This window comes from Oryctolagus cuniculus, chromosome 1, assembly GCF_051225735.1.
Source record: "Oryctolagus cuniculus isolate XC-2025 breed Fujian yellow rabbit chromosome 1, ASM5122573v1, whole genome shotgun sequence".
NCBI lineage: Eukaryota > Metazoa > Chordata > Mammalia > Lagomorpha > Leporidae > Oryctolagus > Oryctolagus cuniculus.
The window spans coordinates 59,382,126-59,503,268 of record NC_142867.1 but is presented as its reverse complement, the minus strand read 5'-3'; the positions used below and the strand labels follow the sequence as shown (position 1 = coordinate 59,503,268).

The following is a 121,143-nucleotide window of genomic DNA, read 5'->3' as shown; positions in this document are numbered from 1 at the left end:
TTAACTCCCCAAATGGCCGCTACGTGCTGATTGAAGCCAGGAGCCAGGTGCTTCTTCCAGGTCTCCGATGCAGGTGTAGGGGCCCAAGCACTTGGGCCATCCAACACTGCCCTCCCGGGCCACAGCAGAGAGCTGGAGTGGAAGAGGAGCACTGAGACTAGAACCTGGCGCCCATGTGGTATGCCAGCACCGCAGGTGGAAGATTAACCAAGTGAGGCACGGCGCCAACCCCCAAAATTTTAATTCTTACAGAATATTTACATCAATTAACATCTTACTCCAACTTTTTTTGATAAGCCTATTTGACTTTTGTGTACCATCAAAGGTAGGTTCATAAAGAATGGAAATTAAGCACGTATGTGCAGTGGACGGTGGAAAAGAGATATAATAGTAGAAAATCAAGAGGCACGAAACTAAAGGGGTGACTGCATGACACATTCAGTAAACTTGAGTTCACTGACTGGAATATGGTGCTTCTACACACCTAGAAGTAAAGCTAGAGGGACTCAAAAGCCATATCAAGAGAGGTCTTAGATGCCAAGAGTTAAAATTCTTAATCCCACAAGTATTTAGTAATCTGAAAGTGCTAACATTGAGACAAAAGAGAAAGATAAAATTGATGATATGGCTGATCATTGGAATGATCAATTGAAAAAGTATTAGTGGCCAGCGCTGTGGCATAGCAGGTAAAGCTGCTGCCTGCAGTGCCAGCATCCATATGGGCACTGGTTCATGTCCCAGCTGCTCCACTTCCAATCTAACTCTCTGCTGTGTGCAGTAGAAGATGGCCCAAGTCTTTGGGCCCCTGCACCCGTGTAGGAGACCTGGAAGAAGCTCCTGGCTCCTGGCTTTGGATCAGCGCAGCTCCGGCCATTGCAGCCAACTGGGGAGTGAACAAGTGGATGGAAGACCTCTCTCTCTGCCTCTCCTTCTCTCTCTCTGAAACTCTCTTTCAAATAAATAAATAAATCTTAAAAAAAGAAAAAAATGGCCGGTGCCGCGGCTCACTAGGCTAATCCTCCGCCTGTGGCGCCAGCACCCTGGGTTCTAGTCCCGGTTGCCCCTCTTCCAGTCCAGCTCTCTGCTGTGGCCCAGGAGTGCAGTGGAGGATGGGCCAAGTCCTTGGGCCCTGCACCCACATGGGAGACCAGGAGAAGCACCTGGCTCCTGGCTTCGGATCAGCGTGGTACACTGGCCGCAGCGCACCAGCCGCAGCAGCCATTGGAGGGTGAACCAACGGAAAGGAAGACCTTTCTGTCTCTCTCTCTCTCACTGTCCACTCTGCCTGTCCAAAAATAAATAAATAAATAAATTATTATGTTTACTAATTTTGGCATGTTACACTCACTTTCCTCAAAAAAAAAAAAGGATAAATGGAAAGATACATCTGGATGGGACTAATAAGAAAATTGAATATTCAGTGGGGAGGATTTGTTTCACCAAATGATTATAAAGTTTATTTTGCATGATTAAAGCAGCTGTTAACATTGTTAAGGAAAAGGATAATGATGGAACCTTACTATCCGAGTAATACAGTGTGATTATCCTAGGAATTGACATCTTTGAAACAAAATTGTAACTGGACCTATATGTTTATAAGAATTTAGTATGTCATTGTCCCTTCAGTGTGGGAATGTTAATTCAATCTTTACATATAATTTACAGATGCATTAAACATGAATACACATTGATGTTGATATTAGCATTTTAACAGCAAAAAAGGTTGAACATGCTGTGGAAAACTGGCCTAAAAAGTTAACTGCCAATTGTTGAAAAAAGAAACCAGTAAACATGGGAAAAATCTATTTTGATGAAAAATCAAAGTTAAGAATCAGATATTGAGTTCATTGATAAAAGAAATAATTCTCAGTGGGACTGTCAAACTCACAAACTGCTTACAGGAGCGCAGCTCACTAACTTCCTGGAGGGTTAATTTGACAACAGGTGCTGAGAATCAAAAGAGGGAGCAGATCAGGGACTGAGCATTTACAAACCCCAAGCATGTATTTGTGGAGTGGATATGTGGTATAGTGGGTAAAGCCACCGCCTTTGGTGCCGGCCTCCCACATGGGTGCCAGTTTGAGTCCCTGCTGCTCCAATTCTGATCCAGCTCTCTGCTATACTCTGAGAAAGCGGTGGAAGATGGCCCAAGTCCTTGGACCCCTGCACCCGTGTGGGAGACCCAGGAGAAGCTCCTGACTCTGGATCAACACAGTTCCAGCTGTTTCAGCCATTTGAGGAGTGAACCAGCGAATGGAAGTCCTTTCTCTACCTCTGCCTATCTGTAACTTTGCCTTTCAAATAAATCTTAAAAGAAAAACAAAAAGAATGTGTTTGCTTTTTCAGAGGGTAACATGGAATGCACAGCCCTCATAAGCGAAGGGTAGAAAGAACTGAAACTTAACAAATAACTTAACAAAAAGAGGAAGTAGTTACAGAACTCAACCTGATCAAGCTAAAAAAGAACAAGTGTGGGTTAGGAACCACCAGATTCAGCAGCATTAACAATCACCAAGGAAGTAGGCCAGAAATCAATGACTGAGATAAGGAAACCACTTTAACTCCTACTCCTACTTAAAATCAATAAGTAATTGAATAGGCTGTTGTTCTATGAATTTATTTATTTATTTATTTATTTATTTATTTATTTATTTATTTATTTATTTTACAGGCAGAGTGGACAGTGAGAGAGAGAGACATAGAGAAAGGTCTTCCTTTACCGTTGGTTCACCCTCCAATGGCCACTGCGGCCGGCACCCTGAAGCCAGCGCACCTCGCTGATCCGAAGCCAGGAGCCAGGTGCTTCTCCTGGTCTCCCATGTGGGTGCAGGGCCCAAGGACTTGGCCCATCCTCCACTGCACTCCTGGGCCACAGCAGAGAGCTGGACTGGAAGAGGGGCAACCGGGACAGAATCCAGCACCCCAAAAGTGACTAGAACCCGGTGTGCCGGCGCTGCAAGGCAGATTAGCCTATTGAGCCGCAGCGCCAGCCTATGAATGTTTGATTAATAGGGAACTATGATCAAATTGTCATTGCCATGGATCACTCTAAATCAAAACACTATATGCTCTTCCACACCTGTAGTTTATTGTGGGTTATTATGACCTGACCTTTTGCCTCTGAAAAGCCCTTCACCACGTTGCTACCATTCTGGAATTTTGTGATTACAGTTAAGATCGGGACACTTGTTTCTATTGCAGCAGATTTTACTACTGTCTCTAGTGTCTACAGAAAACATACTACAAAGCTCTTCAAGATGCCTTTGCCCCTCTTTCAAAAAAATTAATTCTTTGGCAAAAAAGAGTAATGGTACATCTATTCTAATATTCCATCACCTTGCCTCTTTGACATCTTTGTCTATGGTATGCCAGAGAAGTTATGTTATTGGGAGCAGTCCAAGTTTGTCTCCAGGATTTAATGAGTAACTTCACAGAATAAGCTGCTCTTTCTGAGGTTCAAGGCAATATATTAAATTCCAAGTCTCAAATGTTTGCACCCCTAACAGTGAATTCACCTCAAATGTAGTTTGTATTTAGTCTATCATAGAATCTATTCCCGCCCTTGATTCTCCAAACTCTTGCTAATGTAACTACTGAGGTTTCTCTTACAGTAAAAGGTTTCTGTGTAGAAGCAAGGATTGCCTTCACTTTTTTCTGTCAGAGCTGTGTAGGGTTCTAAGTCTCATGATGGTCCTGGTGTCAGTGACAAGTGGTGGGGGTGGGTACTTAACTGGTGTCAGCTGTGAGGAAGGTACCCCAGATATAGTCAAGAATATGCCTTGAGAAAAAGTGTGATACCTTCAAGTAAGTGGATAGGAGTACTGTTTTTATTAGCAAGAATGGAGTGGCCAAGGTTTCAGGCGTATCAGTGTCTGCCAAAAACCTTATTCAGTGTTCCCCACTAGTTCACTAGCACTAAACAGTATATGTGTTTAATTGGTATTGCAATTCTGCACCTTTCCAACTCTGTCAGAGTTCAATTGAGTCCTCAACTATATGTGCCATAGAGCCATTGGACTTGAGAAGCTAGTTCAGAACTGCCAGATGGACCCTCTGGATGGCTTCTTCTAATTCTCAGTTTATATAGTCAAATATAAATGTTGGTTTCTTTTGTTCTCCTTGTTCATTTTCTGTGTTGACAGGAGAATCCAGGTTTCTCCAATTCCATAAGGTCCTTTTTTCACTATAGCAACTAAATGTCTGATCGCTCAACACTTTATGTTCTATCAGTACTTTGATTCCATTATACTACCAGTGATTATTTAAGAAATTATACCTTGAAATGCCAATTCCTCACAGCAAGGAGATTATTTTTGTGCTCTTCTCCGTAATTCTGAATCCTATTTAAAGGATCTATGAAGAGTCTTCAAAAAAATGTATTACGAAAAAACCTATACATAGAGTTCCAATTTTGATAAAACTACACATTTCAATTTTTTGCAGCAAAATGAACTTATTTAATTCCATTGTGCATGAACTTTTTGAAGGTATTCTGGTGGAGAAAATGTTTGAAATCTCTGCATAAGTTTTTTCATAATATGCATTGTCCATGAATTTTTTGAAGATTCCTTGTATTTTGAACCACCATGGCTTTAATCATTATTTCAGTTGAGGTCTCAGCAGGAAACATGTCTACTCAGTTTTAGAATAACAATGATTTAGTGCCATAATTTAATGTGTCGCAGAGTTTAGGGAATACACAAAAAAAAGAGGGGAAATATCTTAGAGCTAGTAACCAGGAACTTTTTTTTTAAATCCCTAGAACTAAAAAGGCAAGAGGAAGGAGGCATCCCTGGAACTAGGAGAGAATTTATGTAACTAGGTAAAAGCTTTAATAATAGCGGTGACCTTTGAATGAGGACAGCAGCCAGTCATTAAGCTACCAATCTCTTAAGGATTTCCACTGGCCAAATTCAGACACAGCCTAAAGATTAAAGAGGCCATTGCTGTAGTACATTCAGGTCAACCTCCCAGAGTGGAGGAAAGTGGAGAGTGGATCTGGAAAGGCAAATCTGGAAAGGCAAAAAGATAACTGGTACAGCAGCCAAAATGATTCGATAAAGAACTTTTATTGACCATCAGTCCCGGTTACATACATGACTCATGTCCCTGGATGTCCTATTCTCCTTTTACCAGTTTCTCTGTACTCTGTTAGGTAATCTACAAAATAAGTGCAAATATTTTTTAAAGTTAGCTCATTGCACTTGGTGATGCTTTGTTTCACTTTGCAGTGTTAGTGATCTCAGGGACTAGAAACATTAGCATCTGTTTGGATTTGTTAGAAATATAATTTCTTGGTCCCTACCTCAGGCCTAATAAAGCAAACCTTGGGGAAGGACAGCAATTTTTGTTTTAATGAATGCTCTAATTCTGATGCATGTCTTTGATCCCCTGATCTGAGCTAACAACATTTAGGCCTAATAGGTTTCATTATCTATAAAGTTGGCCTTGTAGGGCAGGGGTTGTGACACAACATTTTAAGCTGTCACTGTGATGCCAGCACCTCATATCAAGTGTCTGTTGGAGTTCTAGCTGCTCTGCTTCAGGTCCAGCTTCCTGGAATGCATCCCGGGAAGCACCTGATAATGACCCAACTGCTTGAGCCCCTGTCACGCACGTAGGAGACCTGGATGGAGTTCCAGGCTCCTGGCCCATCCTTGGCTATTCTGGGCATTTAGAAACTAAACCAACAGATGGAAGATCTGTCCCCTCCCCCAATACACACATGCCCCAATGTCACTCTCTTTCAAGTGGATGAAAATGAATAGAAAACATCTAAAAAATTTGTAGAAAATGAAATTGAGGTAAATTGATAAAACAGAGAAAATGGCCATTATAATTACCAGCTCTCAGCTATAGTCTATATTTTTCCTGTTTCATTGTGAGTCTTGTTAAGTCTTTGTTTCTGGAGACCAGAGAGAAGTAACATATTTAGAATCCAGGGGCTGGTTATATTTATTTTCAAAATAACAGCTCTATCTATTTTCTTAGCAATCTTTATTTATAGCCTACTCATCCACATTCCCTGGGCATGGTCTAATTTGGATTTTTAGATACATCTCTAATTAACTCAAAAAGACAAATCATTTCTGTTTCATAAAGTCCGGGTATACAGTCACTGAACACATAGTACTTCCTGATCAATTTTTATCTTGGAATGAATTGGGAGATACTAAGCCCTTAAAAAGCTATATGTCTTATCTTAAGGTTTTTAGTTTTATTCCTTCAGAATTAAAACATCTGTTTTTCTGTTATCAACAGACTCTAGGCTCTCCAATCTGTATTGATAGCATTCGACTTATTTTTCTCTGTGTTCCACCAAAGGCAAAGAAATACGTTTATCCAACAGATAGTATTTAGGTGAAAAAACTCTTAAGAGAGCACCATTCAGTAATGCACAAGTCTTAAGTATCAGAATAGGACATTAAAAATGCTTCTTGAGCAAGTATATATGGTTTATTTAGACAAAATATTTTAAAGATCAAAGAGAAAGGTAATTAGAAAGACAGTGTATCATGGTAGTTAAGTACTGTGCCTCTAAAATCAAGCAGATTTCTGAATTTCAACCTCAGTTCTGCCACTTTTTAGTTCCATGAACCTCAGAAAGTTACTTAATATGTCTTAGTCTCATCATATATAAAATGGAGTTTTGATAGTGCTTATAATGTTATTTGAAAACTGGGGTAAAGTATGTTATTAGCAGATAAAAGGAGTTAATATAATTTTATAACAAAATTACAAAAATGGTAAGGTGTATATAATGAAAGTAAATTATAATGGAAAACCATAGAAAATAGCATTTGCAAGAAATACTATGACAGAAACTGATAAAAAGGTCAAAAGACCTGGACAGTTCAATGAATAAAGATATCTTCACAGAGCTGTCTTTGAGAACTAGTGAAAAATCATCTGTAGAATCTGGTTTAAAAATGTACATTTAAAATTCTAATAGTAATTATCAGGAAAACCTCCAAGGAAGGGTGGCATAGAAGGTTAAGCCTCTGCCTGCAGGGCTGGCATCCCATTTCAGTGCCAAATGGAGTCCCAGCTGCTCTGCTTTGGATATGGTTCCCTTCTAATGGGCCTGGGAAAAGCAGCTAAAGATGGCTGAAGTCTTTGGGCTCCTGCACCCATGTGGGAGACCTAGAAGAAGCTCCTGGCTCCTGGCTTTGAATTGCCTCAGCTCTGGCCATTGCAGCCACTTGGGGAGTGAACCAGCAGATGGAAGACCTTTCTATATTTCTCTTTCTCTCTCCCACTTCTTTCTCTATCTCTGCCTTTCAAATATATAAATAAATCTTAAGGAAAAGAAAACCTCCACAGAACTATACCAGTTTACATTTCCACTACAGCATTTGAGTGTAGCAGTTGCTATTCACTTTTTTTTAAGATTTTTATTTATTTGAGAGGTAGAGTTACACACACACACACACGGAGGTGAAGGTGGAGGTGGAGGTGGAGATGGAGGTGGAGGTGGAGATGGAGATGGAGATAGAGGTCTTTCATCCGCTGTTTCACTCCCCAGTTGGCTGCAATGGCCAGAGCTGTGCTGATCCAAATCCAGGAGCCAGGAGCTTGCTCTGGGTCTCCCAGGTGGGTGCAGGGACCCAAGCACTTGGACCATCTTCTACTGCTTTCCCAGGCCATATTAGAGAACTAGATTGGAAGAGATACAGTGGGGCCTGTACCAGCACCCATATGGGATGCCAGCACCACAAGTGGAGGCTTAACCTACTATGTCACAGCACCAGTCCCTGCTACTCACTCTTGCTAACTTCTTAACTGTAAAACCTGAGTAATAGGGGATCCGGTGTTTTTGATGCTCCTCACTCAAAAAATGAGGATAATTCAAGTTCTTCATTGATGATCTCTTTTTAAAATTTCATTGATATGTTATTTTTTTTCTGCTTGATTTGATTTTAATTTTCATTAGTTTCTTAAGGAAGATGCTTAGTTGATTGATTTGAGCATTTTTCTTTCCTAATGTTTTCCTCTAATGCTGTAAGTATCCCTCTATGTACTCCCCAGTATGAACTCTGATGTGTGGTAAGGTTTGCATTTTTACTGAAAGCTTTCTCACAAATTATATTTATAAAGATTCACTTCTGTATGAGTTCTCTGATGTTTACTTAGATATGCACTTGGCACACACCTACAACTTCAGGGTTTCTCCCCCATATATATTTATTCCTTAAGTTTTATTAGACTTATATTTGAGATGAAATTTTTCCCACATTCTTAATAATCATGGGGTTTTTATTCTCCTGTGCTTAATTAGGCTTGCACTTGTATTGAAGGCTTTCCCACATTCCTTAGATTCAGATTTTCTCCCATCAACATATGAATTCTCTGATGCTTCATGATAATTAAACTCTGGCAAAAGGCTCTTCCACATTCCTTAAATTCATAAGATATCATCCAGTATGAATTCTCTGGTGTCTAATGAGTTTTGTTTTCTAAAGTTTGTTCCACATCCTATGCATACTCACATATAAATTTCTGTGAAATTTTCTTGTATTAAATTACATGTATGATTTCTAGGATTCTTCTGCACATTCGTAGAACTTCTATGTGGATACTATCTTGTATAGCTTACACTGGATTTCTAATAAAGGCTTCCCTGCATTTGTTACATTCATCATGTCCCCCTGTTATGAACTCCTTGGAAGATGGTAAGATTTATAATTTGAAAGCATTTCCATGTTTGTAGCATTCATAGGGATTCTTTTTTTAAGATTTATTTTATTTGAAAGTCAGAGTTACACAGAAAGAGAAGGAGAGGCAGAGAGAGAGAGAGGTCTTTCATCCGCTAGTTTACTCCCCAGATGGCTGCAATGGCTGGAGCTGTGCTGAAGCCAAGAGCCAGGAGATTCTTTGGGATCTCCCACGTGGGTGCAGGGGCCAAAGGACTTGGGTCATCTTCCACTGCTTTCCCAGGCCATAGCAGAGAGCTGGATAGGAAGTGGAGCAGCCAGGACTCAAACCAGCACCCATATGGGATTTCAGCACTGCAGGAGCTGCTACGCCACAGCACCAGCCCCCATAGTGATTCTTTCCTCTGTGAGTTCTCTGACGTTTATTGAGTTTTGCCTTTTTTTTTAAATTTTTTTTGACAGGCAGAGTGGACAGAGAGAGAGAGACCAAGGTCTTCCTTTGCCGTTGGTTCACCCTCCAATGGCCGCTGCGGCCAGCGCACTGCAGCCGGCGCACCATGCTGATCCGATGGCAGGAGCCAGGTGCTTATCCTGGTCTCCCATGCAGGTGCAGGGCCCAAGGACTTGGGCCATCCTCCACTGCACTCCCTGGCCACAGCAGAGAGCTGGCCTGGAAGAGGAGCAACCGGGACAGAATCTGGTGCCCCGACCAGGACTAGAACCCAGTATGCCGGCGCCGCAAGGTGGAGGATTAGCCTAGTGAGCCGCGGCGCTGGCCTGAGTTTTGCCTTTTTTTTTTTTTTTAAAGATTATTTTATTTATTTGAAAAACAAAGTCACAGAGCAAGGCTGAGCCAGAAGCCAGAGAGAGAGAGAGAGAGAGAGAGAGAGAGAGAGAGAGAGAGGTGTCCTCCATCTACTGGCTCACTCCCCAAATGACCACAGTGGTCAGTGCTGAGCTGATCCGAAGCCAGGAGCCAGGAGGTTCCTCCGGGTCTCCCATGCAGTTGCAGGTGCCCAAGGACTTGGGCCATCTTCCACTGCTCTCTCAGGCCACAGCACAGAGCTGGATTGTTAGTGGAGCAGGCAGGACTCGAATCAGCGCTCATATGGGATGCCAGCGCTGTAGGCTGTGGCTTTAACCTGCTGTGCCAGAGCACTGGCCCCTACTGAGTTTTGCTTTGAATTGGATTTTCTATCTTCTTTCGACTCATGTATCTCCGAAATATATTTCTTGATGTAATGCAAACTTTGAGTTATTTCTAAAGACCTCTTCATATTCCTTATAGTTATTGGATTGCCACCAAATATGAATTATCTCAAGCTTAAAAGAGTAAGAAATATGGCCGGCGCCGCGGCTCACTAGGCTAATCCTCCGCCTAGCGGCGCCGGCACACCGGGTTCTAGTCCCGGTCGGGGCGCCGGATTCTGTCCCGGTTGCCCCTCTTCCAGGCCAGCCCTCTGCTGTGGCCAGGGAGTGCAGTGGAGGATGGCCCAGGTGCTTGGGCCCTGCACCCCATGGGAGACCAGGAAAAGCACCTGGCTCCTGGCTCCTGCCATCGGATCAGCGCGGTGCGCCGGCCGCAGCGCGCCGGCCGCGGCGGCCATTGGAGGGTGAACCAACGGCAAAAAGGAAGACCTTTCTCTCTGTCTCTCTCTCTCACTGTCCACTCTGCCTGTCAAAAAAAAAAAAAAAAAAAAAAAGAGTAAGAAATAAAGCTGCATGTTTTTCTATGATTGTTTCATTTGTAATACTAGCTTCTTTCATGTGTAATCAGGTGGTAGTTAAAGCTGAATGGCTTTTCACATGTGTTATAGATGTAAGACTTCTTCCCAGTATGAGTCCTCTGATGCCTGATTAGGTTTGCATCAGCACTGGAAGACGTCTCACATTTCTTGCATTCTCTTCTCTGAATTATATAATGGAGAATAACATTTTATTATGTTATAAATATCTTCCCATAAATCCTTAGAATTGTAAGGTACTTTGCCAGTATGTATTCTTCTACACTTAAGATGGCCTGAGATAAGGCTAAAAACTTTCCTCTGTTTTTTGTGTTTTTTTTTTTGTATTTTTAATTGTGCAATTCATCTACTAATTCTGAAAAACATTTCAAGCTCTCTTTGAATGGCTCACATATATGCAGTCTTCTTAAATAAGCACTCTGTGATATGTAGCAAGATTTGAAATCAAATTTAAAATACGTTTAGAAGGTTTACCACTTACTCTGAAAGAGTTACATAGAGAAGAAGACTCACAGAGGTCTTCCATCTGCTGGTTCACTCCCTATATGGCTGCAGTGGCCAGAGCTGGACAGGCTGAAGCCAGGAACTTCATCTGGGTATCCCACACAGGGAGCAGTTGGGCCATCTGCTGCCATTTCCCAGGCAATTAGCAGGGAGCTGGATCAGAAGTGGAGCAGCCAAGACACAAACCAAATATGGGAGGCTAGTGTCACAGGTAGCAGCTTTACTCACTACGCCACAACACCAGCCACTAAAATAGTTTCAAATTCATTATATTTTTTCTTCTGAGAAAATGTGTTCATAGGCGCATGTGAAACAGGTTTCTTCTGGTTTTCTATACATCTATCTATCATACATTTTCTGATTGATTTTATTGGTAAACAGTCACAGTCTCTTTCATTTCTTTCAAGTATACTATGTGATGATTAATTTTTCTCATAAATTCTGTGTATTTTGGTATTAAATCATTGGATTTCATTCTGGTCTACAAGTCTAAAATGAATCCAAAGTGAAATTTAATCCCAAATCCTTGTGCTTTTGAGAATGAAATAGCTTTAATACTGGCTGATAGGATCTAAGGGACAATGGCTTTGCTTTAAAGGCTATACCTGTTAAGTAAGAAAAGAACATGTTAGATCTATTCTCACTTTAACGCCTTTATAATTCCTGTTCACTCTCCTGTAACAACTTTTCACCTGAGTACTTCTTGCACAATTAAGAAAATCCATATTTTTTTCTGGTTATCTTATCTCTGACCACTGATACCTGATTGGTTCAAATATATACACTTTACTTCAAAAGCAAACAAGATAAAATCCTCAACCCGGGGCTGGCGCTGTGGCATAGCGGGTAAAGCTGCCACCTGCAGTGCCTGCATTACATATGGTGCCAGTTCAAGCCCTGGCTGCTCCACTTCCAATCCAGCTCTCTGCTCTGGGCTGGGAAAGCAATAGAAGATGGCCCAAGTCCTTGGGCCCCTGCACCCGTGTGGGAAGACCTGGTTTTGACTGTGGAATTATATAAACATTTTATTCAACTAAAAACAAAATTAGTAAACCAAAAAGCAGTATCTAAAGCAGATTAAAACAGACCTAACTATATTTAATCACTGGGGAAACTTTAATATGGACTGAGTGTTAGAAAACATTAAGGAATTATTGGTATTCAAATTATTAGGTGAGAAAATGCATTAGCTTTTTAAAAAATCCTTTTATATTAACAATGTATGCTGAAGTGTATACAACTGAAGGAATGCTTAGGATTGGCTGCAGAGTTCTAGGAGGAAAAATCAAGGAATCGTTTAAGCAAGAATGATTTGCCATTCCTATTATAGACAGTATTTGAAGCAAGGCGATGTGTTAGTGGGCACTCATTACACTGTTGTTTCTTCCTTGTGTATTTCTGAAATATTCTGTGTTAATAAGTTTTGAACACAGGGTTGACAATGTGGAGCAGCTGTATAAGCCACTATTAGCATCCTAGATCTGGCTTTTCCACCTCAGATCCAGCTTCCTGCTTATGTTCCCAGGGAGGCAGCAAATAGTGCTTGGGCCCTGCTACCCATGTGGGAAATCTGGATGGAGTTCCTGGATCCTAGTTCTAGCCTGGCCCAGCCATTGCTGTTGTGGCCATCTGGGGAAGATCTATGTCTCTCCCACTCTGTCATTCTACCTTTCAAATAAATAAATCTTTAAAAAAAAGGCGGGGCGGGGGAGGCCAGCATTCTGGCATAGCGGATAAAACTGCTGCCTGCAATGTCAGCATCCCTTATGGGCACTGGTTTTATGTCCTAGCTGCTCCACTTCTAATCCATCTTCCTGTTAATGGCCTGGGAAAAGCAGTGGAAGATGGCCGAAATGCTTGGACCCCTGCCACCCACAAAAGAAACCTGGAAGAAGCTCCTGGCTCCTGGCTTCCGCCTGGCTCAGCCTTTGCTGTTGCAGCTATCTGGGAATTGAACCAGCAGATGGAAGATTGAATCTCTCTCTCTGTAACTCTGACTTTCAAATAATAAATGAAAAGGAAAAAAGTTTAAAACTTTTATGGATTAGAAAGTAAATAGATACAAAACCAAAAGTAAACTGGAAAGATATCTTCATTGCATATGACAAATTGAAGTTTTAATATCTCTAGCATATAAAATAACAATAATGAAAAAAGCATCAAATAGAAAATCAGGCAAAAGATTCAGTCTAAAAATTTACAAAATCTTCAAAAATTTATGGAAAATGCATATTATGACAAAACTATGGACAGACCTTATAAATAAACTGATCTTTTAGTTCTAGTTTCCACAAACACTTTAAAGTACCATCCTACAGAAAAGTAAAAATGACTACTAAATATATATTAAAGATGTAAACAGACTGTAAAAAATGTAAGCAGTTGTTCTTAGTATTGACAAGAGAGTATGGGAATGAGCACATTATCAAACTATTATTGTGGGTATGAAATGATAAAAGTGAGGGAAGATATTTGACAGTGTCTTAAAATTCCAGATGTGTGTACTATCTCATGGAACCATTCTATTTTTAGGGATATATTTTTACCAAAAAATGCCCATACATGCACAAAAAATTTATAGATATATTTATCATAATGTTATAATGACTTGGAATTAGGTCAAGACTAAACCATATTTTGCAACCACTGAAATATATAAAATAATATATACTAGGAGAAGCATGTATGATTTAATATTTAGGGGAAAAAGCAAAACACTATTGTATATGGTACATTAAGAACTAAAATTGCTATGTTGCTATACAAATAAAGAAGGAAGTTTTAAATAAACTCTAGAAAACATTTTCTCCAGACAGCTGAACTGAATTGGGTTTCCACAGTCATGTATTCCTTTCAGTGAAATAAGAAATAGTGAATAATAAAAAGAAATCTAGCCAGGAGCTGTTGCAGGCATTTGGGGAATACAGAGGGGCTTGGAGCTCTCTCTTTCTGACATCCCCAGCCCAATAAATTTTTTTAGAAAGGTCAGCATGTTGCTCCTGAGCCCATAATCCCAGAGCAACTCAATTAGAAGTGGAGGAATTCCACTGCAGACGTCATATAGAAAGTATATGAAGAGGGGTAGGTCCTAAAAATACATGGAGAGAGAAAAGGCCAGCCCAGTTTACCCCTTACTACAGATTTGGGAATGCAAGTTAACAAGCAGAACCAGGCAGCTCAGTACAGCCCAGCCCAGTCTGGAATTAAAAACTGATAAAATGGTTGCTATAGATAACCAAAACACCTGTGTAGGAAATGGCCAAAAATCATTTATTGTTAAAGTTGTATTTCACACTCACCCTGTGAGGCAGCAAGGTACTTGAGTGGCTGCCACCCACGTGGGAGACAGGAGTTGGGTTCCTTGCTCCCAGCTCCATTCTGGCCCAGTCTCAGCTGTTGCAGGCATTTGGGGACTGACTGAACCAGTGGATCTCTGTGTCTCTGACCTTCAAATAACTAAGAAATTTTGTTACTGATCTCATAAAGGAAACAAGTGGCAAGATTTTTACACCTTATGTAGGGAAATAATAGACAAATTATGTTCAACCCATATTGTTCTTAATTTTTGAAGAGGTGTGTTTATAAGCAGTATCAAAAATATGCTGATTATCCTGACATTTCTGTTTTTTAGAAACAGCATTTGTATCAAAAGGGGTGTTTTAAATCTAATATACATCATAAATGCTTATAGACTTTAAACTTGAAGCCAACAGAAAGGAAACTGATGTATGACTATATTATTCTAAGAGTATAGTTAAAGTATAAATGTATAACCTGTCTTCTTCATAGGGAAACGTACTGCACTGTATGATTTTTTTTTTCTTTTTTTTTTTTTTAAAGATTTATTTATTTGAAAGGCAGAATCACAGAGAGGCAGAGGCAAAGAGAGAGAGGTCTTCCATCCACTGGTTCACTTCCCAGATGGTCCCAATGGCCGGAGTTGAGCTAATCCAAAGCCAGGAGCCAGGAGCTTCTTCTGGGTCTCCCAAGTGGGTGCAGGGGTGCAGAAACTTGAGCCATCTTCTACTGCTTTCCCAGGCCACAGCAGAGAGCTGGATTGAAAGTGGAGCAGCCAGGACTTGAATCGGCTGGCACTGCAGGTTGCAACTTTACCTGCTATGCCATAGTGCCAGCCCCTATATTATTTTCCAAGGAAAGACTAACAGCTCATCCTGGATCACAGAATTATGACCCCTGCTCTGAGAGAAATCTTTTGCCTTACTAAGGAGTCCACAGAGATGAACACTGGGATTTTTCAGCTTTTACAATTATTTCTGTCTTCATGTAGCTTTGTTGTGAGGCCTGACATGGTCATCTGGCTATATATACTACTGGGCCCACTAATAGTTTCAAACCTGTTGAATTGATTCTTCTTGTATTTTACATTCTTATTACTAAATGCTATACTCATTATTTAATTGACAAGTATTGCTTCTGATTTCCTATTATATATTCTGTACTCCAACTTATTTAGCCCTCCCCATTAAGCTACTAATACAGTTTATCTCAATTTTTGGTTAATCTGTATTCAGTATTTATATTTTTTACTATACAAATAGCATGTGCGATGACTATGTTTACTTCATTATCCTGTATGAGTGATATGGAAATACAGGACTCTGAAGACCAGCTTTGACAGTTGAAGCTGTCAGCACTGGGACAGGATGTTCAAGAGGGCTTAGAAACTGCTTTTCAGGATGGAGAAGACACACCTTTGGGCCTGAGCCCAGGCTGGGGAGAACGGTCCATCCCTGTGCTCCTCTCTTATGGAAGGGCTGAGGGGTGAAGAGGTGGAGCAGTGAGAGCAGTCAGAAAATCCAGAGATCAGCTTCCTTCCATATACAGGGGTACTTTAAAAAGTTTGTGAGAGAGAAAATTAAAAGATGTTTATTTTGGTACAAAATTTTTTTAAATTCATGCATAGCTTTTTTCATAATACATATTTTTTCAGGAAATCCTGGAAGGCTCCTCGTATATGCAGTCTACAACATTTCCCTATTTTTTTGTTAAGTAGCTTTTGTTTCATAAGCAATTGAATTTCACTGGTCCTACTGTTAATTCTTCCATATTTGAGTCACAGGTTATCTACCTGTTTTGAGTTTCAAGTTTTATGTGTTCCCTATTTTCTGTAGCTTCCTAAAGACTTTACAGGGAAGCCAAGAGATAGTGTCAAAATGCCTAGCCAGTGTCAATTCAAACCAAAATTTAAACATTTCAAAGTCAGTGAAAATAGAGTTGAAAATAGAATTTGATTTCATGTATATTAAAATTCACAGGAAGACTAGAATAATCAAGATGAATTTTATTAATTTTTCAAAATATATTTTATAATAATCACATATTATGTTTTATTGTAAAGAAAATATACTTTAATTTTAAATATATAGAACTCTCCCTAAGAATCTCCTCTGAAGCAAATAATTGTTAGTGGGAGTTAAGGGGAACAATATATGTTGCTTGGCATCACTTATGCTATTTATAGGCTATCTTTTCTAGTCGCATTTTAAAGTTTAAGTTTTACTTAAAGTTGTTAACTAAATGAACAGATTTATAAAGTTTCTCTTTGGTGATTATTGTGAATATGTAAATTCTGGTCAAATCCCTTATAATACTCTTGGCACTTGTAAGTTTTCTCTCCCACGTGAACTCTTTGATGAATCCGAAGAGCTGAGCTATGACTGAAACCCTTACCACACTTAGCACATGGATAAGGCTTCTCTCCGGTATGGACCCTCTGATGAATATGAAGATTAGAACTGTGACGAAAGCCCTTTCCACAGTCATCACATTTATAGGGTTTTTCCCCTGTATGGACTCTCTGATGAATGAGAAGATGTGAACGCTGACTGAATCCCTTACCACACTCTTCACATTTATAGGGTTTCTCTCCAGTATGTACTCTTTGATGAGTGTGAAGCTTTGAACTCTTGCTGAAGCCCTTCCCACATTCATGACAAGTATAGGGCTTCTCCCCTGTATGAACCCTCTGATGAATGCGAAGGTCTGAGCTGTGACTAAAGTCCTTTCCACACTCATCACATTTATAAGGCTTTTCTCCTGTATGTATTCTCTGATGAATTTGAAGATTTGAGCGCTGCGTAAAGCCCTTACCACAGTCTCCACATTTATAGGACTTCTCTCCTGTATGTACTAACTGATGAATTCGAAGGTTTGAGCTCTGACTGAAGCCCCTACCACACTCATCACACTTATATGGTTTCTCTCCTGTGTGGACTCTCTGATGAACATGAAGTACTGAATTTCGACTAAAACTCTTATCACACTGATCACACTTAAACGGCTTCTCTTCTATGTTAAGTCTCTCCTGAATGTGAAGTATTGAGTTTCTGTGGAGATCCTTATCACACTCAAATTGTATGTGGCTCTCTTGTATGTGGCTTCTCTGATGACTGTGAAGACAAGAGATCTGACTGAAGCTTTTACCACACACATTGCAGATACAAGGTATCTCCGCTTTCTGGGCTCTAGGATAAAACTGAACTCCTGAACTCTGACTAAAGTTAATGTCAGTTTCATCATCCAATACATGGATGTCTGCATTCTCTGTATAACTCTGACTTTGGTCATATCCATCCAGCTTCTTATTTATGAGGATTCTTGGATGTCTACACAAATCTGATCTCTGAGAGAAGTCTGCTGTGCTGATGGAACACTGATTAAGCTTTTCTTCAGGTTGATTTCTCTTATGGAGACTACACTGTGAGTTCCAAGAATAAAGTTCTTTACATTTGTTACATCCACAGCATTTCTCCTCCTTTGAGTCTTTCAGTAGGTCATTTTGGCATACCTCATCAATGTACTCTGGAAGAGCTTCTTCTATTGGAATATAAGAATGCTGAACTATAAGCTTTGGTTCTTTTCCCATTGAGAGATTTTTCCTAGAACTGCCAAGATGGTCTATGTCCCCTTGAAAGCCATGTGAGTCATTCATGTAGATTTCTTTATCATAATCTTGAGTGATTTTTGTTTCTAAGGAATGCCAAGGTATGAAATTTTTATATTTTAAGTTCCCAGGGATTTTTCCTTCAAAAGTGAGTTCACAGTTTCCATATCTTGGTAGTTGGGTGGAGAGTACTAGCCATTCTTGACACTGGGAAAGATCTTGCTGCTTTAGGTCTTCGGAATCTACTGCCTGAACAGTCTCCTTACATATCTGAGTGCCAGCATTCTTCCAGCCTTGCCAGCAGGAAGAATTTTCACATTCTAAATATCTGAATCTTTCTTCTTGGGGTTTGTAACTCTGATTCCAGTTTCCTGGAAGAATAAAATAAAGAATAAATTCAAATGTGAGATGAAGGCTGTGATTAAAATACTCAGACCCCCAGAATGATAGGACTAAAAGTGTGGATAGGGGTAGGAAAGAAGGATTATGACTTTGGCTGCTCCAATAGAAACTGAAATTCATTTGTTTCCTTCATTTATGTGAGGGAGTTTCAAAAGGTTCACAGAATAGTTTACTTGAGAGAGAGAGTGAAAGAGAAACTCTTATCTACTGGTTCATTCCATAAATGCCTGCAATGGCTGGGGCAGGCCAGGGCCCAAGCTAGGAGCTGGGAATTCATAGGTCTCCGAAATGCGTGGTGATAACTCAATTACTTGAGCTATCACCAGTGTCCCTCACCACTACCACCAACAGGGTCTGTACTAGCTGGAAGCTGGAATATCAGAAGTCTGAGTCAGGAATCAAACCCAGGTACTCTGATGTGGTATTCTAACATTTTAATTGGTGTCTAATCCTAAGCTAAACCCACTCCCTGCATTATCCTTTAATGCTACTTTCAATCAACTCTTTGAAAGCCCCCTCATATGTATGTGCTCATTCATTCATTCCACAAACATATCTTTACCATGTATTATTTACCAGACTGTTTTGAAATAAGAGCAAGGCCCATGCAGGCATTTAGCCTAGTGAATAAGACTCTAGTTAAGATGACCATGTTCCATATTAGTCAGAATATCTGGGTTCAGTACCCACCTTGGACTCCTGACTCCAGCTTTCTGCTAATGAAGACCCTGAGAGGCAGCAGTGATAACTCAATGAATTAGATCCTTGCCACCATGTGGGAGACCTGGATTCAGTTTCTGACCCCCAGCTTTGGTCTCAAGGCCATTGTGGGTATCTGGGGAGTGAACCAGTAGATAAAGAGATTGCTCTTTCTCTCCCTTCCTATCCTCTCACCATTTCTTTTTTCTGTTCTCTTCCTTTTACCCTCTCCCTAATTTTCCCTCAAATAATTTTTTTTTTTATTTATTTGACAGGTAGAGTTATAGACAGTGAGAGAGAGACACAGAGAGAAAGGTCTTCCTTCTATTGGTTCACTCCCCAAATGGCCGCTATTGCTGGCGCTATGCCAATCTGAAGCCAGGAGCCAGGTGCTTCTTCCTGGTCTCCCATGCGGGTGCAGGGGCCCAAGCACTTGGGCCATCCTCCACTGCCTTCCCAGGCCACAGCAGAGAGCTGGACTGGAAGAGGAGCAACTGGGACTAGAACCCAGAACCCATATAAGATGCCGGCGATTAACCAAGTGAGCCATGGCACCGGCCCCCTCAAATAAATTTTAAAAACCAAGAGTAAGTCCAATTGCTTCACAATGTCAAAAAAACTGAGATATAATTAGATTATTTGGGGCATTCTTATATGAAAATATATTGTTTCTAATTTATTTTCTGAAATAGTGTGGTAGACTGTGTGGGGAAAATGTCTACATTAATTCTCTACTTTATCTATACCTTTAGTGGTTCTCCTTACAAAACATCTCTAGGCGTGGCTATACAATTTGCTTTGCTCATTAGGGAAACAGCAAAAGTATTACAAGCAAAGACTTCAAAGTGCTTGCTCTCTTTCTTGCTGCTTTTGAAAATCCAGTGACCACCATCATGTAAATGAACCTAGGGAGCTTGTTTTAAGAGAGACACAGGGCTACCTTATACCCATTATTCTCACTAATATTGAGCCAACCGCCAGATATGAGTCAGGCCAGCCAGCCCCAACAAAATCCACACATAAGATCCAAACAATTATGAAAAACAATAAAATCTGTTTTAAGCCACTAAATTGGTAATAGTTTTTTAAACAACTAAAAATAACATATAAACAGTATGAAGAAAGAAAAACCTTTTGACACAAAAATTGACTGTGATTTGAGACTTGTGCTTTACCAGAAAATTAGTAAAAATAATAATGACAAACATCTACTAATTACATAGTTTAGATATCTTGGAAGATGTTTTGCCCTTTTTTGCAGGTCAAGCATTCCAAATCCAAAAGTACTGAAAAGATGCTCAAAAGTTTTGGATTTGGGAGAATTTTAATTTTGGAATTTTAAATTAGGGATGCTCCTCTGGCAATGTCTATGCCAATACTGCAAAAAAAAAAAAATTCCAAAATTTGAAACACTCTGGTTCCACTTCAGATAATGTATGTGTCATCTGATTTAAAACACATTTTTGAGATAATTTCTTCACCACCTCAACACAATACCTAGATAAAGAACCAAAACACTTGAGGCTACTTTGTGGTGTAGCAGGTAGAGCCACTGCCTGTGATGCTGGCTTCCCATATGGGGGCTGGTTTGAGTCTGGCCTGTTCCACTTCGAATCCAACTCCCTGCTAATGGCCTTGGACAAGCAGTGGAGGATGGCCCAAGTACTTCGGCTCCTGACACCCACGTGGAAGACCTGGAGGAGGCTCCTGGATCCTGGCTTCAGCTGGGCCCAGACTCATCTGTTGCAGCTATCTGGGGAGAGAATCAATGGATGGAAGATATCTCTGTCTATCCCTCCTCTCTCTAAGCTCTGACTTTCAAATAAATAAATAAATAATCTTTAAAAAACAGAGAAAAAGTCAAAAATACTCAACAAAACCAGTTCTAGAAGACACTAAGTCTATTACTTACCAGCTGGGATTACTTTACCTACTGACATGACATTTGTGTAGTTCTCCCACATGACTTCCCTGTACAGCTTTTTTTGAGAAGAGTCCAGGAAGTTCCACTCCTCCCAAGTGAAAGTAACAGTCACATCTTCAAATGTTACTGCCATCTGGTCAAAGATCAGGCTTTCCAGTATGAAAAAATCTAAGTGAAAGGACCAAAAAAGTGGCATTTATAACAGACAATAGAAGTGACAAACCAAAAAGAATCTGCAACTAGGAAGAAAAACAAGGTAAGAGGAGATATAACAAGAGTAGTAAAAGGCTAAGTAATGTGTGCAATCATGAAACACCACCATTATCAAAGTTAAGTACTTCACATATATTTCAATTAATCCTCATAGCAATCTTATGTTGTAGGTTTAGGGTTATGGTTAGGGTTAGGATTGTAGGTACTATTCTTATCCCTGTTGTACAAGTTAGTAAACAACAACGGAAAGAAATTAATTACCAACACAATAGTGATAGAAGATAGCATAGCTGGCACCCATACTTCAGACCAAAATCATCTGCCAATTCAAACAATATGAGTTCAATGTTGCTTTTACTGTTCTATGATAGATTATTTTGGAAATTATCCATTTACTTCTTGCTCTGAGAGGAATTAGATCCTATCCCCCTATATTCTCATAGTGTAATCACTAAATTTTACTTAAATCAATAAGCAGTGTTAATAATTTTTACTGATTATATACAATTTAAAAGTGATTTATTTAATTAATTTGATGTCTAAATTTAATTAATTTGTTTTCAAAGGCTCTATATAATCTGTTTTCTCAAGTGTCTCAGCCTCCCAACTCCCATACTTTTTATTGTGAAAATGTCATCTTCCTGTTCCAATGTGGGCTGGCTACTTTTCAGAGCTCTATTTTCAGCATCAAATGATTTTTCAGGAACATGTCGACATGGGATCACAGTTATGAATATTGAGCCCATGGCCATTGAAAAAAGCAAAGCTGAAAAATAGGCAAGCTTTTCAAGCCAAAGTATCTGGTTCCAAAGAGAATCCCTAAGAATAGTTACTAGGAAAAACTCTCAGTAATCATTTAAACCACTATATACCTAACGTCTTCATAATCCCCTTACAATTAGGCATAGAATTCTGGAGTAGAAGAATTTATCATTGTTCATAAACATTCAATGTTGCTGATAAACTAATTTTATTTTCATTCCAAGTCTTCTTGTAAATAAATTTTTGTTTCTTCAATGGAAAGATTTTAGGAACCTCTTTTTTTCCTTGAACACTTGATTTCAAATTTTTTTCCTTGGTGTGCTAAGCATTCAGTGAGCATTACAATCTGCAATCTTCCTCTTATCAACTCTGACAAATTCTCTTCTGTTTCTTTGAAAAATTCCTTTTCCATGATTCTCTCATCTAGAATATCATACTTAAACTGAGTCATCTGTTAGTCACATATCATTCCCTAAATGATCTCTTTGTTTTATTCATTTTTCTTATATTGTCTGTTTATTCTACCATCTGGGAAAGTCTTTCAACTTTTTATTTTAACTTTTCCCTTGAAATTTATTTTATCAATCATGTTTTAATTTGTATTATTTCCCTTCTCTGATAGTTCTTTTCTTGGCATCCTGTTGTAGTTTCAGAGATGCTTTTAAATTCTGAGTATAATAAGAGTTTCATGGGTACAGACAGGTCCTCCTGCTCATGTGCCATGACTATAAAAATACTGGAGTACCTGGGTTTCAATACCCACCTCTGGCTCCTAACTCCAGCTTCCTGCTAATAATGCAGAACCTGAGGCAGCAGTGATGTTTCAAATAAATTGGTTCCTGCTGCCATGTGGGATACCCTGATTGAGTTCCTGGCTCGTCGGTTTGGCTCATCCTAACCCAGGGTGTTGTGGGCATTTGAGGTATGAACCAGTAAATGAGAGCTCTCTGTCTGTCCTTCTTTCTGCCTTTCAAATAAATACATACAAATTATAGTGGAATGCTACTTGTAAGAAATACACACAGGGGCCAGCAATGTGATGCAGTGGGTTAATCTTCCACTTGTGGTGCTGGCATCCCTTAAGGGCGCCAGTTCTAGTCCTGGCCACTCCTCTTCCAATCCAGCTCTCTGCTGTGGCCTGGGAAAGCAGTAGAAGATGGTCCAAGTGTTTGGGCCCCTGTACTCACATGGAAGACACAGAAGAAGCTCTTGGCTCCTGGCTTTGGATTGGAACAGCTCCAGCTGTTGCAGCTTTTGAGGAGTGAACCAATGGATGGAAGACCTTTCTCTCTGTCTCTCCCTCTGTCTGTAACTCTACCTCTCAAATAAATAAATAAAATCTATCTATCTATCTATCTATCTATCTATCTATCTATATCACAAAATCACAAAAGAGGAAAAAAATCATTTGATGCTGAAAATAGAGCTCTAAAGAGTAGCCAGCCCACACTTTTATAGAATATCCACGCCATTGACTTAGCTACTTGTTTCCTTGTGGTATTTGTTGTTTATTCTCTTCCTGTTAGCTGGTTCTTTTGTTCCAGAGGCCTGATCAGACTAAGGTTTACATTTTCTGACAAGAACAACTGCTGTCTACTTATTATATTACTGCTGTCAGCCCAGTGCTTCCATTCTAACAGTCCTCTAAAGCTTTCACTAAAAGTTTTAGCATTAAAGATGATCATTTCCTACATCTGTCATTTCTTTTTTTCTTTCTTTTTTTTTTTTTTTTTTTTTTTGACAGGCAGAGTGGACAGTGAGAGAGAGAGAGACAGAGAGAAAGGTCTTCCTTTTCTGTTGGTTCACCCCACAATGGCTGCTGCGGCTGGCACACCGTGCTGATCTGAAGCCAGGAGCCAGGTGCTTCTCTTAGTCTCCCATGCGGGTGCAGGGCCCAAGTTGGGCCATCCTCCACTGCACTCCTGGGCCACAGCAGAGAGCTGGACTGGAAGAGGAGCGACTGGGACAGAATCTGGTGCCCCGACCGGGACTAGAACCCGGGGTGCTGGCACCGCAGGCGGAGGATTAGCCTAGTGAGCCACGGTGCCGGCACATCTGTCATTTCTTAAGGCATTCCAACTTTGCTTTCTCATTCCACCATTCCTTGTGCATATATGTTAGCTGTAATTATTTTGTAATGAAGAACTTCCAAACAAATTTCCTGGTCTAAAAAGGCAAAATAAGTGCTTGATTTTCACCCAACCTACCCCTGTTTAAAAAAAAATATATGTTTTCAGAGTAATAGGATGGAGCAAAGTAATCACTAAGTATGATTTATGAGATTTATATTGTTTTACTTTTCAGCATTTTTAAGAACTCAGTTGATTTTTACAAATTAGATGTGTTTTAGTCAAATTGCAGTCATTTTTCTTTTCAATGTTCAAAATGTTCTCACTATATCAAGTGGGGATCCTTTCAGGTTGCCTCCTGAGTCTGTGAAATAACCCTTTTAAAAACACTTCCATTTGTTTGCTTTTTTTTTCCCCTCAAAGGCATGAAGATACACATACACACACGCACAGAAAGAGACAGACAGACAGACAGATCTTTCATCTGCTTGTTCACTTCTCAAATGCTTGCAATAGCAAGAGCAGGGCTAAGCCAAAGCCAGGGGCCCAGAACCCAGTGCAGGTCTCCCACATGGGTGCATGGGTGTCAGGGGATCTTAACCACTGGGCCAAAACCATGTCAACTCAATCTTTTTATAGGTAAGCTTTATCTGTTTTCACTTATTATAATTACTGATTTGTTTAGATTTCTTTTTTTTAAAGATTTATTTATTTATTTGAAAGGCAGAATTAGAGAGAGGCTGAGGGAGAGAGAGAGAGGTCTTCCATCTGCTGGTTCTTTCCCCAAGCAGCCGCAATGGCCAGAGCTGGGCCGACCTGAAGCCAGAAGCCTCTTCTGGGTCTCCCAAGTGGGTTCAGGGGCCCAAGGACTTGGGCCATCCTCTACTGATTTCCCAGGCCATAGCAGAGAGCTGGATTGGAAGTGGAGCAGCCGGAACTTGAACTGCTGTCCATATGTGATGCTGGCACTGCAGGCGGCAGCTTTAGCTGCTACGCCACAGCGCCGGCCCCTGTTCAGATTTCTAAAATTGCATTTATTTTTAAAAATTCTTCAACCACTCTTTATTATCTCTTCTTATTTAAAGTTTTATGATTTAATTCCCTTGCATATGTTCTGTATCACAATAAAGTTCAAAATAACCCATAAAATCCTGTTAAATAATATAGACATATAATCATTAAGTTGATACTTACAATAGCAATAAAATATAAATTCCAGAAATAAGTTTAACAAAAATACCTAGAACCTATCTAAAGATAGTTTTAGAATTCTAAGGTATATGAATAAGGGTAAGGTGAGCCATTGGCCTAGGAGTTAGGATGCCCACATCCTATATCAGAGTGTACCTTGCTCTGTTCCTGACTTCACCTTCCTGCTAATGCAGACCCTGGGAGACAGCAGTGACGACTCAAGTGAATGGAGTTCTTGCCTCCCAGTTTTGGTGTCAGCCAGTGTCCACAAGATCCACTGTGGGCATTTGGAAGTGAACCAACAGATGGGAGTTCTTTCTGTCAAACAAATAAATAAATAGAAAAAAATTAGGAAGATTTTGCTCAATTATAGGCAGATGAAATAAATATAATTTTGTTCTCAATGATCTCTGTTCAATGGGATTCAAGCAAAATACTAACAAGATTTTGATGTGGGAATATAAACAAATTTTTATAAACAAACTTTCAAATATGTTTGTGGGAAAAATGAAATTGTAAAACAGGAATAATGAGGGTAGATTAATCCACTGACATATTGAAACTTTTTAATAATGCCTCTGTAATTATAATAGCATGAATTTGAGTAGGATTAGAGAAGATCAAAGGAAAAAATTAGAAATACAAAAATGGATCATAGTAGAATGAATTTCACACATTACAAAGATAACAGGAGGAGCCACCACTGTAGCCCACTAGGTTAATCTTCCACCTGTGGCACTGGCATCCCATTTGGGTCCCGATTCTAGTTCTGGCTGCTCCTCTTCCGATCCAGCTTTCTGCTATGTCCTGGGCAAGCAGTAGAAGGCCCAAGCACTTGGGCCCCTGCACCCGTGTGGGAGACCCAAAAGAAGCCCCTGGCTCCTGGCTTCAGATTGGCTCAGCTGTGGCCATTGCAGCCATTTGGGGAGTGAACAAGTGGATATAAGACCTTTCTGTTTCTCCTTCTCACTGTAACTCTACTTCTCAAATAAATAAATAAAATCTTTAAAAAAAAAAGTTGTGGGGAAAAGATGGAGTTTTTTAGATTAATGATTTGGGATGAATGACTAGACATTTGGGGAAAATTTAAGCTAGATTCTCTGCCTCAATTCTGTCTTACAGTTGTATCAGATGTGCATAATATTTTAAATACTAACATAATAGTAATCAACTATTAGTGAGTTATGGATGTTAAGCACCGTGCTTTGTTTTTTACATGAATGATCTCATTTAATCTTCCTGAGAGCTTTACGTAGATTAGATTTCCCACTTTAAAGATGAGATATTACGGGGCCGCGCTGTGACGTAGTGGGTTAACGCCCTGGCCTGAAGCGCTGACATCCCATATGGGCACCAGTTCAAGACCCGGCTGCTCCATTTCCTATCCAGCTCTCTGCTGTAGCCTGGGAAAGCAGCAGATGGCCCAAGTGTTTGGGCCCCTGCACCTGCGTGGGACACCCCAAAGAAGCTCCTGTTTCCGGCTTCGGATCAATGTAGCTCTGGACATTGCAGCCAATTGGGGAGTGAACCATTGGATGGAAGACCTCTCTCTCTCTCTCTCTCTCTCTCTCTCTGCCTCTCCTTCTCTCTCTGTTTAACTCTCCCTTTCAAATAAATAAATAAATCTTTAAAAAAAAAAAAAAGATGAGACACTAGTTAATTAAGTCAATCTAAATTATAGAACTAAGCAGTGGTTGGAATATGAAACAACCCAGGTAGTGGAGTACAGAACCTGTATTTAAACTTTTAGATTTATTTATCTGAAAGGCATAGTTACACGGACAGAAAGGGAGAAACAGGGAGATCTTCTATCTGCTAGTTCTAGTTCACTCCCCAAATGGCCCCAACAGCCAAGGCTATGCCAAGCCAAAGCTAGGAGCCAGCCCCTGCTATCCATGTAGGAGAGCTGGAAGAAGCTCTTGGTTAGTGCTTTGGCCTGGCCCAGCCCCAGCCATTGCAGCCATAGGGTGTGAACCAGTGGATGGAAGATCTCTCTGTCTCTCCATCTCTCCCTGTAACTCTTTTAAATAAATCTAAAAAAAAAATTAATGTTTTGACACATTAAAACCATACAAATAAAATTATTAAGATTACACTTCATGCAAATTTAAACTTTAAAAGGTAAAAGGCAAGTAATAAAGTAGGAGAAATATTTACGCTATATAAAAAATTGTCTTTTACACAGAACAGCAGCTAGTATAAAATGGAAACAAAAATTCTGCAGGATAAAAGGCAAAGAAAGTCAAGAGCAATTCATCAAAGAAGGAATACAAATAGTCAATAAGGATATGTAAAAAAAAAGTCAATTTTACTAATGGAATGAAAATAAAGGAAAACAATTTTTAAGTAATACTAAATGCTGGGAAAGGTTCAGCAAGACAGGATCAAGATAGAGTTTAAGTTCATGTAATACTTCTAAAAAAGAACTCGGGTTTTTCAAAAGCCTAAACGATGTTTATATCATTTGATTATGTTTTCCTATTTTTTTTACTGTATTTTAAGAAAATAGAGACATATACTTAATAAATCATGTGTGAGAATACTTATTAAAAGTTGCTTATGATAGCAAAACACTGGGAAATACTTAAATTTTCCCCAATAAAAGAAAATTTTAGAAGAGCATGGTATATACCTGAAACAGAACAGCAGTCATTGAAACTTATGGGACCACAAACTGCTTGGAAAAGTACTCATTACATATTAAATAAAACCATTCACACAATCAACAAATATTTACTGAGTGCTAGTTACTATATGCAAGGTACATTCCATGGGGAAATTCCCTGCTTTCAATTAGCCTGTTATGATTCATATTTTATAAACTAATCACTCCATATACATGCCCCTTATGTGTTTGACATGTATATGTGCACGTATATGCATGTATGCATACATATTAGTACTTATACATGTTGGTGATTATGTATATTAAATATTAGATAAAAGACTACAAGTAACTCAACTGTCAATAGTGACTACTCCTGGTTAATGGGAAAAGGGATCTAAGTATAAGCAACAAATGGCATGTTAATAGCCCCCAACAACGTGGCTTCACTTTATATATCCGTAATTGCAACTAGTCCAGTTTCCCTATTTGTCCTCTCAAATTCTATGAGACCAAGTGCTGGTTTTCCTGTCTGGAAGGGACTCTTCCTATTCTTGATGACTACTCCAATTTGAGTCCCTGTTGCTGTGTTTTAAGGACCAGTCACGACTGTACTGTTTAATGTGGATAACTTAAGAAATTTTAAACTTTTATGGTTTACTTCCCAATATGAAGAAATTCTAATACTGCTTTACTTCAGAGTACTAAGAACAATACTGGGTATATAAGACATGAGTGAATTAATGAATGAATGTTGGGAAAAGACCCTGGGTGGGAGGCAGAGGCATGCTGCACAGAAGGCTTGGAAGCTTCTCAAGCAAACAAGAAACATTTTCCATCACCCTTGCCATTTCCACCACCCCCACTACCCATGCAGAAATCAGCAATACTTCATTAATTATAAGAGACAAAGCTGGGGCTGGTGCCCCGGAACAGTAGGTTAATCCTCCGCCTGCATCCCATATTGGTGCCAATTCTAGTCCCAGCTGCCCCTCTTCCGGTCCAGCTCTCTGCTATGGCCTGGGAAAGCAGTAGAAGATGGCCCAAGTCCTTTGGGCCCCTGCACCCATGCGGAAGACCAGGAAGAAGCTCCTGGTTCCTGGCTTTGGATTGGCACAGTTCCGGCCATTGCAGCCATTTGGGGAGTGAACCAACGGAAGGAAGACCTTTCTCTCTGTCTCTACCTCTCACTGTCTGTAACTCTAACTCTCAAATAAAATAAAATATTAAAAAAAAAAAAAAAGACAAAGCTAAGCTGCTGGGGCTGGCACTGTGGCATAGTAGGTTAAGCATTCGCCTGTGGTGCCAGCATGCCATATGGATGCAGGTTTGAGTCCTGGCTGCTCCACTTCTGATCCAGCTCCCAAGTGCTTGGTCTCCTGCACCAGAGTGGGGGACCCAGAGGAAGCTCCTGGCTCCTGGCCTTGGATGGGCCAGGCTTCGGTGGTTGTGGCCATTTCAGGAGTCAACCAGCAGATAAAAGACCTCTCTGTAACTCTGCCTTTCAAGTAAACAGAAAAATCTTAAAAAAAAAAAAAAAAAAAGAAGAAGACAAACCCGCTGTCCTGGAATCAGATAACAAGTACAGCAAAATACATTCCTTTCTCCTGTGCTCCTCCTGTGGGGGAGGGTCGAATGTTGAGATGGCTGAACTGAGGGAAAGGATAAAGGAAAAACTGGGCATTATATTAAGTCCCCAAACTCACTAAAATCCCCACATTCTAATACAACACCCATATTTCCTAGAAAGAGATCAAAAAGAGCCCCAAAGCACTACTGTTCCCTTTCAGTAATCTAAAAGGAGAGATCTACTCACTGGCATCCTGGAACTTATTTATGATAATCTAGAAACTTCAAGAGATATAACTCTGGCTTAGACATGGAAAGACAGAATTTGATTTCACAGTTTAGTCCCTTCAGGGATGCAGATGCTTTCTATGTAACACTACCCCTCTAAGCCTAGAGATTTTTGTTAATTATTATTGTTTAGATTTTATTATAATTAAACAATAAAAACCACAATAGTATACTTTAAAAGTTACTTTCTAAAAGTATTTTTTGTTCAATTTATATAGAAAGTAATTTCACTGTTCTCTCTTATGTCTTACCACAGAGGGCTTAAATTTAGAGAGGTACCTGGCGTCTCGGAGGATCTTAGATCTAGGGCTCAAGGGACCTGGTCATAGTCTCAACTCGGCCGTCAACCACTTGTGGAACTTTGCAAACAGCCAAACTTCCGAGCGCTCCGGAGGCCTCGGTTTCCTCATCTGGAAAGCGGAGGCATGAGTCCTTTCCTGCTGGTACCAGGTAGGGCCCTGGGGAAAATAAGCGCTTAGTTAAGAGCCCACTTTCCGGAGAGAAAGGGAGTTAAGGCGTACCCCAAGAGCAGGACAGAGGTGGGCGCCCCTCCAGGAGTGGCTCATCGCCCAGATCCGTGCGGCTTCTGTTGCGCATCCAAATCCCTGGCTCCGGCTTCGACCCCACACCGGGCACTCGGACGCTGGCGCCCAATCGGCTTTCTGCCTCCTCTCTCCCGCACCTCACTCACTCTTAACGTGGGAAGGCAGCTGCGGAGAACCCACCTACAACCGTGTTTCCGGGACTTCCCAGCCGGGGCGCTTCGCTGTCCCCAGTCCCCACTTCTCTGCTACTTCCCTCAGCCGCTGTTCTCCTCGTTCTTGTCCGCTTCTAAGCGTTGTCCTCCGGAGCGTCCGCGTCACTTACGGAACCTTTCTTGGGGGAAACCGCCACCGGCCAGAACACTTGGTCCTCCCAAACAATGGCCGCAGCCCGGCTCCACCGAAACGGAAGTCGCGGGCATGGGAATGGACACTCGTCGCGTTTCCATGGATACCAGAGGGACGGGGCGGGAAAGGAGAGCAGGGAGAATGTGGCTCCTGATTGGCCAGAAAGGTGGAGGCGCCGCCTGGCTGCAGCCCTCCGGCCCGCGCGGGAGAGCGGCGCACTGAGCCTGGATGAGGTGGAGCAGCTGCGCACTACCGCAATAGGAATAACCTAGGTGCTTTAAGGACTCGGGGGAAAGGGCGTGACTGAGGCTTCAGAAAAATGTGGAGAATTCTGGCATCCTCCCAGCGTGCCAGTGCGAACCTCTCTAACCGGAACCGAGGAAACACTTGCTCTCAGGACCCCGTTCCTTGGCTAGGGGCGGTTGCGCCAGCTGTCCCGCGCCCTCGGAATGGGCGCCCCCAATAACGCTGGCCCTGGCTAGCGCCGTCACGGGGCGATGAGGTGTGGACCAGCTCAGCCACGGGAAGGGCTTTCTAGATTGCCCTTTGTTGTTGCCTGGGACTGGCCTCCTTCCTGGACTCTCCTCCCTCCCGCCTTCCCGCCAAGGCCGAGCGGCCTCGGGAGACGGGAAATAGAACTGAGGTGAAGTCGAGGGCAACAGCCCCCTCCCTGGGTGTCCTGGAGCGGCAAGGAGACTTACAGGCGCCTGCTCTTCTAGTGTTTAGTGGAGTGTATTTTGTGAGGAACGTGTGTTCGCCTCTTCAAGCCGTCCTTCCTCAAACGTGGGTTTTAAGCACATGGAAGCCCCTCTCTTTTTAATGACGACCCCATCAAAGGTTCTATGTGATCCTGGCTGAATTGCTTAACTTTTTTGTCAGCTTAATTAGTATATTATGAATAGGCATAATAACAACGACTATGCCTCTGGCTTATTAGAACTAAGTGAGTTAGTGTAGTTAAAATGCTTAAAACCGTCATGTCATATAGGAAATACCCTCTATGTTAGCTATATGTTTACAGTTAAAAGTCTAAAAGAAGTGGGTGACCCAAAGCTTATCTGCCTGGACCCCACTACCCTATCAACACCTGAATTTCTCAAAATTCCAGAGGCATTTTCAAAATCATCGGCCATAGACCCCTCCCTGGCTTTATGACAATGTGGCATAGACTTTAAAGACTTGAGTTCCGGGGCAGCGTTTCCCTCAGGGGTGAAAATGCTTCTTGGAATGCCTCCATCCCATATTGGCCTGCCTGGGTTTCAGTCCTGGCTCCACTCCTGATTCCAGCTTCCTGCTAATACATCCTGAGAGCAGCAGGTGATGGTGGCTTTACATAGTTGAGTGCACACCGGCATTGAGTTCCAGGCTTCTGGCTTTGGTCTGACTCGCTCCCAGTTTGGGGGCATTTAGGGAGTGAACCAGCGGATGGAAGTGCTCATCCTCATTTCTCTCTCTCATCTGTTTTTTGACTAAATAAAAAGTAAAAGAAAAAACAATGGGCTTTTTTGTCTGACAAACAGCAGTCTTTAAAACCTGCTGTTTTGTTATCCACCAGCTGCCATTGGAAAGCTATTTAACCTCAGTGCTCTCATCCATAAGATGAAAATTTCAGTGTAATTAAACAGTGGTAGCTAGCAGTTAAGTATCCTAAATACACAGTGACCCAATATTCCAACCCATAGAATGAATATTAGTCATGGTTGTTAAGGAATGGTGTGAATAATCCATGTAATTTACCTTTCAGCATTCCTGGCACATAATGGTATTTAATTTATAATCTCATTTTTAAAATAATAGGCATTGAGACTAAATTATTTTTTATTGGAGGTTATGAAAGGTGTAACAGTCTCCTGCACTTTGTGCATTTTTAAACTTATTTTGAGAGGGAAATGGAACCTGGGATTTCGTTTCAAACAACAGATTGCTAATTAATAACACTAATCTTTACCACCTTTTGCTCCCAGACACACTGATGATGTCTTCTTAGTGCCAAGGTTGGTGAATACAGGGAATAGTCGGGGCTTTTTCACATTAAAAGAAAAGGTGAACTGCTCTTCTCATGTCATAAGAGGAATCTCTGTTGAAGATTGTGGATGGGGGGATGAGTCTAAGAAATGGCCGCCTGAATGAACTCTTGGCTTCCCTGCCTATAGCTGTCTGTTGGTTTCTCCTAAAACCGAAGAATAGTGGCTCCTAGAAACATGGAGATTAGAACAATGACTTAGAGGCCTTATTTTCTCCTCCAGTAAGTCTCTCTCCCAGATACCCACATGGCTCACACCCTCACTTCCTGCACATGTCACCTTAGCAGTGCCTTCCCTCTCCACTCAGAGAAAGAGGACCCATCGCTCACCCTTCTGCCCCCGCACTAAGTTCCTAGGCCCTATTTTTCATCATAGCAACGATTACCACCTGATACTCCACAGCTGATTATCTGCCCGCCTTAGGTAGCAGGTAAGCTTCCTAAGAGCGAGGCATAGGTGGAAGGAGACTGGATGTTTTGTTCACTGCCAGAGGGGGCCCAGAAACCTGCCAGGCACGGCGGTGGTGAACAATAATGGCATGGATTATTGGACTGATTGGATGAATAAAGGGATTCTGTCTGCTGGGAGTCAGCCAGACTTTAAACATGTGACTGTTTGTTCATCAGGAACGAAGGGGCCTGTGTGCCTGGCAGGTGTGCTGAGTGCAGAGGATCCCATGTTGAACAATGTATCTTCTCGGGAAAGGCGTGGGAGCAGCGCCCTGCGCCGGCCAGCCAATGGGAAGGAGACTCGCAGTGGGGCTGTGGGGCCAACCACCCGGGAGGCCCTCACAGCTGTAGGCTCTGGTTTGCAGGGAGGGGAGGGGTTATAAGCCCAAAGGTGCGCTTCTCTCATCAAGCAGCAAGTGCCCGTTGAAGCTTCCCTTCCCGATTTTGAGCGCTGGGATTTCACCTTCGTCACCGACGCCCACCGAAACCCAAGGTATGGGGTCACCCTACTCTGCGTGTGTGTTTTGCCTGCTCTAAAAGAAAGGCTCCGTGTTGAGTCCATACTGTGCGGAAGGACAGGAAGGGGATGCGGACCCCGGGGGTCTAGAATGTCGGCGGTTTTCGGGTTTGGGGTGTGGGCGCGGGCAGTGACAGGGTGTGTGTGGGGAGTGACTTTCCATGGTCACGGTGTGTGTGGGGGGGAGGTGGACAGTAGTCTACACGTGCACACGTGGATAGCCAGTAACTTTCCATTAAAAACTCAATGGCCTAGCGCTGGGGTACAAAGCTTGCTTCTGAACTTTGCTGAGGTAAAGTGGTGTGAGAGGGGCCGGTGTTGTGGAGCAGCGGGTAAAGCCGGCAGCCTGAGATGACCCAACCCAAATGTGCACCAGCTCCTGTCCTAGCTGATCCGCTATCGATCCAGCTCCCTGCTAATGACCTGGGAAAAGCAGCGGGACATGGTCCGAGTGCTTGGGCCCTGGTGCCCATATGGGAGCCTCAAACGAGACTCCTGGCTTCGGTCTGACTCAGCCCTGACCATTGCGCCCATCTGGAGAGTGAAACAGCTGGTGGAAGATCCCTCTCTCTCTCCCTCTCAGTGTAACTCTTTGAAGTAAATAAATAAATAATAAATCTTAAAGTGGTATGAGACGCCCCACCTTTATCATCCCTGATGAATTCAGGCCCACGCCTTCCATTCTGGAGCAGGTGTTCCTCTTTTAATCCCACACCTGTACTCCGCGGGTTTTCCTCCCTCTGGGCGGAGCCGCTTTCCCTGCTGAAAACGAAGGAAGCTGCCTAAAACGTTGCAGTCCCTGTGCTCCACGCTCCCAGGTGCTGTTCTCCTTTTCCTAGCAAACTTACAGAAATAACAGGTCATGCTGTTCCCTTTGTCGGTCACCCTTTAACCCCATAGTGGCAACAGCAATGCTTTATCATTGCCACCCCCAGCAGTGACCTAAAACTGCTCTGTCTATAAGGCGCAGTTACTAATGGGGGCTCATCTGCCAATTTAAGAGCAGTTGGCAGGTGTTAATTTATCTCTTGGGCTTGAAGATGGATATTGCCTTTTTACATCTTGTTCCTTAAATGGGAAAAAAAAACCATTCTCATTAAAGAAAGTTGTCACAAATTGTCCTAAACTCAAAAATCACCTGTCCTGATTGTTTTATTTTCTTGTTTCCTCTGCAGAGATTTTAATTCCTTAGTTGTAATCCTCCTGTTCTGTCACATGCCTTTAGTTCTCCACAAAGTGGAGTCGGCTGCATGACTAGGCCATTTTAATGATTGAGAAATCAAGTATATGCCATTTTTTATGCATTTACTTCATTAAACATATTTGGCAATTTGTTATCTGAAGTAAACACCTTTATGCACACAACTTTATGTATTTGGGATTCTCTCCTTTGGATAATTTCTGAAAGATGAAGGTACTGACTGAAAAGTCATGTGTGGTTTTAAAGTTCTTGATATTTGTGGACATGCAGCTTTGCAAAATGTGTAGCAACTGTATACTAATAAGACTTCACTCTTTTTATCAAATGGTATTGATTTTTAAAAGCTTACTTTTGCTATTTCGGTCATTGATCAGTGATACTTCCTGGTTTGGTATGGCCTTAAGTTTGAAACTTTTCTGAGATACTTGTTAGCCTTTTTCTTTTTTTCTCTATTGAAAGACATTTAAAGTAAATTTGCTTTAGTAGTATTCTATTTCCTGCCTTTCTAGTGAATGAACCTTTTTAAAACCATATTAGAGTGTGAAATATAACTCCTATAGAAGAGTGCTTTAATCGTAAGTGTGCAGCTTAGTGAATGATTATTGGATAGATCACTCGTGTAAACCATCACTGGATTGAAGAATAGAACATTAACAGCACCTAAGAACTGCAGGGGAAAACACTTGCTCTGACAACTGCTCACCTAACCCCACTTCCCATCAAGTTAACACTAAACTGGCCTGAACATTAACTTCCTTACCTGAAGCCCATTTTTAAAATGCATGCATCCATAAAAGTACCAAATAATTTCATTTTTTCTGTTTCGACCTTCTTGAAAGGCGGGGAACTGGCCGGCGCCGCGGTTCAACAGGCTAATCCTCCGCCTAGTGCCGCCTGCACACCGGGTTCTAGTCCTGGTCGGGGTGCCGGATTCTGTTCCGGTTGCCCCTCTTCCAGGCCAGCTCTCTGCTGTGGCCCGGGAGTGCAGTGGAGGATGGCCCAAGTGCTTGGGCCCTGCACCCGCATGGGAGACCAGGAGAAATAACCTGGCTCCTGCCTTCGGATCAGCGCAGCGCGCCAGCCGCAGTGGCCATTGGAGAGTGAACCAACGGCAAAGAAAGACCTTTCTCTCTCTCTCTCTCACTGTCTAACTCTGCCTATCAAAAAAAAGGGGTGGGGGGGGCGGGGAAACTGACAGAAATCTCCACTGGTTTCCTCCCTGAATGTCCACAACATCCATATCTGAGCTGATCCAGGAATTCAATCCAGGTCTCGTACGTGCATGGCAGGAACCTCACGAATTGAGCCATCACCTGCTGCCTCCCAGGGTACACATTAGACTTGGGAGCTGAGCCAGGACTTGAACCCAGGCACTCCCCTGATTGAGGATGCAGACATCCCACGTGGGGTCTTAACCACTTTGCCAAATGCCTACTCTGTTTTGATCTTTCTAAAATGAACTTATACGATGCATTATATTGGTTTTGACTTCCTGATTATTTGTAGGATTCATCCTAGTGGTATGTACCTGCAGATATGTTTTCATTACATATAGGACTTCATTGCATGTAATGATCATACCTTGTTTATCGATTCTATATAAAGATATTTATTTAGAAGGCAGAGTTAGAGGGAGAGACAGAGTGTGATCTTTCATCTGCTGGTTCATCTCCCAAATGGCCACAATAGCTAGGGCTGGGTGAGGCTGAAGCCAGGAGCCTGGAACTCCATTCAGGTCTCCCACATGGGTGGCAGGGGCCCACGAATTTTGGTCATCCTCAACTGCTTTCACAGGAACATCAGCAGGGAGCTGGATGGGAAGTGGGGCTGCTGAGACCTGAATGGGTGCTCATACTGGATGCTGGCATTGTAAGCGGGTTAACCTGCTGTGCTGCAATACCAGCCCCCCAACCCCACCACGTTATATATTGATGAACTCTTGTATGTTGTCTGGTGCTTAGGAATTACAAAAAGTGGCTGTTCTAATTTTGCTTGCATGTCTCCTGGTGCAGCTGCATTACACATTTCTGCTGGTGTTTGGGTTGTAATTGCTAGTTTTTAAAAATATTTTATTTCTGAATAGTTCCCTTCCTTAGAATTACAGAAAGGGTTCTTGAATTCCTCTCACAGATTTTTCCCATTTTTTAAATTTTTTAAATAATTTAAGACTGGGAATCTATCTTCCGTGCTTGTTCCATTTGTCTGTTTTTCGTTGGACTCCCTTATTTCTGTGTTTTTTTTTTTTTGGTTTGTTTTTTTTTTTTTTAATTACTTGAAAGAGTTAGAGATAAGGAGAGACAGATCTTCTGTCTGCTAGTTAACTTCCCAGATGGCTGAAACAGCCAAGGCTGGGCCAGCTGGAAGCCATGAGCTTCTTACAGGCCTTGCATGTGGGTGGCAGGGGCACAAACACTTGGGCCATCCTTTGCTGTTTTCCCCAGGCCATTAGCAGAGAGCTATGTGGTAATTTCCCCTATTTTTTAACATGTTACTGTGGCATTTTTAACAATTAAGACAATTGATTAAGATAATTCAGTTTCATTTAATTTGGATTTCACCCATTTTTTCCAAGTGTTCTTTTTCTTATTCCTCGACCCTTTCAAAGATGCCATGTTACATCTAGTCATTTTGTCTCCTTAGTCTGCTCAGGTCTGTGACAGTTTTGTTTTTGATGACCTAGATGGTTTTAAGAAATACTAGTCGGGTATTTGGTAGCTTATCCTTCAGTTTGGGTTTGTGTGGCGTTTTCTTTTTGCTAAGGCTAGGAGAGAGGGGATGAGGGAGAGAGGAAGAGGGAGGGGGAAGGAGGAGGGGGAGAGGGAGAGGGAGGAGGGGGAGAGGGAGAGGGGGGAGGGGGAGGGGGAGAGGGAGGGGGAAGGAGGGGAGAGGGAGGGGGGAGAGGGAGAGGGGGGAAGGAGGAGGGGGAGAGGGAGAGGGAGGGGGAAGCAGAGGGAGATCTTCCATCCATTGGTTCACTCCCTAAATGGCTGCTATGGCGGGGCTGGACCAGGCCGAATCCAGTAGCTTCATCTGGGTCTCTTGTGTGGGTGCAGGGGCTCAAGGACTGGGGCCTTCTGCTGCTTTCCCAGACACATTAGCAGGAAGCAACCAGGACTCGAAATGGTGCCCATATAGGGTACCACTGCTGCAGACTGCAGCTTAACCCACTCCACCACAGCATCAACCCCTTGTTTCTTAATTTTCAAGTTTCTGTATCTCTACAAAGTGGAGAAAACCAAATTTGGAGGACTGCTTTGAAGACTGGAGAAGTTTTTCAGAGAACTTATACATGGTTGGTCCTCAGCAAATGTAGTTATTACCTGATTATTTAGAACAAATAGCCTTTTGGTAATAAAGTCATAAAAAGAAATTTGTAAATTGAAATCCTCTTAGATTATGGGTTCTCATTTTAGATCAGAAAATTTTAGAATGAATTGATGCATTTATGTAACAGAAACAGCACCAAACATTTGTTTTCCTGTATATATTCCTTTATATTCTAAAAATATAAGAGCACAAAACCAAAAAAACTTTCAAGAACAGCATAAAACCTTTAGGAAGGAGGCCAAAGGACATTTTACTTTATTAGAGTTGTAGAAACCAAATAGAATTCAGACCCAAATAGGTCTTGGTTCTAAGGGACACCTAGCAAGGTAGAAAGAAAATGAAGCAAGTGTGGAATTATGAGAGCCAAGGGGAGAAATAATATAAAGATGGAAGCCATTGTTGAAATGAAACTAAATTGGGTGATGCATTAGCTTTATTAATACTTAGACATATTCCTGCCTACAGGTAGGAAATTGATCCTAAAATGTGTGTTGAGTTTTGAAGCAGAGTGGTAATTGATATGTGTTACCCCAGTGAAATTGGGGTAGCAAAAGATAGACTGCAGTGAGTTGAAAAGGTGACATATGAAGTAAAGAAGATTTAGAATTTTGACCATGAGGATGAAAGGGATATGAAGAGAACATTTGAGAAAGACTAAATTTGATTTGGGCATGTTTAAATACTACTGGGGAGAACTTAAGAGGACAGGGAAAAAGTTGAATACAGAAAAGAGATCAATAATAGATTACACACTTTTGGAACATCTGAGATTGCAATCTTGGGTGAAGGGACAAGCTGTAGAAAAAGAAGTGAATCCCTTCCTTTGTTATAATAAAGGGGAAAGCAAAAGAAGGAAAACAAAGGCTCATGTGCAGGGATATCTGTACATTTCTAGGCTGGATGGTTGAATGTAATGTGTTCCATGCTTCATTTTCTCTTACTCTCATGTATGTCCTGGAGAAAATGTCAGTGTGTTCCTTTTAAGTTTCCTCAAATTGTTTCCATTTTGGTTCCTTTGGGGGAAAAACATGGAACATGTTTTTGTAAGGTTTATCTATAATCTAGAATATTCTTGGAGTATAGTTTAAAAACAATTCTAAAATGACTGGTATCTCACCAGTTGCCTGACATTCCAGATTTACTATGTAATTCTTAAGATAATTCACCTTCTGTTTAATAGATAAACTCTCTCCCTTATGTAAGTTTTCCCTACATATCTGTCTTTTCCAATCCCATTAGCAAGATTAGGTGGCAGAATTATGAAAGAATGGAAAGGGTAGGATGTTAGAGAAAGATCTAAGGTTCTAACTGTACCACTTACTTTGTTTTTAGGCAGATAACTGCAGAGGAGTGAGAAACTTGAAGGTGGCGGGGAAAGTGTGCTTCTGTTATTAAGAAATGGAATAAGGTTCTTAAGATGGTTGACTAAGAGAAAAACATAGGTCTCAGAAGATCATGATTTAATGTTTGAAGTGTCAAAGTGGAAATGAGGAATGAAATTGCCCAATTAACTGGGAGATATTAGTAGAAAATAGATTGTGAGAGTTTAAAATCTGAGTGTGAGTAGTTTTTGATAAAGCCTGGGTGAGTGCATCAGAGTGAAATGCCGAAGTGCAGTGAGGTCATGGGAGTTGATATCAAGGATCTGAGAGAATACTGTTTTGGGTGAACTTTAACACTGAATTCATCCATTGAGGGGTAGACCTGAAATGAATTTTGTGATCTAGGAACAGACTCAGTGGTTGTGTATGGATTGATAACAAGAGACAGCATGACAAGAAGAGATAGATGGCAGCTTATTCCAATTGCATGTACTTCATGAAAAATAATGTTAGCAGGAATGTACTAATAGTGTTTATAGGCTTAGACAGGTGTTGGATGTTGGTAAGGGAAAGTATAGGGATGAGGAAAATTGCCACCACTCAGTAAGAGTGTATACTGTGTCAGGTTATACATAGATAGTAGTATGGAGCAAATGAGACATGATCTTTTGAGGTTGATTATGATATCCCCTCTTTGCAGAAGAAAACTAAACTGAGGTTGGAGAGATCAATTTTTTTTTAAGTTCACAAGTGGTGGGGCTGGTAATTTCTTCTGCCTCGTGAGCAGGTGGAAGAAATAGTGCAGTATCTATGTTAAATAATGTTTTATCATAGAAAATGTATTGGGGCTGGCACTGTGGCATAGTGGGTAAGGCCACTGCCTGCAGTGCTAGCATCCCATATGGGCACTGGTTCAAATCCTGGCCGCTCCACTTCTGACCCAGCTCTCTGCTATGGCTGGGAAAGCAGTAGAAGATGGCTTAAGTCCTTGGGCCCCCTGCACCTGCGTGGGAGACCCAGAAGAAGCTCCTGGCTCCTAGCTTTGGATTGGCACAGCTCAGGCTGTTGTGGCCAATTGGAGAGTGAACCGCCGGGTGGAAGACCTCTCTCTCTCTTTGTACCTCTTCTCTCTGTGTAACTCTTTCAAATCTTTAAAAAATAAAAAAAAAGAAAATGTATTATAGAGGACCCTTGGTCAATACTAAGCCTAAAGTAGTGGGTTTTGACAAATGTTTATTGAATAAACCTGTATTTTAAAGGTATTTTACTTTCTACTCCTAGTTTTCCATAGGTCCTATTCATTCCACCTTATTTTGATTACTTTTCCCCACTGGAGCCTGAATATTAATCCATAGACAAGATGGCAGCTTCTTCATCTTCCTACTTTTCTGATTTTGGGCTGCTGCTGTATTTGGAGGAGCTAAACAAAGAGGAATTCAATAAATTCAAGTTACTTCTAAGGGAGACCATGGAACCGGGGCCTTGCCTGATACCCTGGACGGCAGTGAAGAAGGCCAAGCGTGAGGATCTGGCTAACCTGATGAACAGATATTATCCAGGAGAGCAGGCCTGGAGTGTGACGCTGAAAATCTTTGGCAAGATGAACCTGAGGGGTTTGTGTGAGAGAGCAAAAGCAGAGATCAACCGTGAGTGATTCCAGGGACATATCTGGGGATGGTGAGAAGGAAGTGTATCCTGGAGCCTATAGGAAGGAAGCTGTAAAATGGAGTTAGGGATTAAACTGTTCTGAGGGACACACTCTCCATGATCTTGTATGTGGAGAGCTTGTTGGATCATTTGTGGAACACTGAAGGGATGGGGGTTTTGAGTACTATAACCTAGCCTGGTTCGTTAATTGGGGGTAATTTATCCATCATGTGCTAATCAAAATGATGAAAGAGATTGAGCAATAGAAAACTTCTCTTCTAGCATACCATTGCCTAAACTATTAAAAAAAGCTTAGGCTAAATTTTGAGAAATCACAAATATGACTTAACATATCTTAATATATTAAACATTTCTGTATATAGCTACTTTATATTAATGGCTAAAACTTATTAAAGGACATAGGCCAATCCAATATTTTAATTTTGAGGTATGAAATATTAGATATTTAAAATTCCTCATGCCTATCTAAGGCCCTATAGCTATGAAGTATAGCTATGGATTCCTTTGAGCCTCACCATATTACTGAGAAGTCAGTGTAGACCAGGGAACCTCAGCTTGTGCTGAACCCTCTGCCCTAGAGGATAGGGAGCATAATAAGCAATCTCCCATTTAAATATTACTAGTACCATATCACTTCCTCCTTAAGCTAAGTTGATGGAGTCTGAGGTTCTTTTTGCTCTAGTTTTCTGAAATCCAGGTGGTTATAGAATTGGAGCCCTGAGAATGCTGGCCCCTGTCAGGACCATCACCAAGGCTCTTTTGTTTTTGGTCAATCTCATGTTCCTGTTGCAGGGACAGCCACGGCTATGGAACAAGAGGATGTTGAGCCCAGAGAGATGCAAGGTGACCAGGAAGCCATGCTGGGTGAGTGCATAGGCTTTTTTTCAGATTTGAGATATGTTTGAACTTTTGAAGCATTTTTTCTACTATTCCATCTTTTCTTTCAGTATCATTAATAAAGAATCAACAAAACTGACTGTGGCCAAAGTCCAAATTGGGGACCTCTCTGTTAACCCAGGGCCTCAAGAGAGAAGTATGTGGAAATGCCTAGTCAAAAACTGATCCTCTGATGAACAAAAAAATGTTTACATTTGTGTTTTGTGGACTAAAGACTCTACATTGGCAGGGATCATTTGATTTATTTCATCAATTCTCTTCCTTTAGAGATGGTCCTATAATCGTATTCCAGCAGATGGACAAGCCAGTCTGTACAAAATCCAATTTCTAGAACAAAGCCTTTTCAATCTTAGTTTAACACAGTCCCAGTTTCTCTACTTTGTTTTGAATGCTACATAGTTGAATTCCAGTTTATGTGCAAGTGTAGTAGGAAAAAAAATTGGTCTTGGTGAGAAACCTTTGCTTTTAACCCAGCTATATTGCTTTCTAATGATTCACAAGATCTCATTCAAATAATAACCAAGACTCTACTTCATTCCAAGCACAAACTAATAAAAGTTACTTACTTTATTGAATGACCTTATGATTGAATATAAGGAAGTTTATTCCTTTGGGATGAGCAAAAACTAATGGCTTTCAATTTATTTTTTTCAAATCTGACAGCTCTTTCCCTCATATTTGTAGATATGTATACTCAGATAGCTAATTAACTCTCCATTCTCTGGTAGTCTGTGACAAAAGTAACTTATCATAGGAAGTTTGTAAAATACTGTAAGTATGAAATAACTTCTGTACTTATTTTCTGATTGTCCTCTCTCTGTGTGAACCAGCACCACAGTGTTTTGATCTTCGTATCCTGTTTCAAGATAGGCTTTAGTTTCAGGAAATAGTATTCCCTTCCTCCCTGCTGACGAATCGTTGTTTTTGTTTTTCTAAAACTTTCAGCTATCATGTGTTTACCTTTTGTTTTTCAACACATAACTGAAACAAGTTCTTCTAAAGGTTTCAAATATTATAAAAGTACATAAAGTGACTTGCTCATTCTCCCACTCCACATCCTTATCTTGGTATTTAGAAATAGCCAGTATTAAAGTTTTAGTGCACAGCCTGTAGGTTTTCAGATGCATAAAGTTCATGTTCTCTGAGATAGGATTATGTGTACGTATTTCCCTGAAGCTGGATTTCTTTTCTAACTATATTGTAGACTTATGTTCTTAGTTTTGCATGTAGTTGTATGTTATTTTAATTCAAAGGTTGCATAGTATTGAATTATATAATTGTTTTTTATTCAGCAAGTATATTTGACAATTGTGTGCAAGGAATGTTAGACACTAAGCAATGAGAAACTACTGATGTATTCCACTCAAGTACATTTCTTTCAAAAGTAAATATGTAAGATAATTATAGGTTGTGATATATCCTGTAAAATGAAAAATATACTGAGTTTTGAGAATATTTGAGAACTAACATTGGGGTTCAGCAGGTTTCCCTTAGATAGTGTCATTAGCATATTTGAATGTTTTAAAAGATATTTATTTGAAAAGCAAAGAGGGAGAGAAACTGAGTAGATGGAAGATTTCTGGTTCACTCCTCAAATGTCCACCACATCCTGGGCTGAGCCAAGACAAAGGCAGCAGCTGGGTATTCAGTTCTTGCACATGAGCAGCAGGACTCTGATATGGAATGGGATTAACAGCTACGTGAAAGGCCAGTCCCATAGTGTCATTTAAATGGGGATCTAAAGGAGGAATCGGACTGAGGAGCTAGAGATGAAACCACATTTTCATTTTACTTGGGCAATTGGGAATCTTGTTCCTTCAGTATATTCTTCAAGCTATTTGAGATGTGGAGTTACAGAGAGAAAGGTCTTCCTTCCATTGGTTCACTCCCCAAATGGCCGAATGGCTGGAGCTATGCTGATCCGAAGCCAGGAGCCAGGTGCCTCCTCCTGGTCTCCCATGCGGGTGCAGGGGCCCAAGCACTTGGGCCATCCTCCACTGCCTTCCCAGGCCACAGCAGAGAGCTGCAGTGGAAGAGGAGCAACAGGGACTAGAAACCAGCACCCATATGGAATGGCGAGCTGCAGGTGGAGGATTAACCTAGTGCACCACAGTGCCGGCCCCTGTTTTTTTAAGAAATAAAGATACTTTTGATCTGTAGGTTCAGGTCTGTCTTAGGGTCCTCCCTGGCTACTATCATTAATTCTTGCCTCTTTTTTATTTGAGTGATGACTGTTCTCCATATATGTCATTTTATTTTGTTTTAGAGGAAAAGTACAAGGAAAGAATATTTCTAGACAATAAAACATATTTTCCATCAAAGATTCATTTTTATGCATTGTCAATTCTGGGGTTTTTGCCACCTTCTAATGCAAATTTTATTTTTTAAATTTTTTTAATTCACAAGCTTTTATTGAGATCCCACTCCTGGGCGAGGTTCCCTGGTCCCAACAGAGCGGGGGCCAGGGAAGTCAAGCATCAGAGATTGGGAGGGCTCCTTTTATAGATACAGGGTGTGGGGGTTAAAGGTTGAGGCAGGTCTGATCCTCATTGGTTGACCTTTAGGCACCCGTGGAGACCTTGACAAGGACTTTTCTCCGGAAGTGCGGGTAGGGACTCTCCATTCCCGGAAGTACAGGCCTTCCCTCCTTGCGGATCCCAAAGCTACCATCCCAAACTTTTGATGATAGGAAAGGGGGTGGCGATGAGTCTCTCTGGCTACTTCCTGCTGACTGGGGACGTGGTCTACAGGGGCCCGCTGGGGTATTTTGGGGCTCTGCAGGGACAGGCATGTATAGATGGAGAAGCATCTGGTTGACAGCTTGGTTGCTGAAGGCCTCAGTTCATTCCATTATCACCTGCTGTAAACACTTAAACAGACACGGTAGTATACAAGTCAGGGTGAGAATAGCAACCAATGATCCTAAGAGTGGCATTAACCAGGTAATGAAAGGATTTCATAGAGGAGAGGAAATGGGGGGTCTCTGGACCCTTGTGGGGACAGTTTGGATGTGGCTTAAATCTGATCCCAGCCAAGACCGGGAGAACAGCCACTCAACTTTTGCAGGTAGAGGGGTTTGTCTGTAGAGAAATTCTGAATAATCATACAAGATTAAGTAGGGGAGAGGACCATCAGTACACAGGTTGGGAGTAGAGCCATTAAGTTAGAGGCTATGATTACAAAGGAATGAGGCCCACGTAGGCTAGACAGGGTATAGAACAAAGGACAGAGTCATTATTAGAGGACTCAAGAAACGTGCTGTCTAAGCCACTAATAAGTTCTCCAATTGAGATAAATAGAAACTGACAGAAGGGGCTTGAAAATAATCTGGTGGGCTTTAGGCCTTGTAAGTTAAGAGGCCCAGACCTGTCTATCTCTTCATAGGGTACATCCTAAGGGAGGTGTGAACCTCCTTGGGGAAGGCACCCTGTTGATGTCCATTACCTATCTGGCCTGGGAGGAGAGCTGGCCAGGTAAAGGCAGGTGACAACTGTAACAGGAAATTTACAGTTCTGCCTGTAATGCTGCTGACCCTACTTGGCCATCCCCTCAGCTGTGGTGGTCACTTTGGAAGCTGGGCTGAGTGAAGGGCTTTTCAGCTTAGAACCAATAAGATCCGTGGCTCTGACCTGCAGTCCTTCAACTCCAGGGCAGTTCCATTTCCAGTGATCCAACTCTTGGCTGGCAAAGCTGCCAGGGCTCTTCACAAGCTGATTTCTGCTGAAGCCCAGGCTTACCACATTGCAAGCCACTGCAGTGGACTGGCCTGTTGGGCCTCCTTGAGGGCAGATCACTGTACAGAACAGCCATCCTGCCACCTATCTTTACATTTCTGATGCCTAGCTTTCTTTTCCTCCTGGTTTTTGTTAAAGCAGACCAGAGGATGCAAGTCAAGGGGGTGCTCAAGTCCCATCTCTAATCTTTAGTGGCCTAAACTAGAAATCTGTAGTCATAGGCATGTTCTGTAGTAGTTTTTCTGAGGTAGATAATGCCCATGAGGAAAGCTATGTCCTCGCTTTAAAACTTTCTTTCCCTTGTTTGGTCTGAAAGGGAGGTGTTGCCTGTTTACTGTGCCCATGGCGAAGTAAACCTAGTTGTGAAATTATAATTTAAGCTCTCATTTTGGCTATGCTGTTACAGAAAATGTTAACCATTCCTTTTATAAGATATCAAGATCAAATTTTACATCTTGGAGAGTCCTTCAGAATAGAATTACTTTCCTACCTCAAAGAGAATAGAGAAATAAGAACAAGTTGGACTTACCAATAGAGAAATGGGGGTGCCAGTCCCAGATCACTTACCTACAATAGCAATATCAAATGAAAACTTAGAAAGCAGTTTCAATCATTAGATAATAACTTGGGAAAACATTTACCAGAAGGTAAATGCAAATTTGCTAATGCAAATTTTAAATCCGTAAGAATATTTGTATGTGAGTTACTTTTTTTTATTTATACCAGCTTTGAATTTGGCCTGTATTATTATTTGGTTCTAACCCCAAGTCCAATATTCTTAACATTACAACTCAGAATTTGTTTTGATTGTGTGTTTATTGCTTTTTTTCCCCTGTGCTATTCTAATCTAGATAGTGGAACAGAATACAGAATTCAAATTAAGGAAAAATTTTGCATCATTTGGGATGAGAGCTCTTGGCTTGGAGAACTTGAAACTTTCCATCGTGCAATTTCTCAGGAAGATGAAGATTTGGTGGAGCATTTGTTTGATATGGATGTCAAAACTGGTGAGCAGCCACAGATAGTGGTGCTTCAGGGAGCCGCTGGGGTTGGGAAAACAAAGTTGGCAAGGAAGGCAATGTTAGATTGGGCAAAGGGCAATTTCTATCAGAAGTTTTCCTATGTGTTTTACCTCAATGGGAGAGAGATGAACCAGTTGAAAGAGACAAGCTTTGCTCAACTGATATCGAAGGACTGGCCCAGCGCAGAAAGTCCCATTGAAAAGATTCTGTCACAGCCAAGTGGTCTCCTTTTTATTATTGATAGTTTTGATGAACTGAACTTTGCCTTTGAGGAGCCTGAGTTTGCACTGTGTGAAGACTGGACCCAGGTGCACCCAGTGTCCTTCCTCCTGAGTAGTTTGCTGAGGAAAGTGATGCTTCCTGAGTCATCTTTATTGTTGACAATGAGACTCACATCTTCCAAGAGACTGAAGAATGTATTGAAGAGTCAACGTTATGTAGAAATACCCGGAATGCCTGAGCAGATAAGAAAGGAGTATATTTACCAGTTTTTTGAAGATGAGGAGTGGGGCAAGAAAGCATTCAGTTTGCTAAGAAGCAATGAGATGCTTTTTAGCATGTGCCGGGTCCCCCAGGTGTGCTGGATTGCTTGTACTTGTCTGAAGCGGGAAATGGAGAAGGGTGGTGATGTCACAGTCACCTGCCAGACAACCACAGCTCTTTTTACCAGCTACATTTCCAGCTTGTTCACATCAGTAGATGAATGCTGTCTTAGTCTGCCCAACCAGGATCAACTGGGGAGGCTGTGCCACTTGGCTGCAAAAGGAATATGGACTATGACACATGTGTTTTACAGGGACAATCTCAGAAAGCACGGGTTGACCAAAGATGATGTTGCAATTTTTCTGGACATGAATATTCTTCAAAGGGACAGAGAGTATGAAAATTGCTATGTGTTCACCCATCTACATGTTCAGGAATTTTTTGCAGCTATGTTTTATATGTTGAAGGACAACTGGGAAGCTAGGGATTATCCTGTTGAGTCTTTTGAAGATTTGAAGTTGTTACTTGAAAGCAAAAATGATAAAGACTCTAATTTGATGCAGATGAGATGCTTTTTGTTTGGACTGTTGAATGAAAAGAAAATAAAACAACTGGAGGAAGCTTTAAATTGTAAAACATCATTGGACATAAAACAAGAGTCGCTTCAGTGGATGGAAGAATTAGGAAACAGTGACTACTCTCCATCCGAGCTGGGATTTCTGGAGTTGTTTCACCACCTGTATGAGACTCAAGATGAAGCATTTATAAGTCAGGCAATGAGCTACTTCCCAAAGATTGACATTAAAATGTGTGAAAAAAACCATTTGCTTGTGACTTCATTTTGCCTTAAGCACTGCCGATGCTTGCAGACCATTAAACTGTCGGTATCAGTGATATTTGAGAAGAAGATAGTAAACTCAAGTTGCCCAGCCAAAACTTGGTAAGTGTGTTTTGTCAGTTCCCCAGAAATGACCTAGATTTGATCAGAGGGAAGAACTGTTGAGCTGAGGTTCCAGAGCTGGAGTAAAACTTCAGAGTTGCTCCACTTGGAAGCAAAGAGATTAGGCATTTAAACCCCTTAATGAATGGGCAAAAACTGGCCTAATATGGCTTGGCCTGAGAGCAACACCAGGCTGGGGTGTGGACTGAGTTCTAAGCTGCCAGTACTCCCAGCAACGCGAGGGAATGACTGCCTCAGTCCTCAAGGAGGAATGTGGCATAATGCAAATTTTAATTCATTACAGTTGGTATATTTAATTTTTAAAAATATTTTCCTCCAGAAGAATAAAGGCCCATAAATTTCTTGGTAAACCTAGTGTACACTGATCATTTCTGTGTACTATGTTCTCTGTGCACTACTGACCTTGCTCAACATCTGTGTTACCTAGAGAGAGGCTGGTCTTTGTTTTGCAGTTTCTGAAGTGTTCTGCCCTTTTAAGTCTGAGAGTCAAAGGTAAAAATATAGTAGTTGCTAAATGATTTTTTTTTTTAAAAAGTGAACTTCATTTTATTAAGTGTGCTGTTTTACCCTGTCCATTTCAAGTAGCCTTTTCTGACTGCCCATCTAAATCTAGGAGGATTGGACTGTGGAACTCAGTTTAGTGAATTAGGTTTAACTAAGCTTGAGATCTTAGTTTAGTGGGTTGGATATTTAATATATCATGCAATTTAATGCTAATTGCAAACATCTCAGTTTATATATATATTTTTAAAGATTTTGAGAGGTAGAGATATAGACAGTGAGAGGGAGAGACAGAGAAAGGTCTTCATCTGCTGGTTCACTCCCCAAATGGCTGCAATGGCCAGAGCTGCACTGATCTGAAGCCAGGAGCCAGGAGCTTCTTCCAAGTCTCCCATGTGGGTGCATCTTCCACTGCTTTCTGAGGCCATAGCAGAGAGTTGGATCGGAAGAGAAGCAGCCAGAACTAGAACCAGTGCCCATATGGGATGCCAGCACTGCAGGCAGAGGATTAAACTGCTGTGCCACAGAGCTGACACCCTCAGTTTATTAAGATTACAAACCAGATTCAGAGAGGTTTACCTAGAAAGTTGATAATTCTTGATTCAAGCCCACATAAAATAATAGCTAACATCTGCTGAGTGCTTACAACATACCTGACAATCTAAGTCCTTTAACTCATTTTGTTTTCCAACAGCCCAATGAAGTAGATACTGTTATTTCTATCCTTAGAAAAACCAGTGAGGTGGGCCACTAGGTTAATTCTCCACCTGTGGTGCTGGCACCCAGGGTTCTAGTCCCAGTCGGGGCGCCGGATTCTGTCCTGGTTGCTCCTCTTCCAGTCCAGCTCTCTGCTGTGGCCCAGGAAAGCAGTGGAGGATGGCCCAAGTGCTTGGGCCCTGCACCTGCATTGGAGACCTGGAGGAAGCACCTGGCTCCTGGCTTTGGGTTGGCGCCAGCCACAACGCGCCAGCCGTAGCAGGCACTTAGCGGGTGAACCATTGGAAAAAGACCTTTCTCTGTCTCTCTCACTGTCTAACTCTGCCTGTCAAAAAAAAAAAAAAAAGAAAAAAAAAAAGAAAAAAAGAAAAAACAGGTACCAAGAAGGCTTATAACTTAACAGAGGTCACTCATCTGATTGCAAATTCTTGTTTTTCCAACTTTACTTGAGCTATCTGATAGCCATTAAATTTCAGAAGCAATCTTATCTTATAAATTTAATTTTTCTATGATCTGAGACAGTGAAAATTGTGGGCTTGGATGCTATAACCTTAAACCTTTTGGAGGAATTTTGATAAGTCTTTCAGTCAGTTCCCTAGTTCCATCTAAAGAAAATGTGAGAATGTAGAGCATGCCTAATAATAAATGATGGTAAGGTATTCTTACCACTAAATGACCGTCTTCATGCTAGCTTCCCTCACCTATGTTATAGCATTACTACTACAGGAGTTGGAATTATTACTGAAATTAAAAAGGATCTGAGAACCTACTATTCTAAAGTAAGTGACTTCAGTCTCTTCTAAAACATAACACCATTGTAAACTTCATGAGGGCAGGATCTCTTATTCACTATGTCTATAGTATTTATATATAAGAAGCACTTGCATATTTGAATGTGATTTATTTGTTTTCACAAATTTAAGGCCTCATGATAGTCTGCAGTGTCATTTCCATTTAAGTAAGCTATGGAAATGGATATGAGGTACAAGGCAATCCACTAGCCTTTTATATATTTCAATGCAAACAAGCTACCAATTGTTAGCAGCACTTGCAATGTGAGACATTGGCATTTTCTTTAGATTGCCTTACTAAATATTCACATTAGCCCTAAGAATTTGACTTATGGTGAATCTGGTCCACAAGATTACATCACCTTGCAGCTGCTTTAGTTTGTATGAGTACATTCTTTGATATTTGCACAATGATGAAATCGCCAACAATACAGTTCTCCGTTTCTGTTGATATCCAAATAATTAAATCATAAAAAACTTTTAAAGTATACAACATGCTTTTGTGTTCCCACTGAAATTAATAATTAAACCCTCACAACACTGTGAAGGGAGATGGCATTTCCGTTTTATAATTTTATAGATGAATAAAACTTGAAACTCAAAGAACTGATGTGACTTCCTTAAAATACAGAGCTATTAATTGGTAGGCCTGGTGTTCAAAGCCCGCGGTTGTTAATCTAGACCATATTATAGCTTATGTCTACCCACTAGTCTTCATCCTACTCTTTGTGCTCATGCCTTATTTTTTTTCTCTTGAAATTAGCTCTTTGGGTATTTAAATACTTCTGTCTTGTCCTTCATAAGTCTCTCCCACCAAAGTAAAGTCCCTCTTATTTTGTGTGGTAAGGAAATGAAGGGAGGGAAGCTGGTGGGCAGAAAAGACTTCGGGTGTGCCCACTGATAGACTTCCTGGTGGACTGTGCCTGTGACAAAGCTGCACTGGATGCTTTTGTCATTTCAGAAGTACACTTAATTTTATCCCATTCCCTCTTCTGAGAGTTGCCTGGGCTGAAATAGATTAATTGGTCTTTTCATCTTCTAATTATTTAGGCAAAACGATGAAGATCTCATTATTCGTTGCTGGAAAGATCTCTGTTCTGTGATTCACACAAATGAACACTTGAAAGAACTGAACCTGTGCCATAGCAACCTTGATGAACTAGCGATGAGGATTTTTTATCAAGAACTTAGTCACCCAAACTGTAAACTGCAAAAGCTACTGTAAGTCTGCCATGAGAAAATATAATGAAGTTATTGCAAATTCTTTGTCTCTGTCACCTTCCACTTGTTAGGGGAAATCGATAGTAAACAAATAACAGTTACATGCCACATCATGTTTCCATCATTGACAGACAGACCTGAGATACACTGATAGTGGTCCACAAGATTACATCACCTAGCAACTTCTTTAGTTTGTTTAAGTACATTCTTTGATGTCTGCACAATGATGAAATAGCCCAACAATACAGCTCTCACAGTGTATTTCATCCTCGGGCAACATATGACTGTATTTAGCATCAGTTGTGTAAAATGAGTAATGGAAAATTCTAAAAACATGGTAGCATAACTTGTTTTGGGAAAGATTCCACAGATTCCAATGTAGCTGTTCCCATTGGTTTTCATACTTAAAGAATTTTCGAGATGAAGAAGGAATGCAGAGCTGAGACATTGCAGGCAGGTCAACAAAGCACTTCCAGTGACATATTCTGGAACTTACAGTCTAAACAATTTTTCTGTTGAGGAGGAGTTTACATTCAATATCATACAGATATTAAATGTTCACTTTCTCACACTTTCTTGTCAACAACCAAAATGATGTTTCCATTCCCTCAAAAATTCCTGTACTCCTTTCTGTGAAATCCTCTCAACCCATCCAGTGTAGTGCAATCATTTTACTTTCTTTAAAGAAGATATACTTATTTATTTGAAAGTCAGAATGAGAGACAGAGGGAGCTCTTCCATCTGCTGACTCACTGTGCAAATGCCAGAATGGCCAGGGCTGAGACAGGCCAAAGCCAGGAGCTTCTTTCAGGACTCCATGTGGGTGCAGGCACTCAACCATTTGGGCCTTTCTCCACTGCTTTCCCAGGCACAATAGCAAGGAGCCTGATTGGAAATGGAGCAGCCAGGACTGGTACTAGCGCTCATGTGGGATGCTGGCATCACAGGCAGCAGCTTAACTCACTGTGCTACAGTGCCAGCCCCAGTGCAATCATTCTCTAATTTCTGTCACCACAGATTAGCTTTATTTCTCAGAATCATTTAGATAGATTGCTTTTTGATTCATATACAGTGAGTTTTAAAATAATCACAGGTAATTAAAACTATAGTAGTATAACATTTTTAACTATTAGTTTCTCAGAAATATAAAACAAAGTTTGAAACTATTTGCAGCAATGTTGACACATGCAGGAATTTTTTTCCTTTTTAAATTTTAACTGCTATATCAGGGAAAACATACAGCATTTGTCCTGTGTCTGGTTTATTTCATTTAACATGATGTTCTCCGGTTGCATCTATTTGGATGTAAATGTTAATATTTTATTCTCTTATGGCTGAATATTAGTCCATTGTGTGCACAAGAAAGTGTGTGTGTGTATAACATTTTTCTTCATTCATCTGATGGCCACCTTGGTTGATTCCATATTTTGTCTAGTGTGAATAGTGCTGCTATAAACCATGTTGGTGCAAGTATCTCTTTGATACAATTCATTCATGATTTTTGGTCATAAACCCAGCTAATGGGGTTGCTGGATCATATGACAAGCATATTTCTAATATTCTAAGAAATCTCTATACTGTGTTTTCCACAGTGGCTGCTCTAATTTACATGATCAACAAGAGTTCCCCTTTTGGGGCCGGTGTTGGGGCTTAGCTTGTTAAGCTAACTTCTGCTATGCCAGCAACCTGTGTGGATGCGGATTCAATTCCTAGATGCTCCAGTCACAATCTAGCTCCCTGCTAATAAGCCTGAGAAAGCACTGGATTGCCCAAGTGCTAGGCCCCTACATCCATGTGGAAAACCTAGAAGGAATTCCAGGCTCCTCATGTCATCCTGGATCGGCCCTGGCCTTAGCAGCCATTTGGGTAGTGAACCAGTGGGTGGAAAATCGGTCAATCTCTCTTTCTCTCTAACTCCTCTGACTCTCTCTGACTTTCAAATAAAACTATTTTTTAAAGTTTCCCTTCTGCACATCCTCAGTAACATTTGTTAGTCTTTGGGATATAACAATTCTTTTACAGGGGTGAAGTGATACCTCATTGTGGTTTTGAGTTTCATTTTCTTGATGGCTAGTGATGTTATGCATTTTTTTCCAGATATTTCCTGACTATTTAAATTTCTTTTGAGAACTGTATTTAAGTCATTTGCCCATTTTTAAATGGATTGGTTTTTTATTGCTGAGTTTCTTGAATTGCTGTTATAGTCTGGATATTAACCCTATGTCAGATAGTTTGCAGATTTTTTTTCCCATTCAGTCAGCTGTTTCTTCACTTTTGTTTCCTTTCCCATGCAGAAGCTTCTCTGTTTGATAAAATCCCATTTGTCTAGTTTTTTTTCATTACCTGTACCTTGGGGGGTCTCATCTAAGAAGTCATCACTTACACTGATGTCTTGAAATACTTTCGTACATTCTCAACCCCAGATTTTATAGCCTCAGATCTTAAATTTAGGTCTTAGATCTACCTTGAGTTGATCTTTTTTTTTTTTTTTGTAAGTGTTAAAAGGTAGGGATCTAATTCCATTCTTTGACACACATCCAATTTTGCCAGCATCATTTATCAAAGAGATTATCCTTTCTCTAGTTTGGGCACTGCTATCAAACACCAATTGGCTGTATATACATGGATTAATTTCAGGAATATCTCTTATGTTCCATTGATCTGTGTTTTTTATGGCAGTACCATGCTGTTTTAATTACTATAGCTTTGTAGTATGCTTTAAAGTCAGCGATTGTGATGCCTCTACCTTGATTATTTTTGCTCAGGATAACTTTGGGTATTCTGGGTCTTTTGTAATTCCATATGAAATCTAGGAATGTTTTTTTTCTAATTTCTTAATGTGATTGGCATTTTGATTGTTATACTGAATCCATATGAGGATTGCTTGAGGTAGTACAGACATTTTTTCCAATCCATGAGCAATAACATTTATTTCATTTATTTTTTGTCCTTGATTTCTTTCATCAGTGTTTTATAATTTTCAGTGTAGAGCTCTTTCACTTTGGTTAAATTTATTTGTAAATATTTTTTTTGGTGGCTATTGTGAGTGGATTTTTTAAATTTGCCTTTTGTTGATTTCATCATTAGTGTATAAAAAAGCTTTTATTTATGTTTTCATAGAAAGCTTTTATTTAAGTTTCCTAAGTACAATATTTGGATTACAGTGGTTCTTCCCCCCCCCCCCCGTACCCACCCTCCCACCCCCAGACCATCCCACCTCCTACTCCTTCTCCCATCCCATTCTTCATTAAGATTCATTTTTAATTATCTTTATATACAGAGGATCAACTCTATACTAAGTAAAGATTTCAACAGTTTGCATCCACACAGACACACAAAGTATAAAGTACTGTTTGAAGACTAGTTTTACTGTTAATTCTCATAGTACAACGCATTAAGGACAGAGGTCCTACATGGGGAGCAAGTGCACAGTGATTCCTGTTGTTGATTTAACAATTGACACTCTCATTTATGACATCAGTAATCACCTGAGGCTCTTGTCATGAGCTGCCAAGGCTATGGAAGCCTCTCGAGTTCACCAACTCCAATCTTATTTAGACAAGGTCATAGTCAAAGTGGAGGTTCTCTCCTCCCTTCAGAGAAAGGTACCTCCTTCTTTGGCCCCTTCTTATCACTGGGCTCTCACTCAGATCTTTCATGTAGGTCATTTTTTGCCACAGTGTCTTGGCTTTCCATGCCTGAAATTTTCTCATGGGCTTTTTAGCCAGATCCAAATGCGTTAAGGGTTGATTCTAAGGCCAGAGTTATATGCTTATTTTGCAACTTCACTGAATTGGTTTATCATTCTAACAGCTTTTTGATGGAGTGCTTAGGATTTTCCACGCTTAACATCATGTCACCTGAAAACATGGATATTTTGACTACCTCCTTACTAATTTTGATGCCCTTTATCTTTTTCCTCCTTAACTATTCTTGCTAATATTTGCAATACCATATTGAATAAAAGTTGTGAAAGTGGATGTCCTTGTCTTGCTCCCGATCTAAGAAGTGCTTTAGCTTTTCCACATTGATATGATAATGGCTGTTGGTTGACAAATATAACCTGTTTAATTTTGAGGTATGTTCCTTCTACGCCTAACTTGTGAAGGTTTTTATCACAAAGAGATGTTGAATCTTACCAAATGCTTTCTTCACATCTGTTGATGACTATGGTTTTTGTTCTTCATTATGTTGATGTGATAATGTTATGTTGATGTGATGACATTTATTGATTTGCAAATGTTAAACCACCCTTCCATCTCTGCAAGGGATAAGTCCCACTTTACAAGATAAGTCCCACATTACAAAGATATATGATCTTTGTAATGCGGTGTTGGATTTGTCTGCTAGTAGAATGTGTGCATTTATGTTCATCAAGATATAGGGCTCTAATTTTTTTGTGTGTGTTGTCTTTGTTCCATTTTGGTTATCAGTGATACTGACTCACAAAAATTTTTGCAGAGTTCCACCTTGCTCAGTATTTTGGAATAGTTGGAAAATTACTGGACCTAGTTCCTCTTTAAATACTTTCTACAATTCAGTGATAAAGCCATCAGATCCTGGACTTTTTTCCTTGATGGGTGATTTTTTTTTTTTAAGGGTTCATTTACCTTAAAGGAGCTGTTACAGAGAGAGGGAAAGACAGAGAGGTAGACAGAGAGAAATCAATTTTCCATCTGCTGGTTCACTCCCCAAATGGCCGCAAGGGCCAAGGCTGAGTCAAGCCAAACCAGGAGCTCCATCTGGGTCTCCCACGTGGATGCAAGGGCCCAAGTGGTGGGTCATTTGCTGCTGCCTTTCCTGGGCCATTAGCAGGGAGCTGGTTCAGAAGTAGAGCAGCTGAGACATGAACCACTGCCCATATGGAATGCTGGCATCAGTGGTAGCTTTACCCACTATGCCACAAGGCCGACTCCTTATGGAAGATTTTTAATTGCTTTTTGTTATGGGTCTTTTTTTTTCTTTTTCTGATCTTGGTAGATTCTGTGAATGCAAGAATTTATCCATTTCTTTGAAGTTTTCCAATTTGTTAGTGTATGGTTGCTCATAGTGCTATCTCATGATCCTTTTTATTTTAGTAATGTCAGTTGTAATGTCTCCTTTATCTCTAATTTTGAGTGTTTCCTTTTTGCTTTTCAGACTGGCTAAAGGTTTGTCTTTAGGTTTTTTTTGAAAAAAAAAAAAACTTTGATCTCTAATTTTTTTTTAGTTTCAGTTTATTTCTGTGCTGATCTTTATTCTTGCTTCCTTCTAATTTTTTTCTTGTTGTTCTGTCCTCGAGATGTAACCTTAGATCATTTGAACTTTTCTTTCTAAATAAAAGCACTTAATGCTGTAAATACTTGTCTTAATATTGCTTTTGCTGTATCCCACAGGTTTTGATATGGTAGATTTTCATTTATTTCAAGAAAATTGTTTCCTTTTTAATTTCTTCAATGACTCATCAGTCATTTCAGTAACGTGTTTAATTTCCATGTATTTGTAAGATTGCTAGCTTTATTTCACTATGATCTAAGAATATACATGGTATAGTTTGTCTTTTTGTAGTTGTTGAGACTTGATTTGTGGCCTGATATATGACCTATCCTAGAGACTATTCATTGTGGTGCTGCTTCATCTGTAGTATTCTGTAACTGTTGGGTGAAGTGTTCTGTAAAGTTGTCTGTAAATGTGTTAGGTCTATTTGTTCAGTAGTGTGATTCAAGTCTGATATCTTCACTGATTTTTTTTTTTTTTCTGTCTGGATGACAGTGGGGTGTTGAAGTCTCCCTCTATTCTATTGGAGCCTATCTCTCCCTTTAGGTCTAATAGTGTTTGCTGTGTGTATCTGGGTGGACTTGTTTTGTATGCATATATGCTTATGGTTGTTATATCTCCTTTCTGAGTCAATCCTTTCATCAATATATAATGTGCTTGTCTCTTAAGTGTTTGACTTAAAGTCTGTTTCATCTGATACTAGTATAAGCTACTCCTGCTCATTCTTGGTTTCCATTTGCCTACTATATCTTTTTCTAGCCCCTTACTTTGCGCCTATGTGTATCTTTATTTGTAAAGTGACTTTCTTATAGGCAACATATATTTGGATCTTGGCTTTTTATACATTCAACCAATCTAAATATTTTGGCTGGGGAATTATCAATACTAATTTTGAATATAAATGGATAAGAAGTCTTCTTGTTTTATGACATGTTTTCAACTCGTGAGCTAATACTTGGGCATGGAATTGCTGGTTCATGGATGTTGGTTACACTCTTGAAGTCATCAAACTGTTCTTCAAAGTGATTGATTTCCTAGTTCCTCCAGCAATGTAACATATGTCAAAGTTTGAACTACTCATCCTTGCCAACATTTGCTGTTGTCAGTCTTTATCTTAATGTGATTCCAGATACTCTCACATTTTAAAAATTATTTATATAGCTCTTTTTCTATTGTCTACTGGATCTCCCTAGAGCTGGAATTGATTCTAATTTCCCTTGTATTTAGAGTTATTCAATGTGCCCAAGGTCCATTTGGTGCTGAAAAAATGATAGATTCTTGTTTCCATTGGCACTGAAAATAGATGGGCTTTTGGGAGGAACAGGCTTCCTCCAAATATTTCCTAAGAAATCTTAGCAATTTAGTGAGTGCTGACTTTCGAGTTCAGTAACTAGAGTAACTGCAGTCTTGCAGATAGATGTAGTAAGGTAATTGTATATATATGTCATGACTAAAATATTCTTGGAAATCGTTTATACTCATCCTAAATATCTTGCCTATCATTGTTCATTCACTTAGTGTCACCAAACCAAACTCTAACAATAGCCAGTGCCTCCTTTTGGATTAAATGCCTTCCTCTTTTAGAATATAAGGGTCTCTGTCTTAGCCACCATACTTTAGCCTTACATTAACATATTTTTAAAGATACATTAATTTGAAAGTTAGAGAGGTAGAGAGAGATCTTCCATCTGCTGGTTCATTCCCCAAATTGCCGCAACAGCCAGAGTTGAGCTGATCTGAAGCCAGGAGCCAGGAACTTCTTCCAGGTCTCCCACATGGGTACAGAGGCCCAAGGACTTGGGCCAGCCTCTGCTGTTTTCCAGGCACATTAGTAGGGAGGTGGATTGGAAGTGGAACAGCCAGGACTCGAACTGGTGCCCCTTTGGGATGCCAGCACTGCTGGCCGGGACTTTAACCTGCTGCACTGCAGCGCTGGCCCCATGAATTAATATTATAATTTCAGTATTTTAAGTGGCCCTAATAATATTTTGGTAGTCTTTTCATGGATTAAGGATCTAAGAGACTCCTGTTCTTCTTTTCCTGATGTTATCAACCTTTTTCTTTTATGTTAAAAAATCGATCAATTGAGCCGGCGCCGTGGCTCAATAGGCTAATACTCCACCTTGCGGCGCCGGCACACCGGGTTCTAGTCCCGGTTGGGGCGCCTGATTCTGTCCCGGTTGCCCCTCTTCCAGGCCAGCTCTCTGCTATGGCCAGGGAGTGCAGTGGAGGATGGCCCAGGTGCTTGGGCCCTGCACCCCATGGGAGACCAGGAAAAGCACCTGGATCCTGGCTCCTGCCATCGGATCGGCACGGTGCGCCGGCTGCAGCGGCGGCCATTGGAGGGTGAACCAACGGCAAAGGAAGACCTTTCTCTCTGTCTCTCTCTCTCACTGTCCACTCTGCCTGTCAAAAAAAAAAAAAAAAAAAAAATCGATCAATTGTCAGGCTATAGATGGAAGTCAAAGTTGTAACCTAATTGATTTTCTAAGCAGTATCCTAAAACTCAGTTTTATGATCTGACTTCATTGAGATACCCAGTGTAAGATAAGAGATGAGAGTAAAATAAGGCAATATTGATATAATATCCAAGATTTAGATAGAAAAGAAAGGGATTATTGTAATCAGAGACAGAAATGATTTTTGTAAAGCCTCCTGCATATTTTTCTTTTGAAGGTTGAGATTTGTCTCCTTTCCTGATGGTTGCCTGGGCATCTCTAACTTTCTGACTCAGAACCAGCATCTGATGCACCTGGACCTGACTGGCAGTGATATAGGGGATAATGGAGTAAAGGCCTTATGTGAAGCTCTCAAACACCCAAGGTGTAAACTGCAGAGTCTGAGGTAAGTTTTGAGCTTTTCATTGCAACTGAGATTTTTGTTCAAATACTCTACCATCCTGGACTTGCTGTTCAGAGAGCTAGCTTATATCCACTGTTATGACATAGCAGGGATGAACAGAACAAGGCTTATATGCTCCTAATACTTATTTCTTCCATACCCCTTTTTAATGCTGCTGTATCTGCCTTGCTGTATTTTTAGAAAGTTTTCTTTAAAAAAGATTTATGTGTTTATTTGAAAGGCAGAATTACAGAAAGGCAGAGGCAGAGAGAGACAGAAAGGCCTTCCGTCCACTGGTTTACTTCCCAGATGGCCACAATAGCCGGAGCTGCACCAATCCTAAGCTAGAAGCCAGGAGCTTCTTCCGTGTCTTCCCCACCAGTGCAGGGGCCCAAGGATTTGGGTCATCTTCTGTCTTCCCTGGCCATAGCAGAGAGCTGGCTCAGAAGTGGAGCAGCTGGGACTGGAACCAGCGCCCATATAGGATGCTGGCACTGCAGGTGGCAGCTTTACCCAACACACCATAGCGCCGGCCCCAGAAACAGTTTTATTTCTGGTTTAATTCTTGTTTTTAGTCTTAAAGACTGGGTTCCTCAGAAATCATGAGTTGATTCCCATAAACAAATGAGCTTGTGAGGGTTGCAACTTCTGCTTTTGACTTCAGTCATTCTCTTATGTCTCAGAAGTCAGTGTACAAGTGTTCAGTCATCCTTAGATTATCTTCTAAGATGTAGTTTGAGGGAATTCTTCATAGATTAAAGTCTGTCATCAATTAAAGATTTTTGAAAATCTTTCATACGTATTTTCACAGGGGATTGGAGAAGGGAGAGATAAGATTCTTCCTCTCCCTTCCTTAACTCTATCAAAACCTAATGCTTTAGTGAAATACTTCCTATTCTACATGGAGCAGCTTGATTTTCAGGCAGGGTCTGATGACTGGATGGTGACTGTAATCCTTTTCTGGGAAATGATCATTTCTGTTTTTCTATATTTTTTTCCAGATTAGAGTCCTGTGACCTAACTACAGTTTGTTGTTTAAATATATCCAAGGTTCTTATTAGAAACCAGAGTCTGGGATTTCTGAATCTGTCAACCAATAATCTGTTAGATGACGGAGTGAAGCTGTTATGTGAGGCCTTAAGACACCCGAAGTGTCCTCTGGAGAGACTGTCGTGAGTTGTTTTGTTCAGTTCCGCATAGCTTACTTATGATCTGAATGGGGAAACTGTCTGGGTCCTGACACTGACCAGCTCATCTGTCAATTCTGTGTGAGATCTGTATACACCCCACTTGTCTCCCTCTATTTCCTTCTTCTTTGACTCGACTTTTGGAAACATTTCTTTCTGATTGACCTCTTACTTTCATTCTCATCTAGGCTTCTCCTCTCCCCTTCTGTGCCTTGTTTCAGCATACCCTATACACAGCTGCAATGGAATCTAAGGAAATGTGTTCAGGTTGATTCTTAGTACAGGTATAGGGTTGTGGGCGACAGATAATTTCCCCCTGAAGAAGAGAAGCATGAACTTGGAATTGACAGATCCCTTCCTATCTTGTGTTTGCAGCTTAGAAAGCTGTGGCCTCACAGAAGCTGGTTGTGAGGATCTTTCTTTGGCTCTCATCACCAATACAAGGCTGACACATTTATGTTTGACAGATAATGTCTTAGGAGATGGTGGAGTAAAGTTTATGAGTGATGCTTTGCAGCACCCACAGTGTACTCTACAGAGCCTTGTGTAAGTAACTACCAGTTTTCGTTCTTCTGGTATAATAAACATTTAAAAATGTATTTAAAATGGGCAAATAATAGGAACCTATGTCGTTTGCTTTTTCCTGCTATTTACCTTAATGATAAGATGATGATGATGATATTAGTAATGACCATTTATTGTGTCATTTCTGGACGCTGTACCCGATTTTTTCTTTTTTATCTATATACAATGGTACCTAATGGTGTCAAGTTGGCCATTTGAGTTGTAGGTACCTTGCTGTATAGGTGAGGAAAATGGGGTTTAGAAAGATAATGTGACTTGCCTAATGTTTCACAAGAAAATGATGAATTCTAAAGTCTCAGCCGGCGCCACAGCTCACTAGGCTAATCCTCTACCCGCAGCGCTGGCACCCCGGGTCCTAGTCCCAGTTGGGGCACCGAATTCTGTCCCAGTTGCTCCTCTTCCAGTCCAGCTCCCTGCTGTGGCCTGGGAAGGCAGTGGAGGATGGCTCAAGTGCTTGGGCCCTGTATCTGCATGGGAGACCAGGAGGAATCGCCTGGCTCCTGGCTTCGGATCGGCGCAGAGCGCCGGCCATAGTGGCCATTTGGGGGGTGAACCAATGGAAGGAAGACCTTTCTCTCTCTCTCTCTGCCTATCAAAAACGAAACAAAAAAACAGAACTAACATCTCTGATCTGTTCAACTGCATAATCTGGGCTATGATGACCATGTAAATACGTAAACAGCACTAAACACAAATACGACAGCCACTATGTGGCTGGATCACAGTGTGTTTAATCTGTTCATTTTTGTCAGATAATTTCCTAGACATGGAATTAATGAAGCATGGTTTTTGTCAGATATGGTTAAATTACCTGCCATGTGGATGGCTTATATTCCCAGCGGTAGTTTAGGGCCCTGAGTTTTAGAACCCTCCCTAGGGAGTCAAAATCTTTCTGATCAGTATTAATTACATAGTTCAAAAATAACTTTTGAAGTAATTTGATGTTGAGCATCTTTTCAAGTGTTTTGGCCTATTAAGTTCTAGGAATTGCCTCTTCATAGGCTGTTTTCTTGTGGATGTTTTTCTGTTGCATGTTATAAAATACAGCTAAAAATATTATTTGCTGTTTTATTTAAGTCAAATACTTTTTGTTATTGCTTTATTTACCACTTTATCATTTTTTAGAATATAGAATTTTGTGGAGTCAGATTCTGCTTCATAACTTCTAGAGGTTTTATCAAAATTACACACACTTTTCCTTTTATTAAAGTCATCCCCTATTCTATATGGTTTAATTTTTAACATTTTACATGTTCAATTATCCTAAGTTTAGATACAAAGCTTAAATTTCTTTCCCCCATATAGAAGATACGTTGTACAAAAATATTAATGCCATAATATTCCTTTTCCTTACAAACTCAGAGTGCTACTTTGATTACAACAAAGGGTACATACTTTATGATTATGCCTATTCTACTTCATCTGGCTCCTCAGCTATTCCATGCAGCTATGTATTTTTGTGCAATGTAAATAATACTTGATTTATGATAAGGAACATGAATTTAGTTTGTAGTCCAAATTGTTGTAAACCTACATGTCCCAAATGAGAGAGGCTGGGAGTGATGGTGAATGATATGAGATGGAGTGCTGGCAGTAGACAAGGGATTGTAACATGAAACCTTTTTGAAAGTATGTCTTTGGGCAGTACAGCGATGATCCATCTCTCCTGACATTGTCCTTCCTATAGGCTGAGGCGCTGCCATTTGACTTCACTTAGCAGCAGATGTCTTTCCACTTCTCTTCTCTACAATAAGAGCCTGAGACATCTGGACCTGGCATTAAACTTCCTACAAGATGAAGGAGCAAAGCTTCTGTGTGATGTCTTTCGGCATCCAAGCTGCAGTCTTCAGGATGTGGAGTAGGTTTTCTGTAACTTGACTTTCATGTGGTTCCAACTATAAGATGTTTGTGAGGACAGGGGAGACACAGAAAGGCTGAAAACTGAGAAAAGAATATTTGTCTTATGTATACTCTTTTTGTCATTCTGCCTGAGACTGGGGAAGTTTGTTCATCATATGTTTATAAAGAATTACTATATGGGATAAACATTTGGCACAGTTGTTAAAACACTGCTTGTGACACCCATATCCCATATGGAAGTGCCTGGATTTGAGTTTTAGTTCCACTTCCCACGCAAACTTCATACTAATGTGCACCCTGGGAATCAGCTGGTGATTGAATAAATACTTGGGTCCCTGTCACTCATGTGGAAGAGCAGAATGAGTTCTCATCTTCTGCTTGGTCCTGGCCCCAGCCCTGGCTATTGTGGGCATTTGAGAAGTAAACTGGCAGATGGTGTCCTTTCTCTCTCTTTCTCTCTCTCTCATGCTGACTCCATTTTTTTTTCAAACAAATATTAGAATTATTGCAGTTATTGTAGTTAGCTTTCCTTGGGTAAAGAGGACCTGAGGTGTCGAGCTGAATGGTAGTCATTTTATGTTTTCGTTGGTCATACCCAGGTGAATCTACTATGTCTTTATGTCTGTGATGCTGAAATTGTGCTTTACTAGTTTGTGTTTCAGGTTATATTTTTAACTTAATTTTTTATTAATATAAAGAGAATAGATTACATAGGTATAGTTTATTTAAGCTCAGGTTTCTAATTTGGCCAACTTTCAAACTGGAAGAGGATTTTAAAAATACCCTACAAATAAAATAAAATAAAAATACCCTATAGTCTATTTTTAAATAACAGACTGTTTTATTCCTATCATACTCCTTAATTTAAGTATATCTACATATATATGAATGGTTTGTGTATATATGTGTATAGAAATGACTTCCTTTTCAGTAGTATTTCAGAAACACATTTAAATGCTTTAAATCATAATATTGGTTATTTTAATGACTGATATTTAACATTTCATCATGTGAGTATTGCTACAGTGAAGCTAGAGAGGTGTCACAGCAATCTTGGCTTACTTTCCCATTAGGGCCTCAGTTAGGACAAACAGCTTGGGTAAGTTGCTGAGCATCTAACCCAAGCAGAGATTTTTTTTTTACCATAAAATTAAGCTCCTTGGTATACCCAGAAGTTCTTATGTCATCTGTAAACACTAAGGTGATTAAACCCTCATGTTCAATAAGCACCTGTAGTTCTTTGAAGAAATATATGATGTGTGCCAGTATGTGATTCTATGCAATTTCTTTGTTCTTCAACTGGAAGACAAATTTTACTGATGATATGAAATCTAAAGCCTCCATTTAAATACAGAAAATTTCTAAGTGCCCTAAATATTCAAGGTCTTTGCTCAGTTCACCTTCTCTTCTTAGCATTACTGTAAACATATAGACAAATTTGCACTTTCTTACTACCTTAATAGCTTCTATGCAGCCATGCCAATTCTTTCAACAACACAGGCAACAAATATGAGATAGATGCTAAGGAAACTTAAGGGCACAAAGGCAAGGCCATGGTCTTCAAGGAATACAGAATGATTGCAAGAAAGTAAATATACAACCAATTACAATATATTCCAAATGTTACAAGGAGTGGGCCTTCATATAGTAGAGCAGAACTAGTTAAGGTTTGAAGGATGAAGAGGATGGAGAAATAATAAGAAAAGCAGCAGATGTAGTAAAATTGGAGAGAAATCCATTTGTATGGTTAGAGAATCGGGGGAAAAGAAAGTACGGAAAGAGAAAGATTGAGGCCAGATTGTGAATGCTCTTAAATGCCATGCAGAGACCTTGAAAAAAATCTTACCTGTGGATTCCTTTGTTCTTGGGAGTTAAGACTCTGCGATTGCTAGGAAGCTTTTTTATTTCAAAAATACATTAGGCCAGGGCCGCGGCTCAATAGGCTAATCTTCCATCTAGCGGTGCCGGCACACCGGGTTCTAGTCCCGGTCGGGGCGCCGGATTCTGTCCTGGTTGCCCCTCTTCCAGGCCAGCTCTCTGCTGTGGCCAGGGAGTGCAGTGGAGGATGGCCCAAGTGCTTGGGCCCTGCACCCCATGGGAGACCAGGAAAAGCACCTGGCTCCTGGCTTCGGATCAGCGTGGTGCTCTGGCCGCAGCGCGCCAGCCGTGGTGGCCATTGGAGGGTGAACCAACGGCAAAGGAAGACCTTTCTCTCTCTGTCTCTCTCTCTCTCACTATCCACTCTGCCTGTCAAAAAAAAAAAAAAATTAAAAACTAAAAACAGATCTGTGGATTCCTAGATAAATTTTATATCAATTTTAAGTACTAGTAAATCATTATTTATGCCCTTGATTTTGAAATATCTGTACGTAATCTGTTTGTGGGAGAAAATGGTTTTAACCTCTACTTTCTTGTTAACAAATCCCATCTGTGGTAGGCATGTGGCCTAATAGTTAAGAGGTCCACATATCTTGACAGAGTGCTTGATTTTGAATCCAGGCTCCACCCTCAATTCCAGCTTCCTGCTGATGTGGACCCGGAGTGGCAGCAGTAATGGCTCAAATAGTAGGTCCTTGCTACTCATAGAGGAGTCCTAGATTGAGTTCCCAGCTCCTGGTTTCAGCCTGGCTCATATCCAGCCATTGTAGGCCTCTGGGGCATGAACCAGTGATTAGACAGTACACTGTTTCTTTCCCTGTCCCTCTACCTCACAACTGGAAAAAGAAAAAATTGCATTCATTTATACTGGTAAGATTAGACCTGATCAAGTGTGTACTGGATTGTAGATAGAGTCAGAAAAGAGTTCAACTACCTGAGCATCTCTTCTAAGAGGAACTTAATCCTCACAACTTAGTGGCTGACTTGTCTTTTGTATTTCTTGCAGATTAGTGGGTTGTGCTATTACAAGTGCTTGTTGTCTGGATCTGGCTTCTGCTATTTTGAACAACCCAAATATTTGGAGCATGGACCTTGGGAACAATAACTTGCAGGATGGTGGAGTGAAAATTCTGTGTGACGCTTTGAGACATCCAAACTGTAACATCCAGAAGCTTGGGTGAGTTCAGTTTTCCATTAGGAAAATGATACCAAACTGATAATGTATCAAGAAGTGTAGTATATGGAGAGAGTAAAATTAAATGGGACTAGAAGGTACATTACCCTCAGAAATAAGAATTTGGACTTCAGATACGTGGAACAATATATTACATATTCTTCTGTATAGAAGCCATATTTCACATTTCTTCGTTGTACCCCTTAGTGCCTTTTTCTTGCTAAGTTGAAGATTTTAATCATCATCTTCTATCAGTAAACTACTACCCAAGTTGTCAAGGATCTTACAATCTAATAAAATTCCATCCTATTTTGGGTACTACTTATGTTCAGTATTGTTTAGACTTTAGTTAATACTGGACTGATATTGGTTAGTACATTTTCACCTTTACAACATGAGTTATTGACCTGTGGGTCAAGAATTGTGTTCATGTGGGAAATCCAGAAGTGATGATAGATCTTTAGGAATTTGGTATTCTCCTAGAGAAATTTTTCTTGACTCTTCCAAGAAAGTGCTGCTTTTATTTCTGGTCCACTTATACATTTTTATCATAACACTGATCATGTAATTATTGGGTCTGAGATCTAATTTATCCTATTTATAGCCTAATAACTTAGCCTATCATTGTTTCATGTGTGATGGCAGAAAGAATGAGACTTCCGTCAGACACAGGACTTTATTACTTACAGGAAGAACATGAATATTAGCATGTGTGTGTTAGTTCTTCTTGTACCTTGCATCTTGCACAGCTGCTGTGAACCCAGATACATGCTTATACCTACAGGAGGCTACCTCCAGATGAGTAACACTGAGTTTAAGGGACTCATCCATTCTGTATAGCAAGCAGTAAGCAAACATGTTCTTTGTCCTAGAGAGGGATGTTACTTTGTCTCTCAAAGTTGCTTATTACAAATACAACTCTGGGAAGTGGCCTAGGTAAAGAGGTATCAGGGCTTTGCATTTTCTGTTAGCAATTCATAGAAAATGAAAGACCCATGGAAGAATGTCCCCCAACAATATGCACCCTTTGTTTCTACACCATAATCTTGGCTTCTGGTGGGTTTTGTATGAATATAGCGCTCCATTGGCCAATCTGGCTAATCTAATAAACCATATAATTGAGGCCATGATCAATAAAATTCCAAGCACAGCTTTAACCCATTTTGCAATACTAATTGCATCCCTACTCAGAGTCAGCCTTTGAGTAAGTCTCAGGAAGAACTAATTGGCATTTTATTCATTTTGACCCATGAAAGGAAGTTTGGAATGCCCTGCCAACATAGGAGGCAAAAGATGGGTCATCACCAACAGAGAAACCTTCAGTGATTCACAGTTTACCACATGCAAGCATAAGCCTGGGCTTCAAAAGGTTCATGGAAAATGGAATTAATTGAAGCAGCTTGTATAACCCAGGTCATTAGTTTGGGATTTTTCGTATCTGATTTGGGTCACCATTACACTGGTTTGATTGAGCTAGGTGAACAGTATCACTGGTAGTTGTACCTGCCTGGTTCTCCATACATAATATAACTCAATACTGTTATGACATCCAGATAAGTTTATGTCAGACAGATTGAAATAAGTTCACACTGGTTGCTGTGTTTGTGTACATATAGTAAGGGTCCACTGGGGAAGGGGGCTGCCATTGATGGCATCAGGCATAGAATAGTTCAGGATTTGCTAATGTCCACATGACATTTTCTTTCTCTGTAGCAGGTGGTCAGGCAGTCGTCTGACAGCTGCAGCTGCTGCTTGACTCACACTGACCACATGACTATTTTGCTAGGCTGCAGTATTGGATCTAGGGGAAAACAGCATTAATTGCCCCCCCCCCCCCCCCCGCCGCCCTATACCTCCCATTTCTTAGTTCCTGCCCCAAATATTGCTGTTGCTCTTTGACGATCATAAAATCACTGTCACATCCTGGAGGCTAAAACTTCACTTATTCTTTGGTGATCCTCCATTTCTACTTAGACCTTTGGTCCAGAGGGATCAGATGGTAGAGACACAAAAGCATCTGTATGACACATATAGAAACCTAATATATTCCACACTTCAAATTCCATGTTCTGTATTATCTCCTAAAGTTCAAAGGCAAATCATTAAGCTTTTGGGTCTTAAATTTACCCTTTAAAATTACAGTTGGAGACCAAGTTCAATTTAATGTTTTCTTACATGGGTATTCATTGGTCAAATCCAATTTAATATTTTTTCCTATATGGGTAGTCATTTTTTTCCAGCAAAAGTTTGCATGAAAATGTTCATTATTCTTTATCTTTTCAAATTTTTAAATATCAACTTATCAAGTTGCACAGAAGTGCATATGCATTACTCTCAACCTACCAGTATGCTGGCATCTTGATTAGAATTGCATTGGACTTATCCATTGAGTCTCCTGATATACCACATGGTATTTATCCTTATGTATTTATTCCTTTTTTAATTTTATTTGAGAGGTGGAGTTAGAGAGGGAGACAGAAAGGTCTTCCGTCTGCTGGTTCACTCCCCAGAGGGCTGTGATGGCCAGAGCTGAGCTGCTGTGAAGCTGGGAACCAGGAGCAGGGGCCGAAGCACTTGGGCCATCTTCTGCTTTTCCAGGCCATAGCAGAGAGCTGGATCGGAAGTGGAGCAGCCGGGACTTGAACTAGCACCCACATGGGATTCTAGCACCACAGGCAGAGGCTTAGCCCACTACACCACAGTGCTGGCCCCTATCCTTATGTATTTAGATCTATCAGTAAACCTTAGTAATTTTCTTAAGTGGCCTTGTAATTTGTTTTAACTTTTATCCCAAAGTCTTTGCTATGTTTCGATGCTACTGTAAATGATTGTTTATTCCTTATATAATAAAGTTTGTTTTTGAACGATTTCATGTATAATATCCAGTTATTTTCTCTTATTGATTCTAATTAGACTCTTGGATTTTTCCAAGTATACAGTCACATAATTTGGGATAATGGTGTTTTTTTTTTTTTTCCTTTTCTGTCCTAATATCTTTTTTTGAATTGTCTTAAGTATTACTATGTGACAAAATGTTAATATATCTGGTCAAAGTAGGCTTCCTTAAGTTCCCAGTGTTGAAAGAAAAATTTCAGTGGCTTACTCATTTATCAATATAAGGGAGTTCTCTTTTTTACCCAGTTAGTTTTTTTTCCCTTTTATATCATGAATAGATATTGAGCTAAGAAATTTGCCACATGTGGTGAATGATACTGATTGATTATATAAACCTTGGTTTTGGTGGGGCTAAAACTGTCACAGTATTTCTTATATACATCATGTGATTTTTTTTCAAAACAGTATGAGTATCTAACCATCCTTATTCATAATGGATACTGTGTATTTTCTTGTGCAGGCCTCATCAAATTTTTGTATCAAAATTATTTTCACAAAATGAGTTTAGGTGTGTTCTTAAAATTATTTCTTCCTTTAATTTTGTAAAAATTTCTGGTGAAACCATCTAAACTGAGTTTTATGTGTAGATTATTTGACTTCTATTTAATTTTTAACAGTTTTACTTTGGTTTTCTCTAATTTTTGGTAAGTAAAGTTAAATTTTATTCATCTAGATTTTAAAACTTACTGGCAAATGTCTAATATTATCTGCCTAGATTTTAAATAATCTGTAGTGATGTATCATTTTCCATTCTTGATATTGGCAACTTGAGCCTTTTCTCATGTTATTTTTCTCTTCAAAAAAACACATTAATCCTTTCTACGTATAGTTTATAAAACTTTATTTCTGGTTTTATGTCTGTTACTTCCCTGGGGTTTGTTTTTGTTATTCATTTTTCTGAAGTCTCAAGTTGGATGCTTATTGTGTATATCACCATTCTTTTCCAACACACTTTGATTTCCCTTCAAATCATGGCAAAAAACTTCATCCTACAAGTTTCACTATTATATACAGTTTGTTATTTTTCAGTCTAAAATACTCTTAAAAAATTTAACACCTTAACACCTGGATCATTTTAAAATGTACCACTTAATTTTCAAACATAAGGGTGTTCTTATTTTATATATTTTTAATCTCTAGCATTGTTTGAGAACATATTGTACATGATTTTAGTTTTTTAGATTTGATGACATTTACTTCATGACCCAATTTTTTATATGTTCCAAAGTGTACTTAAAAAGTCTATGCCGAGTTGTTTTAGCAGTATTCTGTATCAGTTGATTGTTAAATGTTTTCTTAATTATATTTTAGTGGTATTTTTACAAAACAATTACTATGAGAAATATTAAAATCTCTCTTATAATTCTAGATTTCTGTCTGACTTGGTTTTTGTTTTCTGTATTTTGAGACTGTTATTTGTGACTGAAAACTCTAAATGTTTTATGATACATTCTTGATAATTCTTTGTCTTATAATTCTTTTATCCTAAAGTGTATTTTCTGCAATATCTGCATACTTTGTATCTTAATTGGTGGGACTATCTCTCCACCACATTAATATGAGTTATGAGTAGGCAGGACTTAAAAAAAAATCTGTTTTATATGTTCATTACTTATATAGGTATACAGTTGTTCAATAACTAGATAATTATAAGATGAATAGTAAGTTCAAATTTGGTCTAGGGAACATCAAATGCAGGAAGCTGAGTTTAGTAGGCTTATTTGTGTATTACTCTACTGTAGGCTTGTTCAAGGGCTCTTGGTGGACTGGCTGTTTAATTTGTTAATTGATCTCCGTTGGCAATTTTCCTTCCCACCTATAAACAGCTGACTGCCCTTCAGAAAGGTGTAATATTGGTTTGGGTCTATGCATTTTTATTGACACGAATAGTGTGGTGTTAGATACCTCATTATTCCTTTTAAAATACTTAATAGCAAGCTTATAAAATCTTATTTTTATAATTTTAATGTTTAAGGATTCAACTGCTTCATAGGACGTTGTGTACCTGTATATTTTATCTATTCCCTAGACCATAATCAATTTGTAACTAATGATTCAGGGAAGGACGTTCTCTGCCTATAAATGAATATTATAAATATTTATGGTCTTTGAATTGACCCTAACTGCTCATTTTTTTTTAAAGTTTCTGGAATTATCCTCCATGTGCTTGTTCTCTGCAATGTGATAGAATTATGTTTATCTTTTGTCTTTTCCCTGTAGGTTGGCATACTGTGGTTTGACTTCTCTCTGTTGTCGGGATCTCTCCTCTACTCTTATCAGCAACCAAAGACTGAGAAAAATTAATCTGACACAGAATCCCTTAGGGTCTGAAGGGATTAAGAAGTTATGTGAAGTATTGAGGTCTCCACAATGTAAACTACAAACTCTAGGGTAAGTCTTCTGGCTTTTCAGAGGGAGAATTTCTTGTAATAAGGAGTATGAAGAGCCATTCGTTTATTGCAGGCCTTATTATCAACCTGATTGTGGATCCTCTGGTATTTCATGGCACTTGTCTTTGTCTCATAGAACACTGGATTTTGAGAGATGTAATACAGCATAGTAGTGAAGAGTTAAACATTCTGGAGCCACATGATCTGATTTTTGAATTCTGGCCCTACCAACTAAGTATATGTGTCTTTTTTTAAAATACACAGGGTAATGAGTGGTATTTACAAATTACATATTTTTAAAGTTTATTTATTTGAAAGGCAGAGTGAGGTAGAGGGAGATCTTCCATTTACTCCTCAAATGCCTGCAACAACTGAGGCTGGGCAGGGCAGAAGCCAGGAACTCCATCCAGGTCTCCCACATGGGTGGCAGGAACCCATCTACTTGAGCTATCACCTGCTGCCTCGCAGATGCACTAGCAGAAAGCTGTATCAGAAATGAGGATTGAATCCCAGGCACTACAGAATGGGATGTAGGTAGGCATCCCCAGCAGCAGCTTAACTCACTGTACCATAACACCTGCCCCCCAAATGTTTAATTTAAGCTAGTTCCCTGACCTGTGATTTGGTTTCCTTATCTGTAAGATGGATAAAATGATAAAAATCTACATATAAGGTTATTGTGATGATCACTGAGTCAATATAGACCAAGTACTTAGAACAGTACATAGCGTAGTAATAAAAACATGGATTATGTTAGCTGTTGTCTTCATTATCATTAGTAGTACTGGTAGTATTTTGTTTGTACAAAAAAAGCTCCTAGAGGATCATTTTTCATTTTAATCTGTTCTATATTTAATTTTTCTTTAATTGTTCTATCTCCATCACTGTATCTCTGTTCCCCTTGCAACTCCCCATCCATATTAATACTCTTTTATTTTACAGGGTAGTTTTTTGGTTTGTTTTACCCCCTGTAATTTTTTCAGAGAAAGTGGAGGGCTGTGAGGAAACTGAATGCAAGAAGAGACATTCCCTTGTCTTCTCAGGTTGTGCAAAGAGGCCTTTGATGAGGAAGCCCAGAAGCTGCTGGAAACTGTGACACTTAAGAATCCACATTTAGTCATTAAGCCAGACTATAACGATCACAATGAAGATGATGGGTCTTGGTGGCAGTTCAATGATAGCAGTGAAGAAGATGGGTCCTGGTAGCAGTGTTTCTCATGTGAAGAATCTGACATCCCATAAAAAAATCAGAAAAACTTCAGAGTAACAGGGTCTGTTTCTTAGCTTTAGATAATGTAGTCCCACAGAGATAACACTTGACATCTGTTAGACATAAGGTAGTCACTTTTCTGTAAAATGTTCATTCTACATCACACATAGTTGGAGAGGCTAAAATAAAATGAAACTTAAAGCTTTCTGAAAAGTGTAAGATATTTTTAATTGAATACAAAGGTTAAGGACTCATAAGAGAAGGCCAGAATTGAGGCTCCAAGATGGGAATAGAGAAGATTAAAGTGTCTTGTTTTCTGTTCAATTCCCACTGCCTAGGCTTAATTCACAGCCTCACTATCTCTGGCTCTTTTTATTGGAATGCTTCTCCATGTATGATCTTGATGACCAGTGTCAAAGTCACATGGGTGCTGTCTTAAAATGCAGATTACTTAGCATACCAGATATAGTGAAGCTGAACATATAAGTAATAGTCTTTAGGACCCAGCATTTTTAATTTCCCTGGCAATTCTTTATGCACACTAATATTTGAAAATCACTAGTTTCATTAGAAATGGGAGCCTACTTTTATGATGAACAATTTCTGTAGTTCTGTGGGGAGGGGGGAAGGTTTAATTTTCTTTAAGGTGGTATGAAGTTAGTGTGGGTTATAGCTAAACATGGATTCTTCCATTTGACAAAATCATGGCACAATAAATTTACCTGTGAAAGACCGTTCTGCTTGTTCATTGCTTTGTAACCATCCCAAATGTCACTTAAAATGGAAACCATTTTATTGAAATCTCATAACTTGGTGTTTCTAGAATTCAGAAAGGATTCCGCTGAGTGTCTCTTACTTCACATGGTATCCTCTGGGGTTCCTTGGTATTCAGCTGGCAGCCAGGTTGCTCTAGAGGCACCAAAGTAACTTTGACCCACATGGCAAGGATGGCTGAAAGGCTGTGTGTAGCTGTGCCCCTTATCCCTCTACCTCAGGGCCTCTCTACATGGTGGTCTCTGCTGCAGGGAGGATGGATTTCTGGGGTGGGAGGTTAAGGGTTTGAAAAGAGTCAGGGAAAGGTGCCGATTGTCTTGAAAGCTAGGCCTGAATTGGTATAAAGTCACTTCTATCATTGTACATTGGCAAAAATAGTCCAGGCCAGCCCAAGTTCAAGGTCAGTTCTTGATGGGAATAATGTCAAAGAATGTGTGGCCTTTAGTCTACTACAAACCATCAATTTTTCTCTACTTGTCTACCAGAAATAAGACAGCTTTTTAATTGGTTATAAAGAAACTTTTTTTAGATTTTATTCATTCATTTGACAGAGCTACAGACAGTGAGACAGAGAAAGGTCTTCCTTCCGTTGGTTCACTCTAGCTCCAGCCATTGCGGCCATTTACACCTATCCGAAGCCAGGAGCCAGGTGCTTCTTCCTGGTCTCCTATGCAGGTGCAGGGGTCCAAGCACTTGGGCTATCTTCTACTGCTACCCCAGGCCACAGCAGAGAGAAGGACTAGAAGAGGAGCAACCAGGACCGGAACAGGTACCCATATGGGATGCCAGCACCGCAGGCAGAGGATTACACTGCACTGGCTAAAGAAAAACATTTTATCTCACCCAGTCACTCAACGATTCTGGCCACCAAAATGTGTGGGCTTTTCCCACAACAAGCAGTTTTCCAGCACTGGGGTGAGGGTCCCATAATCCAATTCACTTCTGATGTTATCAACCAAGAGAGCATCAGGTCCCACAGGACTGCCCTGATTCCAGGTGCCAGTCCCATGTTGTGACCTGTGCTTCTGACCAACCAACCAGAAATAGAAGTTCTCCCAACCATGCCCTGGTGGTGTTTCCTTGAATTCTTTGAGGCATCCTAGTAAACACTGATCTTTACTCATTTACTGTAAGGATACTACAAAGGATACAAATGAAGAGCCAGAAGAACAAGGGTAGGTTCAGAAGGGTTTTGAAGTCCCCATGGATTTGGGGTGCACACACTCTTGGCACATAAGATATATTCAGCAACTGGAAACTCTGAACTCCCATCTTTTTCAGTTTCTATGGAAGCTTCATTAGGTAGACAAGATTAATAAGTCATTGGCCATTGGGTGATCCATCAACTCACCTTGAAGCCCCCTAAAGGTTAGGGTGGGAGTAACATTTTTATCCCCTAATTACTGATTGGTTCCCCTGGGAGCCTGTGCACATCCAGAGGCTATCCAGGAACTACCAGTCATCTCATTAGCATGTGAAAAGACATCACTTCAAGTCCAAATGTTTGAGGAGCTCTGTGGAAAACAAGACAGTATCACATTGACACTGGTACAGAGTGTGGCAGGACTAAAGCAGGGCAAATGGCAACTGAAAATTTACAGATATTACTGGAACTGACATTTTGGCATAGGTGATGTGCACAGTGTAGTCAGATTAAGGGAGTCATGCCTGATGTACTTCTTAGCTAAACTTGCAGACATCAATTTTTGCTAAAGAGAATTTATTATTTGCATGGCCAAGCAATAGAAGTAGGGGATCTTTATCCAAACTACCCTCCCTCCTGGATCAAGGAAGTGGTGATGTATGAGTACAGAAGCAAACACAGGGGAGATTCAGGAGTGGACTTGGGATTTAGGTAATGTCCTTGCTAGGTCTTTGTTCTTGCTGTGTAGGTGTAACTCCTGAGGTGGTCTGATCTTGTGGTTGCCACAGGATGGATACACACACCCTATCATCAGCAGACTTGATGCCTGTCTTGTCCTGAGTGATGAATTACTTTTTGAAAAAATAAGAATTTGGGGTAAGGGTTTGGCACAGCAGGCAAGATGCCACTTAGGACACCTGAATCTCAGAGTATCTGGGTTTGAGTCCAAGCTTTGCTCTCAAGATTGTAGCTTCCTGCTAATGTGTACCCTCAGAGACATGTGGTGATGACTCAAGTAGCTGGATCACTGTCACCCATGTAGAAGATCTGCATTGGTTTTTCTGTTCTCACTTCAGCCTGGCCTAGCACCAGCTGTTGTGGGCATCTGGGGAGTGAACCTCTGGGGGGGGGATCTCTGTTTCTCTGCTTGTCACTGTCTCTGTGCCTCTCAATTTTTTAAAAGCATTTGAGGAACAGGTTTATATATCCATCACAAAAGGCGTTTTAAAAAGATGTTAGGAAAACATCACTAGGTAGGGAACTGGTTCATGTTCTACAAGACAGTAATAGTCCATGGGATTACCTCTTCGAAATAATTTGTACTGCCTGCTGACAATTATTTTCAAAGGTATTAAGTTCCTTCAAATTAATCTTGACCTTTACAGAACTACATCAGTAGCAAAGACAGAGTCAAAGATACACACCCCTAGAAATTTAGATAATCCACAGCCTGCTAGGCAGCACCTAGTATACAACAAAAGAATACCCAGTAGTCTCTGATGTGCTTTTAGGTTTTTGGATAATCCTCAACAATGCTCACCTCTTGGAATTGCAGTGCTAACCTGGGGTTGTGGATTTGGAAACCAAGGGGTCATTTCTGGTTGTCAGAATTGAGGGTAGTTCTTGACATCCAGTGGGTAGAGGCCAGAGATGCTGCTACATGTCCAGTACACAAGACAGTTCCCACAACAAAGGATCCCACCCCAAATGTCAGTAGTGTCAAGGATGAGAAACCTGAGATGAGATTTTTTATTATAAGCTTAACTTGGGGGAAGAGGTCAGGGTCACAGATGGCCCTCTCCATAGTCTGTTACTGAAGAGTTGAGGTCTGAATTGTTTGGTAAGTACAATTATAGAAGGTAGAAAATAAGGGAATATGGAATGAATTAGAGAAAATGACCTCTGAATCTAAAAAGATGTGACACTTAGTGCTGTTACAATAAGTTATGAACTTTGATGTGATAATTAGTATTTTCATACCCAACTTATCTCTGTAAGGCTAAAAATGCTACTTATGTCTCATAACACCTTTAATTCTTAGCCTGAAGAAAATGAACTTGGGGTAAATTTAGGAAGAGAGAGGAGAATGTGCAGCATCTATACATACCTTCCCATCAATGCACACTGTAAGTGAAAGAGCAGATTATACAGGAAAACCCTAGGGGAAAAGCTTGCTTTCTTCCAATCTCCTTACCACAATTTTTTTTTACATTTTCTGTCTAGTCTCATGGATTATTTCACTGCATTCTACTCTATCCTCCACACCACTGTCAAAGTGGTTTTCTTTTAAGACAGAAATGTATAGGAAGATAGTTTAAATAACTTGTGGAAAATGGAATTAAAAGATGAGTTTTGGTGCAAAACGTTTTTGAAATCCATGCATAGTTTCTTCATCATATGCATTGTACATGACCTTTAAGGTTCCTCCTATATTCAAATCTCTCCCTCCTTTGACCTCTACTGTGTTATATTCAGCTTCATCTTGGCCCCCTAGACATGAGGTAAATAGTGGACACCACCAATTTCAAACATACTGCTTTGTTCTCATCATTTTGTCCGTTTTCCTTTGTACATACTATTCTCTCTAATATTTATGTTTTTTATTTTGTTTTCTGTAGCTCTTCATGGATACTATCCTTATTTAAGAGCAGAGAAAGGGGTAACAACAGATTCCTTTATAACAACAGGGAAAAGTACAAACATGACACTCTCCTACAGTTAGTACTTTTGCCTCCTTCAGATGTAATTGGTTGTTTAAACCATCGCTTTTACTGTTTGTCTTTAGAATCTCCAACACCTAGTACAATGCCTGCCTTGTAATAGATGCTCAGTATTTTTTGAACTAATGAAAGAGTAAGTAGGTGACATTACAGCTGGACCAAGTTCTTCTTATTCAAAAGGCTGAATAAGGTAGTTCTTTCCAATGTGTCACGATCCCCTCTCACTTCTTAATTCATAACTCAGACCTTGGCATAGCTTACCTTCTCAGCACAATCATCTCTCCACTCCTAGAGCTGGCTCTAGACCATCCCTTAGATTGCAGTTTAAATACCACCTCCTCCCAGAGATTGTACAGTCTCTTACTAGCATCACCTCCTCTTCCTTAAAAGACATCATGGTTTTTTGTTTTCTTTCCTCCCATTCTCCCAGAGGTGTAATTATTTATTTCATGTTGTCTTTCTCCCTCATCACAGTGTAAGTTCATTGAAGGCTCTCTGTAAATTGGGGACTGTCATTCGATAAGCAAAAATAAGCTGTTCTTTTTGGGGAATATGTGTTTTATTTTCTAATTGCAAAGGCACTCTATGTGGGTGATTTTTTTACCACGGAAAACCCTGCCAACTCCTGCAGCCTTGGAATGGACTCTGGAGACGACAAGGTTGCAATCTCCACATCCAGCTGGAGTCCCCTGATTCTACTGCAGGGCACCTCGTGTTTCTAGTTGGCTCTTGAGATTTATTGCTTTAATTGAGTGCAGCTGAGGTCTTCAGACAAGGCTCAAAGGGAGGCTGGAGTCGAGTGGTCCCCAGTTCTGATTCTCAAGGAGAAGAAGCCACTAGGGGCGCCCTCAGGGCTCTGCGCAGCCCAAGGGCTTGGCTTTTGGGGTGTGGGCATGGGGACAGCCCTGTCCTTGGCTCCGTACCACAGCAGCTGCCGGCAGAGCCTACTCCTGGGCTCCCCAGGTTTGTGCGCCTTACCCGGGCGCCTTGAAGTTCGGTGTGCGGCGCCTGGTAGGAGTGGGGACGCGGCTGGAAAGGATGTGAGCCCAAGCCTGGTCTCCCTCTCCAGAGAAAGCAGGACGCTGGACAGCGCTTAGATGCAGCAACTGCTCACACTCCTTTCAGTTTTGAGTTCTTTGTGTGGTGGGGGCACTCTCACCACTCATAAGTAAAACTGAAGTCCCTATTTCTGAAGCCACCCTCCTAAAGAGAGGCAGAAGTGGATTCCCCAAAGTTGGACGCTTGTTATTAACTGGAATAACAGATACCTCTGAATTACAGGAAAAATGGAGGATGATTAATCCTTGGGTTCCCAGGAGGCGGTGCGTGGTAGTCAGATTTATAGACAGGAAATAGGAAGGTAGTGGCCAGGGCAGGGGAGAATAAGGAGTGGTTTAATGAGTAGAGTTTTGCAAGGTGAAGAGTTCTTTGATTTCCTAACAATATAAATGTACTTTATGCTACTGAACTACACATCTAAAAATGGTTAAGATTGTTAATTTTATTTGATTTTACATACTTTTAAGAATTAAGTTAATTTTACAAAACATTAATGGGTTTCCACGCTGCAAACTGACAAGGAAGCTCCCTCCTCACTGTCAAGGAACCATGTGCTGGAGTCCAGAGCCATGAGGTCCCACCATGTATCTGGAAGCTGAACCAGGAAACTCAATCCCTGGGGATCCTAAAAACATTTGACTATACTAAAAATCTTTGTCTTTTTCTGTCTGGCTTATTTCACTTAACTGTAATATCATTAAGAGTCAATCACATTTTAGCATGTATCACGATTTTCTTCCTTCTTAAGGCTGAGTAACATTCCATTGTGCATGTATTAAATTTAAAAAAATATTTGAGAGAGTTACAGATAGAGGGAGAGATGGAGAGAGGGGTCTTCCATCTACTGGTTCACTCCCCAAAGGGCCACAATAGCCGGAGCTGGGCCAGTCTGAAGCCAGAGCCAGAAGCATCTTCAGGGTCTCCCACATGGATGCAGGGGCCCAAAAACTTTGGCCATCCTCTGCTGCTTTCCCAGGCACATTGGCAGAGAGCTGGATGGGAAGTGGTGCAGCAGGGACTTGAACCAGCATCTAGCGCAGCAGGTGGAGGCCTAATCCACTATGCCACAGTGCCAGCCCTATGTATTACATTTTTTAAAAAAAATCTGTTCATCTGTCAGTGGACATGTATGATGCTTCCACTTACTGGCTATTAAGAGTAATGTTGCTATGTACATAGGTATCCAAATATCTAAGACACTGCTATTTAAAAAAATTTATTTTTTTTATTTGAAAGAGTTACTGAGAGGTAGGAACAGATCTTTCATCTGCTGGTTCACTCCTGAAATGGCCACAACAGCTGGAGATGAGCTGATCCGAAGCCAGGAGCCTCTTCTGGGTCTCCCACATGAGTGCAGGGGTCCAAGGACTTTGGCCATCCTCTGCTGCTTTCCCAGGCACATTAGCAGGGAGCTGGATGGGAAGTGGTGCAGCAGGGATTTGAACCAGCCCAGATGGGATGCCGGCACTGTAAGCCAAGGCTTTAAACCCGCTGGACCACAGCGCCAGCGCTGAGACTCTGCTTTTAATACAATTGGTCATATGCCCAAAAATGGATTTGTTTGATCACATGGTAATTCTATTTCTGATATATTTAAGAATTACCAATTTTCTTTTCCATAATAGTTGCATCATAATACATTCCCTTCCTTTCTCCAATTTCTCCATATTTTTGTGTCTGTGCACACACAATAATCATCCTAATGGGTATAAAGTGGTAAGACTATTTTATGTCCTTCAGACAAGGGGCAGCCTCAATTAATGTCTGAGAGTAAGCTGATAATCACCTCAAATGGAAATTCTCTAGTTCAAATTCCCAGTAGTTTAATGGGGCAGTTGGGGGTGAAGGAGGCACACAGTTCACAGGCTCAGACTATTCTATCACCCTGTGAACTTCCATGAGAACAAAGGACTTTCCTCAACACTATCCAAACAGACTTGACCAACTTTCGCCTGGCTTTCACCTGTACTAAGCCTTATCCCTTAAGGTAACTCAAGCTCCTTTACTGTTTGCTCCAGAAAATGCAGTGCTGCCAAACTGCTAAATGCCCACTGTTCTCAATTCACACTGTTAAACCATTTTCAGTAATTTCCCACTTACCTTCCTCCTGTATGTTCCCAAGTCCCTAAAGCCCCATTACCTTTTGACTGTCTCTTTTCCAATCCCCATGGCCCCCTATAGTTCCCTTCCTGTCCTGCCTTTAAAAACCTGCTACCTTGTCTTAGTTGGAGTTGACTCAGTTACTACATTTATATTTTATATCTTGACATTTTAATAATGTCAGATGTGAGTCAGAACCATAACTAGACTCTTGGATGTGACAACTGAATATTTCAGAGAGCCACAAAACCTCTGTCTCCAGTTTTCTTGACCATTTGAGTATCTGTCGGTGAGTTGGAATTGTTCCCAGTGCTCCGGAGGCACCATGAGAACAAGTCTTGATTCTTATCTTTCTAAGTATACTCTTGAGTTTGGGATAAAGTCACAGGCTTCTTTGGCAACTACCAGTAGTTAAAAATACAAAAGGTCTTCAAAACCTCATGGAAAAACATATATTATGAAAACTATTCATCAATTTAAAACAATTATGCACCAAAATGAACTTTTTAAATTCATTTTTCCACAAACTTTTTGAAGTACCCTCATATGTAAAGTACTACTAATTAAGAATACAGAGCTATACCTTAGCTCTCAAACCCCTGTTTTGCCCCTACAGTCTAATACTGTCTGTTTTAAATTACTAGAAAAAATTTATAACAAATACTATTGAATTGTAATAGTTCTTTTGGAGCTCCTTGGACATTTGTGAAACTAGTCCACCCAAGAGGAACCCTGGGACAAAAGGGAGCACACACAATTGTCCCCTTACTTTGGTATGAAGACATCCAGAAATGGTTCAGTTTCTAGTCTCTCCTCCCCAGGGATGTGGGGGCAGAAGAGGTGCCAAAAGGGCTAACCCTCCTCAGGTGACCAGATCCCATCCTGAACCTATTAAGAACTCTACTGGCAGGCACTCCATTAGCCTGAACTCTGGTATAGTTCTCAGGGATTCACTATGCCTTAGAAAAGACACTCCTATCAGTCAGGAAATTCCAAGTGTTTTTAGGAATTCTATATCAATATATAATGTATATTTTTATTATATTGCAAGGGATGACAGTTTGTATGAAGAAAGTAGCAATGCAGAAGTAGATAAGTGAATGGACTGCAAATGTATTTGGGGACTGGAGCCAAAAGGACATTCTTAGAGGAGGGGAGAGGCACTATAGCAAATAGAGGAAACAAGAATCACTCCTCAAAGTGGAATAAAAGAAAAGAAAAATAAAAAGAGCAACGTACTGGTACAATACATGGATGAATCTTAAAATATATATGCTGAGTGAAATAAAGCACAGAATTCCTTCTATATTATTCCATTTATATAGAGTTCAAGAACAGGCAAAACTGATTTATGGTTGATGCAGGTGAGACCAAGTTGCCTCTGGGAGGGAGATATTGTTCTCAAAGAGGCTCAAAGAAACCCTCTGGGGTGGTGGAAATGTTACAGATCTTATGTGGGTCATGGTTACATGGATATACACCTATGCAAAAATTAAGCAATAAACATAAGATGTTTTAAGTAAATTAGGGGCCAGCCCTGTGACTTAGGGGGTGAAGCCGCTGCCTGCAGTGCTGGCATCCCATGTGGGCACTGGTTCAAGTCCCAGCTGCTGCACTTGTGATCCAGCTCTCTGCTATGGCCTGGGAAAGCAGCAGAGGTTGGCCCAAGTCCTTGGGTCCCTGCACCCACGTGGGAGACTCAGAAGAAGCTCCTGGCTCCTGGCTCCTGGCTATTTGGAGAGTGAGCCAGCTGATGGAAGATCTCTCTCAATCTCTCTCTCTCTGTCTCTCTGTGTCTCTCTCCACCTGCCTCTCTGTAACATCTGCCTCTCTGTAACATCTGCCTTTAAAATAAAATAAAATAAATAAATAAATAAATCTATCTTTAAAAAATAAGTAAATTAGTCCTCACTAAAAATGTTTACATGGCCGGCACCACAGCTCACTTGGCTAATCCTCTGCCTGTGGTGCCAGCACCTTGGGTTCTAGTCCTGGTTGGGGCACTGGATTCTGTCCCGGTTGCTCCTCTTCCAGTCCAGCTCTCTGCTGTGGCCCGGGAGTGCAGTGGAGGATGGCCCAAGTGCTTGGACCCTGCACCTGAATGGGAGACCAGGAAGAAGCAGCTGGCTCCTGGCTTCGGATCGGCGCAGCACTAGTCATAGCGGCCATTTGGGGGGTGAACCAACAGAAGGAAGACCTTTCTCCCTTTCTCTCTCTCTCTCTCTCTAACTCTTCCTGTCAAAAAAAAAAAATGTTCACATAAAATAAATGGAAGGCATAATTTTTTGTGCAATAGAGGAAAAAGAAGAATAAAGATAAACCATCTTCTGTAAGAAAAGGCAAGAAATAAGGAGGTAAGGCAAAAAAGGCATGGTTAACAGAAAGCACAATAGAATGGCAGGAAGAAATCTGAAAGATACAAGTATTAGTCTAAACAGATTATGGTAAAAAAGATCCTTTTGAATAATGAGGATCATTACAGAATAAAAGGCATTCACCAGAAATACATAGAAATTCCCAATTTTTACATATCCCACAATACAACCTTAAATTACACAAAGCAAAAATAGACATAAAAACAGGAAATTGACAAAACCATAATTATGGGAAATTTTTAAACTTCTCAATGATTGCCAAATCTGTTAAATAAAAAGGACTAGGAAGATTTGAAAATCACAATATACATAAATAATTTTACTCTAATATTTAGAGAATACACTTTTTTCTCAACATGAACATTACACACACACACATACTTAGAATAATAGCTCACGAAGCAAATCTCAACAAAAACCAATTATCATAATACAGCATGTTAAATAATCCAAATTATTATGATAATTATAAATAATCCAAATTATTATTATTAAGATGCATAATTCATGGGTCAAGGAGAAATAATGAAAATGATAAAAATGTTAGCAATTGAATAACAATGAAAACACCAAGTATCACAGTTCAGGGCATGTTAACTTCTATAGAGAGAATAAATTTTAACTTTAGATATAATAATTAGAATAGTCATTTATTTAAAATTCTTAATGTGCTAAGTGTCATACCTAAAAAATCAGAGCAAAAATAATATCAACTATAAATTTAAAGGATATAGGAAAAAAACAAAGTATCATCGAAGAAAATCAAAGCAGGATAGGGAAGGCTAAAAGCTGGTCTTTTTGAAAGAACAGTCAGAGAAAAGCAACAAACTTCTAGCCATGCTGGTCACAAAAAAAAAAAAAAAGCGGCAGACACATGGCACAGCATTAAGATGCCACTTGAGATGCCCACATCAGACTGCCTGATTCCAGCTGCCTGTTAATGTGCTCCCTGGGAGGCAGCAAGTGAAGGCTAAACTAACTTGGGGCTCTGGCACCCAAAAAGGATACCCAGATTTAGTTCTAGTCTCCTGGCTTCTGCCTGGGCAAGCATTGGCTGTTACACACATTTAGGAAGAGAACCAGCAGAGGAAAGATCTCCACCCTGCCCCCCTTAAAACAAGCAAACATTTTTTTAAAGAAAAATCAAGGCACAGCTATATATAAATTTGAAAATTTAATCAAAACTTGATTAACTTCTTAGAAAAGTATATCTTACAAAACATAACAGGAAATTTTTAAAAATCTACATGGACTCAAAACTAAAAAAATTATTGGTTACCTAAAATACACTCAAAGCACCAGGCCAGGGGGTCTCTTAGGAAAAATCTCCCCACTTCAGTAGGGGGAAAAATAAAGAGAAATGAATACAATTCATGCTCAGAAAGATAACATTTCTAAGTGAAGTACTTAAGAGTTTTTTAGAAAATCAATACATCCCAGATGGATTTACCTTAGAAGCACAATGTTTTAATACTAAACATATTATTAATTAAAATCTGTTACCATAATTCATCACATGAATATGATGCATTTAAACTTCCACGCATGCATGTTAAATCATAAAGCCTTAAAAGTGTTCCTGTTTGGGCCGGCGCCGCGGCTCACTAGGCTAATCCTCTGCCTTGCGGCGCCGGCACACCGGGTTCTAGTCCTGGTCGGGGCGCCGGATTCTGTCCCGGTTGCCCCTCTTCCAGGCCAGCTCTCTGCTGTGGCCAGGGAGTGCAGTGGAGGATGGCCCAAGTGCTTGGGCCCTACACCCCATGGGAGACCAGGAGAAGCACCTGGCTCCTGCCTTCGGATCAGCGCCGCGCGGCAGCCATTGGAGGGTGAACCAATGGCAAAAGGAAGACCTTTCTCTCTGTCTCTCTCTCCTCACACCGTCCACTCTCCACTCTGCCTGTCAAAAAAAAAAAAAAAAGTGTTCCTGTTTAAGTTGGAAACATAAAAACGCCTGCTTCAACTCAACTATATAAACCTGGTGCAATAAACCAATGTAACACATACATATTCACATGAGGCACTTCAAAAACTTTGTGGAAAGATGGAATAAAAAATGTTAATCTGGTTAAGAAAAATTTTTGAAATCCATGCATAGGTTTTTCCTAATAGACATTTTCCATGAATTTTTGGAGGCCTCATGAATATATTTATACGTACATACAGACAGACATCTCATAACTGAACTATTCACTACAGCCTTTGGAAAATTTTACCATTTTTTTAAAAGGTTTTTTATTTATTTATTTGACAGGTAGAGTTACAGACATTGAGAAAGAGAGACAGAAACAAAGAGAAAGGTCTTTCTTCCCTTGGTTCACCCGCCAAGTGGCTGCTACGGCCGGAGCTGTGCTGATCCGAAGGCAGGAGCCAGGTACTTCTCCTTGTCTCCCATGGGGTGCAGGGCCCAAGCACTTGGGCCATCCTCCACTGCACTCCCTGGCCACAGCAGAGAGCTGGACTGGAAGAGGGGCAACTGGGACAGAACCCGGCGCCCATACGGGATGCTGGTGCCGCAGTCAGAGGATTAACCAAGTGAGCCAGGGCGCCGGCCCCCGGGGAAATTTTACCGTTTTTTTTTTTTTTTTTTAACAAACGGCTCCAAAACACACTAAACAAACAAATCAATTTTAGATTCGCTGTTTCAAGCAAAGAAACTTACCAGTTGTACTTTCCACACTTGTTTCCAGAGAGCATCATAAGGAAGAAATATATGGGTGTAAATTTATTTCCATGAACTGAAAACGTTATGCTTTGCTGAGGTGTGCTGCGCAAGCCCAGGTACTGCTTTCGCAGGTTGTAATGTGAAGAAAATGGTGAAGGGACGAGAAAATACCCGGTACCTCGGAAGAACGAGCCCCTCGCCTTCCGGGTCCCGCACCCCTCGGTAGCCAGCCCACTGCCAAGGCACCTTCCAAGAAGGAACTCTTACTTTTCTCACATTTCACGTACAAACGGCGTGTTCAATTTTTACATTACTTTTTGTTTGTTTGAAAGCGGTTTGGGTAACTTGACTTAGAACGCATCATACTCTTAAGAGTGCTGGGAAAAGTCGTCTCCCACTTAACGGCTCTCCCCTTCGGCGGCCCAGCAAGGACGGCAGGCCTAGGCTCAGGGTCACAGAGCCGGAAGTCGCGGACGGACGGAGGCACAAAACCGCACCTGCCCGACGGCGGAACCGCCCCCCGGAGACAACCAGCCAATCACAAGGAGCAGGAGCCAGGCCGGGCGGCGGGAACCGGCTCCGAGGGGCTCAGACCGGAGCGTTCCGCCTGCGCCTGCGGTTCCGGGACTCGGCGACAGCGCGCCGCCCGACCGGTAGGAGCCGCCGTCGGCGAGCGGGCGAGCGGCTTCGCAGGGCGCGACGGGCGCGCCGCGGCTTCGCCTCCCGCCGCCACAGACCGCTCGACGCGCAGACATGGTCGAGGCCGACCGCCCGGGGAAGCTTTTCATCGGGGGCCTCAACCCCGAAACCGACGAGAAAGCCCTCGAGGCCGCGTTTGGGAAGTATGGCCGCATCATCGAGGTGCTCCTCATGAAAGACCGAGAGACCAGCAAGTCCAGGGGCTTCGCGTTCGTCACCTTCGAGAGCCCCGCAGACGCCAAGGCCGCCGCCCGAGATATGAATGGCAAGTCCCTAGATGGTAAGGCCATCAAGGTGGCCCAGGCCACCAAGCCGGCGTACGAGAGCAGCCGGCGCGGGCCGCCGCTGCCCCGCAGCCGCGGTCGCCCGAGAGGCCTGCGCGGGACCCGCGGCGGCGGCCCGCGGCGACCTCCCTCCCGGGGTGGGCCCGCCGACGACGGCGGCTACGCGGGGGACTTCGACCTGCGGCCCTCGAGGGCCCCGCTGCCCATGAAGCGCGGGCCGCCGCCGCGCAGGGCCGGCCCGCCCCCGAAGAGGGCCGCGCCGTCGGGCCTGGGCCGCAGCGGCGGCGGGATGCGCGGGCGGGCTCCAACCGCGCGTGGGCGCGATGGCTACGGGGGCCCGCCGCGCCGGGAGCCGCCAGCCCCGCGCCGCGACCCCTATCTGGGCCCCCGGGAGGAGGGCTACTCGCCCCGCGACAGCTACTCGAGCCGCGACTACCCGAGCGCCCGCGACTTCGCCCCCTCGCCCAGAGAGTACACCTACCGCGACTACGGCCACTCCAGTGCCCGCGACGACTGCCCGTCGAGAGGCTACGGCGACCGAGACGGCTACGGGGGTCGCGACCGTGACTACGCGGATCATTCAAGCGGAGGCTCCTACCGAGACCCCTTCGAGAGCTACGGGGATCCGCGCGGCGCCGCCTCGGCTCGGGGCCCACCGCCATCTTACGGCGGAGGAGGCCGCTACGAGGAGTACCGGGGCTGCTCCCCCGACGCCTACGGCGGCGGGCGCGACAGCTATGGCAGCAGCCGGAGCGACCGCTACTCGCGAGGCCGAGACCGGGTGGGCCGGCCAGATCGCGGGCTGCCTCCGTCCATGGAGAGGGGGTGCCCGCCTCCGCGTGATTCCTATAGCCGTTCGGGCCGTAGGGCCCCCAGGGGCGGAGGCCGCCTTGGAAGTGAGAGAGGGGAAGGCCGGAGCAGATACTAAGGACGTACAGACTTGGGACCAAAATTTGTTCTCAAAGAAGCCAACGAAAAGAAGAACCTGTCCCAAGGACTAGTACGAGGAAGAGTTATTATTATTATTTTTTGCCTTTTAAGAATTTATTGTTGACTTCCTCTCCATTACTTTTTCATGCTTTTGGGAGGAAAAAGTTAAAACTCGTTTAATTGCGTTTTGGAATTGTTAACGTTTCTTTCAACAAGCTCATGTTAAAAGTATAACTTGAACCTGCGTACTAGTCTTCTTATATTTAAAAGTAGAAATTCTCCCAAAGGCTTCTTTCCTTGTAAATTTTCTGATAAATGAGGCAAACAGTTCTAGGCTCTTTCACAAACATCTGCCCACCTAAAGTGGAAAAATGGATCATTCTGCCCATTTTGAACCAACTAGATTTTTGGAGGGAGAATGGGAGGGATTGGCTTATACTATTCTTAAGGTATCAGGGTGTCTTTCAAACAATCTCAGCGTTCCCAGTGTTAAAAATCCAACAACCAACAAGAGGAAAACACATAGATCAGTTGGTTATGTAAAGAATGCTCTGCTCACTTGGTAAATCTAAAAAAGCAAATGGATAGTGCTGGCCTCTCTTTTTGGGACTCTGCAGAATCTCCTATCCTCTGGCTCCCCAAAATGTCATTCGTATGTTTTGAACAACAGTGGAGATTTGGCCAGCCAACCACAAAGCTACAGAAACAAAACCCAAAACCCATAGATAGCGTTCATTTTTACCACCGACCAATTGAAAAGTAGAGACTTGGGGATGATAATGGCTTCCATCCTTAGCTTTAATGTACTTACTTGCCCTTGTTTTTAAATCTACTACTAGCTCTCAGAGAATTGGACTTCTTCCCCTAGGGGTGGAAGAAGCAAACTTGAGCACCTTCAGAGCTCAGCAACAGAGGTCAGAGAATTAGCATTTCAGTATCTATGAATTTCTGACTGGTGTGAAGGGGATGGGTTGAGTGTTCCCTGCTTTGAAGGTGGGGGAAGGGCTTGAGCAGAAAAAAAAGGATCCATCAGAGAGGCTTCTTCCGAAAGCTTCGGGAGGGTGTAATAGTCTCCTTTTCTCGCCCCAACCTTAGGGTGAGAAAATACCATTTCCATCCAGCATCTGTGGATTTCCCCTGTTTATCTCAAGAAAAGTATTGCCCCCATGTTCAGTATAATAATTACTGGAGGAAACAGATGGTCACCTGAAGAACAACAAAAAGTAAAGAGGCTTGAATGCAACACACCCACATATACAGCTCTAAAAACATTTATTAGCATAGGTAAATTAAAGGATAAGCCACACTAGTGGCCCAGAAGAATAAATGCAAGAAATAGCTTAAAAAAAAAAAGGAATTGGCAAAAATATGTTAAGACCTTTCTTGGAAAAATTGTTATCTATTAACATAAAAGAAAAATGGAGAATCATATGCTCATGGTTGGGAAGTCTTAAACTATTCTCAGCCTCATCAAATTAATTTGGAAAAGCAAATAACTACAAATCCTAATTTTTTTTCACACAGCTCCCCTCCCCTCTTTGCTAATAACCACTTACTTGTATGATCAGCGATGGAATACTAAAAGATTTGACCACAAAACTGAGAAATGTCAGTAGCTTCATCAGTCAACAAATTAAGAAAGGGCTATGCTTTTTAAAAGACACATGGGAGATGTAGCTAATCTTAAAATTTACATGGATTAAAGAGCAAGAAGAGCCAAAGCAATTATGAAAAACAGTAATTAGGAAGGACCCTATCTGATACTGAGGCTTAAATACAAAGCACAAATGATTTAAGCTATTTGGTATCAACAGACAAGGATAGACCAGTAGACCAAAATTAAGAGCCTAGAAGTAGGACCACTTGTATATGAAAGCATGTTGTGTGGCAGAGAGAGCTTTAAAAGTCATTGGTGGCAGAATGAACTTTTTTTTTTTAATGACTGTCTCTTTGCAAAAAGAAAATAAGATTCTCTTAACAGCATACACAAAAAAATATTCTAGATGGTTTGAAGGCATAAATGTGAAGTGGAAAGTGTTTTAACACTTAGAAGAAAATACAGAAGAAATGTGTTTACAACATGGGGTAGAAAATGCCTTTTCAAGACACAAAAGGCACAAGCCTTGAAGGAAAATACTGGTAAAATTCTTCACATCATTAAGATAATTTTTATGACAAAAAAACACAGTAAACAAAGTGAAACATCAAGTGATAAATTGGAAGGATATACTTGTATTGGAAGACCATCCAAAAGAATGTTAGGAAATATCAATAAGAAAAATAACAAGGAAAAAAATGGGCAAAAGAAATTAGACCTTTCTGGTAGATATATAAATTGATACAATCATTTGAAAATTTTGACACTACCTAGTGAAGTTGGAGGGTGCATACCTTCTGACCCGAAAATTACATTTAAAGGAAAGAAAATAGAAAAAGTTGCACATGTGCACAAGAAGCATGAGATTGGTTCTTAACACTCAATGTTAAAAAGCAAAAAAAAAAAAAAAAATAGAAACAGCCTACCTGCAATTGATCAACTGAGACTTATCCTTAAAATGAAGTTCAATGTAGAAGCTAATGTGAATCAACCAGATCCACATGTGTCAGCATGGGTAAATATCAAAATATTTGGTGAAAAATATAAATTGCATTAATACAGTTATACTTTAAAAATAACTAAATATAAGTGGAGTGAGACATTAAAAAATCAGGATATTTAGCCTAAGGAGGAAATGAAGGAGCTGGGATAAGTGGGCTTTAGCTGAATTTGATGTTTTATTTCTTTAAAAGTGTCATCTTAAGCAAAAAGGCCAAGCGCTTAAATTTCTGTGGTTTGGACATTGACATTTCGCACTTAAATTTCTGTGGTTTGGACATTGACATTTCTTACTATTAGTTCAAAATATTTAATACAAATTTTAATATTAAAAAGTTTGGCATAGCACCCAGGATATAATAAGTACTGAAAAAATACTAGTACTTATTATGAAACTTTAATTTGCAACACAATTAAAGTGGTCTTCCCTCCCTGCTTTGTTCTCTCATCAATATGGGTGACTTCTCGTTCTGTTTGAGTTTCTAGAACCTTCCTTTTTTTAGACTGTGTTCACAGCTAGCTCACCTTAACCTCAGGGGTAGAACTTGCATATTGGAGCAGCAAATCTTAGAGGAAATTGCAGTTTTTCCCTTTATATTCATTTTGAAGCATAATAATGGTGAAAAATCTCCAAATAACAGAAAAGCTGTTTCTGAGTAGCAACCTCCTGAATCTTGAAATTGTTAGTAAAAATTTTTTTTTTTTTTTTTTTTTTGAGAGCGAGAGAGAGAGAGAGAGGTCTTTCATCCATTGGGTCATTCCCCAAATGACCCCAATGACCAGAGCTGAGCTAATTCAAAGCCAGAAGCCAAGAGCTTCTTCCGGGTTTCCCAGCCGGGTGCAGGGGCCCAAGGACTTTGGCCATCTTCTACGGCTTTCCCAAGTGGAGCAGCTGGGACTCAAACCGGCGCCCATATGGGATGCTGGCACTGCATGCTACGGCTTTAACCCACTGTGCCACAGCACCAGCCCCAAAACTATTAGTAATTTTAAAAGAACAAATGACGTATAAATATTTAGAAATAAAGACATATGCAGTTTAGATGAGTTTGAGAGATTATAGGATGCAAAGGCTATATATTTCTTAGACATATATAATACAACAGCCCCAACATTTCTTTACTGCGAATTAATGTATTAAAGCTATCTTTGTATGCAAGAAGTCTAGTCAATTGGCAACTCTTTGTAATTACTTTCATAATGATGAGAGAGAAGGCATATCACATTTCTCAGGACTTATCATTTGGGTAAAATTTAAGCAATGAGCATCTTTTTTTTTTTTTTTTTTTTTTTTTTTGACAGAGTGGATAGTGAGAGAGAGACATAGAGAAAGGTCTTCCTTTGCCGTTGGTTCACCCTCCAATGGCCACCACGGCCGGCGCACCGCACCTATCCGAAGGCAGGAGCCAGGAGCCAGGTGCTTCTCCTGGTCTCCCATGGGGTGCAGGGCCCAAGCACTTGGGCCATCCTCCGCTGCACTCCCGGGCCACAGCAGAGAGCTGGCCTGGAAGAGGGGCAACCAGGACAGAATCTGGTGCCCCAACCGGGACTAGAACCCGGTGTGCGGGCGCCGCAAGGTGGAGGATTAGCCTATCAAGCCGCGGCGCTGGCCAGCAATGAGCATCTTAACCAAAATCTTTGTATGTTCGATCTTGAGACTTTCTCAGCCTGCTCCTGAGAACCCATATCCTTCACATTTCTTATGTCCAGAGGGTTCCAGGACCATCCAAACTCTCCGCAGGGCAACTGACAGCGTCACTGAATATTCCCCTACCAGGTGAGGCCTGACCATCTGCCATTTCTAATCACAACCTGTTTTACTGCTGTAGCTGCGGAGGATATCCAGAGCTGGAGGTATAATTCCTTTTTCCTAATAGGGAAATTCCTTCACCTCCTTCCCCTGCCTTAGGCCAGGTGAGATGGGGAAGACTTTTCTGCCTGTATCCTATCTAAGTGGACCCTTTTTATCAGTTTTTAGTCTTTAGGCTTATGTGGTTCCCAAGTTGCCTACTTGTTTGCCTTATGTTAAAGGTATGACTCCTCTTCCTCCACAGAAATTTTATTTGGTACAGTTACTATGATCTCATAAATATTTTCCTCTGTGGGGCATTTTTAAGAACTCAACAGAATCACATGGTGTTTTTACTGTGCACGTGTGGAATCTAGTAATAGTGGGAATTCCTTTCAGAATCTGCATGGTCTATTTGTGAATAAGGTGATTCCAAAGCTAATTTCTCTCACAGTGTAGCACTTCAAAGAACCATTTAAAATGATTCTGAGTAAATATTTTGTAGATGTCTTTGAATATGGTTATCAAATGCAGAAAATTAACTCTAGGGGAATCATAGCAATGATGACCTTATTGAATGCATCTTGCTATTGTATTTGTTAAAATGCTCATGGAGAATGAAAAACTAGGAGCTCTATTATGAAATTTTTAGAGAAAACAAGAAATAAAGAAGCTTCCCTGTAATGTGTAAAGGCTCCTTAATATAGTAGGGAATTTTTTGGTTATGCATGTAAACCCTCATTCTGTTACTTACGTAGCTTAGACAATTTTCTTAAACTTTTTTCTTTAAATATTTATTTATTTGACAGACTGTTACAGAGAGAGGTAGAGACAGAGAGAGAGAGAGAGAGGTCTTCATCTGCTTGTTCACTTCCCAAATGGCTACAAAGACAATGACTGGAGCTGAGCTGAGCTGAAGCCAGGAGCTCCTTCTGTGTCTCCCACGTAGTTGCAGGGATCCAGGGACTTGGGCCATCCTCTACTGCTTTCCCAGGCACATTAGCAGGGAGCTGGATTGGAAGTGAAGCAGCCGATACTCGAACTAGCACCCATATGGAATGCCAGTGCTGCAAACCAGGGATTTTTTTTTTTTTTTTTTGACAGGCAGAGTGGACAGGAAGAGAGAGAGAGACAGAGAGAAAGGTCTTCCTTTGCCGTCGGTTCACCCTCCAATGGCTGCCGCCACCTGCGTGCTGCAGCCAGCGCACCGCGCTGATCCGAAGGCAGGAGCCAGGTGCTTCTCCTGGTCTCCCATGGGGTGCAGGGCCCAAGCACTTGGGCCATCCTCCGCTGCACTCCCTGGCCACAGCAGAGAGCTGGCCTGGAAGAGGGGCAACTGGGATAGAATCCGGTGCCCTGACAGGGACTAGAACCTGGTGTGCCTGCGCCGCAAGGTGGAGGATTAGCCTATTGAGTCGCGGCACCAGCCACAAGCCAGGGCTTTAACCTGCTATGCCACAGTGCCAGCTCCTTCTTAAACTTTTTGACTTTCAGGTTTTTTTTCATACACCAGTAGTGATAATGTTTTATGAACATTTGTGAATTTTTTTAAAATTTTAATTTCTTTGAGAGACAGAAGAGCTTCCATCTGCTGGTTCACTCCCCACATGCTTGCAACAGCCAGGGGACTGCAATTGGGGCCTGGAACTCAATCTAGGTCTCCCACCTGGGTGGCAGGAACCCAACTATTTGAACCACCACAAATTCTTCCCAGGGTCTGCATTAGCAGGGAGGGGGAATTAGGAGCTGGAACCAGAAATAAAACAGAGATGCTCTGATGTAGGATGTGGGCATCTTAACTGCAGGACCAAACACTCACCCCATAATTTGTGAAAGTTTTTAAAAAGATGATGTGTGGGGTTGGTGCTGTGTCATTGTGGACTAAGCCTCCGCCTGTGGTGCCGGCATCCAATGTGGCACCAGTTTGTTTCCTGGCTGCATGTCTTCTGATCCAGCTCTTTGCTATGCCCCAGGAAAGCAGTAGAAGATGACCCAAGTGGTTGGGCCCCTGCACCCCTGTGGGAGACTCAGAAGAAGCTCCTGGCTCCTGGCTTTAGACTGACCCAGCTCCGGCTGTTGTGGCCATTTGGGGAGTGAACCAGCGGATGGAGGACCTTTCTCTCCATCTCTCTCTCTCTCTGTGACTCTACCTCTCAAGTAAATAAATATAATCTTTAAATAAACAAAAAATGCTGCATATACAGCATGTGTCTGGAATGCAAAGGAATTTATTAAATGATAGCACCACAACATTGAGCACAACGAAATAGCGTGGACTTTGCTTTGGACTTTATCCCTTCAATTCCTCGTATATTTGTTTCTGCACTGACTTTATTGTATTTATTCTATTTGCAGTCACTCAGCTTGAGTTCTTGGAGACATTTTTGATTATCTACATCCATTATTTATTTTCTACTTCTTCTGTCTTCACTACTTAACAGCAAGAGGGACCATAAACTTCATCAACAGGCTCAGTGCTCCATTCCTAACCAGTCTGAAGTAAAAAAGACAAATATTATTACCAGGGTCTTTATTCTTTTAAATCTAGAGTTGAGAATTATTAATTTCTGGCATAATTAACATAGACTTAATTTTACCCTATAAGCAAGATAACTAGTATAATTGTCTGGATTTTTTTTTTAAATGTAGCTGTTATTTTTATTTAGAATTAGCCCAGAACTTGATGTATCATGGAAAAACCCTTAGTTGTAATGAAGTATAATGATTTAGAATAAGTAATATGGGATCTGGTAGGCCTAAATTCCAATCCTGTATCCTCCATTCACTGTGATTTTGGCCTGGTTGTTTAATCATTTTTTGCTTTATATCTCTTACTTATAAAATAGGAAGAGAAATACTCACTTCATGAGGTTATTTGTCCATCTATAACCTTTGGATCTAATGTTGATCAAATATTTATGTCAGACTTACCAAATGTCAAACACTACTTACATGCTTAAAAGGCAACCAACAAAGCAGCACATATACTTGGCTGCTAGATTCATGTATATTAAAGATTTCAAAGAGACAGAGGGGTAGCAGTTGCTAGTTGCCCAGATGCATCCTATGGAGTGCACAGAGATTTTGCAAATTGCACCTCAGCTCTAGAAGAGTAATTTATCTGGGCCTTAGGGCTTTTGAGTTTGATAATATAGTAAGTGCTGGCCCCTACTGGGAATAATTATTGGTTAGAATACAATAGCATTATGTAATGGCAGGACCTCAGATTCAACCTTCTTTTTTTTTTTTTTTTTTTTTTTTTTTTTTTTTTTTTTTGACAGGCAGAGTGGACAGTGAGAGAGAGAGACAGAGAGAAAGGTCTTCCTTTTGCCGTTGGTTCACCCTCCAATGGCCGCCGCTGCAGCCGGCGCACCGCGCTGATCCTGGCAGGAGCCAGGAGCCAGGTGCTTTTCCTGGTCTCCCATGGGGTGCAGGGCCCAAGCACCTGGGCCATCCTCCACTGCACTCCCTGGCCATAGCAGAGAGCTGGCCTGGAAGAGGGGCGACCGGGACAGAATCCGGCGCCCCAACCGGGACTAGAACCCGGTGTGCCGGCGCCGCAAGGTGGAGGATTAGCCTATTGAGCCACGGCGCCGGCCAGATTCAACCTTCTTGTTACTCAGTGCTTATGGCTGAGAATTGAATGTGTTGAGGCCTTGATAATATTTATCTGCCTTACTCCGGAACAGTTAAAAACAAGACACTGAGCCTCCTGGTGGTGGTTTTTGGCCAGTCCAGATGTCAAGAGCTGGGCAAGGCAGAGGCAATGGAATATATATGGAGGCTTTGAAGGCGTTTCCATGAATAACAACTTGTCTTAGATTTTTGGGAGACTGGGGTCAAAGTCTTTCCATTGAATCTGTTTCTCTATCAGGCTATTCATAGGATTTGCTGTATCAACATTCGTTATTGGGAACATACTAACATAACTGTAGGGGTAACTCTAGTCCAAGCAGTGCAGCTGCCCATGATTGGTTGCTTTGAAAAATGGGCAATAACTAGTTTCCAGTGAACTTGCAGAAGTCCAGTCCTTTTCTGGGAAGCCAGTCTGCTGGGGATTAGTTTTAGGCAAGTTAACCATTATCTTTTAGATAAGCAATGAGGACACATTGATGAGCAAAAGTAGACATTATTAACCCTGAAAGTAGATACAGAGTAAAATAGAATTTTGTTAAGTTATCATACAAAAATTGTAAAGTTTTTAGCATTATAAGCATTATAAAACATTGTATATGGTACTACAGGCATATTAATATAGTATAGGAATAAGAGTACAATCCTAAGGTAGCAATAATTGAACTAGAAGTGAAGTGTGAATAAGGGCTAGGTTGCTATAATGGTTAAGTGAGATAATACACCAAAAGCATGGACATAGAATAAACTCAGTGATCAGAGTATCAAGATAGTTTTTGCTAGGATGTTCAGATATATAGATAAGGGTAAAGGAGCACAGAAGAATCATTAACATATATTAATTTAAGATGGCATACCTTCAGATTGATTGCCAGGAACTCAGAAATGAGCAAACACCAAATCAGCAAATAAGGCAAAGAATATGAGATCAATCTACCATCAAACTAATAAGGAAAAATGAACAGTGAAATATAGAAGCTAGGAAACAGGCATGAATTGGCTGGATTCGTGGCATGGAATAAACTGTGTGCACTTATGCTCCCTGTAGAGTTTCAAACCAACTTCATATGAAAGTCGCTGTATAGGTATCAGAGCTATTTGAGTCTGTGACAAGCCAGATACAGCCTTTATTCCTTAAGACATTCACAGTTCAGTGTGGTTAATGATCAAACTCTTTAGATGAAAAATGAACTAGCATTGTGGCACAGTGTGTTAAGCTATCTTGTGACACAGGCATCCCATGCTGGAGTGCCAGTTCTAGGCCTGGCTGTTCCACTTCCAATCCAACTTCCTGCTAATGTGCTGAGAAGACAGTGGAAGATGACCCAAGTATCTGGGTTCCTGTCATCTGTGTTGGAGACCAGAGTGGAGTTCCTGGCTCCTGGCTTTGATCCTGCCTAGCCCTAGCTGTTTGGGAAATGAACCAGCAGGTAAATTCATATTTCTCTCTCTCTCTCTCTCTCTCTCTGCCTTTCAAATGAATACATAAATTTTTTTTTAGAAAGAGAGATGCTATGAGATAGGTGTGGACTGTATGTTAACAAATTATCTGGGCCGGTGCCGCAGCTCACTAGGATAATCCTCCGCCTTGTGGCGCCGGCACACCAGGTTCTAGTCCTGGTCAGGGCGCCGGATTCTGTCCCGGTTGCCCCTCTTCCAGGCCAGCTCTCTGCTGTGGCCAGGGAGTACAGTGGAGGATGGCCCAAGTGCTTGGGCCCTGCACCCCATGGGAGACCAGGATAAGTACCTGGCTCCTGCCATTGGATCAGCGCAGTGCACAGGCCGCAGCGCCCCGGCCGTGGCGGCCATTGGAGGGTGAACCAACGGCAAAGGAAGACCTTTCTCTCTGTCTTTCTCTCACTGTCCACTCTGCCTGTCAAAAAATTAAAAAAAAAATTATCTGATGAGGGGAAGACTTTCCAGGGAATGTGTATTTTGAGATTTTCCCTGAAATAAGGAAATGACTCTTTAGTGTGTTTATGTTTTTAATTTTAAATACAGCTAGGTTATTTGTTTACATTTGTAGTTAATTTTAGGAATGTTTTTATCTTTATTTCCCATCTCTGGTATTTTTCATGTGTTTTATTCCATTGCTAGTTAGAAGACCTTGAACTCTTTGAAGACAGGAATGGTGAACTGTGCTGCATTTCACTTTTATATCACTGGCACTTGAAAGATGGATGGAGAGAAAAATGGAAGGCAGAGGGCCATTCTATATGTAATAAATCTTACATTTTTTAATATTTAATATTGTCCCAGTGGATTAAGGAGCTGGGTGGCTAGGTGGAACTAAGAGTGCTTCTGAGATTGAACAGATGTAACCTATAAAAACAGTCCACTAGATGTCACCAAAAGCTTAAGGATTGGGGTTTCAAGTGTTCCTTCCATGTACCTGTTGCTAGAATTTGAAGGGCTTGGAGCCTTATGTCTGTGTAGTGCCTATGCCTTCCTTATGAAATAATGAGAATTAAATAAAGGCAACTGGAAATCATCTGATAAGTTACTGAGCATATTGTACAGTTGGAAAGACAAGTATATGCTGTAAAAGTATATACAGTATGAATCATAGAATTCAATAGCTAACTTTTGGGAAAAATATATGTATATACACAAACAGAAGCACAAACACACAATATCTTTTAATATTGTATCAAAATGAGTTTTAAGTGAGTTAACTCTTAGATTTAAATTCTGTTTTTTAATTGTGGTGATATTACCATCCTAACCATTTTGAAGTGTACATTGACATTAAGTGCATTTGTAGTGTCATGTTGTCATCTCCAAGATCCATCCATAAAACTTCTCACTTCACGATTTTACAAAAGTGTGGATTAACAAATAGCTAAGCAGACATACATGTGATGTTATATAATCTTGAATCCAGGAAGATTTTTCTAAGCCCAACAACAAAATATCAAAAATTACATATTGATATGTTTGATTACATTAAGATCAAAATACTATTTATATCTAAATAAGCCTCAAAGTTTACTGATTGATCATTTATATTAATAATTTACCACATATTCCTCTTCATGTAGTTATGGGACTGTGTTCCCTGTTTGCTTGCTAACTACCAGCCCAGGGCTGCTCTCAGTTTCTTGCTCATGTGGTCTTCTTGCAGGCCTTTTCACAATGTGCCACATTATCTCTTTGAAGCCAAGAAGAGAATCCTCACTCTACTTTGCAATTGTAGAGTCTTATATATCATACTATTCTATACCATGTCATACCATTCCATAACATACTATACAATACCAACATAATCACTCTTGCATATAATGTAACCTAATCAGGGTATACTTTCATATGTATTTATCACATGGAGGAAACATGAGATAAGAGTTTTAAGATGAGTTAAAATATTGGGTAAGAATAGAGGTTATATCAAGTTTTGAAATATATAGATCGTAATTTTAATGAGGAGGAGGAGGAGTATAAATTCACATTGGAACATACTGATTTAAAGAGGCTTTATAGGTTTATGTACTTAGTTAAATAACAGAATGTTAGAAATTATGCGGTTATTTAATCTATTTAATATTATTCAGATTTAGAATTAGGTTGAGAAAGGTTAAGATAATATTGACTTATCTAATTTCTACTTTCTTTTCTGGTTCTAACAATAGTAATTTAAATAGTATTTTTGAGTGATTCTTCTGAGTGAGCAATGAGAGAATTTACCTCATTGAATCTTCACAACAACCATATGAAGTAGATGTCATTTTTATTATCCATATCAGAGATAAGGAAACTGAGGCCTAGAAAAGGTGAGTATTGCTCATGTTTTAAAAATAGAGATTCATTGGAGTAATCTTACTAACTGCTCTCTAAAGCTTGTGCCAGGCAAGCCAGATCTCTGTTTTATGGTACCAAACAGTTCTCACTTTGAAATGTTAGAAAAATGGCTAAATAGGGGGTGTTCTCCCCCTATTTAATAGGCATTCATATCCTACAATTATAGGAAATATCTAATGAGAATAGGAGAAATATGTTAAAAATTAGTATGTAGATTGCTTAATGAAGGTAAAGCCCACACAATACCTACTTTAATCCCAACTGTTACTATCTTTTTGTAACTCACACTGTCTACTTCCTCTGTGGAAAAGATACATGGATAGGAAAGGAGGATATCTTGGGTTGTTGATGAGGCATTCTTTGCTGGCTACTACCTATACTTAATTTTGCCATTAACTTCTTTGATGTTAGCATATTATCCCTCAACCCTGATGGCTGTTTTGTTTTTGTTTTTTAAAGATCTTATTTTAAAGCAGAGTTACAAAGGCAGAGGCATAAATATATGTATATATTTATAAATATATATTTATGTGTATAAATATTTATAGATATTTATATAAACATAAAAATATATACCTGGCCACAAAAAATAAGCTTTTAGTTTAGAATAGAAGGAAAATTAAAGACTAGAAATGAACCCAAAAAGAAAGAAGTTTAGTAGGATCTGGATAAAGCTGTTGTGTATTTTTTTTTATGTCTAATGATATATTTTTGACAAAGATCTCCAGAAACATAAAAGTGAATTGAAAATTTGCTTTTTAGAAGCTTTAAAGAAATAAATACCACTTCTCTGATTTAAGGAAGTCATAAATATTATAAATGTTTTGATATACACAAAATTGCAAAATAAGAAGATTAGTTTGTACCAAATGGATTTTATGGCCTCAGTAATAATGCTGCTTTTCAAAATTTTTTTATTTCCAGTGAAGTAAGCAAGCCACATGTAACTAATATATTTGGATTAAATATCTGTGCTCATTTGTTTAGAGAAGGATTAGCAACAAAGCTAGATTTATGAACCTTGGGGGAAGGGTATTCATAACTGGAACACTCAGTTAATTTTATTCATGTTTCTAAACAAGCATAGTCATAGCCCAAAATTATACCTAGGAGACAGAGAATTATTCAGGCCTCAGCTCCCTAAGGGTGTAATTGCTGGCTAACAAGAACAATAACTGCAAAATTTAAACTAGCAGTGGAACAGTGCTTAACTAGGGCTAACTCAGTACTGTGGCAGGAAGCATTGTATTCCTCCTAATCATTTTGGATGACTCTTTCCCCAGCCTGAGATAGTTTCCTCACATATATGTATGTGTCAGTGCTTGGTTGAATGGAGATGTTTGGAGTTCTGTCTTGTACAGCCTCTTCTCTCTGGTCCTCTGGCCTGCCTACATGCACTATTCTCTGAATCTTCAAGTCTGCTTGGGTTCCTCTTCCCTGCTTTCAGTAAAAGTATCTCAGGAAATTTTAAATTCAATTTCTATAGTAGCTTGAAGAATAAGTAGGATATATAAGTAGAGTGATAATTATAGAAGCAATTTAAAATCTCTAAACGCACACTTATTTTTATTTTAAATGAATAATTCCCATGCTGTAAGAATCATTGAGGAATATTTTAAAAGTCAATATCTATGTTCATTTTACAAGCCAATATAAACTTGTTATAAAAACTGTCCAAAAGTGTAAAAAAACAAGAAAATTATAGATATTTCTACTCCTGAATATAGATTGAAATATATTCTCAGTAATAGTTCATCGAACCACATAGCATATTTCAAGAATAATATACCTTAAAAAATAGGAAAGTAATGTAATAAAAATCTATTAAATCAATAGACCAAAAGAAAAGTCACATGAGCAGCTCCATAGACTCCAAGAAAACATTAATAAAATGATAATCAATTTTGATACACACTCAGTAAAATCAAAATAGAATATGTCACAATTCCATCACAAAGTATCAGCTGACAGCATTCCTAATAGCAAAGCATAAGTAACCCAAGTGAGGAAAGAAATAAGATATTTTGATTCTAGAATGTCAGCAAATGAAAAAAGGCAAGCTAAAAAAAAAGAGTCAAAGGAAGAGCTAAAATGTCATTTTTGTTGAGAATTTGACTGTTGACAGTTAACTTTTAAGGTTTTTATTTAATGAATACAATTTTCATATGTACAGCTTTTAGGGATATAGTGTTTCTTTCCTCCCACCCCCATTCCCGCTCTCCTAACCCACTCCCATCCCACTTCTTACTCCCTTTCTCATTCCATTTTCCATTAAAATTCATTTTTAATTGGCTTTATATACAAAAGACCAACTCTGTACTAAGTAAAGATTTCAACTATTTGCACCCACATAGACACACAAAGTATAAAGTACAGTTTGAAGACAAGTTTTACCATTAATTCTCATAGTCCATCTCATTAAGGACAGAAGTCCAACATGGGGAGCAAGTGCACAGTGACTCCCGTTGTTGATTTAGCAACTGACACTCTTATTTATGTCAGTGATCACCCGAGGCTCTTGACATAAACTGCTAAGGCTATGGAAGCCTTTTGAGTCCACAAACTCCAGCTGTTTTTAGACAGGACCATATGCAAAGTGGAAGTTCTCTCCTCCATTCAGAGAAAAGTACACCTTCTTTGATGGCCCCTTCTTTCCACTGGGGTCTCACTCACAGAGATCCTTCATGCAGAACTGTTTTTGCCAGTATGTCTTGGCTTTCTGTGCCTGAAATGCTCTCATGGTATTTTCAGTCAGATCTGAATGCCTTAGGGGCTGATTCTGAGGTCAGAGTAGTTAACTGTTTAACAATGAAATAGTTCTACACTTTGGATTTCAAGTATGAAACGATATTTTTAACCTCTTCCTCATTTAAAAGACAACTAGAATGTTTATACTTCTGAGTTTTCTCTGTTTTCCCTTTCTAGTTTTGAATGCAATCATTGGGATTTTAAACTTTCACAGTTTATTACTATATAGCTGCTCTATCAAAAATAGTTATAATTATATTCAGTTTCATTTTAGGATATTTTGACTTATGTAGACTAGGTTTTTTCAGCATTTACTAGCTTTTTTAAATGTCATCATCACTTTTATTCACTTGTAGTTTTGTAAAATTTGTTTTGTGGTTAGTTAAAGGAGAGCTAATAATTTTTAAGAAAGGAAATGCATTTTGTAGATTTTAAAGTTCTTACATGGTAATATCCTGTAGTTTCTCAAAAAATGCTTCTTTGACCAAATGGAAACTTAATATATGCATCATTTTCAAGATTCTGTAGACAATGCTAAATTGTTTTCCTTCATTTTTTTGTGATGGGCTAAAATCTGAGGTCAATGGGACTATTTTTCCTTTGTAGTTCATCTTTGCCTTTTTTTTTTTTTTTTTTTTTTTTGGACAGGCAGAGTGGACAGTGAGCGAGAGAGACAGAGAGAAAGGTCTTCCTTTGCTGTTGTTTCACCATCCGATGGCCGCCGTGGCTGGTGCACTGCAGCCGGTGCACCACGCTGATCCGATGGCAGGAGCCAGGTACTTATCCTGGTCTCCCATGGGGTGCAGGGCCCAAGCACTTGGGCCATCCTCCGCTGCACTCCCTGGCTGCAGCAGAGAGCTGGCCTGGAAGAGGGGCAACCGGGACAGAATCCGGCGCCCCGACAGGGACTAGAACCTGGTGTACCGGCGCTGCAAGGTGGAGGATTAGCCTAGTGAGCTGCGGCGCCGGCCCATCTTTGCCTTTCTACTCAGATGCTGGTAGAATTTACTTTTTAATCCTTATAATATGCATGTTTTATGAATATATGCCATTATAAAATTATGTTTTCTTCTGAGTTAATAAGATTTTTTTCCCTGAAAAGTCAAACAGTTCAGTCTTAGGCATATTTTTTTAATTTTACTTTCCTTCTGTTGGTTTTCCTTTGAGAATGCATTTTTTTTTAAAGATTTATTTATTTGAGAGAGAGTTACAGACAGAAAGAGGGAGAGACAGAGAGTAACATCTTCCATTCACTAGTTCACTCCCCAAATGACTGCAACGGCTGCAGCTGAGACTCTCTGAAGCCAGATGTCAGAAGCTTCTTTCGCGTCTCCCATTCGGGTGCAGGGGCCCAAGCACTTGGGCCATCCTCCATTGTTTTCCCAAGCCATAGCAGAGAGCTGGATTGGAAGACGGAGCAGCTGGGACATGTACCGGTGCCCATATGAGATGCCGGCACCGCAGGCAGAGGTTAAGCCCACAGCACAGGGCGCTAGGAATGCATTTTTACTTGCATATTTAATTTTCTTGGTTTGTCCTCCACATCTCTAATATTTTCTCTCATCAGTTTTGTCTGTATTGGGCTATAACTGAGCTTTTCTTTTCTGAGTTTTTCTTAAGAATGTGTTTACTTAGCATTGTCTTGGTGCTCAAAAGCTAGATTTCCATGTTCAATTTGACAATTCACCTTAGGAATCTCTGTAGCTTCATCTTTCTTCCCTCTCCATTGTCATCTTTGTCTCCTCTACCTCTTAGTAATATTAAAATAAATATTACTGATTTCCTTTTTAATTTTTCTTAAGAATTTATCATACTTATTTAGGTTGTAAATTGAACACAGATATTATCACTAACTAGATTAAACAAACAGCAACATAAGAAGTCTCCCATTAGCTTTCCTGAAATGTACACTTCCTGAAGAATGCCATTTTCCTGAATTTCGTAAAATCACATTATATTCCTTATATTTTAATAGCTATATTCTTAAATATTATGTTATTTTTGTTGGATTTTATTATTTTTGTGGGGAGCAACTCGGACTAGACTAAGTTACTGGAATTAAGACTTATTCTATGCATCTGCTCTCCCACAATATGGCGCTGAGAAGGGAGAAACAGCTTCTACTTAGCTGCCTCCAGTTCAAGCAATAAACTGTAGGACCTGCTCCTGATTGGAGGAGAGCAGCGTACTTGACGTGTGGGTAGCCGAGTTGGGATTGGTGGAAGAGGACTATAAAGGAGGAGAGAGACAACATGCACCAGGAACATCTATCTGAAGGAACACCTGTGCATCCCCCGAGAGAGCCGGCCGGCGGTGTGCTGCTCCCCTGCGGAAGTGGGGAAAGTGGCCAGGGGGAACCGCCCTTCCACGGAGGTGGAAGGGACGGCAGCCAACCCGGGAAGAACCAGCAGCAAACCCGGGGAGGGCCGAGCAGACAAAAGAACAGCGCAGGGTCCAGTGTCGTTCCTCCACGAAGAGGGGGAGCGACAATTTTATATGAAATGAAGTGTACATTTTCTGGTGATGTTTATTATTAATATTTTTTGAAAGCGTAGTGAGAGAGATAGAGATGGATAGAGAAAGCTGAGTGAGTGAGTTTCCATCCACTGGTTCACTTCTCATATGCTATTGATAGCCAGGGCTAGACCAGGCTGAAACTAGGAGCCAGGAACTCCAATGGGCTTCCCATGTGGGTAACAAGAACCCAATTTCTTGGCCCATCATCATACACTGCCTCCAATACACATCAGAAAGAAGGTGTATAAGAAACAGAGGCAGAACTCAATCCCATCCATTATGGGACGCAGGTGTCCCAGGTGATAGCTTAACCTGCTGCATCATAATGCCTGTTCCTTTGATCAAAATTTGTGATATTTATCCATGTTTTTGATTTAGTTAGTAGTTAATTTTTATTGCTGTGTAGTATTCCAATGTATAAGTATACCATAATCTGTTCACTCATTTTATATGTGTATATAGATCAGATTATTTCAGGTAAGGGCCACTTTTGAACAATTCCACTCTGAACATTCTGGTATCTGTACCTAGAGTGATTTCTAAACAGTAGGAACTGCTTTCTAAATGTTGTAGTTGGTATATAGTTTACCTACCTATGTTTATGAATACCTGTTTTTTCACCTCCTTTCCAGCTCTCTTATAGTCATATATTCATTTACTCATCAGTTTGGTGAGTGTTCAGCTCAGTATCAAAGCAATCCCTTAGGTAGGTATGTCAGGTAAAGAGGCAAATTATTTATCTTGGTCCTACACTGAGGACACAGCTCTATGAAAGGAGTCTCATTTTAAAAATCCTCACCTAGATAAACTGAATTTCCTGTTTCTGAAGCCCTAGCAAGCCTTGGAAACTACTGTTAAAGTTCAGAGAATTTATCAAATACATTTGCAGCAAAAATTCCTTCACTTTCTTGTTGACCTGATAATTTCTTAGTACCTTGGTTTATTTAAATGAATTTAGTTTTGATACATGTTTTGTTCAAAAATTGTTTTTTAAAATGTCCCTAGAGCAGATTTGATTGATCCAAATCCTACACTTTTTTGGATAATGCCATTTCTCCTTAATTTCCAGTAGGATTTAAATGTATTTCTTTTCCTATAAGTGCCCCAGTCTGTCCTCTTTAAACATTAAGTAAATATTGAAGGTGACTAGGGAACTAGTTTTTTTGTTTGTTTGTTTTCTGGTGTTTGTTTGTTTCTGGCCTGAAGCACCGCATCCCATATGGGCGCCGGTTCTAGTCACAGCTGTTCCTCTTCCAATCCAGCTCTCTGCTGTGGCCTGGGATAGCAATGGAGGATGGCCCAAGTCCTTGGGCCCCTGCACCCACGTGGGAGACCCAGAAGAAGCTCCTGGCTCCTGGCTTCGGATCGGCACAGCTCCAGTCTTTGCGGTCAATTGGGGAGTGAACCATTGGATGGAGGAAGACTTCTCCCTCTCTGTCTCTCCTCTCTCTGTGTGCAATTCTGACTTTCAAATAAATAAATCTGTGGTTTTTTTTTTTTTTTTTTTTTTTTTTTGGACAGGCAGAGTGAACAGTGAGAGAGAGAGAGAGAGAAAGGTCTTCCTTTGCTGCTGGTTCACCCTCCAATGGTCGCCGCGGCCGGCGCACTGCACTGATCCGATGGCAGGAGCCAGGTGTTTCCTCCTGGTCTCCCGTGCGGATACAAGGCCCAAGCACTTGGGCCATCCTCCACTGCCCTCCCAGGCCACAGCAGAGAGCTGGACTGGAAGAGGAGCAACCAGGACAGAATTCAGCGCCCCGACCGGGAGTAGAACCCAGTGTGCCGGCGCTGCAGGCAGAGGATTAGCCTATTGAGCCTCAGCACCGGCTGGGAACTAGCTTTTATTAATTAGGAGTTACTTTAGCATTACTTTCCACTTACTTCCAAACAAGACTTCTTTTCTTGCAAGGAATTATGGTTTGGTATTCCTTTTAACTATTTTCTATCCATTGCATCTTAATGTAACTGACAGATAAAATACAACCATATCAGTTCCCCCACTGATAGATTTTTCCCTCTTCATTAAATCTCTTTGAATCGTTCAGTGAAAATTTGGAAGATACTCAAAATAGGAATTAAACTAATGTGATCATGATGGCACCCTGAGCAAAAAAATCTGTTTTGTATATTCTGAGATAGTGTTGTTCAGTAGGTGTTCATTTTTATATAACTTTATTGGGTAATGTACCATTGCCTTAACCTCTTAAGGAAATTTGCTATTATTTTATTTTTTTAACTATAACTTCTTCTTTTCTACCGAATTTTTCCCATCAACACTTAAATATGTTCATATCTTTAAAAAAAAATCTCTTGACCCCCAGACCCTCTCGAGCGATCACACTATGACTTCCCCTTCACAATCAACTTTGTTTCCTTACTCCTAAGTCTTGTCGGGTTTTCATCTGTCATAAAATTGAAAATCAATATGTCACATCCTTTAAACTGTTTTAGATTTTGATTGGGAACATACCAAAATTAGAGATAAATTTTGTATAAGTGGTATTTAAAATATTAAATTTTCCCATCTAAGAATATAATTTGTTTCTCTATCGAGTTTCTGTGGTGTCTGTAGACTAAAGCAGTCATTTTGTTTATATAGATTTTGCATGATTCTTGTGAGGTTTATTTTTAGGTCTTTAATAATTTTCATTCCTGTAGTGAATATTTCTTCCCTCTCGGTCTTTTCTAATTATTAATGCTGGTTGATATTGGAGGCTGTTGGTCATCATAGACTTTTCTTACGTAGAACAGCCTACTCAATAGTCATAATAATTTTAGGTTGATTTTATTGTGTATTCTAAGAGGTGATCATATTTTGTAAAATAGCACATTTTCTGTCTTTTTTGTAAAATAGCATGTTTTGTCTCTTTTCTTCCCTAAAAGTTGTATTTCTGTATTTTCCTGATTGGAATGAGTACAACTCTCAAAATTACTTGTAATGTTGATAATAAGAATCTTCATTAACTTTACTGCAGCTGTTTAATGAGATCGCTTCTAGTATTTAATTTGAGACATAGTATTTACTGTGGGATTTTCTAAAGGAGTTTTACTTTACTTTTGCTAAAAGTGGTAGAATTTTTGTGTGTTTCAACCATCAGGAATGGTTGTTGAATATGATTGGGATATCTTGATCGGGTCATATGTTTTCCTTTTAAACTGATAATGTAGAAATGTCTTACGATAAGTCCTAGAGAGTCATGATGTATTATTTTAATATGCTGGTGAATTCAGTTTTCTAATATTATAATTTTTTCAACTATGTTCACAAGTGAGACTAGTCTATAGTATGTGTTTATGTTTTTGGTTTTCTAGTTTAGGTATTATGGTTAGGGTGCCTGGTGTAAAACTACTATATTTAAGTTTATGCATTAATTGTAGATGAGATGATGATTTTCCATACAATACCTCAAAGATTCAATAGAACTAATAAGAGAATTAATTAAAATTTATGAAAATTAATTTACAAATATATCTCCTATTCTTCTACATGGGCAATTACTAGTTGTGGGAAATAGAAAACATTATTATGTTACAGTGATGGCAAGAAGCATAAATTACATGGAAATTAACCTAACAAAGTTTTCCCAAGACTTTTAAATAGGAAAGTACTTAAAAATATATTAGAATCTAAGGAAAACGTCTTGTGCCATGCTTAAAGGTGGACTGAAGTAACATTGTGAAGGTTCAAATTCATTTCAAGTTAACATATAAATTCTAGCAGATTTTTGAGGGACCCACAATATATAGTGTATACGTATTAAAACATTTTTAATTTTCACATGATGCAAATACCTAATTCCAGATGATAATTCATCTGTTTCCTTTGTTTGTGACAACCTTCACTAAAAAATAATTAAAAGTAGTGCTTTTGGGGCCAGTGCTGTGGTGTAAGTGAGTAAAGCCACCCCCTGCAGTGCCGGTATCTCATTTGAGTTCTGGTTCCTGTCCCAGCTGCTGCACATTCGGTCTAGCTCTCTGCTATTACTTGGGAAAGCAGTGGAAGATGGCCCAAGTCATTGGGCCTTTGCACCCATGCGGGAGACCTGGAAGAAGCTCCTGGCTCCTGGCTTCAGTCTGGCTCAGCTCTAGCCATTGTGGCCATTTGGGGATGGAACTAGCAGATGGGTGAGCTCTGTCTCTGTCTCTGCCTCTCTCTTTCTGTAACTCTGACTCTCAAATAAATAAATCTTAAAAATAAAATAAAATAAAAAATAAAGCAATCTTCTCATCTGGAAACATGCAGACATTGTTTAATTAGCAAAGAAAAGGTAGTTAATTTTTTTCCTCTAATTTAAAAAAAAAGCAGTGCTTTTGTCTGACTTACAAATTATTTTTCCACCTCAAAGCTACAAAAATATTCTACATTTTCTTCTATTAGAAGATAAAATGTATATGAGAGAGTAAAGAAAATATATGTAAGTTAATAAAGATACACAACTAGGTAAGACATTTTTGAAAAAGAACAAAAGGGGAGGAAGCTCACCCTCCCAGACTTTAAGACCAACTATATAGCCATATAAGGGGTGAATGGCAAAAGAAAAATGGTACAAAGCAGAAAGCCCAGAAGTAACTTTTTTATTTTTTCTGTAACTTCTCATATGTAACTTCACATAAAGTAGCAGTAGGGGAAAGAATTGTTCAGTAGATATTATTACAGAAATGGGCTGATTCTCTTGAGAGAAATAAAATCATATCAATATCTTTATTTCATGAACGAAGGTAAATTTAAGACCAGGTAAGCTGAAGACTCACATGCAAAAATGAAATTAGAAAGTTGATGGACAAAGGATTAATGTCTGTGGTATAAACAGAATTTAATAGTAGTAAAAACAAATAGAAAATAAGTAAAGAACAGCAGTTTATAGAACAGCACCCTGATTAGGTAATGTTCATCGGATGAGATGCTGAAGTCCACTTATAAACAGAAAAATGAAAATTAAAACCATAAGATACTACCTTATCCTCATTATTAGTCTAACAAAAAAAGATTAGATGTGGTAATAGGGGACCTTTATGTGCTGCTGGTGGGAATATAAAATAGTATAGTTATCCTAGAGAGAAATCTGGCAGTGTTCAGGGAAATTGAAATGATATTCTGTAATAAATCTGATTCTGGGAGTAAACTGAAGAAACCCTCCCATGGATATAATAAGGGGACCTGTACAAGATTATGCATCACTGCCTTTGGAACAGATGAAATTGTAAATGCATCATCATACCTTTAATCTAGTCATGTACTCTTTCCATACTCTCAATTCCTACCTCTTTTCTTCATCCTTACTACAACTGGAAATACATTTGACCTTAATATTTCTAACAAAACCTACTTTCATTCATGTCCTCATTTCCTTCATACAGAGCTTACATTCCATGCTCCAACACTTAATCCTCCTTTAACTATCATATCCCCCTCTTGCTCTCATATTCTCACCTGGCAAAACTCCAACCCTATTTGATCTAACTTTGCACACTTTCACAACTATAATGAAGGGAGCTGAATATGGACAGTGAAAAATCTCAAAATCATGCTGGCTGGCATCACTTTAAATTTATCATCCTCCATCTCAAATAGATTGTGCTGCCAGCAAGCATGTGTCATCAATCTCTTCATCTTCGCACTCAATGTATGTGTTGTACACAGAGCAACATGGATAGATACTTTTAAAATATTAATTGAAAAAACTGAGTATAAGGTGTTCAGTAAAATGTAATTTAAGCAAATTAGACACATACTGCAAAATAACACTAAAGTCTATGTACGGTATTTCTAATTTTTCATGAATACATTCATGCTTAAGATCTATGAAATATACTTAACTGGTTGCCCAGAGGGGGAAATAAAATGGAGTGGATAGGAAATTAAGAAAAAATAGTAGAATAAATTACAATGAGGTTGGCCAGTGCCGTGGCTCACTAGGTTAATCCTCCGCCTGGGGCACTGGCACCCCAGGTTCTAGGCCTGGTTGGGGCGCCGGTTCTGTCCCGGTTGCTCCTCTTCCAGTCCAGCTCTCTGCTGTGGCCAGGGAAGGCAGTGGAGGATGGCCCAAGTGCTTGGGCCCCTGCACTCGCATGGGAGACCAGGAGGAAGCACCCAGCTCCTGGCTTTGGATCGGCGCAGCGCCGGCCGTGGCGGCCATTAGGGAAGTGAACCAACAGAAAGAAGACCTTTCTCTCTGTCTCTCTCTCTCACTAACTCTGCCTGTCAAAAAATAAATAAATAAAATTTAAAAAATTACAATGAGGTAAATGCCTTAAGCATACTGATAGTGAACTGTAGAACCAGATCTCAATTCCCTGCACCTGAGATTTATTTTTTATAGTTAAAAAAAAGAAAAAGAAACAGACAAATGATCTGTCTAGAGACAGCAAGCACAACTAGTCTGGTATGGCACTTAAAATAAAGTGCTTTTCATCCTAGTATATAAGAATCCTTCAGCAAAAAATCCAGCCTCCTGCCTTCCTACTCTCAAATTGATATTTTGAGTTCTGTTGTCAATAGGAACCAGATAGGTCACACATATACATATGTATAAAATGGGTTGCAAGCACAGAAACCACTGACTTTTGCCCAATAGTCATTTGTGTGATCCTAATGTTGCTATCTAGTCCTCTTTTTTTCCTCCTAAAGAAGCCAAAAATATCATTTTATGTTGTCTTCCAATTTTAGATTATTTGCAGTATCATTTATAAAATTTATATCACTATGTGAATCCTGATTAAATTCATGGGCAAGGGGCCGGTGCTATGGCTCACTTGGCTAATCCTCTGCCTGCGGTACCAAAATCCCATATGGGCGCCGGTTCTAGTCCTGGTTGCTCCTCTTCCAGTCCAACTCTCTGCTGTGGCCTGGGAGGGCAGTGGAGGATGGCCCAAGTGCCTGCACCCTTGCGGGAGACCAGGAAGAAGCACCTGGCTCCTGATTTTGGATTGGCGCAGTGCCGGCCGTAGCAGCCATTTGGGGGGGTGAACCAATGGAAGGAAGACCTTTCTCTCTGTCTCTCCCTCTCACTGTCTGTAACTCTACCTGTCAAATAAATAAATAAAAAATCTTTAATAAAATAAATAAATACATGGGCAAACACATAGAGTTTCTAGTCAGTCTTAATCCCTTATTCTTAAATATGAATGGGCAACTATGAATCATCAGATATTTAAGGAGTGCCTGCATCATGACTTAAGTTAGTTATACTGAAAAAGCCCATTCCCTTGGGAAACAGAGATAATTCTGGACAAGTCTCCAGAAGAGAAGACTACCATAAAGAGTAATATTTCTAAGTCTAATAGCTATTTCTGAGTCCCTGTACTTCATTTTAGAAGGTCATATTTAAGTGTCCTTATTGGCTCCCTGGATTTATGGGTAATGGTATATTTACCCTAGAATAATTCACATTGCAAAATCCTGTTGTATTCATGAATTGGTTAAAAAAAGGGTTTATTTATTTGAAAGGCAGAGTTACAGAGATGGAGAGGCAGGGAGAGAGAGAGCGAGCACAAGCACAAGCTTCCATCTGCTTGTGCACTCCCTAGGTCAAAACTAAGAGTCAGGTGCTTCATCTGGGTCTCCCATGTGGATGCAGTGGCCCAAGTACTTGGGCCATCTTCTGCTGCTTTCCCAGATGCATTATCAGGGAGCTGGATCAGAAGTGGAGTACCCCGGGACTTGAACCGACACCCATACGGAATGCTGGTGCTGCAGGTGGTAACTCAAACCAGTGCACCACAGCGCTAGTTCCATGGATTAGTTACTTCTGACCTTCCATACTGTATCTCTCTACTGTCTGCAAAATATGAGTGAGATAAATGTCACCATTCCACCACAGAGTGCTCAGGTGGCTGACAGAATGTTAACAAATTTAATTCTTAAGAGAAATACCACGATATTGGTGCTGTGCATTGTTCTTGTAGAGAAACATCAGGATGTACAGGCCTAAGACAGGGTTTGATGACAGGATACTTTCTTTATTATTTTTGCATTATATTATCCTTGGATATTTTTAGATATAAAAAGTGAGTAGTAAGACAGAATAAGGCCAAGAGAAAATATTTTATGATAATAGGCTATATGCTTTTAAGGAATAATTAGAGTGAACTGTAGATTTCTTTAGTTTGAAATCTAGTTTTACTAGGGATTTTAAGATGAATGAATTCTGTCTGAGATTTTAACACACGGGTTGAATTGAATAATTTACTTGAAAATATTGGTCATTTATTCCTCAAATAAAATTGTTTGCCTTTAATGATTCTTTTGGTGACTTAGGTCCACATTTCTCCACTCGGAATTTTTACTTGTCACTTTCAACAGAATTCCTGTCTTCTTATTTAACTGCTGTATGCCGACCAACTTCCAAAACACAACGCAAGATTGTGGAAAGATACAAAGGTAAATTGAATGTAGACTGTGCCCTCATAAATCTGCTGCTTACTGTGCCAGAAACTGCTGGCCGTTTGTATAAAAAGCCTAAAAGGAATACTGTCATTCTTTTCTTGAAATGGGGTAATATTCTTGTTAAATTTGCAGGATCTGGAGTCAGACTGAGTTAAAATGAGCTCTGGAATTTAATAGTTGGATGGCCTTGGACAAGTTACTGAACCTTCCTGCCTATTTTCTTATCTGTAAAGTTATAGTAAAAATTACTACATATTTAGATTTTGGTAAGTTAGTACAATACTGTTTGTTAAAGGATGGGAGAGGGACCAGCACTGTGGCATAGTGCTACCTGAAGTACCTGCCTCCCCTTATGGACACCATTTGGAGGCCTGATTGCTGCACTTCTATCCTCCTAATAGACTGGGAAATCATGGAAGATAGCCTAAGTCCTTGGGCTCCTGCACCCATATGGAGACCCAGATAAAACTCCTGGCTGTTGGTTTTGGTCTGGCCCAGTCCTGACTATTGTAGCCATTTGGGGAGTGAACCACTGGATGGAAGATAGTCTCTCTTTCTCTCTCTCTCACTACCCCCCTTCTCTCTGTACCTTTCTCTTCCCCCCATCCCATAAACTGTGCCTTTCAAATAAATAAATAAATAAATCTTTTAAGAAAAAAGTATGGGAGAGCTGCTTCTGGATTCTCATATTACATAGAAATTCAGGAATTAATGCTTGTAATCACCCTTGGAATAGATTTTATTTGCCTATTTAGTGATAAGAAAACCAAGTTTTTAAAAAAATGAGTAACTTTTTAAAGAATCCACCAGTAATATCAGAACTGGAATGTGGTTAATTTTCATCTTGTGAACAGGGTTATCAAATTTTGTAAGAGAGTCACATTTTAGGTATTCTGGGTCATCATGAGATAGTGTCCCAATTTTCAGTATGTAAAATAAAATCTCCATAGTCCTCATTGCCTGTTTTAAATGACTGGGATTTCCAAGATTCAAGCCCCAGAAAATGATTTTAAAAAGAGAAATTTGAGAAAAAAGCCATTACTTCCTGTATCAGGGAAATTTCTGAGATTTTTGAAGATCAAATTCTTACATCTTCTCTTGAGTTCATAGGTCTGGCCTTGCACAATGATGCCACTTGATGTGATTTAAAGAAAACAGCCCAGGCATCAAATTTCTTTCCTGATAAATTCAGTGCACAGGTCCCAAACACGGACTCTTAGAAATGAACATCCTGGGCCAGCACTGTGGCTTAGCAAGTAAACCTGCCACCTGCAGTGCCTGCATCCCATATGGGCACCACTTCAGGTCCTGGCTGCTCCACTGCCAGTGCAGCTCCCTCCTAATGCAACTGGGAAAGCTGCGAAGGATGGTCTAAATCCTTGGACCACAGCCATTTGGGGAGTGAATTAGCAGATGGAAGACCTCTCTCCCTCTCTCTGCCTCTACCTTTCTGTAATTCTGCCTTTTTTTTTAAAGTAAACTTATCAAAAAAATAAACATCTTTGTATGACTTGATTTTTTTAGAAAGCTTTTATTTAATGAATACAAAATTTCACAGGTATAGCTTTAGAAATATAGCGGTTCTTCCCCCCATACCCACCCTCCCACCCTCACTCCTGTCCCACATCCTACTCCCTCTCTCATCCCATTCTTAAGATTCATTTTTAATTATATACAGAAGACCAACTCTATACTAAGTAAAAATGTCAACAGTTTGCACCCACACAGGCACATGAGGTATAAAGTACTGTTTGAAGACAAGTTTTACCATTAATTCTCGTAGTACAACTCATTAAGGACAGAGGTCCTACCTGGGGAATAAGTGCACAGTGACTCCTGTTGTTGATTTAACAATTCACTCTTATTTTATGACATCAGTGATCACCTGAGGCTATTTTCATGAGCTGCCAAGACTATGGAAGCCTTTTGAGTCCACAAACTCCCTCTGTATTTAGACAGGGCCATAAGCAAAGTGGAGCTCTTTCCTCCCTTCAGAGAAAAGTATACCTTCTTTGATGGCCCCTTCTTTCCACTGGGATCTCACAGAGATCATTTTTTACCACAGTGTCTTGGCTTTCCATGCCTAAAATGCTCTCATGGGCTTTTTAGCCAGATCCAAATGCCTTAAGGGCTGATTCTGAGGTCAGAGTTCTGTTTAGGCTGTTTGTCATTCTATGAGTCTGCTGTGTGGACTGGTTCCCACGTTGGACATTCCCTCCTTTTTTATTTGGTCAATTGTTATTACCAAACACTTGATGCTATTTAACACTTATTCCTATCTATATGATCAGTTACACACTTAATATGATCACTTTAACATGTAACATGACATTAGTACAACCCATCTTAATGGGATTTGGAGTCCCATGGCAAGAGTTTTGCTTTACCCTTAGGGATAAGTCCGAGGGAATGTGTGCCATACTGTACGTCTCCTCCCACTCAGTTCTCACTCTTATTTTTTAACTGGGATCTATCTTCAATTGTATTTAAACACCTATGAATAATTCTGTGCTAAGTAGAGTTCAACCAATGGTATTCAGTAGAAAAATAAAATAGTAAAAAAGTAAAATAAAACTGTTCCTTGATAGTCAAGACAAGGGCTGTTAAAGTCATTGCTTCTCATAGTGCCTGATTCACTTTTACAGGTTTCCTTTTAGGTGTTCTGTTAGTTGTCACAGATAAGGGAGAACCTATGATATTTGTCCCTTTGGGACTGGCTTATTTCACTAAGTATCATGTTTTCCAGATTCCTCCATTTTGTTGCAAATGACTGGATTTCGTTTTTTTTTTTTTTATAACCACTGTGTAGTATTCCATAGAATACATATCCCATAATTTCTTTATCCAATCTTCTATTGATGGGAAATTTAGCTTGATTCTTATGTCTTAGCTATTGTGAATTGAGCTGCAATGAACATGGAGGTTCAGATAGCTCTTTTCTTTGCTGATTTCATTTGCCTTGGGTAAATTAAGAGGAGTGGGATGGCTGGGTCATGTAGTAGAGCTATATTCAGATTTCTGAGGTATCTCCAAACTCTTCCATAGTGGCTTTACCAGTTTGCTTTCCTACCAACAGTGAATTAGGGTACCTTTTCCCCCACATCCTCTCCAGCATTTGTTCTTCGTTGATTTCTCTATGAAAGCCATTCTAATTGGGGTGAGGTGAAACTTCATTGTGGTTTTATTTGCATTTCCCTGATGGCTAGTTATCCTGAACATTTTTTCATGTGTCTGTTGGCCATTTGGATTTTCTCTTTTGAAAAATGTCTGTTTAAGTTCTTGGCCCATCTCTTAAGCGGGTTATTTGTTTTGTTGTGGTGGAGTTTCTTGATCTCTTTGTAGATTCTGGTTGTTAATCCTTTATCACTTGTTTGGTTTGCAAATAATTCCCCCATCTGTTGGTGTCGCTCCCCCTCTTCGTGGAGGAACGACACAGGACCCTGCGCTGTTCTTTTGTCTGCTCGGCCCTCCCCGGGTTTGCTGCTGGTTCTTCCCGGGTTGGCTACCGTCCCTTCCACCTCCGTGGAAGGGCGGTTCCCCCTGCCACTTTCCCCACTTCCGCGGGGGAGCAGCACACCGCCGGCCGGCTCTCTCGGGGGCTGCTCAGGTGTTATTCGGATAGATGTTCCCCGGTGCATATTGTCTCTCTCCTCCTTTATAGTCCTCTTCCACCAATCCCAACTCGGCTGCCCACACGCCGAGTACGCTGCTCTCCTCCAATCAGGAGCAGGTCCTGCTGTTTATTGGTTGAACTGGAGGCAGCTGTGTAGAAGCTGTTTCCTCCTCTCTCAGCGCCATATTGTGGGAGAGCAGATGCATAGAATAAGTCTTAATTCCAGTAACTTAGTCTAGTCCGAGTTGCTCCCAGTTGCTCCCCACAGTTGGTTACCTCTTCACTTTCCTGAATGCTTCTTTTGCTGGACAGAAACTTCTCAGTTTGATGTAATCCCATTTGTTAATTTTGGTTTTGACCACCTGTGCCTCTGAGGTCTTTTCTGAGAAGTCTTTGCCTGTGCCTATCTCTTGCAGGGTTTCTCCAATGTTCTATAATAATTTGGTGGTGTTGGGTCATAGATTTAGATCTTTAATCCATGTTGAGTGGATTTTTGTATAAGGTGTAAGGTAGGGGTCTTGCTTCATACTTGTCCATGTAAAAATCCAGTTTTCCCAGCACCATTTATTGAATAGACTGTCCTTGCTCCAGGAATTGGTTTTAGTTCCTTGATCAAATATAAGTTGGTTGTAGATGTTTGGATTGATTTCTAGTGTTTCTCTTCTGTTCCATTGGTCTATCCATCAGTTTCTGTACCAGTACCATGGTGTTTTGATTATAACTGCCCTATAGTATGTCTTGAAATCTGTTTTTGTGATGCCTTTGACTCTGTTTTTTTGTACAAGATTGCTTTAGCTATTGGAGTTAAAGACAGTGAGAGAGAAAGAGAAAGGTCTTCCTTCCATTGGTTCACTCCTTAAATGGCTGCAATGGCTGGAGCTTCATTGATCCGAAGCCAGGAACCAGGTGCTTATTCCTGGTTTCCCACGTGGGTGCAGGGGCCCAAGCACTTGGGCCATCTTCCTCTGCCCTCCTGGGCCACAGCAGAGAGCTGGACTGGAAGAGGAGCAACCGGGACTAGAACCGGCACCCATATGGGATGCCGGCGCTGCAGGCAGAAGATTAAGCCTAGTGTGCCATGGTGCCAGCCCCTCTTTATTGTAATTTCTGATTATTCTTATTATTTCTGTGGTGTCTGTTGTAATATTTCCTTTTTCATCTCTGATTTTATTTATTTGGGTCTTCTCTCTCCTTTTTTAGTTAGTTGGACCAATGGAGTGTCAATTTTGTTTGTTTTTTCAAAAAACCAGCTGCTCGTTTTGCTGATTTTTCATAGATTTTTTATTCAATTTTGGTGATTTCTTCTCTAATTTTAATTACTTCCTCTCTTCTACTGGTTTTGGGGTTGGTTTGCTGTTGTTTTTCTAGATCCTTGAGGTGCATTGATAGCTCATTTATTTGGTGCTTTTCCAATTTCTTGATGCAGGCACCTATTGCTATAAATTTTCATCTTAACACTGCTTTTTCTGTATCCCATAAGTTTTGATATGCTGTGTTGTCATCGTCATTTGTTTCCAGAAAGTTTTTGACTTCTCTTTTGATTTCTTCTATGACCTACTGTTCATTCAGGAACATGTTGTTCCGTCTCCATGTTTTTGCATATTCTTTAGACATTCCTGAGTTACTGATTTCCAGCTTCATTGCATTGTGCTCCAGGAAGATTCATGGTATGATTTAGATTTTTTTGAATTTGCTGAGACTTGCTTTATGACCTAATGTTGGTCAATCCTAGAGAAAGTTCCACGCACTGCTGAGAAGACTGTGTATTCTTCAAGAGTAGGATGAAAACTTCTGCAGATATCAGTTAGGTCCGTTTGGTCTGTGGTGTCAATTAAATCCGCTGTTTCCTTGTTGATTTTCTGTCTGGTTGATCTGTCCATTGCTGAGAGTGGAGTATTGAAGTCCCCCAATACTACTGTATTGGAGTCTAAGTCTCCCTTTAAGTCCCTTAACATTTCTTTTAAATAGCCAGGTGATCTGTAATTAGATGCATATACATTTATAATAGTTACCTCTTCCTGTTGAATTGATTCCTTAATCATCATATAATGCCCTTGTTTGTCTCTTTTAACAGTTTTTGTGTTAAAGTATTTTGACTGCTGTTAAGATGGCTATGGCAGCTCTTTTTTGGTTTCTGTTGGCATGGAATATTTTTTTCCATCCTTTCACTGTCATCTTTATTGGTGAGATGTGTTTCTTGTAGGCAGCAAATAGATGAATTTTGTTTTTTAATCCATTCAGCCAGTCTGTGTCTTTTAACTGGAGAGTTGAGGCCATTTACATTCAAGGTGACTACTGATAAGTAACCTGTTTGCCCTGCCATTTTTCCAAAAATATTCCTATTTTTTACTTTGAATTTCCTTTGAACTTTTACTGAGAGTTTTTCTTCCTTTACCTTCTTTCATAGTGATGACCATGTTTCTGTGTGTAACACATCCTTAAGCATCTTTTGTATTGCTGTATGGTTGGTGACAAATTCTTTCAATTTCTGTTTGTTATGGAAGATCTTTATTTCACCTTCATTCATAAATGCGAGATTTACAGGATATAATATTCTGGGATGACAGTTTTTTTCTCTTAAGACTTGGACTTTATCTTGCCATTCCCTCCTAGGCTGTATGGTTTCTGATGAAAAGTCAGCTGTGACTCTAATTAGAGATCCTCTGAAAGTAATCTGGTGTTTCTGTCATGCACATTTTAGAATTTTCTCTTATATTTTACTGCAATGAGTTTGATTACAATGTGTCATGGTGAGGATCTTTTCTGGTCATGTCTATTAGGAGTTCTATGTACTTCCTGGACTTGAATGTCCCTTTCTTTCTCCAAACTAGGGAAGATTTTTTTAAAATTATTATTTCAGTAAAAAGGCCTTCTAATCCTTTCTTTCCATACCTTCAGGAACTCCTAGAACCAGAATATTGGGTCTTTTTATAGTTTCCTGTAGATTGCAAACAGTGTTTTTAGTTTTCTAATTTCCTCTTCTTATCTTTGGTGGTTTATTATATACGTTCCTGTGCTTTATCTTCCGAGTCCAATATTCTTTCTTCTGCTTCACTGATTCTGTTGTTAAGGCTTTCCACTGCTTTTTTAATTTGTTCTATTGAATTCTTTATTTCATTTTGATTTTTCTTTAAGATCTCAATTTCATGTTCTATTGAATTCTTTATTTCATTTTGATTTCTCTTTAAGGTCTCAATTTCATGGGAGAAATTTTCTTTATGTCCTGTACGGATTTCAGTAGTTGATGCATTTGCTTCTGATTACCTCTATGTAATCTTATAATCAACTTTTTGAATTCCATTTCTTGCATTCTTCTATCTCACAAACCTGTATTGAAGTGTCATATTCTTTTGGGGGTGTCATGTTGTCTTCCTTATTTTTGCTTCTTGAATTTGTGTGTTTGTTGTTTGGCATTTGTGGAGATACTCGTTAGTTTTTCCTTTTTTTTTTATTACTGTAGTGGCTTTTATCTATGTACTCTGATTGTGTAGATAAGTGGAATGTCTCCTTTCAGAGAACATCTAGAAGCTTGTAGTGGGTATGGCCAGAGAACTCTGTTCAGTTCTCCAGGGTTAAGGGTGTACCTAAGGCTACACACCCAGGTTTGGCGTGGTAAATATACTTTCTTTTTTTTAAATCAGAAGGGAAATTTATTGTGCTCAGCTGAGCTCCTCTCCTCAATGGAGACCAGTGCCTGAGTGCTAGCCCCAGTGGGTATAATATTCATCCACTCTGTCCCAAGGATCAACAGAGAATTTGTACAGTCCTCAGTGTAAGATCAGTTTCCCCAGCAATGTCTCACCGAGTAACCAGGAAACCCTGAGCATGTGGAGTTTCCCACTGTGACTGCTCAAAGTCCCAGCCACACTGTGAGTCCTCCCACACACCCTGTTTTTTTCACAGTCCCAGTACAGAAGCCTCACACAGTCACAAGCTGCTACCCCCCTGTTAGTTCTCTCCACCAGGGTCAGGAGTCTCCACTCGGCTGGTTGCTAGGCACAGACACCAGCTTGCGCAGCTGTTACATATATCCAAAATGGCACCCACTCTATTGGCTTGTTACAGGACACTATTGTAATGTGATTGGGGAGAGAGAAATGTGTCTGTCAGCCTTTTTTTTTCCTCCTCTAGTTTGGCTGATACGCTTTCCCCCAAGGGGCTCTCAGCCGAGTTCCCTCTAGGCTCTTGCTGCAACTTTTTCACCAGTAGCTTGGGGTACTGGGATCTGGTCCCACCTCACTTTCCAGTGCTGGTGCATAGGCTCTTGGCTGATGGAATCCTGAGCCGTGGGTGCCTGCTCCCTCCACATAGGTCTACTGTGTCCCTCTAATTTTAGGAAAGTTTCCTCTGCTGTTTTCTTCCTAACTCTTCCCTGAGACTACACTCTCCACTTTTTTTAAACTGTCTTCTCCTGGGCTAGAGCAGTAAGCTCCCTCCTTACTCTGCCATCTTAGAACAGCCTCAGTATCCTAATACCTTCGTTCTCTGTGGCTTGATTAATCAGCATGCAAAGCTGAGCTGCCCAACTGAACTAGCAATAGGAATTTTTTTTGATCTAAGGCACTAGATAAGAATAAAATGAGGGACACAATTAAATTTTTAAATGTCAGAATAAAGGTGGTAGAAGCATAGTGAGTCAGAAGAAACAAGATGAGAACACAGGGTGAAAGAGGTATCAAAAGAGAAACAAAAGGCCAATCATTGAGGGAAAGTACAAGGGAGTTATGGTATACACAGGTAGAGAAATGAGAGAAGGCACAGAGTATGTTTTTACTTTTGTAACTTC

At 40.4% G+C, this 121,143-nt stretch overlaps 3 protein-coding genes across 12 annotated transcripts; 2 read left to right on the top strand and 1 right to left on the bottom strand.

The window, feature by feature from the left end:
• Positions 1-16,133: 16,133 nt before the first annotated feature.
• Positions 16,134-30,870, bottom strand: ZNF214 (zinc finger protein 214). 9 transcript variants are annotated; one of them, XM_051823564.3, is made up of 6 exons: positions 30,255-30,496; positions 29,809-29,987; positions 29,230-29,324; positions 25,224-25,385; positions 20,821-21,000; positions 16,134-18,178 (listed from the first exon to the last, which is right to left on the bottom strand). In XM_051823564.3, exons 5-6 carry the CDS (start codon positions 20,963-20,965, stop codon positions 16,452-16,454), a joined length of 1,872 nt encoding a protein of 623 aa, XP_051679524.3. In that variant the 5' UTR covers positions 20,966-21,000; positions 25,224-25,385; positions 29,230-29,324; positions 29,809-29,987; positions 30,255-30,496; the 3' UTR covers positions 16,134-16,451. The 9 variants fall into 9 exon arrangements, with proteins under 9 accessions (XP_051679524.3, XP_069930270.2, XP_017200499.3 ...); XM_070074169.2 differs by having other exon boundaries at positions 20,839-21,000; XM_017345010.4 differs by lacking the exon at positions 29,230-29,324 and having other exon boundaries at positions 30,255-30,870.
• Positions 30,871-32,665: 1,795 nt separating this feature from the next.
• Positions 32,666-73,263, top strand: NLRP14 (NLR family pyrin domain containing 14). Of its 2 annotated transcripts, XM_089311195.1 has the most exons (13): positions 32,666-32,873; positions 33,070-33,385; positions 40,541-40,905; positions 41,720-41,791; positions 46,410-48,003; positions 51,084-51,254; positions 59,187-59,354; positions 60,353-60,523; positions 60,914-61,084; positions 62,811-62,981; positions 65,868-66,038; positions 71,151-71,321; positions 72,364-73,263. In XM_089311195.1, exons 3-13 carry the CDS (start codon positions 40,620-40,622, stop codon positions 72,524-72,526), a joined length of 3,309 nt encoding a protein of 1,102 aa, XP_089167321.1. In that variant the 5' UTR covers positions 32,666-32,873; positions 33,070-33,385; positions 40,541-40,619; the 3' UTR covers positions 72,527-73,263. The 2 variants fall into 2 exon arrangements, with proteins under 2 accessions (XP_089167321.1, XP_089167322.1); XM_089311196.1 differs by lacking the exon at positions 32,666-32,873 and having other exon boundaries at positions 33,260-33,385; positions 40,519-40,905; positions 72,364-72,734.
• Positions 73,264-85,679: 12,416 nt separating this feature from the next.
• Positions 85,680-87,517, top strand: RBMXL2 (RBMX like 2). Its single transcript, XM_051823694.3, has one exon. The coding sequence runs from the start codon at positions 86,118-86,120 to the stop codon at positions 87,273-87,275; it is 1,158 nt and encodes a 385-aa protein (XP_051679654.1). The 5' UTR covers positions 85,680-86,117; the 3' UTR covers positions 87,276-87,517.
• Positions 87,518-121,143: the final 33,626 nt, after the last annotated feature.

What these genes read in the sequence shown, in the direction of transcription:
- ZNF214 (XM_089311197.1), bottom strand. Translation starts at nt 30,126, where the DNA reads ATGCGCAACAGAAGCCGCACGGATCTGGGCGATGAGCCACTCCTGGAG. An exon ending in ACCTCTGTCCTGCTCTTGGG is followed by an intron (nt 25,386 to 30,050) that starts GTACGCCTTAAC and finishes TTTGTTTGACAG; the next exon opens with AAAGAACTCCCATCTGTTGG. An exon ending in GAAGTCAGGAACAGAGCAAG is followed by an intron (nt 21,001 to 25,223) that starts GTACACTCTGAT and finishes CCTTTCACTTAG; the next exon opens with ATTTTTTCATACTGGAAAGC.
- NLRP14 (XM_089311195.1), top strand. Translation starts at nt 40,620, where the DNA reads ATGGCAGCTTCTTCATCTTCCTACTTTTCTGATTTTGGGCTGCTGCTG. An exon ending in TGTCCTCTGGAGAGACTGTC is followed by an intron (nt 60,524 to 60,913) that starts GTGAGTTGTTTT and finishes TTGTGTTTGCAG; the next exon opens with CTTAGAAAGCTGTGGCCTCA. An exon ending in TGTACTCTACAGAGCCTTGT is followed by an intron (nt 61,085 to 62,810) that starts GTAAGTAACTAC and finishes TCCTTCCTATAG; the next exon opens with GCTGAGGCGCTGCCATTTGA.
- RBMXL2 (XM_051823694.3), top strand. Translation starts at nt 86,118, where the DNA reads ATGGTCGAGGCCGACCGCCCGGGGAAGCTTTTCATCGGGGGCCTCAAC.